The 144179-nt window shown below is 41.2% G+C and overlaps 2 protein-coding genes and 1 long non-coding RNA gene across 9 annotated transcripts; all 3 read left to right on the forward strand.

The window, feature by feature from the left end:
- The first annotated feature begins 24006 nt into the window (after positions 1-24006).
- On the forward strand, positions 24007-57521 carry cand1 (cullin-associated and neddylation-dissociated 1). Of its 2 annotated transcripts, XM_068050481.1 has the most exons (15): positions 24007-24306; positions 31417-31560; positions 36247-36401; positions 38888-39011; positions 43432-43688; positions 43801-43906; positions 44198-44343; positions 44645-44937; positions 45641-45782; positions 46825-48318; positions 49747-49842; positions 50507-50676; positions 50774-50938; positions 51477-51584; positions 52977-57521. In XM_068050481.1, exons 1-15 carry the CDS (start codon positions 24239-24241, stop codon positions 53199-53201), a joined length of 3693 nt encoding a protein of 1230 aa, XP_067906582.1. In that variant the 5' UTR covers positions 24007-24238; the 3' UTR covers positions 53202-57521. The 2 variants fall into 2 exon arrangements, with proteins under 2 accessions (XP_067906582.1, XP_067906583.1); XM_068050482.1 differs by lacking the exons at positions 24007-24306; positions 36247-36401; positions 38888-39011; positions 43432-43688 and having other exon boundaries at positions 31447-31560.
- Positions 57522-60816: 3295 nt separating this feature from the next.
- On the forward strand, positions 60817-99049 carry LOC137379532 (uncharacterized). 5 transcript variants are annotated; one of them, XM_068050486.1, is made up of 9 exons: positions 60817-61269; positions 71819-71909; positions 72499-72559; positions 76869-77076; positions 77913-78014; positions 78539-78671; positions 85796-86013; positions 90013-90141; positions 95608-99049. In XM_068050486.1, exons 2-9 carry the CDS (start codon positions 71844-71846, stop codon positions 96845-96847), a joined length of 2157 nt encoding a protein of 718 aa, XP_067906587.1. In that variant the 5' UTR covers positions 60817-61269; positions 71819-71843; the 3' UTR covers positions 96848-99049. The 5 variants fall into 5 exon arrangements, with proteins under 5 accessions (XP_067906587.1, XP_067906588.1, XP_067906586.1 ...); XM_068050485.1 differs by having other exon boundaries at positions 60818-61269; positions 71788-71909; positions 76824-77076; XM_068050483.1 differs by having other exon boundaries at positions 60818-61269; positions 76824-77076.
- A 30307-nt stretch (positions 99050-129356) lies between these two features.
- LOC137379836 (uncharacterized) lies at positions 129357-137732 on the forward strand. Of its 2 annotated transcripts, none has more exons than XR_010976926.1 (4): positions 129357-129437; positions 131257-131316; positions 135047-135188; positions 137620-137732. It is a non-coding gene; the product is annotated as an uncharacterized lncRNA (long non-coding RNA). The 2 variants fall into 2 exon arrangements; XR_010976925.1 differs by lacking the exon at positions 129357-129437 and adding an exon at positions 130563-130647.
- Positions 137733-144179: the final 6447 nt, after the last annotated feature.

A 144179-nucleotide genomic window follows, 5' to 3' on the forward strand; every position in this document is an offset into this window, starting at 1 on the left:
TACAATTAGTTTTAAACTGTAGAAGTAAGTGGGCATAGTACAGTACACTTGGATGCACCTACAAGCAAGACAAGTTTCTGAATTTACAGCTACTAATTCTCGGACTGTAAATATTATTTCCATTTTACACAACACAGCAGGTCAAATTGAAGTCAATCCAGCATCCATCTCTCCTTTGCTTGAATCTAAAGTATTAGGCAATTGGTTTCAGTTCTAGCACCTGGTGTGAAAGTTCATATTCCAGGCCTGTCCATTATAAATACTTATATTTTGCATACATTGAACAGTCATGGAATACACGCTCAGTCACAGATTTGGACTTGGCAAATATATTTCGGTCACCGGGTACTGAAACCTTTAAGTATGCAGTCCATTGTTTTCTGTGTATCGAGTGATGTTCTGTGTGACTTCTACTTTAAGGCAATTTGTGTTTGTTCATTCCATTGCTATACATTCAAAAATATGGACATTAGGTAAAGACAGAACTGTGCCAATTATGATGTTTATGACTGTTCAGCTAGAAATAAATGTACTGCTATTGATTCAGTAATTAATTCAAAAGTGTACACCCATACCAACTCCCTAGTTAACTAGATAAAAGAAAGAAGGTGCAACAAAGATCATAAAAACACGAGCGTTCAAGCAATTGCTTCATACTTTATGCTTGTTCGCTTGCAGTGTTGAAACATGCCGCTTAATTTGTCATATAGCGAAAATTAAGTGAAGCTTCATTAAATTGGCATTTGATATTCATTGTGAAGATCATTAAAAGTAACTGTTTAATCATTGTTAACACCAATTCACCAGAAAATGAACCCATGAAATAGACCAAATAGGCAGCATGTCTTAGTTTTTGAATGCAAACCACCTGAACTATTGACATTAAAATGATAATGATAATTACACATAATATAGTTTTTGATTATGTAGCAATGGTTATTAAACACTAACATCACTAGAATTTTTTCTGGCTATTAACAAGGATGTGGAGCCACCATTAAGAATATGGACAATTTTCTTGAAATCATAACATACCATAATCTTACCTTTCATATCCACAGTTTGTGGTAATATCAAAGGAAAATTAGATCTCTTTGAACCTTGTAGGTAGTATGTAATTGTTCAGAGTAGTCATAATGAGCTCATTTGAAAAAACATAACTTCACACTAAGACAGCCATCTTATTAGCAAAATATATAAGTCCTTATTTCAAAAATTAACATAAAACACACTGAAGTGTGTCAGTATTGTTAAAAAGTGACTCATTTAAATGGACCTCAGTACCAAAGCTGTGTCGGTAAAAAATCCAATGTTGCATGGAATATTATCCGAATGCCTTTTCAAATGTGTGCATTGGTGTGTACTATGTTTGGCTTAATTTTATTATATATTAAATACAAGAAGCTTTGAACCTAATCATGCAAATCAGTTTACAACAAAAGTTGTCCCTGATACAATATGCTCTTTTACAGCAATGCTTTGAATACAATGCCACTCAGTTTTACAGTACATTTTGCACTGCTTTTCAAGTTTAAAATGGTCACCAACAACTTTTTTTTTATAGTTGTGCAGTTAAAGCGATTAAGAGCATTTCATATTTTTGAATCTGATTTCAATGCAGGTTTTATTATTGATCAATTTCAATCAATCAAAAAGATCTACAAATGATAATGATTGAGTAACATCACATGAAACAAAACACTTTATTCACTGGGGTAGTTGTTGCGACACTACAATTAACTTCAAAGCTACTGGGTTACAGAAGAGAAGATTGGTCAGGTTCCTATGCTTAACTTATCCAGAAATCAATGCTGCAACTCCCTGCACGGATGGAATATCAGATGCGAACAGTATGGGCTGGGCTGTGATGCGGACTGTGGTGCTGATGAGTAGCTTTTATTCGATGGTAACGGTCAAGCCTCACAGAATGATGGCCACGTGAGCGAGTTACTGAAATTTGACCATGATGCCTTATCCCAGGCTGAAGAGAAAAGCAACTTTTACAGCTTAAGCATTTTATTCTTTTTTTATCTTCAACCTGTCGATCAATAGCAATACAGTTAAACTTGAGAATTTGAAGATACAGTTTAACCACCTGATAAACAGAGCATTTCACACCTAATTAAATTTGTTATCCTGTGGAGGCTCTTATTAACATTGCTGATGTATACTTGTAGCACTGGGATAAGCATTGTTACTGCTAGTGTCACTTTGGCCCAGTGGTATTATTCTACCAATAGTAGTCTATAGTGAGTTAGAAGGCTATGGATACAAGCCCACCTTCCCCAAGGACTAATCTCGGCTGAAACCTCGTTACAGTACTGAGAAAGTGTGCATTTCAGAGGTACTGTCTTTTGGATGAGAAATGGAACCAAGTTTCCTTGTTCAGGTTAATGTAAAAGACGCCATGCCACAATTCAAAAAGCATGGGAAGTTTTCCTGATGTCCTGACCAAAAAAGCAGATTAACTGGTCACTCGTTGCATTTGCTGTGCATAAGTTAACACACCCACATCTTACAGCTTGCACAGTCAGCTATTCAACAATGGGAGCCACAACACCCAAACACATTGTACCACATTCACTGACACACTTCCCTCTCTCTTGCAGGAGAAGGTGGCGCACAACCAGAGGTAGAAGGAGCTAACCAGCGGGGAACGACCACAGCTGCAAGCCTTTGCCCCCATGGAGGAAAAGGTGCCAGTCGTCACTGGAGCAGCCATGACTGAGGCCATGGCCAGCGGCAGGGCCGAGGCCATAGCAGTTGATGGTATGTTCCTAACTAATCCATTTTCTCACATCCCACTTTCCCCTCATCCCACAATCTCTTCTGATAGCTATAGATAGTGTAAGCATTCACCTCTTATGTCCTGCAAACCAACCCTGACCTCACTACAATCATACCCTTGCGCCTTTTTCATTTCAGATACCCATGTGCAGCCACCTAGCCAGGCAGTGGCATGGGAGTGTGAAGGCCAAGAGGAGCAGGACATTGATGATGAAGAAACACTGTCACTTAAACTTATGATCACTGCGGAGACCACCAACAAACCAAAAGAATCAAATTCACTGACTAACTCCAGTTTAAGAAACAAAATAAACAAACTGACAAGATTTCACTTTTATACTCAAACCAAAACCAACACAAATTAAACATGAACTCACAGTTAAATCGCCGTCGACATGTATATTTTAAAGGTTACGTTAATTATCAGATGCAACAAAGATAGGACTGCTCAGAGGATTTGTAAGGACTATCAGCAAGAGGGTGCCAAACAGTCCCAAAGTACATCAAAATCAGAAACTTCCTCAGGTAGTTTTCCAAGTCCTGTCCTCCAAGATACAAATACAGAAGAAATGATGACCCATTGATAGCGAGCGATGCAATCTTCCCTTTAACAGTTCTGTCTTGTTGCTTCTCTGCCAACCTCTGCCTTGCCCACAACTGTCCTGATGGCGTGGCTCCACTGATAACTCTTTAAGTCACCGAGGACAGCTCCCATAAGTCATATTCGCCAATGGTCAGCTCTGAGTTCAACTTCCACAGTCTGCAGCCTGTCTTTTTAAAACAACTGCCAACAGCTCCCAGCTTGTCTCTTTAAAACAACAGCTGGCTGTTTTTGCTTCCACTCACTGCAGAGTATTCTTCTAAACTGAAACCTGAGCTCCAATCACATGTCTCTGGTCACACCTCTGATTATAAGACTGTGTTTCAAACTGGTTAGGACCAGTTTTGTCTTTCCAAAATCCTCTGGAGTTTTCAGTTTCATTTCCAGTAAATGACTGCCTCAGGAAAAAACACAAGTTTTGATTCAGAAGTCATAGCACTTAACAGTCCATTTAATAGGTCAGCTATATAGAACACGGTCTGCACATGGGAACTCCATCACAATCTCAACTCACAGCCATCAGGTCTGATACTGGCACTGCATGCACTTTAGGGGGTAGCATAGAGGTGGGATCTGCACATGGTGAGTCACCAGGCACAAGTGGCCTGCAGCCTGGGAAGGGGAAAAGGATAGCTTGGGTGTCAGCTCCCCACAGGGCATGGGTTCTGCAGCAGAGGGCTTCGATGGGTGGCATACAGAAAAAAAAGAATGGGTAAGTTCACAGAAATGCTTGGTGTAAAGGCTGGCTCGGGTCTCCAAAAGAAACCCGACCTGAGCCCGACAGAACCACATCTGACCCTGAGCCTGACCTGGCCCGAGTCCTTCCATTTTTTCCCGCGCACGACCCATCCTGACCATCAGTTAACCTACCTTCCATTTTTCACTTTGTTGCTGATCTGCACAAGCTTAAAATAACTGTAACTAAACCACGTTTCTAGTCCAAAAATTACATTAACATTGGAACCACTTACCTGAGGTTGTGATAGAGCGTGTATGACCTGGCCTAACCCGAACCGAGCCCAAATACCGGACCCGGAGTTGAACCGGATAGCCTGGCTGGATCATGGATGTGCTTGCTGTTTGTTCCCTTCCTCCACCTCCTTCTCCCGAGGTGCTTACCATATCCCTGGTGGTAATGGTTGGGTCTTCACAATGGCCAGGTTGTAGAGGATACAGCAGACCACCACGAATCAAGACACCTTCTTTGGCGAGTACTGGAAGGCTCATCCAGAGAAATTGAGGCAGTGAAGCCAATCCTTCAGCACTCCAATGGTCTGCTCGATGATGTTTCACGTGGCAGCATGGTGTTCACTCTGTGCATGCTGGCTACATATGGGGTTGGATTGCGGAGGGCAGTCATGAGCCAGGTGTAGAGTGGATAGCCCTGGTCACCCAGCAGCAATTCTGTGGTTTGACGTGATGGCAGAAAGATTGATGGAACAGCGGATTGGTACAAAGCATCCTGACTGCTGCCAGGATAATGGGCATTCATCTGCATGATGCGCTGAGTATGGACGCATACCAACTGCACATTCAGCGAGTGGTAGCCTTTGTGGTTGCAGTACATCTCAGCATTGAAATGTGGTGCCTGCAAAGCCACATGTGTGCAGTCAATGATTCCCTGCACCATGGTGAAGCCCACTATCCTGGCAAAGCCATGTGCATGCACTGCCTGTTTCTCTCTCTGTTCAGAGGGAACATAATGAAGTCCCCTTTCCTGGCATAAAGAGCCTCTGTCACCTCTCTGCTGCAGCAGTGAACAGTGAACTGAGAGATGTTAGATATGTCACCTGCTCCAGCCTGGTAGCATCCTGACGCAAAGAAATTCATGGCCATTGTCACTTTCTCAGTCACTGGCTGCAGGTCTGACTGCAAGAGGTGGCAGAGTTCTGTGAGTATCTCCTTCGTAAAGTGCAGATGACATATATACTGTTCCTGGCTTAGATGGAGGTAAGAGAAGTGCTCCCAAAAGACCCTAGGTGGTTATGGGCTCCTGCTGAGAGCCCTTTTAGAACTATAGAACCATAAACAAAATTACAGCACAGAAGGAGGCCATACAGTCCATCGTGTCAGTGCTGGCCAAAAAATCTAGCCGCCCAATCTAGTCCCACCTTCCAGCACCTCGTCTGTAGCCTTGCAGATTACAGCACTTTAGGTGCAGGTCCAGGTACCTTTTAAAAGAATTGAGGGCTTCTGCCTCCACCACCATTCCGGGCAGTGAATTCCAGACACCCACCACCCTCTGGGTGAAAAAGCTTTTCCTCATGTCCCCTCTAATCCTTCTACCAATCACCTTAAATCTGTGCCCCCTGGTAATTGACTTCTCAGCTAGGGGCAACAGGTCCTTCCTGTCTACTCTACCTAGGCCCCTCATAATTTTGTACACCTCAATTAAGTCACCCCTCAGCCTCCTCTGTCCGAAGGAAAACAACCCTACCCAATCCAATCTTTCCTCATAGCTGCAACTTTCAAGCCCTGGGAACATTCTTGTAAATCTCCTCCATATTCTCTCCAGAGCAATTATGTCCTGTAGTGTGGTGACTAGAACTGTACGCAATACTCCAGCGTTTTATACAGTTTCAGCATTACATCCCTGCTTTTGTATTCTATACTTCAGCCAATAAATGAAAGCATTCCATATGCCTTCTTCACCATTCTATCTACCTGTCCTGCCACCTTCAGGGACCGATGGACATGCTTTCCAAGGTCATTCACTTCTTCTACCCCTCTCAATATCCTCCCGTTTATTGTGTAATCTCTCACTTTATTTGCCCTTCCCAAATGCATTACCTCACACTTCTCTGCGATTGAATTCCATTTGACACTTTTCTGCCCACTCGACCAAACCATTGATATTAGAACATGAGAACATTACAGCGCAGTACAGGCCCTTCGGCCCTCGATGTTGCGCCGACCTGTGAAACCATCTGACCTACACTATTCCATTTTCATCCATATATCTATCCAATGACCACTTAAATGCCCTTAAAGTTGGCGAGTCTACTACTGTTGCAGGCAGGGCGTTCCACGCTCCTACTACTCTCCGAGTAAAGAAACTACCTCTAACATCTGTCCTATATCTATCACCCCTCAACTTAAAGCTATGTCCCCTCGTGTTTGCCATCACCATCCGAGGAAAAAGACTCTCACTATCCACCCTATCTAACCCTCTGATTATCTTATACGTCTCTATTAAGTCACCTCTCCTCCTCCTCCTCTCCAACGAAAACAACCTCAAGTCCCTCATATCATTCTGGAGTCTACAGCTGTCCTCTTCACTATCAACTACACGACCAATTTTGGTGTCATCAGCAAATTTCCCAATCATGCCTCCCACATTTAAGTCCAAATCATTAATATATACCACAAACAGCAAGGGTCCCAACACTGAGCTCTTTGGAACTCCACTGGAAACCGCTTTCCATTTGCAAAAACATCTTTCGATTACTACCCTTTGTTTCCTGTCACTGAGCCAATTTTGGATCCAAGCTGCCACATTCCCCTGCATTCAATGGGCTTTCACTTTTCTGACAAGTCTACTATGCGGGACCTTGTCAAATGCCTTACTAAAATCAATTTAGACCACATCCACTGCACGACCCTCATCAATACTTCTTGTTACTTACTCAAAAACTCAACCAAATTAGTAAGACATGACCTTCCCTTAACAAATCCATGCTGACTATCCCTGATTAATCCATGCCTTTCTAAGTGGCAGTTTATCCCGCCCCTCAGAATTGATTCTAATAATTTACCCACCACCAAGGTCAGCCTGACCAGCCTATACTTATTTGGCCTATCCCTCGCACCCTTTTTAAACAATGGTATAATGTTAGCAGACCTCCAATCCTCTGGCACCTCACCTGTATTCAGTGAGGATTTGAAGATGATCCTCAGCGCATCCACTATTTCCTTCCTGGCTTCCTTTAACAACCTCAGATGCAATCCATCCGGTCATTCACTTCTTCTACCCCTCTCAATATCCTCCCGTTTATTGTGTAATCTCTCACTTTATTTGCCCTTCCCAAATGCATTACCTCACACTTCTCTGCGATTGAATTCCATTTGACACTTTTCTGCCCACTCGACCAAACCATTGATATTAGAACATAAGAACATTACAGCGCAGTACAGGCCCTTCGGCCCTCGATGTTGCGCCGACCTGTGAAACCATCTGACCTACACTATTCCATTTTCATCCATATATCTATCCAATGACCCTGGCAATTTATCCACTTTCAAGGATGTCAGACCCTCTAGTACTTCCTATCTGATTATCCTTATTGTATCTAATATTTCACACTCCTCCTCTTTTACTACAATGTCTGCATCATCCCTCTCCTTTGTGAAGACAGAGACAAAAAACTCATTAAGAACCCTGCCCATGTCTTCTGCATCCACGTGTATTTCCCTTGTACATCTCTGATAGGCCGTATCCTTTCCTTTGCATAGATTTAAGGTGAGAGGGAGAAGGTTTAAAGGGGATCAAAGGGGTAAATTTTTCACACAAAGAATAGTGGGTATCTTGAATGAACTGCCTGAGGAGGTGGTGGAGGCAGGAACAGTAGCGACCTTTAAGAGGCATCTGGACAGGTACTTGAATGAGCAAGGCATAGAGGGATATGGAATTAATGCAGGCAGATGGGATTAGTACAGATAGGCATTATGGTCGGCATGGACGCGGTGGGCCGAAGAGCCTGTTTCTATGCTGTACGACTCTATGACTCTTGCTCTTAATGTACTGATAAAATATCTTTGGTTTTCCTTGATTTTACCTGCCAGTAATTTCTCATGCCCTCTCTTTGCTTTTCTAATTTCCCTTTTTACTTCACCCCTGCACTTTCTATATTTCTCTAAGCTTCCTAAAGTATTACGTTTTTTGTGATTGTCATAAGCTTTCTTTTTCTGCTTTAACACCCTGTAAGCTTCCAGATAACCAGGGGGCTCTAGATTTGGCCGTACAACCTTTTATCTTTAAGGGGACGTGCCTACACTGTGCCTGTAGAATCTCACTTTTGAATGCCTCCCACTGGTTTGCCACTGATCTTCCTTCAAATAGCTGTATCCAGTCTACTTTTGCCAGATCACCTCTCAGTTTCGTAAAATTTGCCTTCCCCAAATTTAGAACTTTTACTCCTGTTTTATCTTTGTCCTTTTCCATGATTATGCTAAAAGTAACTATTATGCTATCTCCAAATGATCACCTAATGCTACATCATCCACTTGCCCAGTTTCATTACTGAAGACTAAATCTAGAATTGCACCTCCTCTTGTTGGGCTTGCTACGTGCTGGCTAAAAAAGTTCTCTTGAAAGCAGTTCAAGAATTTTGTGCCCTCTATGCCCTTCACACTGAATTGTCTCCCTCCTCCTCCCTCTATGAGCAGCTTGTCTGCTTCTTTACTGCCCCTGCTCCAATTCCCTCCTGCAGCCCAAGGTGAACTGCAACTCTAGCTCCCGCGACTGGGAGAAAGTGATGTGCCAGAACCCTCGCCGTCACAGTCAACACCTTTTCCATATGCAGCACCACTCCTTGCTAGGGTGGCCATTGGTGGAGGCCAAGAATACCGGAAACAGACCCTGTCCCCCGGGCTGCCAACCCCCATGCACGCACATACACAAAAATGGCTACGAGCTTAAGCCCTGCTGATATAATTAATTAAAATAAGCACAGAGCCAGATGTGCAAAAATCCACACTGTCCATTACAAAACCAGATGAATGGCCACCTTACTCCTTGCAGAGTTCATCAACTCCTCATCCACCCAGCACTTCCACAGACTCAAAAAGAGCCAGCAGAAGTTAATCAGAAACTAACTGCAAGTTGTTGATGATCCCTTTAAATAGTGCTGGCAGGGAAGGGGTTGGGTGTGGGCGGCTCCTTCGTGCTGCTGTCAGCTACAGCAGCGAGGTTGAAAATGGTAGCAGTGGCTTCAAATCAGTATTACATGTTGACTGACGTCACGATCTGCCTAGTCTGCATACTTCTGCCACATGCTCCTAGTGCCCATGCTAACACCCTCACCAAGATGGCATTTGGTGCAGGCCACACTGGAAGTGTGCACATGTGGTGCAGGCATCATTTTGTGACAAAAGTGGCACCCGAAGTGCCAAAACTACAGACACTATGGAGCCCGATTTTGTGGCCGTTAGGTTTAAATAGAAGGTTCCATTAACTTCCATTCATTTGTGGCTTTAAGTTTTTGTTGGGCACCTAGCCATCAAATAGTAAGACATGAATTTGTGGCCTTGATTCTAAAACATTCTGAGTTCTGAATCTTATCTTGCTGTCTCTGAGAAATGCTAATCAGAGACCAGGCACTTCACTGCAGGTGGGGGAAAAGAATCAGTTAGTGAGTCATCTGTGACCACTTTAATTCACTCCCAAGCAGCCTGCTCAAGAACAGTGAGACAGATTCTTGGAAGCAGATCAACCTTTTGCCCATTGAAAGTGTATCATAAATTAGTGTAATGAATGGAATCACGAGACTTAATAGGGGATCTGGGAATAACTGTTGGCTGATCACCATTAAGATCTGGACAATGTGAAAAAGCAATTAAACATGATGAAATATGTATCCTTAACACAGATCTCTGGAGGTTATGCATTGATCAGATCACATTTGGCGTATTGATTGCAGTTCTGATTACCCCGCCACAGAAACATAGGTAAAGATTGGAGAAGTAGAAAGAAGATCATGAAGAGTTACCCCCAAATATAAAGACGATGAGTTGTGAGGAAAGATTATAGAACCTGGTAAGTACTAAAGCCTAAAATATGGCAGTTACGAGGGACATCATTGAGCTATATCTAATATGACATGGGAAACCCAGAGGACTACTTCAAAGTAGGCCAGGTAATTAGGACCAAAGGAAGTTCATTTAAATTATGAGTAATAGCTTTTTAGAAGATGTTCTTTACTCGACATGGTAAAATGTTTGGAACATTCTCCCAGGAGAGTGGTACAGAAAGAAACATTAGGGACATTCAGACTGAGACAAGATGCTAGAATAGGTGAGTTTAGACTTCTCTTGTTCTTGACTTTTCTTCTATTCTTAGGATACAACAGGTAGAGATGTGAAAAAACAACTAGACAATAGGATTAGGGAGAACTGGAGACATGATTATGTTATATACTAGTTAAAGCAACAATATTTTTACAGTTTGTGAATAGCCATATGATTGACTTCAAAGAACAAAGAATAGTACAGCACAGAACAGGCCATTCGGCCCTCCAAGCCTGCGCCGATCTTGATGCCTGCCTAAACTAAAACCTTCTGCACTTCCGGGGTCTGTATCCCTCTATTTCCATCCTTTTCGTGTATTTGTCAAGATGCCTCTTAAACGTCTCTATGGTACCTGCTTCCACCACCTCCCCCGGCAACAAGTTCCAGGCACTCACCAGCCTCTGTGTAAAGAACTTGCCTCGCACATCCCCTCTAAACTTTGCCCCTCTCACCTTAAACCTATGTCCCCTAGTAACTGACTCTTCCACCCTGGGAAAAAGCTTCTGACTATCCACTCTGTCCATGCCGGTTATAACTTTGTAAACCTCCATCATGTCGCCCCTCCACCTCCGTCGTTCCAGTGAAAACAATCCGAGTCGATCCAACCTCTCCTCATAGCTAATGCCCTCCAGACCAGGCAACATCCTGGTACACCTCTTCTGTACCCTCTCCAAAGTTTCCACGTCCTTCTGGTAGTGTGGCGACCAGAATTGCACACAATATTCTAAGTGTGGCCTAACTAAAGTTCTGTACAGCTGCAGCATGACTTGCCAATTTTTATACTCTATGCCCCGACCGATGAAGGCAAGCATGCCGTATGCCTTCTTGACTACCTTATCCACCTGCGTTGCCACTTTCAGTGACCTGTGGACCTGTACGCCCAGATCTCTCTGCCTGTCAATACTCCGAAGGGTTCTGCCATTTACTGTATACTTCCCACCTGCATTAGAACTTCCAAAATGCATTACCTCACATTTTTCCAGATTAAACTCCATCTGCCATTTCTCCGCCCAAGTCTCCAACCGATCTATATCCTGCTGTATCCTCTGACAATCCTCATCACTGTCCGCAACTCCACCAACCTTTGTGTCGTCCGCAAACTTGCTAATCAGACCAGCTACATTTTCCTCCAAATCATTTCTATATACTACAAACAGCAAAGGTCCCAACACTGATCCCTGCGGAACGCCACTAGTCACATCCCTCCATTCAGAAAAACACCCTTCCACTGCTACCCTCTGTCTTCTATGACCGAGCCAGTTCTGTATCCATCTTGCCAGCTCCCCTCTGATCCCGTGTGACTTCACCTTTTGTACCAGTCTGCGATGAGGGACCTTGTCAAAAGCTTTACTGAAGTCCATATAGATAACATCCACTGCCCTTCCCTCATCAATCATCTTCGTCACTTCCTCAAAAAACTCAATCAAATTAGTGAGACACGACCTCCCCTTCACAAAACCATGCTGCTTCTTGCTAATAAGTCCATTTGTTTCCAAATGGGAGTAAATCCTGTCCCGAAGAATCCTCTCTAATAATTTCCCTACCACTGACGTAAGGCTTACCGGCCTATAATTTCCTGGATTATCCTTGCTACCCTTCTTAAACAAAGGAACAACATTGGCTATTCTCCAGTCCTCTGGGACCTCACCTGTAGCCAATGAGGATGCAAAGATTTCTGTCAAGGCCCCAGCAATTTCTTCCCTTGCCTCCTTCAGTATTCTGGGGTAGATCCCATCAGGCCCTGGGGACTTATCTACCTTAATGCTTTGTAAGACACCCAACACCACATCCTTTTTGATAATGAGATGACTGAGACTATCTACACTTCCTTCCCTCGGCTCATCATCCACCAAGTCCTTCTCCTTGGTGAATACTGATGCAAAGTACTCATTTAGTACCTCGCCCATTTCCTCTGGCTCCACACATAGATTCCCTTCTCTGTCCTCGAGTGGGCCAACCCTTTCCCTGGTTACCCTCTTGCTCTTTTTATACGTATAAAAAGCCTTGGGATGTTCCTTAATCCTGTTTGGCAATGACTTTTCATGACCCCTTTTAGCCCTCCTGACTCCTTGCTTAAGTTCCTTCCTACTGTCTTTATATTCCTCAAGGGATTTGTCTGTTCCTAGCCTTCCAGCCCTTACAAATGCTTCCTTTTTCTTTTTGACGAGGCTCACAATATCCCGCGTTATCCAAGGTTCCCGAAACTTGCCAAACTTATCCTTCTTCCTCACAGGAACATGCTGGTCCTGGATTCTAATCAACTGACATTTGAAAGATTCCCACATGTCAGATGTTGATTTACCCTCAAATAGCTGCCCCCCATCTAAATTCCTCAGTTCCTGCCTAATATTGTTATAATTAGCCTTCCCCCAATTTAGCACCTTCACCCGAGGACTACTCTTATCCTTATCCACAAGTACCTTAAAACTTATGGAATTATGGTCACTGTTCCCGAAATGCTCCCCTACTGAAACTTCGACCACCTGGCCAGACATATTCCCCAATACCAGGTCCAGTACGGCCCCATCCCTAGTTGGACTATCTACGTATTGTTTCAAGAAGCCCTCCTGGATGCTCCTAACAAATTCTGCCCCATCCAAGCCCCTAGCACTAAGTGAGTCCCAGTCAATATAGGGGAAGTTAAAATCACCCACCACTACAACCCTGCTACCTTTACATCTTTTCAAAATCTGTCTACATATCTGCTCCTCTACCTCCCGCTGGCTGTTGGGAGGCCTGTCGTAAACCCCCAACATCGTGACTGCACCTTTCCTATTCCTGAGCTCCACCCATATTGCCTCGCTGCATCACCCCTCCGACGTGTCCTCCCGCAGTACAGCTGTGATATTCTCCTTAATCAGTAATGCAACTCCCCCACCCTTTTTACATCCCCCTCTATCCCGCCTGAAGCTTCTAAATCCTGGAACATTTAGCTGCCAATCCTGTCCTTCCCTCAACCAAGTCTCTGTAATAGCAACAACATCATAGTTCCAACATCATACTTCATTTCATTATAAAAGGATATGACAAAATGTTTCCAGTGTCAGCTGAAAACCCATCCTTATGTTTTTTACAATATTACTATAATTTTACTTAAAATGTTTTCAACTTCCTGTTTCAATTATTTGTATGTTAAAATAGCACCTGAACTGAAAAACCTTAAGTCTTAAAATAATTGCCAATAGATATCGAAGTAGACAATAACAAACAACAGACTACGAAAACATAAAGTTCTGGATTTTGTGTTGATAATGATGGCAAAACTGTCAGCGTTTACTGCCATTACTTCACTGATCCCAAGAGCAACCTTGGGAGTTTGCACATGCACTGTTGACAGCGGAAATCCAGAAGTTGTTGTCAGTTATGCTACGCTTCTCCAGAGGTATGCTGTTGAGGTCCTCCCAGACCGCAAACAATAACAACAATCATTGGGAAATCTATGAACTGATGACGTTTACGCTTTTAGTCTTGCTGTGAAAACCCTTGAAAAAGTTACAGCCTGTTGAATGAGGTGCAACTGGGTTTTTAACAGTGTACTAGCTTCATTATTACTGCTAAACCCCCTCACTGGCTCTGAAAAACTAATTTCATATTTTAGGAATGTCAAATTTCTCCATTGTGATAAATTCCACACATTTGTAATTTTTAAAGTTGTTTTTTTTTTCTTTATTTTAGCTTCTATCTTAATCCAATCAAATCATGTATTCTGCCATCTGAAATTTTAAAATAAAGGGATTCAGTACTTTTAAGTTCCTGGTTTGCTGTGTGTGAGAATATTTCAATGTGTTTGTCTGCTTACCCTGCGTGCAGTCATCACTGCTGCTGCACATAATAGGTCATCCCCTTGACTTGGTACCAGAGTTAAACTTCCATTAGGAAAGGGGAAGCCCGTACCACAGAGATCACAAAATCTTTGTGGGCAGTTCCTGTGAGGTCAACTGCGAGCATCATTGCTTCACTGACCACAAAATCCGGAAGGAAATATCCACTGTAGTTCAAATAAATGCATGTAATTAACATTGTGACAATTTAAAACATGATTACTTTGAATTAATTGTGCAAAATATTATAGACTCTGTCAAATGTTACTTTGTGCTATAAACTCAAATGTCAGATGATATAATTGTTGTTTTTTTGATTAGGTTTCAGCTGCTTTATTAATTTATTATTTACTAAAGTTTTCAAAAAATTCAGTAATGTAATTTCTTATTCATAACACTGAAGAGGTCAAACATTTGATGAGCTGAAGTTCCCTTTAATTGGCAATATTAGTCTGGTTCTGAAGGGTTGGCATCCAAACACCCCCAACTCTAAAATGTTAACAACTCACACAAATAACTTTTGACAATTGATATGTACCCAAAGTCAGTATTTTCCAACAGTTTGTGATTTGGCCCTTCAGAGCATCTTTGCAATATCAACACAAGTGTTATGATCTATCAGATAAACTGCAATAGAACTGGCAAAAATTCAAACCAATATTCTATAGTCCCATTAGTTTAAAATAAACTAGGTCACTGAAAAGAATATTGAGAAGCTTTAAGAATAAAATGGCATTATGCAAATTGTATTATTACCTGTTAAAATGATGTTATGCTTTTCATCATTACCATGAACAGTGGTTTCCAACTTTATTACACCTCTTGTGTCTAATTTATTATTCCTTCCCCAGAAAGATTGTTGCCACCTTGAGACTATAAATTAGAATTACAACAAAAGCATCTCAGGAACTAATTATAAATACATTGGGGTCAATTTCTGTTTTGCTACTATCCCATTTGCATTTAAAAATGGGATAGTAGCAGGGTTCAAAACCTAAATTTTGGGAAGGCCACCATTCTAGCAGACAGAGCTCCCATCAGAAACAGGCAGGAAGCAAATATAAAAACAAGGGACACAGTTAAGACCCCTGATGCCATTAGCAGTACAAGTTTGGAGGTGGCTATTTCCAGCGTGAATTGCAGAATTCCTTATGAACAATCAGGGAAAGCTAGATGGAGCTTTGAGAGATATTTTTATGCCAGTCATTTGTGGGTTTTGCTTCTTGAAGGCTTTCAAATTTAATGTATATGGTGTATAATTTAATGGTATCGGCTCAGCACGCATGTTGCTGCTGTACTGAAGTTTTGCTTTTTATTTCCAAAGCTAAGAAGCCTCCCCTTTAAGCTACTCCTGGGGCTCTTCACTTTCAGCCACCTGCCCGATTTCCTGCCTCCAGATCAGTGAGTTGCATATTGTGAAACATGTTTTGCCAACGTAGCTTGTTGGCTGCATTAGAAAGAAACAGAAACAGTACTTGCATTTCTATAGCACCTTTCACAACCTCAGGACATCTCAAAGAGCTGTTCAACCAATGAAGTACTTTTGAAGTGTACTCATTGCAATGTAGAAAATACAGCCAATTTGTGTACAGCAAGGTCCCACTAACAGCAATGTGATAATGACCATTTAATCTGTCTTTTTCATGATGTTAGTTAACGGATAAACATCAGCTAGGACACTGTGGAGAACTCCCCTGCTGTTTTTCAAAATATTGCCATGGGATCTTTTACATCCAGAAAGGGCAGACAAAGCCTCGATTTAACGTCCCATCGGAAAGATGGATAAGTAAGAGTCATTATAATTAGGACATATAGATAAGGGCCTTTAAAGTCAGTTTTTATCACCAATTTAGAACCCAGGTTTCTCAGATTTTTCAGTTTTTAGTTTTAGCTTTAACAGACATGAGAAAATCATTTTAAACTAAAATCCCCAAAATAACAGGGTATATTTGGAGAAAATCTGTAAAAATTAGTTTTTTATTTTGAAAATTACTGACCCACAAGAAAACAAACAAGAATACAAATACATGAATTGTAATATGTAGCAATACGAGTTAATAAGGCTGTAAAGATTGCAAACAAAGTACTGGAGTTCATTACTGGAAAAACAATGGGGAGGGAATGTTAAGTATATATATTTCTTTTTTATTCTTTCGTGGGATGTGGGTGTCGCTGGCTAGGCCAACATTTATTGCCCATCCCTAATTGCCCTTGAGACAGTGGTTGTGAGCTGCCTTCTTGAACCGCTGCAGTCCTTGGGATGTAGGTTCACTGACAGTGCTGTTAGATGAGTTGAGCTAAATGGCCTGTTTCTGTGCTGTAAATTCGATGTAATTTGATGAAATAAATTATCAGACTGCTTATCCGACATCCAGTACTGAATGAGCAGAAATTTCCTCCAATTAAACACTGAGAAGACTGAAGTAATTGTTTTTGGTCTCCACTCCAAACTCCATTCCCTGGCTACAAACTCCATCCCTCTCCCTGTCAACAGTCTGAGATTAAAACCGTCTGTTCGCAACCTTGGTGTCACGTTTGACCCTGAAATGAGCTTCCAATCACATAATGATGAAGGGTCACTGACCTGAAACGTTAACTCTGCTTCTCTCTCCACAGATGCTGCCAGACCTGCTGAGTATTTCCAGCATTTCTTGTTTGTGTTTCAGATTTCCAGCAACTGCAGTATTTTGCTTTTATTCCAATCACATAGTCATGTCATCACTAAGACAGTCTATTTCCACCTCCATAACATCGCCAACTTCGCCCTGTCTCAGCTCATCTGTTGCTGAAACCCTCATTCATGCCTTTGTTACCTCTAGACTTGATTATTCCAATGCACTCGTGGCTGGTCTCCCACATTCTACCCTCCTGTAAGCTTGAGGTCATCCAAAACTCTGCTGCCCATGTCTTAACTCGCACCAAGTCCCGTTCACCTATCACCCCTGTGCTCGCTGATCTTTATTGGCTCCCGGTCAAGCAATGTCTTGATTTTAAAATTCTCATCCTTGCTTTTAAGTCCCTCCATGACCTCACTCCTCTCTACCTCTGTAATCTCCTCCAGCTCCACAACCCTCCAAGATATCTGCGTTCCTCTAACTCTGGCCTCCTGAGCATCCCAGATTTTAATCGCTCCAACATTGGTGAATGCACCTTCCGTTGCCTAGGCCCCAGGCTCTGGAATTCCCTCCTTACACCTCTTCATTTCTCTACCCCATTTTCCTCCTTTAAGACACTCCTTAAAACTTATCTCTTTGACCAAGGTTTTGGTCATTTGATCTAATATCTCCTTATGTGGCTCAGTGTCACATTTTGTTTTATAAAGCTCCTGTGAAGCGCCTTGGGATATTTAATATGTTAAAAATGCTATATAAATATAAGTTGTTGTTGGAAAGAAACTAACAAGACACAGTCAAGTAATATGACAACTGACAATCACACAGTTCACATACACCACTTTATGGGTCTCAATGTCAATTCCAATAACGCAATGTAAGTTTCCATGATCACAAAATACTGTCAAGCTATCTTAGCAGTAAAAAAACATTTATTGCATTTGTGAATGGACTGTGCACTTCAAAATGTTGGTTTAAAGTAGCATAGCACCACCATAGTAAAGTATAATTATTTGAAAGTCTGCCAAGAATAAAAAAATAGTGATGCTAAACTTTAATTTTATAGTATAGGCTATGAATAGTATATTGTGATTATTGTATGCAGTGTTTCTATCTTGTTAACAACATTGCTGTAGCTATCAAGGCTCTTTAACATGCGTCTACTACAGATGCAACGTGTGTTAAAGGCCGGCTCGGGTCTGCAAATGAAACCCGACCTGAGCCTGACAGAACCACATCCGAACCTGAGCCCGACCCGGCCCGAGTCCTTTCATTTTTTCCCGTGCTTGACCCGACCTGACCATCAGTTAACCTACCTTCCGTTTTTCACTTTGTTGCTTATCTGCACAAGCTTAAAATAACTGTAACAAAACCACCTTTCAAGTCCAAAAAGTACATTAACTTTGGAGCCACTTATAGAGTGTGTCCGACCTGGCCCGACCCTACCCAAACGCCGGACATGGAAGTGCGACCTGACCCTGACACATGTTGTCGGGTCCCGTTGGGTTCGGGTCGGGGAGCCGGCCTTTAATGTGTGTGCAAATTCAGACCTGATCTTTGGTCAGAAAATAAATGGGAAATGTTATGTTTTGCCCTCAAATGCAGGAGGAAATTTATTTTTTTTACCAATTCACCACCAAAAACAAAAATCAAGGAATTCTATCAATGGAAATTGGCAAAAACATTCATTCATGCAAATTGTAATTGTCATTCTGCTCTGAGGAGAATGTAAACACCAGACGAAGCAACAATATTTTCCCTTGTGGCTTGCTGTGCCATGATGTGGTTGGGGTCGACTTAGGCTCAATTCTTTCTGAATTATACTTGCCGAAATAGTCAAGCATTTCGATACTTAATAATGTTTGCATCCCTCTAGTACTTTGAATAAACTTAGAAACTTAACGGGCTCATTATGAATTCGGGTCTACCATAGATATCTCCTCAGGTTCAGTCAGTTACACCGTTTAGCCGTTTGACAGCCTATTTTTATTATAAATGTTGAGTCCCACTGCCCTATATCTACCTGTGCGGGAGAAAGATTTTGGAGGTAACAATAAAGCTCCCTTGTGATCTGGACTGGAACTTTGTATACTCCTTCCATTTCTAGAAGTTAACACAGGATGAGGCAAGGTTTGATTTAAAATGAGAGCTGTTTTATTCAACAGCGTATTGGTTATGTCAGTGGACTAGAGGTCTGGACCAATAATCCAGAGAACATGAGTTCAAATCTCACCATGGTAGTTAGAGGATATAAAGTCAGTTGGAATAAAAAGGTAAAAAGCTGTTGTAAAAACCCAGCTGATTCACGATTGTCCTTTAGGGAAAGAAACCTTACCCATTCTGGCCCATATGTAACTGCAGTCCTGTACCAACGTAGTTGGTTCCTAACTGCCCTCTGAGGTAGCATGGGTTGTTTTTCAGCGAAGCCCACATCCCGAGAATAAAAGAAAATAGATTAAGCATACAAGACAACGTGTATAATGATTGCTTGGTAGTACTTCTGTTCACGTACTATTACAAGAACAATTTGCACCCTGTCCTACTATTCAGGCCACAGAGGTGCCTGCTGTTGTTTGACAGTGTCTGTGTTCTGATTTAATAGCCCCCACAGATTTCAAAAAGGATTTCCCATCCAACGGTAGGTAGGATTGAAAGCACCCAGTTTGAAATAACAAACATTTCAAAACCCTTAAATCTCAAAAGCAACACTTAGTTTAAACTAAGCATCCACAATACAAAGTCTATCTATGAAATTAGTTATTCATGGACTGATCCACTACCTGCAGCCCACTTTCTGCCTTGTGAAACAGAGATTCACGACAGCAACCCTGATACAGGACAACACATACATTCTCTCTTTCATTTGTAGTCTGAACTAGGACAAAGGTAGATAACTTCTCAGTTTCACAACTCTGTCAATTTAAGGTTTGAGAGGCACAGAAACTGCCTGACTGGCTTTCCTGATGTTATGGTTACATCTATAGAAAAGGACCTCTGGTACAATGCACAGTATTCTTCCCCCTTGGTGGTTTGGCCAGCACTGATAATGGTGGTCATTGTGATAATTTAATCAATCCACCTAGTTAAAGTCAGATAACCCCTCCAACCTTTGAAGCAACATTAAGTTTAATCAAAATATAAATATTTCCCCATATAAAAAGCAGACAACTTTTACAACACAAAGGAGATATTTTAAACTGGTCATTATGCTAATCAATCTTACAAAGAAACACTAAAAATATTGTCCTGGTTTTTAAAATCATAATGCTGATGGTAGCTCATTCATTTGTGAGTAATATTTTTATCTGTTTGTCATTCTTGCTGGTGTGGGATTAAATTTTGATGCTAGTTTTGAGGTGGACACTTTACATGGCATGGTTGAGCTTTCTTTAGCCTTGACCGATCCAGTTTGAAATCTGTCACAACTCTTCAATCAAACTCTTCCACTTGGAGCAATGTTAATTAATAATATCAGTGATAATTCGATCATAATGATGTAAATGCACAACATAATTGGCCACCAAAAACAGGAAAGAGAAATCCATTTTTGTCTTAGTTCTATCAGTTGCATATTTGTTAATTCAGTTTATGGCACCTAAACCAACTGAAAATGCAACCATATAATTTGAGTGCTTCCTACTGCACTGGGATGGGAAACAGAGTGGAGGTAAGGGGAGATGCACAGTCAAATATAGAAGAGAAACTAAGGCAGTCTGGAATGCAGAACAAATATAGACCTGTTAAGGCACAAGCGAATAATGCAAGGCTGGATTGCTTCTATTTTAACGCAAGGAGTCTTACTAGTAAGGCAGATGAATTGTGGGCATTGATTAACACATGGGAATTTGATATTATTGCTATTACATGGTTGAAGGAAGGGCAGGACTGGCAGCTCAATATTCCAGGGTATAGAATCTACAGGCATGGCAGGGGAGGGTGTAAAAGAGGAGGTGGCATTGCATTGTTGATCAAGGAGTCAATTACTGCAGTAAGGAAGGATGATATCTTAGAAGGTTCCTCAAAAGAGGCCATATGGGTAGAACTTAAAAACAAAAAGGGGGCAGTCATTTGGCTGGGAGTGTACTACAGGTCTCCAAACAGTCAGGGAGAGATAGAGGAACAGATATGTAGGCAAATCTCAGAGAGGTGTAAACATAATAAGGTAATAATAGTAGGGGATTTCAATTTCCCCAATATCAACTGGGATGGTCTTGTGCAAAAGGCTTTAAGGGGGTGGAATTCTTAAAGTGCATACAGGAGAGCTTTATGAGCCAGCCCGTAGGAAGTCCTACAAGAGAAGGGGCGGTACTGAACCTAATCCCAGGGAATCAAGCTGGACAAGTGGTAGAAGTGTCAGTGGCAGAGCATTTCAGGGATAGTGACCATAACTCTGTAAGATTTAAGATAGTTATGGAAAAGGACAAAGAAGGACTGGAAATAAAAGTATTGAATTGGGGGAAGGCCGATTTCAATATGATAAAACAGGATCTGGCCAAAGTGGACTGGGAGCAGCTACTTGTAGGAAAGTCTACATCAGACCAGTGGGAGTCATTCAAAAAGGAAATAGAGAGAGTTCATGGCCAACATGTTCCCGTAAAAGTGAAGGGTAAGTCCAACAAGTCCAGGGAACCCTGGATGTCAAGGGATATAAAGGATTGGATAAGGAAAAAAGGAGAATTACAGCAGATTCAGTGTGCTGAAAACAGCAGAGGCCCTAGAGGAGTATATAAAGTGTAGGGGGTACTTCAAAAGGTAAGGCTGCGTTTGCTGACAACGCAACCACTAGGCGGCGTTGCAGTGGCACAAGCGCAAATGCGACGACTTCGACTTCAGGTAGCTGCCAGGACTAAAGATGGCGCTGCTAAAATAATCACACGAAGGCAACCTGACCTAAACACTTGGCAGCACACAATGGCGGGAGGGAGAAATCGAGCGGGCCGGGGGGGCAGGGGGAGCGCAGCAGAGCGGGGGGGGGGGGGGCGCGTGGCTGGGCGGGGAGGGGGGGGGTGAGCAGACCGGGCCGGGGATGGGGGGGAGCGGAGCAGCCGAAAGAGCGGAGCGGCCGGAGAGAGCAGCAGAGGGGTGGGGTGGGGGTGGGGGAGTGGAGCTTGACGCATGGGTGAATACGTTAGCGTTGCATTGCTGTACACGTAAAGCGCATGCCCAAAGGCTGACCAGGCGCATTGCCCGAAGATGCACACGTCACGCAATGATGTCATTGGCGCATACACTAACCAGTCCTGGCAAGTCGGAACGCAGTGCACGCGCAGAAAGCAGAAAGCGGGAGCCCGTCTGCGCAAGGGCACACTTTGGCGCAGCCTGATGTCGTCAGTGGCCGGCTGCGTTGTCAGGAATCATTTTGAAAAAGTAATTAGGAAAGCGAAGAGGGGACATGAAAAAACACTGGCGGGCAAGACAAAGGAAAATCCCACGGCGTTTTATAAGTATATTAAGGACAAGAGGATAACCAGGGAAAGAGTAGGGCCCATTAGGGACCAAAGTGGCAATGTTTGTGTGGAGCCGGAAGACATAGGTGAGGTTTTAAATGATTACTTTTCATCTGTGTTCACCATGGAGAAGGACGATGTAGGTGTAGAGATCAGGGATGGGGATTGTGATATACTCGAACAAATTAGCATTGAAAGGGGGGAAGTGTTCGCTGTTTTAGCAGGCTTAAAAGTGGATAAATCCCCAGGCCCACATGAGATGTATCCCAGGCTGTTATGTGAGGCAAGGGAGGAGATTGCAGGGGCTCTGACACAAATTTTCAAATCCTCTCTGGCCACAGGAGAGGTACCAGAGACTGGAGGCCAGCGAATGTCGTACCATTATTCAACAAGGGTAGCAGGGATAAACCAGGTAATTACAGGCCAGTGTGTCTAACATCAATGGTAGGGAAACTATTGGAAAAAATTCTGAGGGCCAGGATTAATCTCCACTTGGAGAGGCAAGGATTAATCAGGGATAGTCAATTTCTTTTCTTATTTGAGAACAATGACAGATTTTCCAAACATTAGTATTTCAAACTGACAGTCAACGTTTTAATGGCCTAGTTAGTGTCAGCATTTGCAGGGAAAAATCAGCATGAACTGGGCAGACTTCATTGTAGTATTGCAATTTCTCTCTTTTATGCTTCCCACCCCTACCTGAGGTTGGCTGCACTGACCCTCTCTTCAACTCCACTAATGGCAGTGATCTCAACCTCTTTATACTATAGGCAGAATCTCTTGTGAGAACAAGAGTTCTTAGCTACTGTACACTCACAGCAACAGAATAATTGGATTCATGGCATGAGCTACACTGAGGAGTCCCAGTCTGATTCATTCGAAGCATGAATCATCTAGGAATGGGCATGTACAGTGATATGGGGGGGGGGGGGGGAGGAAGGAAGGATTGTGGCAATGCGTGGTACTAAAGGGGAAATGGGAGCAATGGATGATATTGAAGGGGAAAGGGTGGCAATCTTGGGATGAGAGAGCGAGAAGAGAAACAATTGCTTGATTGACCTGAGTTTGTTCAAGTGGGGAAGAGAATGGCAGCTGGAACAGGGGTGGGCAGAAGAGTTCCAGGTCAAATTGAGGGAGAGGCATTCCACAATGAGTTGAGGGGTAGAGGGAAAAGAATGTCAGTATGAATGGAGAAGGTTGGCAGAGGAGGATAAGATATCTTTGTGCAGGGGGGTTACCATGCATTGGGACAGTGGGGTAGATCTTACTTTGTGCAATTGTGTGAAACAAGTGATAGCGAGTCGGAAGCCTGTTATACATTCTTCTCTCCCATTTTTATTTCCATTGGCTTCAAACTGCCATTCATTTACATCACAAAATACCACCAACAAAGTACAACAAAGGAAATTATAAAAGACACAGTTAACCATATTGTCTTTCTTCTTAAAAAATATATATTTCAAGTTAAATTATTAATAGTGACTTTTATTACTGAGTTAGAAAAATATAAATAGGCTAGGGATGGGCAAAAGAACAAAAGATACAGAATTAGTATAAAAAAACTAAAAATGTTGGAAATAAAAAATAAAAACAAACAATGCAGGGAAATACAACGCCGACAATTGGGATACGACCATTCCTTCTACATGCTCCTTATTTTTTTGTCTTCAGGAGCCTGGGAGAGGGGTCAATGTGCTTGCCTGGAGTAGACTGCCCATGTGTGGTGAACTCTGACCCGCGGTGGGCCTGGCCGCAGCTCCTGGGAGACGCAAGGCGGCGGCCTCACTTCACACGGAGCCCGAGCCAGCACTCCCAGGCGGCCCAGTGCAGCGGGGGTTCACGGCATTGCGCTGCACCCCGCCTCTCCTCCCGGTTACACAGGGCGCGGAGAGTGAGGCGGAGTTAGGTCCAGAGCCGAGGCACAACAACAGCTAACAGCGGCGGCGCGGGAGGGAAGGCCGCAAGATGGCGAGCGCCTCCTACCATATCTCCAACCTGCTGGAGAAGATGACGTCCAGCGACAAGGATTTCAGGTAACGGCCGCACCCCCTTTGACTTGGGTTGTAGCCGGGCCCCTCCAAGGTTTTTCTCGCACCCGGTGAAATTTTGTGTGGGCCCCCGCCGGCCGGACCTGGGAGCTCCTGTTACAGTGCCGCCACCTCCCTCCCTCCCCCTCCATGTGCCGTCTCCTCCCTCCCCCTCCATGAATGGAGCTGCAGTGTGAAGGGAAGGCTCCATCCCGTGTGTTGTTGTGGCATCTGGTCGCACACACTCGGCCTCTGCCTGAGCAATTCCCACCCACCTCGGGCGGTGCACAGGTTCCCAGTTTGGAGTTTTGAATTACAAAATGCTGTGAGCTGTTCAGACCTTATAAGCGGGATGTACTGGGCTGATCACTTCGGCAGTCATCAACCTGAGCTCTTAAAATGGTCTTCCAGCTGCAGAAAGTTAAGCTTTAAATCCGCATTGTGCGTCTGAAGTTTTCAATGTTAAGTGTTTTGTCACTGAAACTCTAAAGTTTAATTACACAATTGCAGCAAACCTTTTGGCAAGGTAGCCATGACTGGTTCACTTGTAAAAGCAATGTGTTTCGTATTTCCAACCAGGTTTGCCCCTCACCCTTCTTGTAGTGTATGGTTGCACAGATATCGATTATATTGCAGTATCTTAGCTAAAAACCTATTCTTCATGTGTAAGCTTAGCACTAAGTGTTACCAAGTTATTTGACTGTGGAGGACTTTAACATCTTGTCCTGCACTGATACACACACAATCTTTTCAGACAGGATTACTGGATATTGTTCAGAAGTTGGAGCTGTGGGTTGGATTCCCTAACTCGAGGGTGCTCAGGTCAATTTTAGCACCCTGACTGCTGTGCTGACTGAAGCATAAGAGCAGGAGTATTATTCACCTTAAAAAAAAATATATATCCTTGGGATTATGGGTGTCCCTGGCAGGCCCAGATAGTGGGCTGCCTTGAATCGCTGTGGTCCACATGGTGAAGGTTCTCCCACAATACTGTTAGATAGGGAAAGCCATGTTTTTGATCCAGCAATGATGAAGGAGTGGCAATATATGTCTAAGTGGTGCATTTTGGTAGGATAAATGAGGCAAGGCAAACTAAGTGGTACAATTTTAAAGGGAGCAAGATCAGGGAGACCTGGAGCTTCAGGTACACAACTTTGGTGCCAAAACAAGTTGATAAGACTGTTAAAGCGTTCAGGATCCATGGCTTTATAAACAATACAAAGGCAAATAAGTTATCCTGAACTTTTATAAGTAACTGGGCCTCAGCAAGAGTTTTTTGCCCAATTCTGGGCACTGCATCTTCGGAAGGATGTCAAGCAGATGATGAGAACTAACATGAGGGGAAAAATCTACTTGACCACGTCCTCACCAATTTACCTGTCGCAGATGCATCTGGCCATGACAATTTTGGTAGGGATGACGGTTGCATAGTCCTTGTGGAAACACAGTTCTGTCTACATGTTGAGGACACCCTCCATCGTGTTGTGTGGCATTACCAGTGTGCTAAATGGGAAAGATTCAGAACAGACCTAACAAATCAATACTAGGCATCCATGAGGTGCTGTTGGCCATCTGTAGCAGCAGACCTGTGTTCCACCACAATCTGTAACGTCATGGCCTGACATACCTCTCACTCTAACATTGCAGGCAAGCCAGGGGACCAACCTTGGTTCAATTAGGAGTGTATAAGGGCATTCCAGGAGCAGCATCAGGTGCATCCCAAAAATGAGGTGCCAACCTAGTTAAGCTACAATACAAGTCTTATGTGCATGCTAAACAGTGGGAACAACATGCTATATACAGAGCTAAGTAATCCCCTAACAAACATATCAGATCCAAGCTTTGCAGTCCTGCTACGTTCAGTCTTGAATGGTAGGTGGAGGAGGAGGCTCCATGAACATTCCCTGCCTCAATGAGAGAAGACCCCAGCACATCAGTGCAAAAGACAAGGAGTTTGCAGCCGTCTTCAGCCAGACGTAAGGGTTCGATGATCCATCCTTCCTTATGTCCCCACTATTACAGGTGCCAGTCTTCAGTCAATTCAGTTCACTCAACGTGATAGCAAAGAAGGGCTGAGCACATTGGATACAGCAAAGGCTATGGGTCCTGACAACATTCCAGCTGTAGTGTTGAATACTTGCGCTCCAGAACTAGTCGCACCTGTAGCAAAGCTCATCCAGTACAACTGCAACACTGGCATTTATCCGACAATGCAGAAAATTGCCTAGATATGTCCTGTCCGCAAAAAGCAGGACAAATCCAAACCGGGCAATTACCGCTCCATCAGTCTGTTCTCAGCCCTTTCCTATCCTGAGTGGTGTGAAACAGGGCTGTGTTCTCGCACCCACACTTTTTGGGATTTTCTTCTCCCTGCTGCTTTCACATGCGTTCAAATCCTCTGAAGAAGGAATTTTCCTCCACACAAGATCAGGGGGCAGGTTGTTCAACCTTGCCCGTCTAAGAGCGAAGTCCAAAGTACGGAAAGTCCTCATCAGAGAACTCCTCTTTGCTGACGATGCTGCTTTAACATCTCACACTGAAGAATGCCTGCAGAGTCTCATCGACAGGTTTGCGTCTGCCTGCAATGAATTTGGCCTAACCATCAGCCTCAAGAAAACGAACATCATGGGGCAGGATGTCAGAAATGCTCCATCCATCAATATTGGCGACCACGCTCTGGAAGTGGTTCAAGAGTTCACCTACCTAGGCTCAACTATCACCAGTAACCTGTCTCTAGATGCAGAAATCAACAAGCGCATGGGTAAGGCTTCCACTGCTATGTTCAGACTGGCCAAGAGAGTGTGGGAAAATGGCGCACTGACACGGAACACAAAAGTCCGAGTGTATCAGGCCTGTGTCCTCAGTACCTTGCTCTACGGCAGCGAGGCCTGGACAACGTATGCCAGCCAAGAGCGACGTCTCAATTCATTCCATCTTCGCTGCCTTCGGAGAATACTTGGCATCAGGTGGCAGGACTATATCTCCAACACAGAAGTCCTTGAAGCGGCCAACATCCCCAGCTTATACACACTACTGAGTCAGCGGCGCTTGAGATGGCTTGGCCATGTGAGCCGCATGGAAGATGGCAGGATCCCCAAAGACACATTGTACAGCGAGCTCGCCACTGGTATCAGACCCACTGGCCGTCCATGTCTCCGTTATAAAGACGTCTGCAAACGCGACATGAAATCGTGTGACATTGATCACAAGTCGTGGGAGTCAGTTGCCAGCATTCGCCAGAGCTGGCGGGCAGCCATAAAGACAGGGCTAAATTGTGGCGAGTCGAAGAGACTTAGTAGTTGGCAGGAAAAAAGACAGAGGCGCAAGGGGAGAGCCAACTGTGCAACAGCCCCAACAAACAAATTTCTCTGCAGCACCTGTGGAAGAGCCTGTCACTCCAGAATTGGCCTTTATAGCCACTCCAGGCGCTGCTTCACAAACCACTGACCACCTCCAGGCGCGTATCCATTGTCTCTCGAGATAAGGAGGCCCAAAAGAAGTCTGTTCTCAATCAGCAAAGTGATGGAAGGTGTTGGTGACAGTGCTATCAAGTGGCACTTACTCAGCAATGACCTGCTCAGCCCCATTTGGGTTCCACCAGGACCACTTGACTCCAGACCTCATAATCGCCTTTGTCCAAACATGGAGGAAAGAGCTGAATGCCAGAGGTGAGGTGAGACATCTGCCCTTGACATTAAGGGCACAGTCTCAGGATAAGGTGTCTGCCATTTGGGACTGAGATGAGAAATTTCTTCACACAGGGTTGCGAATCTTTGGAACTGTGTACCCTAGAGGGTTGTGGGTGCTCCATCATAGAGTAGAGATAGACAACCAATAAATGTGGGGAGCAGGTGGGAAAGTGAGGTTGAGCAGAAGATCAGCCCTGATCATATTAAGTGGCGGATAGGTCCGAGGGGCCGTATGGCCTAATCTTGCTGCTCTTTCTTATGTTGTTTCCACCATCTACAAAGCACGTCAGGAGTGTGTTGGAATGCTCTCCACTTGCCTGGATGAGTGCAGCTCCAGCAAACACAAGAAGCTGGACACCATCCACGACATAGGACGCCACTTGATTGGCACCCCATGTACTACCTTAAACATTCACTCCCTCCATCACTGGCATACCATGGCTACAGTGTGTACCATCTACAAGATGCACTGCAGTAACTGATCAAGGCTTCTTTGACAACACCTTCCATGCCTGTGGTCCCTACTGTCTAGATAAATAAGGGCTGCAGGCACATGGAAACACCACCACCTGTAAGTTCCCTCCAAGTCAGACATCAGCCCGACTTGGAAATATGTCGCTGGGCTAAAATGTTGGAACTCCCTAGCTAACAGCACTGTGGGTATATGTACACCACATGGACTGCAGTAGTTCAAGAGCGCAGCTCACCACCACATTCTCAAAGGCAGTTAGGGATGGGTGATGAATGTTGGCCTTGCCAGCGACGCCTGCATCCCATGAACAAATAATAAATAAAAAGGACTTTGAGAGGCTGTATAGAGGAGATTCACTAGAATGGTTGATGTCTGGGATGAGGGACTTTAGTTATGTGGTGGGACTAGAGAGGCTGGGATTGTTTTCTTTGGAGCAGAGACGATTGAGGTGAAATTTAAATGAGGTGTGCAAAATTATGTGGTTTTGGTAGAGTAGAGTTATACAGCACAGAAACCGGCTATCAAGCCTATCTATTCTAATCCCATTTTCCAGCACTTGGCCTGTAGCCTTGTCTGCTATGGTGTTTCAAGTGCTCATCTAAATAATTCTTAAATGTTGTGAGGATTCCTGCCTGTGTCAACCCTTCAGGCAGTGTGTTCCAGATTCCAACCACCCTCTGGGTGAAAAGTATTTTCCTCAAATCCCCTCTAAACCTCCTGCCCCTCACCTTAAATCTATGCCCCCTCGTTATTGACCCCTCTGCTAAGGGAAAAAGTTTCTTCCTATCTACCCTATCTATGTTCCTCATAATTTTGTACACCTCAATCAGGTTCCCCCCTCAGCCTTCTCTGCTCTAAGGAAAACAACCATAGCCTATCCAGTCTCTCTTCATAGCTGAAATGCTCCAGCCCAGGCAACATCCTGGTGAATCTCTTCTGCACCCTCTCCAGTGCAGTCACATTCTTCTTATAGTGTGGCGATCAGAACTGTATACAGTACACCAGCTGTGGCCTAACTAGCGTTTTGTACAGCTGCACAGTAACCTCCCTTCTCTTATATTCTATGTCTCAGCTAATAAAGGCAAGTTTACCATATGCCTTCCTAACCATTTAATCTACCTGTGCTGCTGCCTTCAGTGATCTATGGACAAGTACACCAAGGTCCCTCTGTACTTCTTAGGGTCCTACCATCTATTGTATATTCCCTTGCCTTGTTAGTCCTCTCAAAATGCATCACCTCACACTTCCCAGGATTAAATTCCATTTGCCGCTGCTCTGCCCCATCTTACCAGCCCATCTATATCGTCCTGTAATCTAAGGCTTTCCTTCTCATTATTTACGACACCACCAATTTTCGTGTCATCTGTGAACTTACTGATCATACCTCCTATATTCATGTCTAAATCATTAATGTACACTACAAACAGCAAGGGTCCCATCACTGATCCCTGCGGTACACCACTGGTCACAGGTTTCCAATTGCAAAAACAACCCCCGACCATCACCTTCTGCCTCCTGCCACTAAGCCAATTTTGGATCCAATTTGCCAAATTGTTTTGGATCCCATGGGCTCTTCTTGATCAATCTCCCACCTTATCAAAAGCCTTACTGAAGTCCATGTAGACTACATCAACTACTTTACCCTCATCTACACCTAGTCACCTCCTCGAAAAATTCAATCAGATTTTTTAGACATGATCTCCCCCTGACAAAGCCATGCTGACTAACCTTGAATAATCCCTGTCTCTCCAAGTGGAGATTAATCCTGTCCCTCAGAAATTTTTCCGATAGTTTCCTTACCACTGATGTTCGCGCCACTGGCCTGGTTTATCCCTATTACTCTTGAATAATGGTACCACATTCGCTGTCCTCCAGTCCTCTGGTACTTCTCCTGTGACTGGAGAGGATTTGGAAATTTGGAAATCCCTTGCCTCACATAGCAGGAGAAACAGTTTTTGTTGGGAGGAGGATTGCTACCAGAGGAGACAGATTTAAGATAATTGCAAATGAAGAAGCGGAGGGAGGAAGGTATGCTTTTTACGCAACAAGCTATGAGCTGAAATGCACTGCCTGAAAGATTGGTGGAAGCAGATTCAAGAGTAACTTTCAAAAGGGAATTGGAAAATTGAAAAGGAAAAGTTTGGAAGGCTATGGGAAAAGTGCAGTGAAATGGGACTAATTTGATAGCTTAAAAGTGTCGTGCAGGCATGATGGGCCAAATGGCTTCCTTCTGTGCTCTGTGATTCTACAATTGTGGTCCGGGTCGTGTGTGATTTGGAGGGGAACTTGGATGTGATAGTGGTCCCTTGGCCTTCCATGTGGTGCAGGTTGCAGGTTTAGATGGCGCTCCCAACAAATTATTGTTAACTTGCTGTACACGTTGCATCCTGGTACATCATTGATTGATGGGCTGGCGATAAAGTGGACTACTTTAATAAAAGCAAAATACTGCGGATGCTGGAAATCTGAAATAAAAACTGAAAATGTGGAAAAACCCAGCCGGTCTAGCAGCATCTATGGGAAAAAGAAGCGCAGTTAACGTTTCAGGTGGGTAACCTTTCGTTAGAACTGGACAGCTTTGTTTTGGATGGTGTTGAGTTTCTTGTATGTTGCAGCTATATAAATGCAAGTTCATTCTTCTTTTCAGCACTAATGTAGCAGAATTATTATTTTTTTGTGAGCTTCACTGGAAAGTCAGCATTAGTTGCCCATCCCTAATTGCCCTTGAGAAGGTAGTGGTGAGCGGTATTCAGGACTTTGAATAGATTTTTGTTGTTATGTAAAATTATGCTGTTGCTGCAAAGCAGAAAACATACCACAGAAAATGGTAGAACATTGTATCTGTTATCTGTCACTGTCATTGCAAAAATAAGCATGTACTGTTGAGTAATAGCACTGGATTAATAGGAAATGCCTTTTTGTAACAAAATTGCATTTTATTTGTATCATTTGCAGATTCATGGCTACCAATGACTTGATGACAGAATTGCAGAAAGACTCTATAAAGTTGGATGATGACAGTGAACGAAAAGTGGTTAAGATGATCTTGAAGTTACTGGAAGACAAGAATGGTGAAGTGCAGAACCTTGCTGTTAAATGGTAAAAGTATATTTTCAATTTACAGAATAAATTTGTACAGATGACAGATTTATTATAATTACTGTTTCATCTGCCATTGCTGATGGGAGTATGGAAGTACTGTCCAGAATTACTGGAACCTTTATTTTGCTTTCAACCACATTTGGGTGCTTAAATTAAGCTACAGTATTTCATTATTTTTCTTTTTTCTCTCTCTCTGCTGTTTTTGTCTCCCTCTCTTGAAGACATTGGCTCTTTGCTGGGCTATGATTCTGGCAGTCAATATCCTTCAGTACTTTGTTTGCATTCACTGGTCATATTTTGTGTGTGAGACTGCAAAGAAGAGGGCTTAGCGTTCTGATTGAGTGGTATCAAAAGCTGGATGGGATTATGGTCTGCACCAGATGTACTAAATCGTATTTCTGGCCCTGACATTATATGAGGGAGAGAAAGAGACAGGCTCCTTGGCCTTTGCTGGATCAGTCCGAGCCTCAGGAGTGGGTGCTGCCAAATCCCTGAAGAAGATAAATGAGTGTTGAAAATGGCTAATTCTGGTCTTGGAAACCTGTGCATGACTGTGCCCTAAGAGTGCTTGTACAGCACCTTCATTTGGTTGCTTAACATTCCTTCCACTGATCTTTGAAAGCTGGATGTTGGGGCCTAGGAAGTGGCCCAACTTCCAATGTTCTAAGTGGCACATGCACAATATGGTTCCAGCACCATTATTTCTATATGCTTGCCCACATGTAGTTGGAAGTATTTTTCCCTCGTAGGACAGGCCCTGGGAAATGTTAGGGGCGCAGCAGAGTAATCTCTAAATAGTTTTCTAAGTTATAAAATAAAACTCAATCACTTTATGGAAAACATCAATAGTTGAATAGCTCACCATATGATTTAGCTTAGCTGTAGAATTCATTTTGTATCTAAAATATCCACTTTTAATTGTATTACATCGCTCTGTTAGAAGACTGATGTTTCATTATTTTCTCCCCTATATTTTCCATTGTTTTCTGGGTATTTATAGACTGTTTGTTTTCTTTCCTTTATATCAAAATTGGCCTTTATGTGCACTTGACAACCGATCTATGTGGGGAGGGGGTCTCGGGCTCCCCTTTTACCCTTCCTCTTCTTTGACCACAACAGGGTTTATTCCTTTTCTAAAACAGTCGTTGTGCTTACCAACTCCGTGATTGTTTGACTTTGTTCCTCTAACATAATTGCAAAAGAACCAATCAGACAGGTTTTCTTGAGTTTAAACAAGAAAGAGGTAAGTTTATTACACTTAACACTCTAACCTGATTTAAAATGCTAAAAATACGCTACACATTCACGCACACATTCGCACAAGAGTGTATATACACACTCACAAATAGAGGGAAACAGATGTGGTGGGTGGATTAAAGTCCAGAATAAATGGAATTTAAATACAGTATGTAACTCCAGTAATTCTCAGCTGAAGTTGTAGGCTTGAAGTCCTCACTGGACCATGTGCATGGTGGTTGGCTTGCTTTGTTCAGGGCTCCTGAACGCTGAATAGGTTGTTGATTCTCTTCCCCTGGTTGCTGGCTGTAGCGGTCTGTGGGCTTGGTGGGGGGGAGGGGTGGTCCCGAGTCGCAGCTGGGTCTTCCCTTGATATTTTCTGGGGAGAGAGAGAGTGAGCTGCCTGCTTCGTTGCTGTCTTTTCAGTTACTACCTGTCTGCTGTCTATGTGACAAAACTTGCAGTTTCTCCATAGTTGCACAAGCAGTCACATGGTTCTATCACACCCCTTTGTTTTTAATGAAGTTTTTTTCTGGAATCTTCTAATGAAATTCAAGGTGCTACATGCCCCATGGTGTTGATCCACACTTGGAGGGGGTTACCTCTTTCAAAGTCAATGGGTGGGAATGGCCTTGATGACCATGCTGATAAAGCCTTTCTTGGTCATTCAATCACTTAGATCAAGCCGTTGTTCTGGCTGGGCTTTGTTAGACATCTCTTCTCCAGTTCGGTATCCCGGTGTTTCAAATGTAAATTGCAGTGGCCATCTTGGCTGCTAGTTTTTAAAAAGTTAACTTGTAGGATTTTTCCATTAAAACTCTAATGTAAGTTTCCATCCAATGAAATTAATATTTTCCTTTTGGCATATAGGGTATTCCTGACACCAACCAGTACCATACCTGAAATACATAGTCCACTGCTGTTTAAGCTCTGGATTCCTTCCCTAAACCTCTGCCTGTCTGCCTCTTTCCTCCTTTAAGATGCTCCTTAAATCTACCTCTTTGACCAAATTTTGGGTCACCTGCGCTAATATCTCCTAGTGTGGCTCGGTGTTAAATTTTGACTGTGAATGTTTTATTATGTTAAAGATGCTATATAAATACAAGTTGTTGTAATTATCTATAAATATCCCACTTAACCAAGGTCAGTAATTAGAGGACAAAAATTTAAGGTGATTGCCTCTGATTCTTTTGCCAATGTAAGGACACTTTTTCTTTTACACAGCAGGTTATTATGACCTGGAATGCACTGCCTGAAAGGGTGGTGGAAGCAGGTTCAATAGTAACATTCAAAAGCGAAATAGATAAATACTTGAAGGGAAAAAATTACAGGGCTATGGGGAAAGAGCAGATGAGTGGGATTAATTAGCTCTACTGAAGCAGGATGGGCCAAATGGCCACCTTCTGTGCTGTATCATTCAATGATTCTTAGCATTGAGAGGAGTGGCATCGTAACCACATGGAGCTCCTTTCAGGTAGATGATGGAACTACATTTGCAGAACTACTGCCTTGTCTACAAGAGTGTCCAGAGGACAATGCAAGTGTGGACTTACAACCACGGTCAAAATAAGGAGCTAGCAGCCAGTACAGACCACACACCGGCACTAAGTAATGGAACCCACCACCTTCAGAGCAAAGTTTCGATGGCCTGGATTTTGCAGTCAGCGGCCTAGTGACAACATTTGCCGCCGACCTTGAAGAAAGCTGCCCACAAAGCTCTAGTGATATTTGTGATGTGGATTCCACTTTTCTTCATAATTTGAATCTGGCGCCAAGTCAAAGGGCTTTCCAGGCATCCAGCAAAGTAATGCCATCAAGCTTGGTAAGCAGCTAATCACATTGAAGAATTCTCACAGACAGCAACGCAGGAAGTAAAATGCAATGATTATCTTACATGTTTTATAAATTTTAGAGAGTTAAATAAATGATTGGGACAAACACATTAGAAGCTGAAACATCATAAACTTTAAAAACAAATTGAATTATGGAATTTTTATCATAATGGGAAAAAATTGATATTGCACAAAAATATAATTAGCTTTTCAGGATCCGAGATTGTTCAGTTGTTACGACTTTAGTATGCCATTTAAAAACCCAGTTGCACCTCATTAACTAGGCCTAACTTTTTTGTGGGTTTTTCACAATGATACTGCAGCGTAAAAGGGGAAATTCTAAAGATTGCCGTCTGCAGGAACTTTAGCAGCACGTCCTGTGGAGGAGCAGGGAATCAGAGAACAGCTTCTGGATTTTCGTGTTTAACTGCGCATGTGTTGATGCCAGAAGTTGCAGTCAGTTTCCCAGGGTGATGACGGCTAACACTGGCAGCATCGTCGTCATCACAACTGCAAAATCTAGGCACTTTTTGACACAGGCCCACCTACTTTTCACTTTGTTCTTGTATTTTATCACAAATATGTTGATATGCACAAAAATAAATAATACCTATGTCAATGCATAGTGAGTGACTGAGTGGAAGTCTTGATATAGATGTACAAATATTGTGCCAAACCTGTGCCATTAATGCTACTAATATGTCAGTCTGTCCTGAGTAAGGATGCACCATATTTTAATGTAAACATATGAGCTTAATCTAACGCATCCTTATGTATATCAGTGTGCTCTGACTCAGCATGATACAACATTAATCTATAATCGCGTAAGTATAATGCTTCATGTTTGTAAGCAAGCATGAAAAGGTCATTAATTTACTAATGTATGTTTAATATATATCACTAAAATAAACATCATTGTAATCTATGTTGATCTGTTTGGCCTGAGCAGAGCATGAGCATTATGTTTACTTTTTAATAATTGCACTGTGTGGTCTCAAAGGCACACTATAGCACTTGAATAGTACATCCTGCATTGCATGTTATAATGTTCCTAACCTCTTAAAACAATTTGAGCCAACTTACCATCAGCACTTTACTGTGCATGTGCACTTGTAATTTTTTTTTACAATCTATCATTTTTAATCATAGTCTTTTACAGCACAGAACAAGGCTGTACTACTACCCTCAAGCCTGTGTTGCAAGCCACACAACTTGTGTTAAAGTGACAGTTTCTTCTGTGTGCTGAGCAATTGACCTTGTATGGAGGAATTTCTGGCAGGAGGGGGACTTGATTGATTTACTGTTTTCTGACTTAGTGCCACCCATGTGTTTTGAGAAACCTTGATGGTCATTTCCATAAACATTTTATTTTTCTCCTACAAAACAAGTATCAGTATCATTAAAGTTCAGTGATAGCAGCAGTAATCACAGGCATCCTCGCAAGGAAATGTGAGTAGTAGACCAGGTTGTGGAAAATGCAGTCTCTGTATCTAATAGATATGCCATTAAAATGTGTGCACTCCAGATTTGAATATGCATGTATTAGGAACTTGGTTTTGAATGTGTGCCAGTTTGTGCTCTGTTTTAAGCATGTAATTAAATATTTATCCTTTAGTCTTGGTCCATTGGTCAGTAAAGTGAAGGAATATCAGGTGGAGACAATTGTGGATACCTTGTGTACCAATATGCTGTCAGACAAGGAACAACTACGAGACATTTCCAGTATTGGACTGAAAACAGTAATTGGCGAGCTACCTCCTGCTTCTAGTGGTAAGTTTATACTTCAAAAAATTGTCACTGCATTGTAAGTGCACTGGAAAATACACCCTGCCAAGATTATTTATCAAGTGCATGAAACAAATCCAAATCCTTCACCTTAATTCTTCGTCAAGGAACCTTTTGGGTTTACTATCCTGCCAAGGAGTGAACGATGCAGTCGTTTGGCTTTCTGAATTCATCAACCACTTCGGATTATATTAGTATTTACATCACCAATCTCCCATCAGAATCTGTGTAAGATGCGGAGTGAATAAATTAACACTTTTTATTTCAATTATCGAAGCGGTCCAACAGCAAGTAATTAGCTAACAATTGTTTATTAACCTTAGAATCATGGATGGCAGCTCTTAAGCATTGAGTATGGAAATAATGAGTAAATAGGATTAACTGACAATATAAATATGTTAGGCAGTTTAGTTATGTCAGGATAATTTAGTATTAATTGCTTGCTGATTATAAATTCACAGTTGAGATCAGTGTCTGAGATTGATGTAAATTGCAATGTTTAATTTAGGATTAGACTCCTCAGATTGCTGACTAGTTAAGCAGATTGGCTTGTCTTCCTCTGGGGAATTGGTATTAGCCTTTTGAGACCTCAGTGATGAACCTCCATTTATGGAGGTACTTCTGGTTAAATTCTCCCTCTGCATCTGAACAAAGTGGTTTAATCACAGCTCCTTTGATCTCAGGAAAATTTGTACATCTAAATGATACACTTGTATCTGCCTGTATGCGGTTGTTGCTGTCAGAAGAACTTTTTGATATTATAGACTCACCTTCATAGGAACTGGAGTTGGATATTCAGTCCCTTGAGCCTGTTCTGCCATTAAATTAGATCAAGGCTGTTCTGTAACTCAACTCCGCAGCCATTGATACGCTTACCTAACAAAAATCTATCAATCTCAATTCACAGCTTTTTGCGAAGGGATTTCCACAAGAACAAAAGAAATAGGAGCAGAAGCTGACCATGGCCTGCTCCACCATTCAGTATGATCATGGCTGATCTTGAGCTTCAATTCCACTTTCCTGTCCGCTCCCCATATCCCTTGGTTCCCTGTGAGACCAAAAATATCTCTATCCCAGCCTTAAATGTATTCAATGATGGAGCATCCACAACCCTCTGGGGTAGAGAATTCCAAAGATTCACAACCTTTGAGTGAAGTACTTTCTTCTCATCTCAGTCCTGAATGATTGGCCTCTTATCCTGAGACTGTGCCCCCGCGTTCTAGATTCCCCAACCAGTGGAAACAATCTCTCAGCACTACCCTATCAAGCCCTTTCAGAATCTTGTTCGTCTCAATTAGATCACCTTTCATTCTTCTAAACTAAAAGAGAATATACGCCCAATTTACTCAGCCTTTCATAATAGGACAAGCCTTTCATCATAGGACAAACCCCTCATCCCAGGAACCAATTTCATTGATATAAAGTGTAAGTAGCTGAGGCCCCAGCACTGATCCTTGCGACACCCCACTATTCACTATCTGCCAACTTCAAAATGTCCCATTTATGCCCACTCTCTGCTTCCTGTCTGTTAGTCAATCCTCTAACCACGGTAATATATTGCCCCCAACACCATGTGCCCTTATCTTGCCTATTAATCTTTTGTATGGTGCCTTATCCAGTGCGTTTTGGAAATCCAGGTATACTATGTCTATTGGTTCCCATTTATCTACCCTACTAGTTATATTCTCAAACATCTCTAATAAATTTGTCAAACAGGATCTCCCTTTAGTAAAACAATGCTAACTTGTTTTAATCATACTATGCTTTTCTGAGAGCAATGTTAAGACTTCTTTAATAGTTTCCAGCATCTTCCCAATGACTGATGTTAGGCCAACTGGCCTTTAGTTCCTTGTTTTCTCTCTCCCTCCTTTCTTGAAGAGCGGTATAACATTTGCCAACTTCCAATCTGACAGGACCAATAGTTTTTCTTGGCTGATATCAATATCCTTAATTTCCTCATTCTTTTTAGTCCCTAGGTTACTGCCTATTTCTGGTATGAAACTATTGTCTTCCACTGTGAAGACAGACACAATGATACTCAGCATTATCATTGTGAGTTATTTTGCAAAAAAAAAACTTGGAACGTTTCAACTATGTCTTCTACTTATTTCATTTTCCCACTAATCTTCCTTATTCTGTTTTACTTTTTTTAACATTTAATCATACTATATTATTTCTTTTGTATCTTTTTTTAAAGAAATACATGTTTGACCCACGAACCTGCCCGATTTCCCATGCCTCTGCGAGTTTCATGTCATCTGAAATTGTCCTCTGGCTGAAAACCAGTTTTAAAGCTATTTAAAGCCATTTATTTTGGAATGGTGGTATCATAATGTGACAGGGACAAATTATTTTTATATAAGACATGGTATCTTTTAAACAAAAAAAAATGTTGGCAGTGAACAAATGTACTTTAAACCCCATCCTTCTTGTTTATCTGAGATCTATTTGGGAATGTATTTATTTTCTAGGATCTGCTTTGGCAGCTAATGTTTGTAAAAAGATCACAGGACGTCTCACTAGTGCCATTGCCAAACAGGAAGATGTCTCCGTTCAGTTGGAAGCACTGGACATCATGGCGGATATGCTAAGCAGGTAATCAGGCTTTTGATTAGGTCAAGAGTCCATATTTAATCCAGCTCATACTCCAAAGTAACAAGCAGGAAAAATAAACTATAAGCAGAACCTCCAGATGTCAATGAGTTTAAGGCAGTAACATAATTTTAGAGTTTTGCTTGTGTTCATGAACTGCACTTGAGAGGGTCTTGTCTGAATTGCAGATTTCATTTACTGCCGTGTACTTCTGTGCTACACTTCAGTTCTAGTTATAGTAGTACATTATGATTTGTGAAATTACCAGCATGGTAGGATGATGTGGAGCGAAGAAAGTAGATTTTGATGCAGAAAGCTATTGTAAGCATCCACAGTAAGAGAGCCTGGCATAAACTGCAAAGTTTAATAAGTGCTGCAGAAAAGTAACCATTTTGAAGTGTACATCATTGAACTTAAATGACTATTATATACAAGGTTGATAAATAGTTCTAAGAAAATAGTGAAGTGGAGCGTGGAGGCTTTATTTGATGACAGGGAGTGAGAGTAAAGGGAAACCATGTGGAAAGAAAAATTAAAATAAAAGTTAGAGCGACAAGGCAATAATTTAGCTGAGAGAAACTGGTAATTTTTTTTGCTATTTCCTCTCTGGATTTCTCCCAAAACTTCTAGCTTGTACTCACAATAGAAAGGCAGTTTCTGTAAGGAATCCTGTGTGGCTTAATAATTGTGGCTTTATGTTTGGGGAGGATTCTGACTTGGAGGCTTTTCAGTCATACTTATAATCCAACAGTTGGTAGCTTTGCACTGTTGGCTCCTCAGCCAAGCGCATAAATCAAATGTCTGAATCTGAGGATTTCGTACTGAGCAGGCTTACTATTGTAATAACACGTCATCATTATGATAAAGCTAACTTGTTTCACGATGGTCCGTGCATGTTGAGTGCTGTAGGACCAATAATTACTCCTTAGCCATGATATATAATACCAAACCTCATGTAATATTCTGTCTTTCCAAAAGGAGGTAATTACCATACAAACAGACCGTTATTTTACTTTGATAATCTTCAAGACTTTAAAATGAAACACTCTTTCGTAGACTACTTGATGTGATACAGTACTGGGAGATATTTCTGTCGACTTCACAAGTATACCAAACTGAAAATATTGAGAAGTCTTCTCTATACGTTCCAAACCAAAGGCCTCTCTAATTAAAGAGCTGTTGATTTTTTTTTATTCATTCATGGGATGTGGGCGTCACTGGCTAGGCCAGCATTTATTGCCCATCCCTAATTGCCCTTGGACTGAGTGGCTTGCTAGGTCAATTTAGAGGGCATTTAAGAGTCAACCACATTGCTGTGGGTCTGGAGTCACATATAGGCCAGATCAGGTAAGGATGGAAAACTTCCTTCCCTAAAGGACATTAGTGAACCAGATAGGTTTTTACAATAATCAACAGTGGTTTCATGGTCACTATTAGACTAGCATTTTAATTCTAGATTTATTAATTGAATTCAGATGTCATCTGCTGTGGTGTGATTCAAAGCCATGTCCCCAAATCACTAGCCTGGGCCTCTGCATTATTTGTCCAGTGACAGTACCACAACTCCACCACCTCCCACAAGATGCACTGCAGCAACTCACCAACACTGCTTCAACAGTACCTTTCAAACCTGTGACCTCTACCACCTAGAAGGATAAGGGCTGCAGATGCATGGGAATACGGCCACCTGCAGGTCCCCTTTCAAGTCGCACACAATTCTGTTATGGAACTACATTGCTGTTCCTTCACTGTCCCTGGGTCAAAATCCTGGAATTCCCTTCCCAACACCACATAGACTCACCAGCACCTTCTCAAGGGCAATTAGGGTTGGGCAATAAATGCTGGCCTAGCCAGCGACGTCCACATCCTATGAAAGAATTTTTAAAAAAGTGATTAACTATGTTTATAAAAGAATATGCATAGAATGACTAGTACACGTGTATAACTTGTCCTACATATCTGCTAATGCTTTGGCCTTGTATAATTTGATTAGTCTCATGTTGACTAATTGATTTAATTTACAGATAAAAGTATTGAATTGGGCGAAGGCTGATTTCAATATGATAAACAGGATCTGGCCAAAGTGCACTGGGAGCAGCTACTTGTAGGAAAGTCTACATCAGACCAGTGGGAGTCATTCAAAAAGGAAATAGTGAGAGTTCAGGGTCAACATGTTCCCGTAAAGGTGAAGGGTAGGACCAACAAGTTCAGGGAGCCCTGGATGTCAAGGGATATAGAGGATTGGATAAGGAAAAAAAAGGAGGCATATGGCAGATTCAGAGCGCTGAAAACAGCGGAGGCCCTAGAGGAAGTGTAGGGGGTACTTAAAAAAGTAATTAGGAGAGCGAAGAGGGGACATGAGAAAATGCTGGCAGGCAAGATAGGAAAATCCCACGGGCAAGAGGATAACCAGGGAAAGAGTAGGGCCCATTAGGGACCAAAGTGGCAATGTGTGTGTGGAGCCGGAGGACATGGGTGAGGTTTTAGATGAATACTTTTCATCTGCTTTCACCATGGAGAAGGACGATGTAGGTATAGAGATCAGGGAGGGGTATTGTGATATACTTGAACAAATTAGCATTGAAAGGGAGGAGGTATTAGTTGTTTTAACTGACTTAAAAGTGGATAAATCCTCAGGCCCAGATGAGATGTATCCTAGACTGTTATGTGAGGCAAAGGAGGAGATAGCAGGGGCTCTGACATGAATTTTCAAATCTTCTCTGGCCACAGGAGATGTACCAGAGGACTGGAGGGCAGTGAATGTGGTACCATTATTCAAGAAGGGTAGCAGGGATAAACCAGGTAATTACAGGCCAGTGAGTCTAACATCAGTAGTAGGGAAACTATTGGAAAAAATTCTGAGGGACAGGATTAATCTCCACTTGGCGAGATGGGAATTAATCAGGGATAGTCAGCATGGCTTCGTCAGCAGGAGATCATGTCTAACAAATTTGATTGAATTTTTCAAGGAGATGACTGTGTAGATGAGGGTAAAGCAGTTGACATAGTCTACATGGACTTCAGTAAGGCTTTTGATAAGGTCCCACATGGGAGATTGGTTAAGAACGTAAGAGCCCATGGAATCCAGGGTAATTTGGCAAATTGGATCTAAAATTGGCCTGGTGGCAGGAGGCAGAGGGTGATGGTCGAGGGTTGTTTTTGCGAGTGGACGCCTGTGACCAGTGGCGTACCTCAGGGATCAGTGATGGGACTGTTGCTTTTTGTAGTGTACATTAATGATTTAGGCGTGAATATAGGAGGTATGATCAGTAAGTTCACAGATGACAGGAAAATTGGTGGTGTTGTAAATAGTGTGGAGGAAAGCCTTAGACTATAGGACGATATAGATAGGTTGGTAAGATGGGCGGAGCAGTGGCAAATGGAATTTAATCCTGAGAAGTGTGAGGTGATGCATTTTGGGAGGACTAACAAGGCAAGGAAATATACAATGGATGGTAGGACCCTAGGAAGTACAGAGGGACCTTGGTGTACATGTCCATAGATCACTGAAGGCAGCAGCACAGGTAGATAAGATGGTTAAGAAGGCATATGGGGTACTTGCCTTCATTAGCCAAGGCATAGGCTATAAGAGCAGGGAGGTTATGATGGAGCTGTTAGGCCACAGCTGGAGTACTGTGCACAGTTCTGGTCGTCACAGTATAGGAAGGATGTGATTGCACTGGAGAGGATGCAGAGGAGATTCACCAGGATGTTGCCTGGGCTGGAGCATTTCAGCTATGAAGAGAAACTGGATAGGATATGGTTGTTTTCCTTAGAGCAAAAAAGGGCTGAGGTGTATAAAATTATGAGGGGCATTGATAGGATAGATAGGAAGAAACTTTTTCCCTTGGCAGAGGGGTCAGTAACCAGGGGACATAGATTTAAGGTAAGGGGCAGGAGGTTTAGAGGCGATTTGAGGAAACATTTGTTCACCCAGAGGGTGGTTGGAATCTGGAACACACTGCCTGAAGGGGTGGTAGAGGCAGGAACCCTCACAACATTTAAGAAGTATTTAGATGGGCACTTGAAACGCCATAGCATACAAGGCTACGGGCCAAGTGCTGGAAGATGGGATTGGAACAGATAGGTGCTTGATGTTCGGCACAGACACGATGGGTCGAAGGGCTGTTTCTGTGCTGTATAACTCTGACTCTATAAACAGGGAAGTTTGTCTCCCGGCTTCCATTTCGAAACTTTCATTTTAACTTCTTATTTCAAAACTTACATTTTTTTTCTCCCTTCGTGATGCAGGACAAAAGAAACTGCCTTTGTTACTATTGCACTATATTGAGCACTGTTTAAAAAAGACGCTTTCTGACAGACCCTGCTGGGTCCTGGAATTAAAAAGTAACTTTAGTTGTTTTTAACCAAAATGGCCATTTTGAGTTGGAACTATAATTGGAATCTTTTTATTTTTTTCTAGGCAAGGAGGCCTGCTGGTTAATTTCCATCCATCAATTTTGAACTGCCTTCTTCCTCAGCTTACCAGTCCCCGGCTTGCTGTTCGGAAGAGAACTATTATTGCTCTTGGTCACCTTGTTATGAGCTGTGGAAACCTGGTCTTTGTTGACCTGATTGAGCATTTGTTGACAGAGCTTGCCAAAAATGAATCTATGTCTACAACTAGGACCTATATTCAGTGTATTGCTGCTATTAGCAGACAGGCAGGGCACCGAATAGGTAACAGGAATCTGCATTTAGTGTCCTTTTTGAAATGTTTTTGCCAGTTTATAAAGTCTCTTTAAGCCATTATTTCTGAGGATTTGTGAATCTTTGATTATTTTCTCTTTAGGGGAATATCTGGAGAAAATCATTCCATTAGTTGTTAAGTTCTGCAGCATTGAGGATGATGAACTGAGAGAATACTGCATTCAAGCCTTTGAGTCATTTGTGAGAAGGTATGGTGTAATGTTGGTTTTTAATTGTAAATTGAAAATAAATTGCAGGCAAAGGTCGGTGGTGCAGTAAAATTTGTCAAAAGGTGAAGTGTTTCTTTATAACTTGGTCCATTTCTGTAATTAAAGATTGAGTTTGATCTGTCTTACATAGTTTTGGGTAGGAGATACATGACACAATTCGTACCCATTGCTGGCTGAGCTGGTAATTTGAGTGATTCGGTGGTGATGCAAATATTTATAGTTTACCAACTTTAATTTATGGAAGATATGTTCAATGGTCTTGTTTCCTAGATGCCCTAAAGAAGTTTTTCTTCATGTCACTACTATTATTAACCTGTGCCTGAGGTACTTAACCTATGACCCCAATTACAATTATGATGATGAAGATGATGATGATGCTGCAATGGAATCCGAAGGTGGAGATGATGATGATCAAGGTACAATACTTGTCACTAATGCTGTATCTTTTTGTACTAAGTAGCTTGTGAAATAAGCTTGTCGGTAAATAAGTGTGTGAGTCAACCTAGACTGTTCATGGAATGTACCTTCGTAGTTAAGGAAGAGTTTCCATCCAAGTTAATAGAGCAGCTGTACTGTTTTTTGTGTATTATATAATTTTAGAAAAATTACTTCCTGCTTGATTGTGTTGACCTTTACTCAGTCCTTTAATAGCTTTCATCGAGTTGTTTGAAAGGCATTCATAGTTTTTAATGTTTTACATCCCCTTACCGTTAATAGGGAGTGATGATGAGTACAGTGATGATGATGATATGAGCTGGAAGGTACGACGAGCTGCTGCCAAGTGTTTAGATGGTGTCGTCAGCACTCGCCATGAAATGCTACCAGAATTTTATAAAACAGTATCTCCTGCACTGATTGCCAGATTCAAGGAACGTGAAGAAAATGTTAAAGCAGATGTTTTCCATGCATATCTCTCGCTGCTCAAACAGACCAGGCCTGCTCAGAGCTGGCATCTTGACCCAGATGCAATGGAACAAGAGGAGACCCCTTTAGTAATGCTTCAGAATCAAGTAAGTTTGAAGGTGGCTTTTACCGTTATAGTTGCCTCTTTTTCATGGCTTTATTTCAAATACTGTTAATCTATATTCATGCAGTGTTTCTGTCATTCTTTTTGAAGTAGTGTGCTGCGCAACCTTTTTAAAAAAAAATGTCTTCAAATAGAAACTTGTTGCTATTATCAAAATGCCATCTTAATTTTAACTTTATGCACTTTTCTATGTAGCCATCACTTTGTTCACTCTGTGTCCTCCATTAATGCCACCTCTGCCTTTTCTTTTAGTTTGGTTTTATGTCAAACTAGATTGAAGAAGTCTTGATTTGTTGGCAAGTTGTATACGTCATGTGGTCAGTATGTGTTATATGCAAAAGTGCATTCTCATTTGGATGAAATATATGCTCTTTTTAAAAAAAATCTTTAGTTTGTATTCCATCCTTGAAAAGCATCAAATAATGTCTGAACTGGTTGTGACTGGAAAAGATGAGTATTCCTGGTTCTTAAATAATTTTCTTTTCTCTGAATTTGGCTAATTTTGAAAGACTTGGATTCTTTTCCCCCAAAAGATTATTGTTTACTGAAGTTGCACACTTCATTGAGCATTTGATCTTTCAAATATTCTTTCCCACTCCGTTATATAGTATTCAAATCTTTAAAGAGTGCGAGATGGAAACAATGAACACATAATTCTGATCCTGCTTAAATCCCTTTCTTTAAAGGTTCCCAACATTGTTAAAGCTTTACACAAGCAAATGAAAGAGAAAAGTGTGAAGACCCGACAATGTTGCTTTCACATGTTGACCGAGCTGGTGAATGTGTTGCCTGGTGCTTTGACTCAACATGTACCAGTTCTTGTTCCAGGTAAAGTATTGATGTTTTTTCTTTAGTTGTGCTGCTTTCTAAAATTTCTGTAAATTGTTGCACTAAGCATTGTTGTCTGTAGCAATAGAATAAAATTTTGAAGCTTTTTAGATCTGGCATTTTCGATCAGAAAGTGAGACTTCTAATCTCAAATTGTTGTCGTAACCAATCGTTCCTATCACCAGTGAATGAATCTGGAAAGTTGTCATTCTCTCACTCTCTTTCTCCTTAAACCTGCCTTTTTGACCAGGCTTTTGGTCACCTGTGCCAATATCCCCTTATGTGGCTCAGTGTCAGATTTTGTCTGATAACGCTCCTCTGCAGTGTTTTGGAGCATTTTACTGTGTTAAAGATGCGATATAAAATCAGGTTATTGTTGTATTATGTGGTAATTCAGCAGTAGCATTTGTCCGTACTCATAGTTTTAACTCATTCTTTCATATTCATTTCTCACTAACCAGCTCTTTTTAATATTGCTTTTCCTAAAGCTCCATATTTAAGCCAGGGTTTGTACTGTCAGAATGGGGCAGGCAGGAAAGTTAGCATGGAAAGGCAGATTAGCAAACAGCAGAATTAGGACAGAGTCAGCAAAGGAAGGAAACAGAATTTTTACATCTGATGGAATCAGTCAATGACAAAGTGGAATAGAGGTGAGGAAAGGAGTTAATGTTAGATCCAGTAGAGTATAATGGATTTACAAAATTATTCTAAACAAAACATTAGTGTGCTTTAAGCATACAGTATTCATATTTGCATACGTGACATTTGGATTTAAGTATTGTCAACAGCAGATAGTTGAAGCAGAATTATCTGCAAAAGAAAATCTTTTAGGCCAGTAAATCTACCAACTCCAAAAATAGCAAATACCCATTTTTTAAAATTGAGATTTACCTGTTTGTTTCCTCGCACAACGATTTCTGACTTTTGTGGAATTGTATTAGGATGGTTGGTTGAGATACTACTAGTAGAAAATGTAATTTAGGTTTTTTAAAAATTAATTTTATTCCATGCCGTTGTGACTACTTTTTGTTTTTTTTTGCAGGAATAATCTTTTCCTTGAATGATAAATCCAGCTCGTCCAATCTGAAGATTGATGCTTTGTCATGTTTGTATGTTATCCTTTGTAACCACTCACCTCAGGTTTTCCATCCTCATGTAGAAGCTTTAGTTCCAGCAGTGGTGGCTTGTGTGGGTGATCCTTTCTACAAGATCACTTCAGAAGCCCTTCTTGTAACTCAGCAGCTTGTAAAAGTAATAAGGCCTGTAGATCATTTATATTTGTTTGATGCTGCTCCATATATTAATGACTTATTCACTTGTACTGTCAAGCGTTTGAAAGCTGCTGACATTGATCAAGAGGTGAAGGAGAGAGCTATCTCCTGTATGGGACAGATCATCTGTAATCTTGGGGATCATTTAGGCAGTGATCTACCCAGCACACTGCAGATTTTCTTGGAGAGGTTGAAGAATGAAATTACTAGACTGACAACAGTGAAAGCCTTGACGTTAATTGCTGGATCTTCTCTCAAGATTGACCTACGACCAGTGCTGGGTGAGGGAGTACCAATTTTAGCCTCGTTCTTGAGGAAGAACCAGCGAGCACTGAAGCTGAGTACCCTTTCTGCTTTGGACATCTTGATCAAGAACTATAGTGACAGCTTGACACCTGCCATGATTGAAGCAGTCCTAGTGGAGCTTCCACCTCTTATTAGTGAAAGTGACATGCACGTGTCACAGATGGCCATAAGCTTTCTTACAACCTTGGCCAAGGTGCACCCATCTTCTCTCTCGAAAGTCAGTGGTTCAATTCTTACTGAGCTCATTGGACTGGTACGATCGCCACTACTTCAAGGAGGAGCTCTCAGTGCAATGTTGTATTTCTTCCAAGCTCTTGTTGGGACTGGAACTGCAAACCTAGGTTATATGGAGTTGTTACGAATGCTGACTGGTCCTGTTTATTCTCAAAGCAGTGCATTAACCCACAAGCAGTCCTATTACTCAATCGCCAAGTGTGTAGCAGCACTTACCCGAGCCTGCCCTCGAGAAGGACCAGCTGTGGTTGGACAGTTTATCCAGGATGTGAAGAATTCAAGATCCACTGATTCTATCCGTCTCTTGGCTTTGCTCTCTCTTGGAGAGGTTGGTCATCATATAGACTTAAGCGGGCAAACTGAGCTTAAATCTGTAATCTTAGAAGCTTTCTCTTCTTCTAGTGAGGAGGTTAAATCTGCAGCATCCTATGCCCTTGGAAGCATTAGTGTTGGAAACCTTCCTGAGTACCTGCCTTTTGTTCTGCAAGAAATAACCAGTCAACCCAAAAGGCAATACCTCCTCTTACATTCTTTGAAAGAGATTATTAGCTCTTCTTCAGTTGGAGGTCTCAAACCATATGTGGAAAATATTTGGAATTTGCTGTTGAAACACTGTGAATGTGCAGAAGAAGGAACTCGAAATGTTGTTGCAGAATGTCTGGGCAAACTTACTCTGATAGACCCAGAAACATTACTGCCACGTCTTAAAGGATACTTAGAATCAGGTGGGTTATCTACACATAGCATATTTTAAAAATGTATTTAGAGTTAGTGTGGAACTCCAATATCAAGTACATTAAATGTTTTCATTACTTTTGCTACTTTAAGGAAAAAATAGAATTTCACAACCTGTAATTATTGTTCTAGAACATTATTGTAACCAACTGCTGCACTGAGTGGTAATGCAGAAAGCCATCAATACCACCACAGTGTAATGTACTCAATTCCGGTACTATGGGGAAAATGTGTGGCCAGTAATCGGAGAAAAAGTTGCGCTTGAAAAGAAAGTGAGGGGGGAGACAAAAAATAAGAGAAACAAATGAAATGGGAAATAATGTGAATTGGAAATTAACTATCATGAAGCTGTAGTACTTCAGTCCCTGTCAAACTCCGTTTCTTAGCCACTAACTCCATCTATCACCGTAGCAACTGTCTGAGGCTGAACCAAACCATTTGCAACCTGTTTTTTTCCGCCACTGCACCAGTGCCCGACTCCACCACTGCCTCAGCTCATCTGCTGAAACCCTCATCCATGCCTTTGCTACTTCTAGACTTGACTATTCCAATGCGTACCTGACTGCTCTTCCATCTTTCACTCTGCATAAACCCGAGGTCATCCAAAATTCTGCTGCCAGTGTTCTAACTGGCACCAAACCCAGTTCACCCATCACCCCTGTGTTCACTGACCTACATTGGCTCCTGATTAAGCAACACCCCAATTTTAAAATTCTCATCCTTGTTTTCAAATCCCTCCATTGCCTTGCCCCTCTCTCTCTGTTCAGGGCTACAACCCTCCAAGATATCTACGTTGCCCCAATTCTGACCTCTTGTGCATCCCTGGTTATAATTGCTCCACCATTGGCAGCCATGCCCTCAGTTGCCAAGGCCCTAAGCACTGGAATTCTCCCCCCAAACCCCTCTACCTCTTTACCAACCTTTCCTGCTTTAAAACATTCGTTAAAACCTACCTCTTTGACCAAGCTTTTGGTCATTTGCCCTAATATCTCCTTATGGGAGCTTGGTGTCAAATTCTGTTGGTAATGTTCCTGTGAAGTGCCTTGGGACATTTTACTATGTTAAAAGCACTATATAAATGCAAGGTATTGTCGTCGTAACTGGAAATACCTTTCTTGATACTGCACCTCAGACTTCAAAACTTGGACTAGTGTCTTTCAGTACAAGTTGGTCCTTGTTTATAAACTAAAATCCCAATTTTTGATCTTTACATGTTTAGTTGGCTTTGCGACTCAAGCAAGATTCTAGACAGGTGAAATTTGTATATAGAACCATTTTCATATACACAGTCATATTTGGGACTGAAGGAGTGGATGTTAATAAAAATCTCATATCGAATGCTGATATCTTACAGGGAATAAACTGGAATCAGTATTCTTGAGTCTATTATGTATGTTAACCTTGATATTCTTCTATAGGGTCTTCCTATGCTCGAAGCTCTGTGGTTACAGCTGTGAAGTTTACGATTTCTGATCACCCACAACCAATAGATCCCCTATTAAAGAATTGCATAGGTAAACTTGTTTCTGTTCATTCACGGTTCCTTTTGATATTAAAACCTTTTAACAGTTTTGAAATGTTTTTTGAATATTTTGACAGATATTGAAATTTTTAAATTGGGACCTTAAGGGTAAATGGGGTTAATGGCTGCAAACTGCTACTGCTCTGCTCAACCTGTACCCGTATGCCATCAATTGGTGAATGGTACTGTGGGGATTTACAAGGAAATGGAGCTCCCTTGGAGGCCTAATGGGTAAAGACGTGTCTGGTTTTGCCAGGGGGATTAAGCTGTCCAAATCAGAAGACTGCAGATTCATTGCTGAGCTTAGTTATGTTGGCTCGGTTAGGGTGAGCAGTTAGGGTGCTACAGTTGGTCTCAGTACTTTCAGGAAGGATGGGGAAAATAAAAGCTAAGCTTCTCACTGCTCGTCTCAGTGGATTAATGCCTTTTGGCAAAAGCGTGTGCATAAGTATTGAATGAGGATGGGATTAGGCTGGGCTGCAACATCTCCACTGATAGTCTACTGACGTTTGTTGTCTAGCCGTGGACATGAAGAGTGGATTTGGACACTTGTGTTACCTATCAGCAAGGATTGAGATGTATGGTGCTCTGGTGATTTTAGCGAAACAAAATAGAGATGCATAAATTATGTATTCTTATCTAAATTATTGTTTCAGGTGATTTCCTGAAAACATTGGAGGATCCAGATCTCAATGTGAGAAGAGTAGCTTTAGTTACCTTCAATTCAGCTGCACATAATAAACCATCGTTAATCAGGGACCTCTTGGATACCGTTCTTCCTCACCTTTATAATGAAACAAAAGTTAGGAAGGAATTAATAAGAGAGGTTTGTATACAAACTATCTTTTGGTTTCAAAATACTCAGTGGATTTATACATTGTGCATTTTAAACTAGGTTTCATTTTTTCCCTCCTTTTTGTCAGGTTGAAATGGGACCATTTAAGCATACTGTAGATGATGGTCTAGATATTAGGAAAGCAGCTTTTGAATGCATGTACACACTTCTGGATAGCTGTCTTGACAGATTAGACATTTTTGAATTCCTGAACCATGTTGAAGATGGACTGAAGGACCATTATGACATCAAGGTAAATAACATAAACGTGGCTTATGTTGTTAAGTAACTATTTGCCGAATTTTTAAAAAATACCTCACTGGAGTGTCAGTTCTTCATGGGTGAAGCGAGACAGTTTGTATTGGCTATTTTACTTTGGAGACATCACCATTATTACATACTTAATCCTACCTTTTCAAAATGTTTACGAATGTACAATTTCCAGCAGGGGTCAGGGAACCACCCATTTCCCCACACTTCCTCAACCACCCATCCTTAGCGGAGGGACACTTGAGGCCAATTAAACTCAGTCGAGGTTGAGGTCACCTAACTTAGTACATTATCATGGACCAAATGTAGATCCTTCAGACATGATTTAGGACCATATCATGCAGTGGATTTATCTGCTATCTAGACTTTATTTTTGTGTACTCGTTTATAGGTATTTTTAACCAAAAAGTATGTTGAAGGCTGGTTTTATTGTGTTTTGAAAAAATTAAAGTTTGCATTTAGTATAACATTGTTTAACATTATAACTAGTTTATTGTCCAAACTTTTTTTTAACCTAACAGATGCTGACCTTCTTGATGTTAGTACGATTATCGACTCTTTGTCCAAGTGCAGTTCTACAGAGATTGGACAGGCTGGTGGAACCTTTACGTGCTACCTGTACAACTAAGGTATATATTTTAAAATCTATGTGTAATTTAGGTATCTGTACAAAACTTATACTTGTTGCCAGGCTACTTTTAGAGCATTGAATTATCCACTGTTGTACTTGAATGTAAGCTGATTCTCACTTGGTTTCTGGATATGATCTGCAACAAGGAGACAATGATTTGCACTGTACTGAAGGTGCTTAGACAATGCTCAAATATTGGTGTTTGGTGCTAATGACTTAATTTCTTCTGTGTTGACACAAGGAAAATCCTTCAATAACTTAAGCAATTGTTCTTCTGAAGAATTATTTAATAGGTTTACTTAGAATAAAACCATTTTTCTGGCTTCTAGCACAAGGCCACCTTGGCGTACACACTTTTTAAAAAAAACTCCGTTCAATCTGAAGCCAGTTATTGTATATTGTATTCAAAAATTTATATCCAGCAAATGCTAGAATTAAAAAATTTAGATACATTTAATAATTTGGAAGTTTTACTTCCTGTCATCATGTACTCTGGCAGTATAACTTTGCATTATACTGACATCTTGTACACAGATGTTTTGTAGGTTAAATTACTGGATTAGATATTGGTGCAAAATGTTGATACTTTTAATGTTCGGTAATGCTGGCTGAATTTTCTTTAAACTTTAAAATGTAAATCAATGCAATAGACTACTTAGGAATATTCTAAACTGTATAAAGTTTCAAAAGGATTGGCTTCATATTGACTGCAGGCAATAAGAATCCAAGCTCCGATCCAAGACAGAAACCTGAACAAGTACCAATTTGACTTGAATTGCACTGTCCACTTTATTTCAATGCAAAATGCGCACTGTTACTGACTTACAAATTATCCCCATGATTGCAATAGCAACATGCCATATTATGGGATCTTTATTTGCAGCTCAAGCTGTATACTTTGGTAAGAAAGGTTTGGACACTTGATGCAAGTATAGATCTGATTATTTTTAATCCTTAAATAAAAATCTATATTAAACAGTGACAGCAGAATAGAACTTTAACAAATCTTTAACGGGATATTTAAACATTGGCTAATACTACAGATGTTTAGTCTTTGCAAATGCTAGGGTAGTTACACTAATAGTTTTCTGGGTTGGATTCAGATATTCGCTGTTAGTGGATTAATTCATCTGTTTGTCTGACAGATTTTCGTTACAGTTTACGATATCCAGAGTTGCATAATCAATCAAGCAGGCATGATCTAAAACATGAAAAACAAAGGAATGTTGAAGCTTTATTACCTGTTCTTTTTCATCTTGCCCCCCCAAACTACACAAAATTGTGACATTCTTTCAGTTTGTCAGCCTTCACAATTGTTTTTAGAAAAGCTTAAAAAAAATTGATTTACTTAAAGTTGCAGAAGATTTACTGTAACGGTTTTCTTTGTTAGGTAAAAGCTAACTCTGTTAAACAAGAATTTGAGAAGCAAGATGAACTGAAACGCTCAGCCATGAGGGCAGTTGCAGCACTACTAACCATTCCAGAAGCAGAGAAAAGTCCACTTATGAGTGAGTTTCAATCTCAAATAAGCTCCAACCCTGAGTTGGCAGCCATCTTTGAGAGCATCCAAAAGGACTCATCTTCTACCAGCTTGGAGTCAATGGACACTACCTAAATCTTTTCTTCCAAAGAAGGAATCTTTAATTCTTGTATTGATGTAATGCACTGAAATTTCAGTGAGTACACAAGCAAAAAGAAAATCTGTACTTTGAGCTTTAAGCTTATGAATTCATTTTTACTTTTGTGGAAATTCTACTTTTTGTTTATTGTTGCTTTTTTAGTAGTTAACCCAGGAAGTCCTTGTAGTTAAAGTGGAAAAAATAGTGTAAATTACACAGAACATTTCGTTGTTATACCACATCCAATTCAGCAGTATTTAAAAAGGCAATGCAATTGTAGAAGTAGATTGTGTATAGGTATGCAATAAGGGTTTTGGTGTGCTGAATGAACTTGAAACATAAATGTTAAACTTTGCTCCCAAGATTTTTTTCTTTCAGGAAACTTCATGCCATTCACCTTTATTATGTGATTTTTGTAAGAAAAAAAGGAGAAAAAAATGTATGTTCATCTGTCTGCTGTTTTTGTTTCAGCTTGCTAAACAATAGTTAAAGAACTCTGCTTTGTGAGATTTATTATATTAAAATGGTTGGCATAGTTCTTAAATCATAGGTTGGTACTTCCAATTTCTTGGAATGACAAATTATTTCCATGACTGCATTGATATTGCATGGGACATTCCAATATATATGTTCTGTAAAATGTGTATTTTGTTCGGAATACAAAGCTTGAATTCACAATATGATTTTATCCTGTGCACCACTAATGCAATGCTAGTTTTGTTTTATTGATCTTAATATAATTTACATTCAACTAACTTTTTCAAGTAAATGTGGAATAAACCTGCATTGAAAACTATACTAAATTGGGTCCAACTCAAATTAATAGGAATGTACTGAATCGGACAGGCTCAATTTAGGCTGTCTGGCTGATCCCAAAGTTGGGAAAAAAATCCCACTTCTATGCAAATTTATATGTCCCTCAAAAACCTATGATATAAAAAAGTCCTCTTGAATTTTGGAACAGTGGAACCACTATCTGCCATCACTGTTTGCTTTGGAAAGAAATGAGTTCCTTTAGTTGAAGCCTCGTGTTCAGGGCACACAGGGAACACACTCAGTTTTGTTTTGGTGAAGCTGGAGCCATAAAATAGTCAGTGTTACTTGAGGCTCTGCTTCAAAATGGATACAGATAACAGCTTGCACTTGCATGGTACTTTTCATGTAAAATAACACCCAACAAGGCTTTCCAGGGGATTGAAACACTTTGAGCAGGAAATGGGGGGTATAATTAAGGAAGGTGACAAGAGGTGGCGCAGTGGTTAGCACCGCAGCCTCACCGCTCCAGCGACCCGGGTTCAATTCTGGGTACTGCCTGTGTGGAGTTTGCAAGTTCTCCCTGTGTCTGCGTGGGTTTCCTCCGGGTGCTCCGGTTTCCTCCCACATGCCAAAGACTTGCAGGTTGATAGGTTAATTGGCCATTATAAATTGCCCCCAGTATAGGTAGGTGGTAGGGAAATATAGGGACAGGTGGGGATGTGGTAGGAATATGGGATTAGTGTAGGATTAGTATAAATGGGTGGTTGATGGTCGGCACAGACTCGGTGGGCCAAAGGGCCTGTTTCAGTGCTGTATCTCTAAACGACAGCGAAGGAACTGATGCTGTTTTTGGATGGTGCTGGTTAGATAGCTGGGAGAAAGTACACATGCTACATAAATGTTGTTTGTCGGTGGGGGGGTGGTGGAGAGCCATGGTATGTGAAGGAAGATCACATTGCAGCAATTCAAGAAGGCAGCTCACCACCACCTTCTCGAGGGCAATTAGGGATAGGCAACAAATGCTGGCCTTGCCAGTGATGCCCACATGCCATGCAACACAACAAGTAAAAAAAAATTGCTCTTAATTCTGCCCATAGTATTCAAAATCTATGTATGCTGGGTTTCCCTGTGAAATTTTGGAAGTTATTTGATACGAATTTCATATATAGTTTATCTACAATTTAGAAAACATGTGATTGCAATACAGGCATAATTTGAAAATTTGCATTTCAAATTTCCCCCTTTGGGCACTGTTTCCATTTCAGTACTAATGTTTTAACAGCAGTGCTCATTGTATTATATGCTTGATTAAGAAATCTAATTTAAGCAGCAAATATTCTGTAAGATAATGGCCAACTTGAATTATTGCTGTTTTGCCATGAAACAAACTCTTCTCTGCATGCTTCAAATGGTCACAATGCCTTTATGGATTCTTCAGTCATGCCTGAATTTTCCTTTTTTTGAAATGGCATCATTTTATCAACAGAGAAAAGTTGATCAGTTATTGGATTATTTCCCCCCTCTGAATGAAAGTTATGTGAAATCTGATTTGAGATAGATAACTATTCTCTAAAAGTTACAATTTTTGAAAGCTGCATTGAAAGTAAACTTACACAACAGCTGGATCCTGATGCATAATTAGATTTAGTTACAATTTCTGGACTGAGATTGATGATTTTTCTACTTCCTGACAATTCAACAGCTTAATTTAGTAGGGAGCATAGTGTATTTTACAAAAATGTAAAGAGATTTAAAGGTCCTGAAATTTGACTATGTATTGGTTTGTAGAATATTTTTAACATCTTTGTTTTCTTGGTAAGATTGGAATTTTATGTTTGTGATTTGCTTAAATATGTACCAAGACTGGTATATTTTGCTCATTTGAGTATGTATATCACAGACTGATACTTTAGGCTCATTTGTTATATCTGTACTACAGATTGGTACTTGATGTATGCTTACGTGTACACATACAGGTACTTTATATGTGCATCCCAGACTGCTGCCTTATGTTTCCTGCAAGCAGCCAGTTGAAATATTTTTGGTGTATTCGTGCTGCACATTAATGCTTGAAGTGGCCAGAGACACTAAAAGCTTTGCTGTAAATGGCTGTTGTATACATCAGCGATCAATAGTCTGTGAATATCAATTTTGTTTTGGCCAGTGAAGTTCATTGATGCCTATAGTGCTAATGAATTATGCATTAGTGCCTTGGTTTATTTTTTGTCATTGTATGTCCTAGGATTAGCAATTCTGTGTAATGGGAACTGGTTTAGTGGATTGGAATTCTCAGTACATTTATTAGGTGCTTATTGAATGGTTATTTTCTACATTTTTAAAACTGATCTATTTAAATGATTAATTTTGATTCAAGTCATTGTTCCATTATTATATAAGGTAAGACCAACACCGCTTTATAAAAAAAAAAAGTTGTGGAAACCTTGATCTGCGTGCAACTGTAGCGTATTTCAAAAATATGAATAGAATCAACATGGACTTTTTTTTTTGATTTGGGTTGTGGTTGTTGCTCAGTGCAGGTTTTGTTCGTTCCAAAATGTTTGCTCTAAAAAGCAATCTGCATAACAATATTGCTTTATAATGTATATATACCCAGTTGCAACAAAAAAATCTTTTAATACAATAGTGCACATTTGTTTGAAAAATACCGCGTACAGTATGTTCAAGGAAAAGGAAAGAGCTTCCATTTCAAAATCACTGTCACATGTGAGTGTTTCAAAATGCTGTCCAACCAACGACGTAAAGTTGAAATCTAGTCACTGAAAATTAGATAATTAACTCATTGATTTGTTTGTGGTGATGTTGCTCATAGTATAATGAATCTTTTGCACTTGGTCAAGCCGACATGAAGTCAGTTTATTGTCGCATCTGAAAGCTGGCACTTCAGGCGTTGCACCACTCGGCTATTGTCACCTCATCCGCTAGCTTAAACATCTATCTCCTCTACCACTGTGTGCACTGTCTATATCTGACACTGCAGCAATTTGTCACTACCTCTTTGGTAGCACCTCTCAAACCTATGACCTCCACCAGTTAGGACAAACCCAATAGGTTCTTTAGAATGCAATCACCTCCAAGTGACACAGCATCCTGTCCTGGAAATATAGTGTTGCTCCATCGTGGCTGAGTAAAAGCTGCCTATCCAATCACATTATAGAAGCACCATCACTATATAAACCACAACAGTTCAAGAAGAATCTTGAACTCTAATCCGGTAATGCCTATGAACATGTGATGCGACCACGCTAGCATACATACCCCATAAACACACATGCAGCTAGAGACAGAAAAAATAGAATAAAGGGGGGAAAGTTTGAGGCAATTTCTGGTAGTTGCAGTCCTTTAAGTGCAATGTGGAGTCTTTGGTTGACGGTAAGTCTTGCAATTTGTTGGGGCCCAGTTCATGCTTCAACTTGTTCCGATGTAGGAGTCTTTTCTCTCTCTCTCTCTCTCTCTCTCTCTCTCTCTCTCTCTCTCTCTCTCTCTCTCTCTCTCTCTCTCTCTGTCTCTCTCTGTCTCTCTCTGTCTCTCTCTGTCTCTCTCTGTCTCTCTCTGTCTCTCTCTGTCTCTCTCTCTGTCTCTCGATTTACATGTCTTCCGTCAGTCTGGTGGCCTGGGAGAAAGCGAGAGAGAGGCTTCCTTGTTCCAGCTTCGGTTTCAAACTGCCTTCTGAATTCAAACTGACCTGTGGCTAGTTCAAAAAACCTGGAGCAGCCAGTTAGTCATGTGACCAGCTTGTTTTACCAGTCCTGGCTCTGTGGATTGTATCATCTTAGCAGGATCTGGAATGCACTTCCTTACACCTTCAATATCTGGTGATCAAAATCCATTTGGGTTAATTGGAGCAGGGAATAGACCTTTGTCTCCACAAGCAGTGTCTCTTAGTATGCAAATGCACTTCCAGCCCAGTGTCTGGTGAGGTTCAAACAAGTCATTTCTTCACTCCAGCAACAGATTAAAATCAATGCTTATGTGGCAAAATTATTATGCCTCATTCTTGGCCGGTGGGGGATCTGCATGATAATATCATTTGATTATCCACTCAACTGATGAAGTTAGCATCGAACGCAGTCTTCTGACCAAGAGACAAGCTAATCTGCTAAGCAAAGCTGACACTAGGTAAATTAACTAGCAGTTGTTACGATCAGGTGAGGAAGGGTTGGAGAGCTCCCCTCTTTTTCTTCTCCTTGTTTGACCACAACAAGGTTGAACAAGGGGACCCTGATGGAGAGACAAGAAGTCCTAGACATGAACTAATTAAGTTGCAAGAGGAAATATATATTGAGCCAACATGTGACAGGTACACCCTCTGTTTTATGCTGGCTTTTCTCTCTGCAGCAGACAAGCAACTGGACACTGATCAGAAGAGATCCAAGTAGGAACCCTCTCTCTCCCCAATCCACCTGGCAAGTTTTAAACCCTGCCTGCTGGCTGTGACCACCTAAGTCTATCGTTGCTGCAGACGGAGACAGCGTAAAGGAAACCATTTCTATTGCTGTTCTCCAGGAAAACCCCGAATCTGTTGGCCACCTCTTCAAGCCAGAAGCCTCAGGACAACCAAGTTCAGCTGGAAGACAACAGAGTCACCAAACGCCACAGACTATATACCTCTATTTATCTGACCAATCCATCCTTCCCCACTCTGTAATCTATTTATTTGTGTGGGTGAATCTCGCGCGTGTGTGTGTATGTGAAAGTTGAAGCATAGTTTATTATTTTACCTAGATCGGTTTAGGTACAATAAAGCTAACTTTGTTAAACTCAGGAAAACCCATCCAATTGGTTCTTTTAAGATCATAGCATGTAAATAGTGAAACACTCACCGAATTGGCAAGTACATTCACTTTAAAAATGAAATAAACCCTGTTGCGGGTTAGCTTGTGTCTTTTTATTTTTTATTTATTTACAGATACAGCACTGAAACAGTAACCTTCAGCCCACCGAGTCTGTGCTGACCAACAACCACCCATTTATACTAACTCTACAGTAATCCCATATTCCCTACAACCTACCTACACTAGGGGAAATTTACAATGGCCAATTTACTTATCACCTGCAAGTCTTTGGCTGTGGGAGGAAACCGGAGCACCCGGCGAAAACCCACGCGGTCACAGGGAGAACTTGCAAACTCCACACAGGCAGTACCCAGAATCAAACCTGGGTCCCTGGAGCTGTGAGGCTGCGGTGCTAACCACTGTGCCACTGTTTTGCTCCAGATCTACATCCCTGGGGCCTACCTATTTTGTTACACCACATTAGTGTGCCACTAATGCCTTCTCTCTTCCAGATTTTCCATACTTCCCTTCTTCTCTGCAATCATCACTTACATCGCCCCTGGATCTAACTTTTGCTTCTGTACATGTTCCAATATCATCCCTTTTGCTCTGCCCCATCACTTTTGTCATTTAATCCCTGCTGTCCCAAACACAGACATTCACTATTGTTCTTTCCCATCTCCCCAGCTTTGCATTTGCTTAAAAGCTGTTCGCATCTTCCCTTTGTGATAAAAGCTCATCGACCTTAAATGTTAATTCATGTTTTGCTTATGCTACATGACCTGCCAAGTGTTTCCAGCATTTTCTGTTTCAGCTCTCCAGCAACTGCAGTGTTTTGCTTTATATTTACTCTTGCTGTGTTCTCATAAATGTCACATCACTACCATCCGTACAAGCCACTAGGTTAAAAACAGACAACAAAAGACTGCAATGTAGGAACATACTAACAGGAGTAGGCCATTCAGCACCAGAAACCCATTCCACCAGTAAATCAGAAAATAGTTTATTTGTATCTTAGATTATTGTTAGGCAAGGGTATTGAGGGTTACCAAACCAAGGCAGGTAGCTGGAGTTAAGATACAAATAAACCAGCTACCTGCCTTGGTTTGGTAACCCTCAATACCCTTGCCTAACAATAATCTATCAATCTGAGTTTTGAAACTTTCAGTCAGAAGGCTTTCTTTCAATGCTAACTTGTCAGTTGAGTAGATAATCAAAGGATATTGTCATGCAGACCTCTGCCCCCCTCTCCCAAACCTGCCAAGAGTGAGGCATATTAATTTTGTCATATGAGCATTTATTTTAAACTTGCTGGAGTGAAGAAATGACTTGTTTGACTATCACCAGACACTGGGCTGGAAGGACATTTGCATACTAAGCGATACTTGTGGAGGTAAAGTTGAGTGGCCTGTCTCCATCAGTTCAATGTCCCAAGAATCCCTTTAACATCTTACTAATGGCGACCGGCCAGGTGAACACTCCAAACTGCTGAAGTCATTGTTCTGGAGGGGATTGGCCAGACATTCTGACTCCATCGCAATGCTGTGGAATGTAAGGGATTTTAATGCAAATTTCAGTAGCTATTTTAGATGTGAGCAGTCACCTTTTTTCTGTTTTCTTTTTCCTTTTTAAAATTTAATTCAGGTTTCCAGCCGATGGATTTAAAATCATTATTCGGCATAGCACGTGTTCATGATACAGTAATTATTAGTGCAATATCTAAATCTTATCCATTTTCACCCTGTCCCAATGTACCATAATGGCAATATCTGCTGCTATATTCCGTCTGCCAGTGTTCCATAGGAAGAAGAGTCGGCATTCAGCTCGTCTTTAATCTTAGTAACAAACAATCTCCTCATGTTTTAACCAAACTTCAGAAGTGACTCTCATTCAAGACTGCTTGTGTAAATGTGCATTGAGGTTAGTCATTATACAGTGTATAATGCATGACTTCAGCAGTCATGCCGAAAGATAAATGATGCAAAAGGGGCTGGGGTGCCAGTGGAAGTCAATTAAATATGAAGACAGTTAACACGGTGGTCAGTATAAGACACGGAATGATTCTCAGATGGGGCATAATGAGTAATCGTACAGTGCTTTTGGGAAGCTATCAGTGTAGCCTAGTTGAGTGTGTGAATGGACTTCAATCAGTGATTGTGATTACTGCATGTTTCTCAGTGGGAGGTGCATTGTGCCCGCGGCCCCCCGTCCAAGATCTCAGTGGGGGGTGGCTGCGGTTTTCTTCACCTCCCGGGGTCAAGCGACACAATTTCCAAACTCATTCCCAAGGGACTCTCGCGATACTCCGGACTGAGAATCATTTTGGGGGAGAAAAAAAACTAATAGCCGCAAGAGTTTTTCTTTTGCCGACTTGTATACATTTAAGTTGAGGATCCTTTTCCAATTATTTTCTTGTATGAAACTGTGCAAGTGTTGCAGAGGATCATTGCATGAGCTGGCTTGCGGCCAGACTCGGGAGAAAAGTTCCTTAAACAGGCTGCAGATCTGGAATCGGGTAAGTGGTGGCGATGTAAGTCGAGGTTTGTGTGAAATAGAATGGAAGGATGGTTACTGTGTAATGCTGGTGTTAAATCATGCCCATAATTATATTGTCCAGAAATTACACTTTTATTCAGACAAAACGGTCAATGACAGTATTGTTCATATAAAGGTACTGACATAAAATTTCGAACAGATGCTTTGTGTACTGTGCTCTTTGAGCAGCAAGGAAAACCAGCTTGGTTGTACCAACCACTGCCGAGATTCCATGGGAACTAGAAGGTTTGGAGTTATTGGAGATCGTTTACAGACAAAAGTGTCATTTCATTTACCACATCAAAGGCATCAATCTCTCCCTGCTTTTAAGTGTCTTTCTCACCGCCCAGTGATTAACCCTACATTCTTCTTTGGCCTCCTTATCTCGAGAGACAATGGATAAGCGCCTGGAGGGTGGCCAGTTTTTTTTATAAACGGGCTATCGGGGATGGTGTTTTTGGTTTTAAAATTAACAATCGTATTCGATTATCATTTTAACATCTATCATAATTGTGAAAATTATATATTTTCCCGCCGCTGCAATGAGTGTTACAGATTTTCATTTGCAGAATAGATTGAACTTTTTCAGGTCCGCTGAGTTGAATGCTTTCTTAAATAACATTTTTAAAATAATACCTTCATTTTGAAAATCTCTGTTGGAGGTAACACTGCTGAGTAATTGCCACCCTAAAATCTATTTTCTTGAAAACATGCCTTTATAAAACTTGACATCCTTGTCCGAAGAGAGTTTCCACGTGTATACAAAATATTTCGCTAATGACAGTTTTAATATCCACCATGAGCAGAACTTTCCCCCTTTGTATCTGCACCATTAGAGTTAGATACACATTATAGATTGGTATGTACATCATTAATTGTGGCATGGTGTTGGAAGTTTTATATTCACAAAGGATGCAAAATATAACAGAGTACCAGTGTTATTAGCTTAAATATCATAAATATCCATATACATTTATCCTAAATGTATATTTTTAGTTCTTTGTATATATTTTACCTAAATAGGATAACTGTTTTACTTTTATATTTGTCCATAGCTTGTGATTGATGTTTCTCTGGTATTTTTGTGCAAAGTGCAAACAATGATATATATCTTCTTTCTTCTTCTTTGGCCTCCTTGTCTCGGGAGACAATGGGTAGGCACCTGGAGGTGGTCAGTGGTTTGTGGAGCAGTGCCTGGAGTGGCTATAAAGGCCAATACTAGAGTGACAGACTCTTCCACAGGTGCTGCAGAAAAAAATTGGTTGTCGGGGCTGTTACACAGTTGGCTCTCCCCTTGCGCTTCTATCTTTTTTCCTGCCAACTGCAAAGTCTCTTCGACTCGCCACACTATGCGAACATCGCAGTTCATCCAGATCCTGTCAGTATCAATGAAAAGTGCATTTTAACATAGAAAGAAACAGAAAATGTACGGCACAAAAGGAGACCATGGCCGTGCTGGCTGAAAAAGAGTTATCCAGCCTATTCCCACTTTCCAGCTCTTTGTCTGCAGCCTTGTAGGTTATCGCTTCAAGTGCATAGCCAAGTATTTTTAAAGGCAATGAGGATTTCTGCCTCAACCACCCTCTCAGGCAGAGTTGCAGATCCCGACCACCCTCTGGGTGAAAAAAATTCTCCTCAACTCCTCTTTAATCCTTCTAGCAATTACATTAAATCTATGCCCCCTGTTGATTGACCTCTCTGCTAAGGGGGATAGGTCCCTCCTACCCACTCTATCTAGGCTCCTCATAATTTTATCCACCTCAATTAAATCTCCCCTCAGCCTCCTCTGTTGCAAAGAAAACAACACCAGCCAATCCCATTTTTCCTCAAAGTTAAATTTCTCCATTCCTGGCAGCATCCTTGGAAATCTCCTCTGTACCCTCTCTTGTGCGATCCCATCCTTCCTGTAATGCAATGACCAGAACTGTATACATTACTCTAGCCTAACTAGTGCTTTATACAGTTCTAGCATACCCTCTTTACTCTTGTATTCTACGCCCCGGCTAAAAAAGCAAAGTATCCCATATGCCTTCTCAACCACCTTATCTACCTGTCCTGCTATCTTCTGGGATTTGTGGACATGCACTTCAAGGTTCCTTTGTTCTTCTACACTTCTCAGAATCCTACCATTTATTTATTGTGTTTTCACTTGCCTTTGTTTGTCCTCCAAAATGCATCACCTTGCACTTCTCTAGATTGAATTCCATTTGCCACTTTTCTGCCCAATTGACCAGTCCATTGATATCTTCCTGCAGCCTACAGCTTTCTTCTTCACTATCAACCACTTGGCCAATTTTTGTGTCATCAGCAGATTTCTTAAGCGTTCCCCAATATTTAAGTATAAATTGTTTATTTTATACAACGAACAACAAGGGACTCAGTACTGAGCCCTGTGCAACCCCATTGGAAACAGCCTTTTGCAGCATGAATCATTGGAAAGCAAAAAGAGGCAGAAGATCTGGCTCATTTTCTGCCCTCGTTAGCTTGGAGGCACTGAGGTCAATTTTAGACCATGGACACTGAGGCCAATCATAGAGCTCGAATCTGAGAGGGCTTGACAGGATAGATGATGAGATGCTGTTTTCCCTGGCTGGAGAGTGTAGAACTAGGGAGCATAGTTTCAGGATAAGGGGTTGGCCATTTAAGACTGAGATGAGGAGAAATTTTTTCACTCAGAGGGTTGTGAATCTTTGGTATTCTTATCCCAAAGTATACCCAAGACTGAGATTAATAGATTTTTGGACTTTAAAGGAGATCAGCTAACTTAGCATAGACCAGCAATCAAATGTGGTTTCTCTGCACTGAGTGCTGCTGGAGTGCACAAAGTGTGAAGAAGGGAGTTTGGTGAGTGATGGGATTTTAAGGGTTAATCTCTCTCTAAAGTCTAGTTTTTGTTTACATTTAGCAATTACCAAAATTATTGTTTTAGTTAAGAGGCAAGGTAAGTTTCTTCCAGTTTTAATAGACAAGGATAGACAAGCTCTCTGAGAGTAGCTGTAACTAGTTAATTAGGTAGCCAGATTAAACTGGTTTCTGAGCTCAAGCAGAGCTCTAGCAAAGCTGACTCATCATTGTTTTCCAGAGAGTATAAATTCAGGGGTCTCTGAGTGCTGCTTGAGTGCACAGAATGTGAAGAAGAGACTTTGGTGAGTGAGTGGGTTTGGTGAAGAGGGGAACTATAAATTAATTAAGAAAAATAAATGTGATTTATTTAACACAATAAAGATGGCAGGATAAGTGATGTGTCGTGGCTGCACTATGTGGGAGCTCCTGGATGCCATGTCAATCCATGGCAATCACGTCTGTAGTAAGTGTCTGCGGCTTGAGGAGCTTCGGTTCAGAGTAGGTGAGGTGGAGGCCGAGCTGCAGACATTGCGATGCATCATGGAGGGGGAAAGTTACCTGGACACTTTGTTCCAGAGGGCAGTCACACCCCTTCGGAAAGGGTCATCTGATTTGGTCAGTGGTCAGGGACAGAAAAGTGTGACTGTGAGTCAGGCAGGTAAAGGGATTGCGAAGGTGGATGTGGAGCAGCCTCAGTCCTTGCAATTGAGCAACAGTTTCGAGATTCTTGCAGCTTGTATGGACAAGAGCGAGGGCTATAGTGTGGACGAGCAGACTGACAATGGCATCATGGTACAGGAAGTCATTCAAGTGGGGGGAGTTAAAAGGAATGTAGTTGTGGTAGGAGACAACATAGTCAGAAGGATAGACACTGTTCTCTGCAGCTGAGAGCAAGAGTCCAGAAGGCTGTGTTGCTTGCCTGCTGCCAGGGTTCGGGATATCTGCCCAGGGCTGGATAGGAACTTGCAGTGGAAGAGGGGAGGATCCAGTGGTCATGGTCCAAGTAGGTGCCAATGACCTAGATAGGACTAGGAAAGAGGTTCTGCATAGGGAGTATGAGGAGCTTGGCACTAAACTATAAAGCAGAACCTCAAAGGTAATATTCTCTGGATTATTATCTGAGCCACATGCATATTGGCATTAGGTAACTAAGATTAGAGAGATGAATGCGTTGCTCAAAACCGTTGGGACAGAATTCACCTGAGCCATGCTGGGACCAGTGTTCTAGGGAAGTATATACCTAGGGAAGTATATAGGGCATTAAAGAGGGGGGAAGGGATCATGCAGGGGAAGATTGAGTAAATTAAAAGGAAATGACAAGGCAATAGACCAAGGCAGCAATAAAGGTAATGATGATCAGAGTATGGCAGGGATGGACAGTGATTGCAAACTTAAGAGTGTGCCCGTGGATAGGGCCAGAGTTTCCAAAAACAGTAAAAAAAAAGCTGAATTAAGGGCTCTGTATCTGAATGCCCACAGCATTCGCAATAAAACAGATGAATTGACAGTTTAAATAAAAAATTTGTAAGTATGACCTGATAGTAATTACAGAGATGTGGCTGCAAGGAAACCAAAGCTGGGACTTGAATATTCAAGAGTATGTGATATTCAGGAAGGACAGGAAGCTGGGGAAAGGTGGTGGGGTAGCTCTGTTAATTAAAGAGGGTATTAGTACTGTCATGAGAGATGACCTTAGTTCTAAAGATTAAGACGTAGTATCAGTTTGGGTAGAACTAAGAAACAGCAAGGGGCAGAAAAATTGGTGGGAGTTCTTTATAGGCCACCAAACAGCGGGGGTAATGTAAATAACAGTATAAATCGGGAAATTAGAGGTGCATGTAACAAGGGTAATACAGTAATCATGGGGGATTTCAATCTACATAAAAACTTTATTAGTATTAATGTTGTGGAGGACGAATTCTTGGAATGTATGCAAGATGGTTTTCGAGAGCAGTACATTGAGGAACTAAATAGGGAACAGCTATTTTAGATCTAGCATTGTGCAATGAAAAAGGGCTAATTAAAATCTTGTTGTCAAGGAGCCTTTAGGAAAGAGGACCATAATATGATAGAATTTTACATTAAGTTTGAAAGTAATGTAGTTCAATCAGAAACCAGGGTCTTAAATCTAAGCAAAGGATACTATGAAGGTATGAGGGGCAAATTGGCTATGGTGGATTGGGAAACCACGTTAAAAGGTACGATGGTAGACAGGCAATAACTAACATTTAAAGAACTAATACATAATTTACAACAAAAATACATTCCTTTAATGCACAAAAACCCAGCAAGGAGAGTGTTCCATCTGTGGCTAACGAAAGCAATCAAGGATTGTATTAGAGCAAAGGAAAAGGCGTATAAAGTTGCCAAAAAAAATGGTAAGCCTAAGGATTGCGAGCATTTCAGAATTCTGCAAAGGAGGACCAAGAAGATGATTAGGAAGGGGAAAATAGAATATAAGAGTGAATTAGTGAGAAACATAAAAACAGACTGCAAAAGCTTCTATGGGTATGTAAAAAGGAAAAGATTAGCAAAGACAAATGTGGGTCCATTACAAGCGTAGTCAGGAGAATTTATATTGGGGAGTAAGGAAATGGCAGAGATGCTAAACAAATACTTTGTGATTGTCTTCACAGAGGAAAATACTAAAAACCTCCCAGAAATAATAGAGAATCAAGGAACTAGTGTAAATGAGGAACTGCAAGATATTAATATTAGTAAAAAAAACTAGTACTAGAGAAATTACTGGGACTTAAAATAGATAGATCCCCTGGACCTGATGATCTACATCCCAGAGTGTTGAAAGAGGTGACTGTAGAGACAGTAGATACATTGGTGGTCATCTTTCAAAATTGTATAGACTCTGGAATGGTTCCTGCAGATTGGAAGGTAGCAAATGTAACCCCACTATTTAAGAAAGGAGGGAGAGAGAAAACAGGGAACTACAAACCTGTTAGCCTAACATCAGTCATTGGGAAAGTGCTAGAATCTATAATAAAGGATGTGATAACAGGACTCATAGAAAATTATGGTAGGATTGGGCAGAGTCAACATCGATTTATGAAAGGGAAATCATGTCTAACAAACATGTTGGAGTTTTTTGAGGATGTAACTTGCAGAATACATAAGGGGGAACCGGTGGATGTGATATATTTAAATTTTCAGAAAGCTTTTGAGAAGGTCCTACACAAGTGGTTAGAGCACATGGGATTGGGGGAAATATACTGGCATGGATTGAGAACTGGTTAACAGACAGAAAAGAGAGTGTAGAAATAAATGGGTCATGTTTGGATTGGCAGGCTGTGACTAGTAGGGTACTGCAAGGATCAGTGCTTGGGCTCCAGCTATTCACAATCTATATCAATGATTTGGATGTGCGGATTAAACGTAATATTTCCAAGTTTGCAGATGACTCAAAACTAGGTCGACGTTGTGAGGAGAATGCAAAGACGCTTCAAGAGGATTTGGAGAGGCTATGCGAGTGGCAAAAATTTGGCAGATGGAATACAATGTGGAGAAATGTGAGGTTATCCACTTTGGTAGGAAAAACAGAAATACAGAGTATTTCTTAAATGGTGAGAGGCTGGGAAGTGTTGAATTTCAAAGGGACTTGGGTGTCCTTGTTCACGAGTCACTGAAAGCTAACATGTAGATACAGCAAGCAATTAAGAAGGCAAATGGTATGTTGGCCTTCATTGCAAGAAGATTTGTGTATAGCAGTAAAGATGTCTTCCTGCAATTATATAGAGCCTTGGCAAGACCACACCTTGGAGTATTGTGTGCAGTTTTAGTCTACTTACCTAAGGAAAGATATATTTGCCATAGAGGGAGTGCAATAAAGGTTCACCAAACTAATTCCTGGGATGGAGGGATTGTCCTATGAGGAAAGATTAAATAGACTGGGCCTTTATTCTCTGGAGTTTAGAAGAATGAGAGGTGATCTCATTCAAACATACAACATTCTTACAGGGCTCGACAAGATGCAGGAAGGATGTTTCCCCTGGCTGGGTGGTCCAGAACCAGGGGACACCCTCTCAGAATAAGGGACAGGCCATTTAGGACCAAGATGAGGAGGAATTTCTTCACTCAGAGGGTGTTGAATCTTTGGAATTCTCTGCCCCAGAGGGCTGTGGAGGCTCAGTCATTGAAAATGTTCAAGACTGAGATGGATAGATTTCTACATATTAAAAACATCAAGGGTTACGGGCATAGTGCAGGAAAATGGTGTTGAAGTAAAAGATCAGCCATGATCTCATTGAATGGCAGAGTGGGCTCGAAGGACTGAATGGCCTACTCCTACTCCTGTTTCTTATGTTATTATTGTTACAAAAGTGCCTTTGTGTTTTGTTAAATATATTTTTTGAGGATTCATTTTTGAAAGATTGAAGAAATGATAAACTTTGCGGTTTTTAAAGGGGGTTATGTAAAGGCCACTTGACTTTGAAAAAACAGTCCCTCGAAATGTTTATTAAAAGGGGCACTGAGAGGTCTTGTGAGGAAAAACAGCCTTTCTGCGAAACCACATGACTTCCAGCAACAACAATAAGCCTTTCTGGGATACCACCTAACTTACAGCTCAATAAACAACAGAGAACTTTGGACAACTGGAGAAGTTGTTTACAAAGAAGTGACAGGTCAAGATTGATGGAAGCCAAAAGATTGATCTCCTGTTGTTGGTTTTGCTTTGAATTGTTTTGAGTTAGGGTTGAACTGTATAAAAAGGGAGAGAACTTCCAAGGCGAGAAGAGAACTTCCAAGGTTAGAAGAGAATTCCCAAGGAAGGAGAGAAGACCACAACCCAGTTCAGCTTTCCAGCACCTCTCTAAAAGACCCTAAGAAGTCCACTATGCCAACTCATCTCGTCTCCTGTCTTTGAAGTAAAGCCTGCTAAATTATTTCTCTTGCCGCCTGAAAAGAACTGTTCTAAAAGATCGCAGTGACCTGACTACATGTACTCAGAGGCCAGATTGTGTGCCAGTTTTGGAACACAACATATCTCATCTGCCGTTTCTTTAAGAATGAGCAAGTATTCAGCCCAAGTTTTTTTTGTCTGTAATAGAGCTCTAAAATCAGAAATCCTTTTATTTTTCTGGTTAACCGGTGTATGTGTGTGTGTGTGAGGGGCCAAGGTAAAAAGGGAACTTTAATATTTCAATCTGTGTGTTTATGCTTTGTTTCATTACTAGTTAAGACTTGTTTTATAATAAGTGGATAATTTTGTTGTTTATTAAAGAAATCTGGTTGGTGTGTTTTATTCTGGGATAAAATAGAGTCTATGATTAACCGTATCAGTAAGTGGGAAAAAATTTAAATATATGTTGTGACCCATACAAAAGTGGAACTAGAATGAACAGTTCGCTCCTCCCACCTCAGTAATAACATTATGTTTTTATGTTCAGTGGTCCAAGTGTTACAAACTAGGCTGTGAACTTAGCAAATGAGCTCACAACACCAACCATTCATCTTTTCCTTTTGTTTTCTAATATTTCATACAATGTAGCTCACCACTGCTTTAGGTCTTCCAAATGTTTCCAGATCCTACGTTTCTGCCAGTGGTACTCTGCAGTTGAGGGCTAGGAGGTCCCTCCTGTCTTCCCTTTCTCCCCGTAAGAAATCCTTTGGTATTCAATGAGTATACCCTATTATTGGTTTAGCTGAGATAGGGAGCTCATCAGACGGAACTGTAGGTGCAAACTTACATTGTACCACTCCACAGCAGAGCAAATTGTGGACCATCAAGTTTGTATTTAACTTACCAAAGATGTTACAGATGTACAGCCCAACTGTACAGTGTATTCTTGAGAAGCAGTACCAGTAGAAAAGCTAAACACTGATACCACACTTCAAAATGATTTACATAAATATTGGTAATTAATTTGTAATAATTGTAGATAGCTACATTTCTGAGATCAGGGCGGGAATGCAATATTTTCCTAGCAGTCTGTAACAAATCAAGCTCACAAACTGGATATGAGAAGGGTTAATTCTTAGTTTTTATGTTTCCTTTAAATGAGCTCAAATGTAGATTAGTCTCCTATAATAAAAACAAAAAGTGCTGGAAAAATTTAGCAAGTCAGGCAGCATCTGTGATGAAAGGTCACAGACCTGAAATGTTAGCTCTGCTTCTCTCCCCACAGATGCTGAGTATTTCCAGCACTTTCTGTTTTTATTTCAGATTTCCAGCATCTGCAGTATTTTGCTTTTATTTTAGATTAATCTTCTGTTTTATTTGGTGGTGTAAATTGAGCCACAAAATGGTCTTGTGCAAATGATTAATTTATTATTATGTAATATTCTAAAGAGCTGTTTCCCAGGGTTTAGTGTTGATATACCTACCGTTTCTAATTACATTAGTGATTTCGATTTGCTATTTGTGTGGCGGGTTGGAGATCAATAGCATTGAAAAAATGTTAAACTTTCAAAGGATCAATTGCATTTATCCTAACACTAAGAAAGCCAATGGGTGAATTTTGAGAGACTCTTATCTGTGACCATTCTGCTAGATTTAAAACAAACTAACATGGTACACATTTTATAAAACGTTGACGAAACAGATTCTGACAAATATACCTTCATCTGCTTTGCACCAGTGCTATAGCAAGTAAAATATTGGAATTGATGATCTGGAATAAATTTGAGAATAACCTATTCGATCGTTTAGTAATAGCAGCCAGCTATGGATTCAAGGAACCTCTGACCAAGCACCATAACATTTTTGAGGAAGTGACATCTCAAGTGGACTCCAAAGCCATATGAAGTGACGCATTTCAATTTCTGGAAACCTATGGATAAAGTTTTGCATGAATGGGTGCTACTTAAAATGGATTATTTTTTTTTTTGATTTAAGATTAAATGGATAAGTAATTGTCTGAAAGGTAAGATGCAGTAGCTGCTAGGGTTGCAACTCTGGTCATATTCTGGGAGCTTTTACCACACAATCTCTCACCTCAAACCATGCCTTCCTCCATGGTCCTGTCATTGGTTGCCTGACTCATCCATCCTTGCAGTGTATTGGCTTTCCATGCCCATTGGAAAATGAACAGACTCTTTGTTACCTGATTTTATGATTCTTGTTTGTCAGTCAAATTGGCTTTTCCCATCCCTAATTTTTTTATGTCCCCACAATCTTTCTCCCAGGTTGCCTGCAGCAGTGTACAGGAAGTTAATCTTTGATTTCTAGAGACTCTAGGACAATCTGGGAGGCCTGAGAACCTCAGTAGCTGCTTGTTAGAGAATTGATGTTAATATAGGTAGAAATACTGAATGAAGCTCTCCAATGTTCAATGTTGGGACTGCTACTGTTGCTAATTTACATTACTGATTGGATTGATCATTTCCCTCTTAATGGTTACATACATCTAAATAACTGCAGCAGAACAAGTAATCCTGCTGTGCTGTGTGCAAACAACCAGGTGCAATTCATTACCTGGGCAGGGCTGAATACAAATATATAATCAGGGCTAATCCTGGAATTTCTGGCAGGAAAGATGTGAAATTTGTTGGGTAGATATCCTACTGCACATTTTTCTCACTCAGTTGCACAACATTGTGGAACTTATAACCTTGCATCTCTGAATTTTGCTGATATTCATCAGAACTCATTGAATATTTTGTTACTCATTTCTCACATTTTTCCTATATGTTTGTTAATCAGTTGGGTTTTCAATATCTTTGATTATTTCAAGAAAAGGTGAAAAGAGAATTGACACCATGGGGACACTGTACAAGACCAAATTAATAACTAGCAGTGAACGAAGACTTCAAGGGGAGATGTCGGTAAGTGATTCTGTACTAATGTTAGAAGTGAAATAATAAAAACATAATTTTGACATTTGTAGAAATTGAATGGATAGGTTTAGAGGATAGAAATGATCTCAGAATTAATCCATTATTTTTGTTAATTTAGGTAGAATAATTATTTCCTATTGTAACAATCTAAATATACTTCTCCCACTAAAAATGTAAAAGAATTTTAATGAGAAATATTGTGAGGAAAGGTTTCATTTACCATCAACAACTTCTTGAGCTTTTGCGCTGTCTGTCATAATAAAATAATGGATCCATGAAAAGTGGGATATGTCAGATCACCCAGATGGGGAGCTTTTTATACTGCAGCAGATCTAAAGTGAGAAAATATGTTTATTGCCTCCAGTGCATTTTCGAGCAATTTTTACATTAAGTTAATCAAAAGTATACAGAATGTCAGAGTGGGATAATATTGAAGTGTCACTATATTTGGTAGTATAAATATATGTACCTGACTTACTGAGCTTGTTGGTTGTATGTGCCAAAATCTTTAAAGCTTGTCATTTTATATGTTGAATGGAATGAACAGCTTCAAATTTTAACATATATCTATCCACAGAATCATGTCACATTGCATAAAAGACCATCAATAAAATCAGAGGAAATATCGAGAATAACAGGTAAGGTGAAAAGTTTATGAAAATACAGAATAATAGATGGATGAACTTGGCTTTATTTTGGTTTAGAATCAGTATACACACAAATGCTGAAGCTACTGTTGCGTGGAGAAAAGAGTTCAGCACTATCTTCAATCAACTACTTAAAATTTTTTACATTTTCGTGAAAAATATGTGAGGGATTGTCAGAGTCAGGAGACTCTCAATAGTAATGAACAATTGATGGGAGAAGATTTGCACTGTGCAACAAGATAGTGAAGAAGATAGCTGTAGACTCCAGAATGATATCAAAGGTTTGGTTGAGTGGGCAGTAAAGTGGCAAATGGAATTCAATCCAGAGAAGTGTGAGGTACTGCATTTGGGAAGGGCAAACAAAGCAAGGGAATACACAATAAATGGGAGGATATTGAGAGGGGTAGAAGAAGTGAGAGACCTCGGAGTGCATGTCCACAGATCCCTGAAGGTGGCAGAACAGGTAGATAGAGTGGTGAAGAAGGCATATTGAATGCTTTCCTTTATTGGTCAAGGTATAGAATACAAAAGCAGGGGTGTAATGCTGGAACTGTATAAAATGCTGGTTAGGCCACAGCTGGAGTATTGCATACAGTTCTGGTCACCACATTACAGGAAGGACATAATTGCTCTAGAGAAAGTACAGAGGAGATTTACTAGAATGTTGCCAGGGCTTGAAAGTTGCAGCTATGACGAAAGATTGGATCAGCTAGGGTTGTTTTCCTTAGAACAGAGGAGGCTGCAGGGTAACTTAACTGAGGTGTACAAAATTATGAGGGGCCTAGATAGAGTAGACAGGAAGGACCTGTTTTCCCGAGCAGAGAGGTCAATTACCAAGGGACACAGATTTAAGGTAATGGGTAGAAGGATTAGAGGGGACATGAGGAAAAACTTTTTCACCCAGAGAGTGGTGGGTGTCTGGAATTCACTGCCTGGATCGGTGGTGGAGGCAACTCATTTAAAAGGTACCTGGACATGCACCTGAAGTGCTGTAACCTGCAAGGCTACAGACCAGGTGCTGGAAGGTGGGATTAAATTGGACAGCTTTTTTGTTCAGCTGGCGCAGACATGATGGGCTGAATGGCCTCCTTCTGTGCCGTGACTTTTCTATGGTTCTTAGAATAGGTTTATGACTTCATTACACATTCCACACAGAAGAAATCTTCATCTGATATGAATTGTCGCAAATGCACAACAGCCACCTGATGTCTGGTACAAATAAGTGCAGGTGGAGTAACTTGCATAAACTCTGTAAAAACACATCAATTAGAGATGCCTTTTTCAGAAAAATATGGAGCTAAATAGAGACAATTTTCAAATATTTTGTGATGGATTTAATTATTATTTGAATGTTTCATGCTTGGCAGAAATTTGATGAGATGGATTTTGACTGCAGTTTTCATTCTGTGACAATTTCCAAGCTTTCTATCAAAATGACAATCTTATATTTCCCTCACTTATCCTGAGGGAATCCCTCCAGTACTCTGATGCTATTTTCAGAATTTCTTTTGTTATTAAATAAGTACTCAAGATATAATTTTTGACTGATCTAATCTGAAATAATCACAATAGAAGAAGTTGGAAATTTTTTTTATTCTTTCATTTATTTTTATTCGAAATTTCACATCTTGCAGGAATGACACTGCTGTCCCTTCTTCTGCAGATATTTTTAGGTTTAGTTAGCTTATTCTACTTTACTTGTGTAGAATATCAGCTAATACACTTAACACCTACTTTGCCCCTGCATCTAATTCCAATTCTCACTAAATTCCTGTTTTTAAAGACCGTGCTCTCATTCTTTTCCCACTTCACTCCATTACAAGCTCACTCTGTGAAGGGCTTGCTGTTCAACTTAGTCTTTGACAAGCCTCAATTTCCTTCAGTTAAACATTGGGAAGACCAAAGCCATTGTCTTTGGCCCCAACACACCCTCGGTGTCAATTCCATCCCCCTCCGTAGCCATTATGTCAGGCTGGACAAGACTTTGCATCCTTGATATCCTATCTGACCTTTAGCTGAGCTCCAATCCCATATCCTCTTGACTATGAAGATGGCCTACTTCCACCTCTGTAACATTGCCCATATCCATGACTACCTCAGTCCATTTGCTATTGAAACTCTCATTTATGGATTTCTCCAGATTTGACTATCTGAATACTCTTCTAGTCAGTCTCCAATTCTCCACCTTCCCTAAGCTCACCCAAATGCACTGCTGCCTGAACACCAAACTCTGCTTACCCATCACCTCTGTCCTCACTAACCTGTATTGACTCCTGGTTCTCCAACAATTTCAATATAAAATTTTCACCTTGCCCCAACCTATATCTGTGGCGTCCTTAAACCCAACTTGAGATTGGATCAAGGTAACTGATAGAAAGGGCTGATAGTACTGAGAAAGTGATCAAGCAATGGAAAGATCTCAGAATTGCAAAAGTGAGTAACTGCTGAATGTAATTTTTCATTTTGATGAAGTTCATCATGCCAAAATCTCCTGAAATTATTTACCTTGCTCCAATGCTTTCTATTACTGACACTGGTTTGTGTACCCTACCAAGAAACTAAATGTATATACATTTCACTGGCAGCATTGACAATCAGCCACTTCCCTGAAAGTGGTCTTAGACTGTATTTAAACCACTGATCAGGGGCACACAGACAGTATCATAGGAAGTTCTAGATTATATACATTGCCAACTGATTATTAAATATAAAGTAAAACTTTTTAAAAAAGTAAAATATTTAACTGAGAAGTAATGGAATTCACAAAGGAAACAATTTACCAATATTTTAAAGTCTTTTCAGTATAGTCCTTTACTGAGAACACTGACGCTCAGTTTGGGTTCCGCTAGGGCCACTGCTCCAGACCTCATTAAAGCCTTGGTCCAAAAATGGACCAAAGAGCTGAACTCCAGAGGTGAGGTGAGAGTGACTGCACTTGACATCAAGGCAGCATTTGACTGAGTATAGCATCAAGGAGCCCTAGCAAAACTGGAGTCAATGGGAATCGGGGAAAACTCTTTGCTGGTTAGGGTCATACCTAGCGCAAAGGAAAATGGTTGTGGTTGTTGGAGGGCAATCACCTCAGACTCAGGACATCACTGCGGGAGTTCCTCAAGGTAGTGTCCTAGGGCCAACCATCTTCAGCTGCTTCATCAATGGCCTTCCTCCATCATAAGGTCAGAAGTGGGGATGTTCACTGATGGTTGCACAATATTCAGCACCATTTGTGACTCCTCAGATACTGAAGCAGCTGTGCCCAGATGAAGCAAGACCTGGACAACATCCAGGCTTGAGATGATAAGTGGCAAGTAACATTCGGGCCACACAAGTGCCAGGCAATGACCATCTCAAACAAGAGAGAATCCAACCATCCCCCCTTAATGTTCCGTGGTATTACTATCACTGGATCTCCCGCTATCAACATGCTGGGGGTTACCGTTGACCAGAAACTGAACTGGAGTAGCCACATAAATACTGTGGCTACGAGAACAGGTCAGAGGATGGGAGTTCTGCCATGAGTAACTCACCTGCTGTCTCCCCAGTGCCTGTCCACCATCTACAAGGCACAAGTCAGGACTGCGATGGACTCCACTTGCCTGGATGGGTGCAGCACCAACAACACTCAAGAAGCTCGACACCATCCAGGACAAAGTAACCTGCTTAATTGGCACCCCATCCACAACCCTCAACATTCACTCCCTTCACCACAGACGAACAGTAGCAACAGTGTGTACCATCTACAAGATGCACTGCAGCAACTCACCAAGGCTCCTTCGACAGCATCTTCCAAACCTGCGACCTCTACCACCTAGAAGGAATAGGGCAGCAGATGCATGGGAACAACACCACCTGCAAGTTCCCCTCCAAGTCACACACCATCCTGCCGTTGGAACTATATCGCCGTTCCTTCACTGTTGTCGGGTCAGAATCCTGGAACTCCCTTCCTAATAGCACTGTCGGTGTACCTACACCCCAGTGACTGCAACAATTCCAGAAGGCAGTTCAAAACCACGTTCTCAAGGGCTAGTAGGGATGGGCAATAAATGTTGGCCTAGCCAGCACCGCCCACATCCCATGAACAATTGAAAAAGATGGCCTAAAAATACTTTGGACTGAATTTGCAATTCATTGGTAAGGTAATGGGCAAAATTCGACCAGTTTTGAATTCCTTTGGAAGTTTAGGAAAAGATATGCTTTCAAGCAGCAGTCATAAGCTCAGAACTGCCATTTCACTTCTTAAAAAATATATTTTTAGATGATTTATTGGCCACATCAAAGCAACATCTCAATGGTGTTACAGAAACAAGGACATGCCTGCAAACATCAGTTCCACATCTTCCAAAAGTCAGCTGTGCAGTCGTTCAAGAGAATGGTGTAAAAGGAAGTGAGGTGCCATTTTCTAGTATTGTTGACTTCTTTATGGAAAGGAAAAAAACTCTTAAATGGAATGGATTTCAGTTGCAGAGGAACAATATCTCTGTGCCCAGCAATCTTCCTTTGGTAATAAGGTAGGAGAATTCCATTGCTACATTTATTAATCTGAAATGATATCAGAGTGTTCAATGTTTTATTTTCCTATTTGGAGAGTATAAATACACTCCAAAGGGTGATTACCGTTTACCCTGTAAGCAGGAAACTTCAAAATTATATCTCATGCTGGAGTATTCCTTTAATATTAAACCTCATTATTTTCTCAATGATTAAACTGGAATCACTTAGTCATCACAATAATAATAATGCACATTGCCCTTAACTCAGTGCTTAAACTACACACAATCATAAGGTAAAATTCAGCCACTGTTTAACATCATTCCCATTAGTACAGACTTTTCAACATCAGGTAGATTAACAGATGAATAAAAGTTGTTCTCTGGACTTTTTATGAAAAGTGCTTTAATTAATAACTGGAAAAAGTTCCATTATTAAGATGAAGGTTTCGTTGAATCAACTTTGCTTGTAGCAAGCAACAGTATAATAGCTGAAGTCCTGGTAACAATCGAGCATATAAAAACTGCAAATGTTTTGGTGAAATAATGAGAGATGCACATAGCTTGACAATGAACTGCTTTAATCTTTTTTTAAAACATTCATTTGCATGAAGTATATTTTTAAATTAAAATTAAATGTTTTGTTTTTGAATTTACTGCAGGGTTCATAAAATCTAAATATCTTGAGGTACTCTACAAATAAATGTGTTAAATGGAGTGCATTAAGTGATACATTTTTCACAACATGAAAAAAGAAAATTATTGCACATGATTGATTTTTGTTTTAGCAGGAATTGTCAAAAGTGAAGTGTATAGTAAGTAGTTATTAATTTTTTGTTACACTGTATTCATTTCAGGGGCTACAGGAGTAGGAACAGTGGCATTATGGAAGATAACGAAAAATACATAGGAAATAGAAAAGGAAGAAGATGTTGTGGATTGGAATCCAGCACAATCAGGTTTGTACTTTTCAGCTTTGGTCATTTCATGACATGACCTTGTATGTTTAGTTTAGTTTAGTTTAGAGATACAGCACTGAAACAGGCCCTTCGGCCCACCGAGTCTGTGCCGACCATCAACCACCCATTTATACCAATCCTACACTAATCCCACATTCCTACCACATCCCCACCTGTCCCTATATTTCCCTACCACCTACCTATACTAGGGGCAATTTATAATGGCCAATTAACCTATCAACCTGCAAGTCTTTGGCATGTGGGAGGAAACCGGAGCACCCGGAGGAAACCCACGCAGACACAGGGAGAACTTGCAAACTCCACACAGGCAGTACCCAGAATTGAACCCGGGTCGCTGGAGCTGTGAGGCTGCGGTGCTAGCCACTGTGCCGCATTGCAGTACAACTTACTAAGGACTCAATTCATATGTAAATGAAAGCAAATATTAATAGTCTCACTTTTAAAATATTGGAAACAAAACAACTGAGTGGAAAACTACAAAAAGTCTTTCTGTTGTTTCGCAGGAAAATTCTGAAAAATTCGGCAGAAGAGTCAACATATACAAGTCCAAATTGTGCTGACTTAGGAGATAATGATGAAGGGGATGGTTCATTTTTGCAACAATACCATGGACCATTATCAACCAAATGCCAGAAGGTAATTTCATTTTAATGGAAAATTATACTTGTTTTGTTTTATAATTCATCAAATGAGTGTTATATTTTCAGCTACTATTGCTGTTTATCCCAATCGCATGCTTTTACTCATTATGAGAAACATTACAATTAAAGCTTTTTTTCACTCCCTTTACCTCAGGTCAGTGGGCTGACATTACCAGACTGCGAATGAATTGAAACCTGTGTCTATTGCTTGCTGTTGTATTGGGCTAACACAGCCTGAGACCATCAATTAATCCTAGTAATTTGATTAGTAGAGAACAAGTTGGATGTCAGTACATTTTCTGACAATTTGGATGGTGGGAAATTTTCCCAGTGCGCAACCATTTGGCACAGATTAACAATTAAAGTAAACTTATTGAGTTAATACATAATTTATAATATTATTTATTGCAACCTACAGTACAATTGGTAATTTGCAATACAAGCGACTGAGGTTATGGTTTGAAACAGGTTGTTATTTGTCCTAGCTTTTCTTGGCAAACTTTTAAAAAGATAAGGTCTGATTTTAACCTGGTATGCCAGTGGGAATGGAGTGGTACCAACCCTAAAATTGGAGTGCAGCACTTACTGCCTCATTCCTGCTCCAATTCTATCCACTATCATTTTGATCATGGACTAGGGTGGCCTGAGTGCCTGCCTGAATCAGGTAGGAGCCTCATTAAATTATGCAAATCTGGGTCTTATAATGTAAGTAGCACGCACTCTGATTTCTCCACGGGTTCTGGGTGCAGGTTTCTGATGACCAGTGATCAGTGAGAGAACAAACCACATGAAATGTAACAGTGAACCAAATATCCTTGAGTGTCTCCGAGATGATGGCTGGGATTTTGTTGAGCTCCCGACGTTGGGCTCCATGGCGGGGTGGTGGTGGGTGGTGGTTGGATGATCGCAGCAGCAGTGGCAGTGGCCAGCCATGGAGCCCAACGCCAGGATTGTCGGGCCTGATCTTCCCGGTGGCGGTGAGTCTTTTGGCACTCACCCCCGCTGCTCGGCAACGGGACCCAATTAAAATATTTAAATAAAGGAAATGAATAAATTTAGATACCATTCACCATGATCTTACTGGCTGTCTGGGATCTTCTGTGCGACAGGTGGCACTCACGCACCTTCACTTACCTGTCCACAGAAAGCTCGCCCACCGAGGTAGGGAAGGGGATTTTTAGTGAAGTGAGGCGGTGGGGCGGGGGGGGTGGTTGGCGGGGCGGTGTGGCATGGGTCAACTCTGTGTGTGGTGGGGGGGGGGAAGGGGTGATCTCTGCACTTTGTGCAGTTGGCGGGGGAGAGTTCAAATCTTCAATGTAAGTGTTTTGGGTGGGGAGGGGGGGAACAGGGCGGCCATTTATTTTCACTGTATTGGGGGGGATGGGTCAGAAATTTATTTACAGTGTAGTGGGGCTGGGGGTACAGGGATGGGGCTCAAGTTTGTAGCTTTTGTGCAGGTATGGCAGCCCTTTAAAAATGGTGCCAGTGCCTGCATAGAGACAGCTGATGCTGTTCACGGTGTCACTGAGGCCACCCCCACCACGTGATTGGGGGGAGGGTGGGGGAGTGGCCTACCATGCATAATTAAGTGAGCCACCGCGCACTAGATCGCGGTGGCATGGCAGCGCGTGGCCTGTGCGTGTGGGCCGCCATTTTTTTCACTTGCCGCCGCTCCTAGCGGCAGGAAACTAAAATTCAGCCTCATGTCCTGTATGCTTAACAATCCAATTGACATTGTTCGCTCCAGACAGCCTTCCAACACTTGCAGTCCTTCATTCACAGGGAAGTGGTGCCATAGTGGTAATGTCACTAGACTAGTAACCCAGAGCCCCAGGCTAATCCTCTGAGGACATGGGTTCAAATCTCACCACAGCAAATGGTGGAATTTGAATTCAATTAATAAAAAATCTGGAATTTAAAGACTTGTCTACTGGTGACCATGAAACCATTGTCGATTGGTGCACCAATGTCCTTTAGGGAAGGAAATCTGCTGTCCTTACCTAGTCTGGCCTACCTGTGAATCCAGACACATAGCAATGTGGTTGACTCTTAAAGGCCTAGCAAGCCACCCAGTTGCATCAAACCGCTACAAAGTCTAAGAGAAACCGGACACCACCCAGCATCGACCTCGGCACGGGAACGACAATGGCAATCCCAAGCCCTGTCGACCCTGCAAAGTCCTCCTTACTCACACCTGGGGGCTTGTGCGAAAATTGGGAGAGCTGTCCCACAGACCTGTCAAGCTACAGCCTGACATAATTATACTCACGGAATCGTACCTTACAGACAATGTCCCTGACACCACCATCACCAGCTCTGGGTCTGTCCTGCTAGTGGGTGGCAGCATAGTGGTATTCATTGGGGAGGGTTTTGCCCTGGGAGTCCTCAACATTGACTCCAGACCCATGAAGTCTCATGGCATCTGGTCAAACATGGGCAAGGAAACCTACTGCTGATTACCACCTACCGCTCTCCCAGCCTCGGCTGATGAATCAGTATGCCTCCATGTTGAACACCACTTGAAGGAAGCACTGAGGGTAGCAAGGACACGGAATGTACTCTGGGTGGTAAACTTCAATGTCCATCACCAAGAGTGGCTCGGTAGAACCACTACTGATCGAGCTGGCCAAGCCCTAAAGGACATAGCTGCTAGACTAGATCGGCAGCAGGTGGTGAGGGAACCAACAAGAGGGAAAAATCTACTTGACCTTGTCCTCACCAATCTATCTGTCGCAGATGCAACTGTCCATGACAGTATTGGTAGGAGTGACCCCTGCACAGTTCTTGTGGAGATGAAGTCGCGTCTTCACATTGAAGATACCCTCCATCATGTTGTGTGGCACTACCATGTGCTAAATGTGATAGATTTCAAACAGATCTAGCAACTCAAAACTGGGCACCCATGAAGCCCTGTGGACCATCAGCAGCAGCAGAATTGTATTCAACCACAATCTGTAACCTCATGGCCTGGCATATCCCCCAGTCAACCATTACCATCAAGCTGGGGGACCAACCCTGGTTCAATGAAGAATGCATGAGGGCATGCCAGGAGCAGCACCAGGCATTCCTAAAAATGAACTGGAATTAACTGGAAAACTTCATCAAGTTGCTTCCATCATCCATTCGCACTTCTGGCTGAAGATGGATGCAAATGCTTCAGCCTTGTCTTTTGCACTGATGTGCTGGGCTCCCCTATCTTTGAGGATGGGGAATTTGTGGAGCCTCCTCCTCCTCCTGTCAGTTGTTAATTGTCCACCACCATTCATGACTGGATGTGGCAGAGCTGCAGAGCTTAGATCTGATCTGTTGGTTGTGGAATCACTTAGCCCTTTCAATTGCATGTTGCTTCCGCTGTTTGATATGCAAGTAGTCCTGTGTTGTAGCTTCACCAGGCTGACACCTTATTTTTCGGAATAAAAGCAAAATAACCCCTGCAGATGCTGGAAATCAGAAGTAAAAACAGAAAGTGCTGGAAATAGACAGCAGGTCTGGCAGCATCTGTGGAGAGAGAAGCAAAGTTAACATTTCAGGTCTGTGACCTTTCGTCAGAACCAGCAAAGGTTAGAAATATAATAGGTTTTAAGCAAGTGAAGCAGGGGTGAGGGGAAAGAGAACAAAAGGGAAGGTGTGTGATAGGGCAGGATCGACTAACTGACAAGGAGGTCATGGGGCAAAGTACCGAGTGGATAATGCATCTCGGCTTCCTCCTGAGGTCCTCAGCATCTCAGATGCCAGTCTTCAGCCAATTCGATTCACTCCACGTGATATCAAAAAATGGCTGAAGACAATGGATCCTGCAAAGGCTATGGGTCCTGACAACATTCCGGCAACAGTACTGAAGACTTGTGCTCCAGAACATGCCGTGCCGCAAGCCAAGCTGTTCCAGTATAGTTACAACACTGGCATCTGCCCAGCAAGTTGGAAAATTGCGCAAGGCAAGCAGGACAAATCCAACCTGGCCAATTACTGCCCTATCAGTCTACTGTTGATCATCAACAAAGTGATGGAAGGGGTCGTTAGCAGTGCTATCAAGTGGCACTTGCTCAGCAATAACCTGCTGACTGGTGCTGAGTTTGGTTTCTGCCAGGGCCACTCAGCACCTGACCTCATCATAGCCTTGGTCCAAACATGGACAAAAGAGCTGAACTCCAGAGGTGAGGTGAGAGTGACTGCTCTTGACATCAAGGCAACATTTGACCGAGTATGGCATCAAGGAGCTCTAGAGAAACCGGAGTCAATGGGAATCGGGGAAAACTCTCCGCTGGTTGGAGTCATACCTAGCACAAAGGAAGATGGTTGTGGTCCTTGGAGGTCAATCATCTCAGTCTCAGGACATCACTGCAGGAGTTCCTCAAGGTAGTGTCCTAGGCCCAACCATCCTCAGCTGCTTCATCAATGACCTTCCTCCATCATAAGGTCAGAAGTGGGGATGTTCGCTGATGATTGCTCAACGTTCAGCACCATTCGCGACTCCTCAAATACTGAAGCAGCCCATGTCCATATGCAGCAAATCCGGGACAACATCCAGGCTTGGTCTGATAAGTGGCAAGTAATATTTGCACCACACATGTGGCAGGCAATGACCATTTCAAACAAGAGAGAATCTAACCATTTCCCCTTGACATTCAATGGCGTTACCTTCGAGGAATCCCCCACTGTCAACATCCTGGGGGTTACCATTGATCAGAAACTGAACTGGAGCAGCGACATAAATGCTGTGGCTACAAGAGCAGGTCAGAGGCTAGGAATTCTGCAGTGACTAACTCACCTCATGACTCCCCTAAGCCTGTCCACCATCTACAAGGCACAAGTCAGGAGTGTGATGGAATACTGTCCACTTGTGCTGGATGGGTGCAGCTCCAACAACACTCAAGAACCTTGACACCATCCAGGACAAAGCATCCCACGTGATTGGCACCCCATCCACCACCCTCAATGTTCAATCCCTCTACCACCGACGCACAGTGGCAGCAGTGTGTACCATCTACACGATGCACTAGAGCAACTCACCAAGGCTCCCTCAACAGCACCTTCCAAACGCACAACCTCTACCACCTAGAAGGACAAGGGCAGCAGATGCATGGGAATGCCACCACCTGCATGTTCCCCTCCAAGTCACACACCATCCTGACTTGGAACTATATCGCCGTTCCTTCACTGTCGCTGGGTCAAAATCCTGGAACTCCCTTCCTAACAGCACTCTGGGTATGCCTACCTCACATGGACTGCAGCGGTTCAAGAAGGTAGCTCACCACAACCTTCTCAAGGGCAATTAGGGATGGGCAATAAATGCTGGCCTAGCCCACATCCCGTGAAAGAATTAAAAAAATTTAGTGCCCTCCACGTTGAGTTGGCTGACTTGCTTGGATATCTCAAGAAGTAGGCGAAGGTTTGTAGATGATCCAGCAGCTGCTACTTTCTCTAGGAGAAATTCATGGTAGATTGAACAGAGAAAAGACAAGAAACCTGCATTAACTAGAAATTACGGTTGCCCATATTAACAGAGCAAAGGTCAATATGTTCACATGTTCACCTCCATTAATACAGAAGAATATCATATGAATGCATGAAGTGTTCATTCATTATTATCATCAACAGCCTTATATTCCCATATATTCTACAGGTTATTTCCATACATTCTGTTGTGAATGGAGGGTTGTGATAATGTCGAGACATGTTCTAACATGGTTTAAGAATAGGGCAAGTGATTTGTTGCAGCTTTTGAGGAATGACAAATCCTATGATTTTTCTGGCCTTTACCTGTGATGTGGTGACTTTCTTTCCATCAACTGTAATTTTACACCAAGATACAAGAATGAATACGAATCCTAATTTCTGTGTTGTGTTGCCACTTGGGCTATTCTCACTCTGCACATGGCCTTGCAAGCGAAACAGCTAGCTGCTGCTTTAATGCTCAGTTTTTCAAAAAGTCAATTATACATGCAGTGGCTAACCATTTTCACTTCACATGAACCACTGGAGTTTCTGGCCCCTTCTTACACTTGCTCATATTGTAACCCAAATGTCTGCTTACTCTGGAATAGTGTAAATGACCAGACGAAGCATCAGGCCAGTGAAATTCAACTTTGGCTTTTATGCCAAACAGATTGGCTGATAGCTATGCAGTGAAAGATAGTTTGAGGGGCAGTGAATGAAAAGCAACATTTCACAGAAAAATCAGCTGAATTACGGAGTATGATTGCCAAAACACTAATAAATTTGCAAAGCTTTTGGGACAGAGCAGAGGAGTGGGATTAATTATATAGCTCTTTCAAAGAAGCCAGCACAGGTACAATTGGCCTAAAGGCCTCCTTTTGTACTATATGGTTCTATAAATACAAAAGAATTTAACTCAATCACCTTGAAGCAGTAGCCTCAGTCATAGGCCTTTATTCCAAGCTGCTTTTCAGTTGTATCTTGTTTGTAAGTTGTCAACTTTCTTGGGGCTGTGCCAACCTTACCAAGTTTTGTAGATTGTCATGTACATGTGCAAATATATGTGCGGGAATTTTTTCGGGATTCTCATACTCTCCTGCTGTATCTTTGAAGTATAGCAGACAACCCCATTTGTGTGTCAAGCCCCCAAGGAAATTCCAGGTAATGGACTTCACTTCGGAAGAACATAGAAACAGGAATAGGCCATCAGACCCTTGAGCCTGTTTGCCATTCAGTTAGATCATAGCTGATCTGCATCTTAACTCCATTTGCCCACTTTGGATCGATATTGCTTAATACCCTTATCTAACAAATATATCATCCATAACACTCTGGGGTAGGAGATTCACACCCCTCTGAGTGAAGAAATTTCTCCTCATCTCTGCCCTAAACGGTCGACCTCTTATACTGAGACTGTTTTCCTGTGTTCTAGATTCCCCAGCCAGAGGAAACAACCTTTCAGTGTCTACCCTGCCAAGCCCCTTCAGAATCTTGCATGTTTCAATTAGATCACCTCTCATTCTTCTAAACTCCAGATGCAACTGTCCTGGAAATATTGCCACATTTTGCTGTCCCAAATTGCTTGTATTCTTTATGATTTTATCTTGATCTCTTCTATTACAAAATTGTAACGTGCTATAGGCTCTGAATGTCTTATCCTTGTTTTTTCTTCTTGTAAACCAGGTAGGAACAAAGGTGGCAGGCAAGTTCCAGGTGGAACATGGGTATACTGTGGATGATGATGACGTCAAAAGTGTGAAGAGTGTAAAAAGTGTGAAGAGTATAAATAGTTCATCAGACTCTATTGCAAATATGAAATGGTCAAAGGGCTTTTTGAGGAAATCTGTTAGTAATCAGCACCGACCTTCAGCAACTTATTTTTCAGAAACAGGAAATACCAGGTGAATTGAAGCTCCTATTGGAATGTATTTCCATTTAATTGAATCACAGAGGACTCTGCTGTAGCATTTAGGCAGGCCTCTAATGCTGTTCCACTCAATAACTTATTAATACTATGTCACATTGCCATGTCTTAATGGCAGTACTTTTTCATTGTTAATTTTCTAGATGAAAGATAAAAGCACTTGGAGATGTAGAGCTACCTTTTTCTGTTCTACTCTGTGTGATGTTAGCAATTTGTTTTGTGGCCAAGAGAAAATAATACAAAATTGGAAATATATCTTCTCAGTACAGAGGAGTAACTGGCCATGGAGGTCTTTAGAAAATTATCTGTACAGTTTTACACAAATGTACAATTATAAAACTTAACTGTTTGGCTTTGCACATGGCTTCTCAGGACACGGTGTGGGGTATATGTGAAATCTGGTATTGTAATAATACTGCAGGTACATACAGTAAGACTCACATATGGTTACACTTCTGTCCAGATGCATCACTGTTAATATCAGCTACCGACTCAACCAAAGGTAACACTACACCCCCTTTCCCCACAAGTCCCTAGCTGCTTACTAGGAACAATGCCAGCCCTGTCACTGAGCATCCCTCAACTCATGTATGGAACTGTATGTCTTTTTCTACTCAAGATATTGCTAGAGAATGGAACTCTTGCCATGTCAGGCATTCAGTATCAGTATCAAACAGTCTCGCGTCAGGTATAGCATAGTTAGACACAGATTAAAGCTCCTGTTCTCCCCCAACAATGTCTCAGCTCCAACCTCATAACTGTACCCCTGCTATACCAGTGTGACACTTTCTCCATTTCCCATACCGCCATCCTGTGGCTTTGTTGAGTGAGATTAACAATTAGTGCCAAATTAGGGATATTTTGTGCTGTAGGCCCATGCCTACTACAATTGTAGTCGTCTAAGCTTCTTTCATAGAGGACCCATATAGCCAAACGGCAGAGGAGACTTTCTCCCCATCAGTTAGGTCCCAGAGGTGAAAGGCCAGTATCCAGCCCACAATACTGTCTGTTGTCCAATAAACCATATTTACTTACATTTTTTTAAACTGCTTTGAGTAAGAAAATCAGACTCGATCCACAGCTCAATCCTTGAACGTGGAAGGAGGATTTCTGTGCGAACAAGAGTAATATTTTAAAAAGTTCTGAGAATAATTTTAAGTGACAATTTCCGATGTACATGTTTGAAATTTATAACAAAATATTTGGGTACCGAACCAAAGTGTGATTTGGTTGATATAAATTTTATTACAGCAATATTATACTGCTTTATATCACAGAACTGCTTTTAAATTGTAGATGCAGCATGAGAGCACAGTAGTTTCCAGGCATCATACTGCTCCACAGCCTAGAACAGAACAAACCAAGTACTGTAAATATTAACTACAAAGTAAACACTTCAAAAATCCATTGGGAAATGAAGTAAAAACCTATAAAATGTTGGTTTATTTTAGATTTCTTTCTGTTTCTTCTCCTTTGCTAGTTTACATTTTCTGTCTTGGAGACTACTTATCTATAGTACCATAGAACCATAGAAAAGTTATGGCACAGAAGGAGGCCATTTAGCCCATCATGTCTGCACTGGCTCCCTCATTGAATCATTCCTTTCTGTCTCTGATGTTATTTCTTGTGCTTCCTACTGGTTCTCCTCTCTACAGCACACTTCTCTCAAACCAAGATGAAAGGCCGAGATCTACCATACACGAGATTTTGCCTTATTATCAGAACTTAGGAAAGGCAATTTAGCCTGTTAAGCCGTCTTGTTCAGCTTATTTTTCTTGGTTCAAACATCAGTGGTGCCCAGCAACAGCCCAGACTCCACAATGACCGTGCCTATGACTTTACGAGTTCCAGGATCTATTTATCTACCCTGGCAGATCAAGTTAGTGTCCCTAAGAACTTGTAAAAATAAAAGCAACAAAAACTTTTCATAGTTTAACAAAACACAAAAGTAAGTCATTGTTTCAGTAAAGCAAACTGCTGTATCCACTGATTAGATGAACATGTCCATTTATAAATATCATATAACACATTAGAATTGTCTTTCAACTGTTCAATGTTTTGACTTGGTTACAGATAAGCAGGTATATTGAATCTCTGATAAACTGACTAATCTTAAAATCATTATCAAATATCATTTGTTACTAGTTTTACACTTACTCTTGAATTCAAGTTCTAAGTACTGTGGCATTTCCTTTCATCTAATTGGAAAGTAATGGTGTAGATATAAATATGAGCGATTGTTCGGGAAGTATTATGTTAGCTTTGCATCAGCAAAAGAGTTTCATTATTATACATGGGATTGACTATAAAGGATAAAACAAACTTAAATTGAAAAATAAGGCTTACATTTACACAGCGCCTTTCGCGACCACAGGCCATCTCAAAGCTCATTACCAACCGATGAAGTAATCTTTGCAGGAGCCAATTTGCACATTGCAAACTCCCACAAACAGCAATGTGATAATGACCAGATAATCTATTTTTGTGATGTTGATTGAGGGATAACTATTGGCCAGGATACTGGGGATAACTCCCCTGCTCTTCTTAAAAATAGTGCCAGGGGATCTTTTACAGCCACCTGAGGCCTCAGTTTAACATCTTATCTGAAAGACAGCACCTCCAACAGTGCAGCACTCGCTCAGTGCTGTACTGGAGTGTTAGCCTTCATTTTTGTGCTCAAGTCCTGAAGTGGGATTTGAACCCACAACCTCTGAGTCAGAGGCAAGAGTGCTACCAACTGAGTCATAGCTGATGGACATGTCAGGGCAGATAAATAGATTTTGGAGCGCCATCAGATTATGCCCACAAAATCCCCTGATTAGAACTGGCCCTTCCATAGATGACTTTATTGAGATCAAGAACTCAATATGTCCGGAATCCAAGAGGAGCTCAGTCTTCTCACCACCCTGTGTGGAGTTTGCAAGTTCTCCCTGTGTTTGCGTGGGTTTCCTCCGGGTGCTCCGGTTTCCTCCCACATGTCAAAGACTTGCAGGTTGATAGGTAAATTGGCCATTAGCAATTGCCCCTAGTGTAGGTAGGTGGTAGGGAAATATAGGGACAGGTGGGGATGTGGTAGGAATATGGGATTAGTGTAGCATTAGTATAAATGGGTGGTTGATGGTCGGCACAGACTCGGTGGGCCGAAGGGCCTGTTTCAGTGCTGTATCTCTAAACTAAACAAAACACCCGGCTCATATCACTCCAGGATGTAGAGTAACTATATACCAACATGTTTTACTATAAAACTAAAAAGACTGCTGCATTATCTTTGGGGACATAATTGGCCATTTATGTTAGCAATCACGCAACTACAAGGGGCCAAAAGATTTTAAGGGACAGGGATATGGTAATGCAGTGGTTATATTACTGGATTAGTCAATCAGAGGCTGGACTAATAATGCAGAGACTGTGAGTTCATAATTCCAATTCCCATAATCACTTGACAGTTTGAGAATTTGAATTCAGTTTTAAAAAAAGATCAGTAAAAGTGACTGTAAAGCTGTTGGATTGTCAGAAAAACCCAGCTGGTTCACTTATGTCACTTATGGTAGGAAATTACCATTCGTACCTGGCCTAAATATGATTCCAGTCTCACACCAATGTGGTTAAAGTATAACTAGCAAGTCACTCAGTTGCAGCAAACTGCTGGCATTGAACCACCATCATCTTCTCAAAGCAACTAGGGATACCAATAAATGCCAGCTTTGTCAGCATTGCTCTCATTCCAAGGATAAAAAAAAGTTCCTTGGTTGCTTTTCTCTCATACAGACGACATAATATTTTGCAGGTCAGTGAAGAATAAGGATGACACCTAAAAGTGATCATGTTGGTCATCAGTGGCTAGTATGAAAAATAGCTTTCTATGCTATGCTTCCAAGTGCCTAGTGCCAGCACCGATTGGAAGCCTACTACAAAATGAGATAGTTCATGCAAAAACGTGGAAAAGTTCCTAAACTGTTGTAGTGTTTTGGCCTAGGTTGTGCAGATCAGATCTAAATGTAAATGGTGCTAGCTGTCCCAAGTACTCCATTTCTCCTTCGGTACGAAAATTGAAATTTATCTCAAGTAAAAGACGTGATGAGCCAGTTACAGACAGCAGCTGCAGGTACCTACTCTCTTGTTAATATTTAGATGTTATGAAAATTTATAAGGCTGTGGTAATTTAATTGTTGTTCAAACCGTTAGTTGTTTGTTCTTAGAAAGGTAATTTAGTTTTACCTATTTTGTCAGACTGATCTGAAAATTCACCCTTAAAAACTGATATTCCAGTGACTGTTTGTATGTGTTACAGGTAAAATAGTGTTTGCACAAACTTCATCTGATCATGCTGCCTTTTGATTTAGATATATTTTAACAGTACCATATAAGTCCTGTCTTTAAATACTCTCTTTTTCAATTAACCCTCCCTTGCTCCGTTCCCCAATTTATACAGTCCTCATTCTGAAGGGTAGAGAGTAAGCAAGCATTGCCGTGGATACTGTGAACACTAGGTGTGCCAGGAGATAATTGAGTAGTGTTGGGAAGGGACCATCCCTCCCTGCTGATTGTCCTTGTTTCCAAACATGATCCATTTTCTGAGGGAATCTAGGATTTCAATGCTGTATCCTTAGCATGGAATCATAGTTCAGGCATTGTAACAGCTGGTTTGTTTGGACATTCTCTATTTATAAGTATTCTATTAAGGCAAAATATGGTGTGTAAGCTGTGGTTAAAATCTCTCACAGTCCTGTTACATAGTTCCTTATGATGCACAGAACAGGCAAGTGGTATAGGGAAATATTAATCCTGTGAAGAGCCAGTTGAGGGAAATGGAAAGATAGAGGTACAGAGAAGGGTCAAAAATACAGAGAAAAGCAGAAAAAGGAAAGTCTGACGTTGTTTTCAATTCCAATTTTTTTTTTCTTCAAAATGATAGAGTACAGAACCAGCACTAGATCAGATACATCCAAGAATACTGAGGGAAGTAAGGGTGGAAATTGCAGAGGAACTGTCAAAGCTTCCAATCTTCAAGAAATGCTGGAACCACTCAGCAGGTCTGGCAGCATCTGTGGAAAGAGAAGCAGAGTTAACGTTTCGGGTCAGTGACCCTTCTTCGGAACCCGAATTTACAGTAACTTGGGCAAATGTGGATTCATTAATGAAAGCCAGCACAATTTGTTAAAGGCATATAATGTTCAATGAACTCGATTTCATGAGGTGACAGGGAGGTTGATGAGGGTAATGCAGTTGATGTGGTATACATGGACTTCCAAAAGGTGTTTGATAAAATGTCACGTAACAAGCTTGTCAGAAAAGTTAGAGCCCCTGGACTAAAAGGACAATGGCTGCATGAGTACTAAGTTGGCTGAGTGAGAGGGGACAGAGAGTAGTAGTGAACGGTTGTTTTTCAGACTGTAGCAAGATATATAATGGGGTTCCCCAGGGGTCGGTGTGAGGGCCACTGCTTTTCTTGATCTATATAAATGATCTAGACTTGGGTGTGCAGGGCACAATTTCAAAATTTGCAGCTGACTCAAAACTTGGCAATATTGTGAACTGTGAGAAGGCTAGTGATAGACTTCAATAGGACATAGGTGGTGGAATGGGCAGACAAGTGTCAGATGCAATTTAATGCGGAGAAGTGTGAAGTGATATGTTTTGGTAAGAAGAACGAGGAGAGGCAATATAAAATAAGAGACAACTCTAAAAGGGGTGCAGGAGCAGCGGACCTGGGGGTAGATGTACGCAAATCGTTGAAGCTGGCAGGGCAGGGTGAGAAAGTGGTTAATAAGGCATTCCAGATCCTGGGCTTTATAATTAGGGACATAGAGTACAAAAGCAAGGCAGTTATGGTGAACCTTTATTGAACACTGGTTTGGCCTCAACTGGAGTATCGTGTCCAACTTGGGCACCACACTTCAGGAAGAATGTGAATGCATTAGAGAGGTTGCAGAAAAGATTTATGAGAATGGTTCCAGGGATGAGGAGCTTCAGTTACATGGATAGATTGGAGAAGCCAGGGTTGTTCTCCTTAGTGAAGAGAAGGTTGAGAGGAGAATTGACAGAGGTGCTCAAAATTATGAGGGGTCTGTACAGAGTAGATAGAGAGAAACTGTTCCCTTGGCAGAAGGGTCGAGAACTAGTGAACACCGATGCAAGGTGAATGGCAAAAGAACCAAAAGCGACATGAGGAGAAACTTTTTTATGCAGCAAATGTTTAGGACTTTGAATGCACTGCCTGAGAGTGTGATGGAGGCAGATTCAATAATGGCTTTCAAAAGGGAATTGGATAATTATCTGAAGAGAAAAAAATTGCAGGGCTATGGGGAAAGGGCAGGGGAGTGGGACTAGGTGAGTTGCTCTTGCAGAGAACTGGCATGAACATGACGGGCTGAATGAACATAAGAACTAGGAGCAGGAGTAGGCAATTCAGCCCCTCGAGCCTGCTCCGCCATTCAATACGATCATGGCTGATCTCATCTCGGCCTCAACTCCACTTTCCTGCCCGTTCTCCATACCCTGCAAATCATTTCTAATTAAAAATCTGTCCATCTCCTCCTTAAATTTGCCCAATGTCCTGGCATCCACCGCACTCTGGGATAGTGAATTCCACAGATCCACAGACCCTTTGAGAGAAGTAATTTCTCCTCATCTCTGTTTTAAATCTGCCACCCCTTATCCTAAAACTGTGACCTCTCGTTCTAGATTGCCCCACAAGAGGAAACGTCCTCTCTCTCTACTTTGTCAATCCCCTTAATCATCTTATATACCTCAATTAGATCTCCTCTCATTCTTCTAAACTCCAGAGAGTAAAGGCTTAAACTGCTCAATCTCTCTTCATAAGACAAGCCCCTCATCTCTGGAATCAATCTAGTGAACCTTCTCTGAATTGCCTCCAATGCAACTACAACCTTTCTCAAGTAAGGGGACCAAACCTTTACACAATACTCCAGGTACGGTCTCACTAATGCCTTTTCCAGTTGCAGCAACATTTCCCTGCTTTTATACTCTATTCCTTTAGCAATAAATGCCAAAATTCCATTTGCCTTCCTTATCACCTGCTATACCTGCAAACTCATCTTCTGCGGTTCATGCACGAGGACACGAGATCCCTCTGCACCGAAGCACTCTGAAGTTTCTCTCCATTTAGATAATAATTTGCTTTTCTATTCTTCCAACCAAAATGGATAACCTCACACTTATCCACGTTAAAATCCATCTGCCAAATTTTGGCCCATTCACCAAACCAATCCATATACATTCGTAGATTTCTTATTTCTTTATTGCAACTTACTGTCCCACCTATTTTAGTGTCATCTGCAAATTTGGCTATAGTATCTTCTATCCCTGCATCCAAGTCATTTATATAGGTTGTAAATAGTTGGGGCCCGAGGACTGAACTCTGTGGCGCCCCACTAGTTACATCTTGCCAACTAGAAAAGGACCCATTTATCCCGACTCTCTGTTTTCTGTTGGTTAGCCAATCCTCTATCCAAGCTAATAAATTGCCCCTAACTCCATGTGATCTTACCTTATGTATTAACCTTTTGTGCGGCACCTTATCAAATGCCTTCTGGAAGTCCAGTTAAACTACATCTACAGGATCCCCATTATCCACTTTGCTTGTTACAGCTTCGAAGAGCTGTAGCAAATTAGTCAAACACGATTTACCCTTCATAAAACCATGCTGACTCTGATGGATTGCGTTTTGACTTTCTAAATGTCCTGTTATTACTTCCTTAATAATGGATTCTAACAATTTTCCAATGACAGATGTTAAACTAACTGGTCTATAGTTTCCTACTTTCTGCCTCCCTCCCTTTCTGAATAAGGGCGTTACATTAGCTTTTTTCCAATCCACTGGAACCTTTCCCGTATCCAGAGAATTTTAGAATATTATAACCAATGGATCCACTATCTCCACTGCCACTTCCTTTAAGACCCTAGAATGTAGGCCATCACACCCTGGGGACTTGTCTGCCTTCAATCCCAATAGTTTGCTCAGTACTTTTTCCCTTGTGATTATGATTTTTCTAAGTTCCTCCCTTTCTATAACCTCTGCATTACCTGGTACTGTTGGGGTGGTACTAGTGTTCTCCACCGTGAAAACTGAAGCAAAATACTGATTTAGTGTCTCTGCCATTTCTCTGTTCCCTTCTATTAACTCCCCAATCTCATCCTCCAAAGGACCAACATTCACTTTATCTACTCTCCTCTTTTATATGCTTATAGAAGCTTTTGCTGTCTGTTTTTATATTTTGCGCTAGTTTTCTTTCATAAGTTACCTTTGCTCTTTTTGTTACTTATGAAGTAACATTTTGTTGATCTTTAAAAGTTTCCCAATCTTCCAGCCTGCCACTAGCCTTTGCAATGGCCTCAAGCTGTGCTGTAACCATATCAGGCCCAGGAGATTGGTTGGAGACTTGGGTGGAGAAATGGCAGATGGAGTTTAATCCAGACAAATGTGAGGTAATGCATTTTGGAAGGTCTAATGCAGGTGGGAAGTATACAGTAAATGGCAGAACCCTTATGAGTATTGACAGGCAGAGAGATCTGGGCGTACAGGTCCACAGGTCACTGAAAGTGGCAACGCAGGTTGATAAGGTAGTCAAGAAGGCATACAGCATGCTTGCCTTCATTGGTCGGGGCATAGAGTATAAAAATTGGCAAGTCATGCTGCAGCTGTACAGAACCTTAGTTAGGCCACACTTAGAATATTGAGTGCAATTCTGGTCGCCACACTACCAGAAGGACGTGGAGGCTTTGGAGAGGGTACAGAAGAGGTTTACCAGGATGTTGCCTGGTCTGGAGGGCATTAGCTATGAGGAGAGGTTGGATAAACTCAGATTGTTTTCACTGGAACGACGGAGGTGGAGGGGCGACATGATAGAGGTTTACAAAGTTATGAGTGGCATGGACAGAGTGGATAGTCAGAAGCTTTTTCCCAGGGTGGAAGAGTCAGTTACTAGGGGGCATAGGTTTATGGTGAGAGGGGCAAAGTTTAGAGGGGATGTGAGAGGCAAGTTCTTTACACAGAGGGTGGTGAGTGCCTGGAACTTGCTGCCGGGGGAGGTGGTGGAAGCAGGTACGATAGCAACGTTTAAGAGGCATCTTGACAAATACATGAATAGGATGGGAATAGAGGGATACGGTCCCCGGAAGAGCAGAAGGTTTTAGTTTAGGCAGGCATCAAGATCGGCGCAGGCTTGGAGGGCCGAATGGCCTGTTCCTGCGCTGTACTGTTCTTTGTTCTTTGAGATCTGGGCCTCACACTACTGAAGTTGAGATCATTTGCTGTCTGCCTCGATCTCCATCTGCCCAACTCCTACCTCAAGTTAAAATCATGGCTCAAATGTTTTAATTTCACTTAAAAGAAAAAAAATCATGGTATCTAAAATAGCTACTAGGTCACAAATCATTAAAGTCAGATGGGAAAGGAAGAGATGGCGAGGAAGAGAAAAATAATGCATTGTTTTTCACAGGGAAAGAAGACTCTAAAATCATCTCCAGTATAATTAGTATTTCACAATAGTGATTTAAAATGCTAATTTTTTGTTTCTTAAAAAAAACTAATTATTTTAACATTTTGAAGGACTGAACTGGAACAAATCTGTAGCCTGCCCTATCTGAATGGAATTAGCCTGGATATGGAGATTGAACACAAATCTATAAGTCAGGCTGCAGACTGTGGAGAAGGTATTGACTCTGATAAGTTGTGCTTTGATGATAACTGTGCTCGAAATGTGGAAAATGCCAGTGGTGAGAAAGGAGCTGATCCAGACCATATCCCACAAGTAGTAACTAAAATTACTTTCCAAAGTCCAGTTGTACAAGATATTTTTCCTGTAACTCCAAACCGTGAGAAGCCTGTAGGAAAGGCAAACAAAATAACAAAGCAACCTGGCAGAAAACTTCAATGGACTAAATCTAACTCCTCTATAGCAACCAGTTTAAGCAGAACATCTGTGAAGTCTTACACTAGCAAGATCTCTGAAAGAGCAGTTTGTTGCAGCACAATCAGCAAATGCTCCGATAAAGAATCCAAAGTTAGTTCGACTGTGCGTGAAGATGATGAAGAAGAGTTTATTTTTGACTTTAATCAGACTTTGTGCGAGAAGGGACAGAGCTTAATTGTGGACACTGGAATTGCACTTCCCATGGTGAAGTGTGGGGTCAGATGCCACTATCAAAAGCAACCTATGAAGTCCTCCTTAAAGAAGTCATTTGACTGGCGTGGTCATTCGCAAATGGTGATTGTAGAAGTTCCTAAGACAAGAGAGGAATGGAAGGATGACTGTGTAAAGGAGACTTTGGACAGAAATATAAAAGGCTGCTTACATAAGAAACATCTTGTACCCCTCTGTCAATCATTAAACCAAAATGTGCAGGATTATATATGCTCAATTCCTGAGGAATCTGCAGAGTTTTGTACTAATTGCTATTATGGCCAGAAGCAAGGCCAGAAGTTCAGACAACCTTCTCACCAACCTCCCCATCATCATCAAAACATGTGCAATCTAGGATTGTTGAATGCAATGCAGCAGAGATTGAAGCAACTATATTACTATGATACAACAGAACAAAAATCCACCATGAATTTTGAAATGGCTGTGAATACAAATGCATCTTCTAATCATTTTTACTGTAGAGAGAACTTTCAATGTGAGGATGAGCAGAACTGTTTACAGCTCCCACAGTCAGTGGACTTAATACTGTGTAGAACTCTCTCACCAGAACGTACTGTTGAATTGTCCAGTTCTCATGGAGGTAAAGTGCCCAAAATAACAATGACTTGTCCTACCCCAGTTCCTCATAAGACATCTTTATGCTGAGATGCATTCCAGAAGGTTGTTGTCAATTTGCTTTACCCTTGTGGGAAGAAATCTGACAGGTAACCAACCATATGGCTATGGTTTAAAATTGGGGTGGGTTGGTGTGTCTGGGCTGGGGTGGATGGGAAAGGAATGGGGGTGTGGCCTGGGTGAGTGACAAACTTACATGTTGCGGCTGGAGAGATTTTAACTTGGGGGCCTCATTTCCATATTCAGGGTCTGACCCCCACCCAAATCCTTCAGGAATCACTGTCTGGCCATTGGGCAGGAATCTGCATGAATGCTGCTTTGTTGTGTAGGACTGTGCTTGTATATGCAGGCATAATTTATGGAATGAGACTTTGAAATATAGTCATCATTAAATTTTCTGCATTGGTATAGTAGCTTATCATATCTTTTCCGATTCCTTCACAGCCTATAAATTATTTTTGAAGCGTAGTCTCTGTCATTATATAGGCAAATAGAACCAATGTATACAGCAAGATCCCACATGGAGCAAACAGCCAGGAATAACCAGTAATATCTCCTTTTGATGGTGTTAGTTAACGTGAGCTGCTTGCCTACAAGAAGAAGGCAAGGAGTCTTTAACATTCACCTGAACAGGCAGACTGGGCATCAGTTTAAGACAACATTTACAACAATGCAGACTCCTTCAGTACTAGTGCTAATCATAAAATTTTGACAAAATATATCTACATATATAGCTTAGAAATGTACACTCCTATTAATTATGTTTCTGTTGGTCAATGATATGGAAAACTAACAGGTCAGTACTTGTATTGTACTGCTTTAGCATTGAAAACAGCAGCCCTAAAATTCCTGGGGCCCAAAAATGCTACAATCTGCATGGTGAGGGGCGGAATTGGGGGCAGGACCCACCTAAGCCATGACCTCACCCCTTTTAACACCAATGAAAATTCTATCGGATGTAGGAGTGAACACATAACTTGCCCACCCACGTGAAGTCAGATGTATTATGATGTGCAGGTCTGGGAATTAGGTTATACAACCTTTACACTCCTGAAATGCTGGATACAAGATAAGCGTGTGCATCCTTGGTATCCAGCATTGCTGCAGTTCTTGGTCATTGGCATTTAAAATGTAAAAGGCTAGATTCAGCAAGTGATCAATTGCATTGTAGAAACTGGCTGAATGGGAAACTAGCCAATTTTAAAACTTCATCCTACTGCTCCAAGAGAATAGTAGGCCCACTTTTGTAAGAAGGCACCACAACAAATTCTCTCCAACCATCCTGTTGAGCATCGGAAGTGGGCATCACATCAGTCCCATAAATGGTGTGGGCACCTGCATGTAATTTATAAGTACCATTGACCCCAGGATATTCGTTGGGATTGGGGCAAAACCTTGGGACAATGGGATCTTCTGCCTGCCCGAGATGCATCTCCAAAATGCCTCCCTGGGAACTTCTGGGCTTCCCTGTTTTTGACTGACTAAATGATATAAAAATAATTAACACTGGTTCCTTTAACTAAAGCCATTGTAATTCATGAATTAAAATTTCATGGAGTGATTAGGGATGTGTGAAAGATGCAAGATTTCATTAAAAATTTCGAAGTCACAATTGAACTTAAATTAGGTGCAATAAATGCTTCTGGTTTCAAGCGTGACAGATTTGTTCTTTAAGTGTAAATTATGTAACAATGGACATTGCCACAATATTCTATATAATGGGAACACTGGCATGCAGGATTGTTTTTAACTGGCACCTACTCTGGAATGAAAATCACAATGATTCAATATTTTATACTGCAATGTAACATATTTTGAATGAATAACATATATTCAACCTGTATACTGCAGGTTGTATACAGACAATTAGTTCTTTACTGATCTAAGCATAAAACTTACTTAAATGTGAGAATACTTTTTCTGTAATAAAGCCATCATGTAAATATTTCTGTGACATATTTTGGATGCTAACATTTTAACCCCTATATGGTTAACATTTATTATAAACATGTCAAACAAATTTACGAGTAAAAATACTTTAGCAAGTTAAAAACCATGAAGTATTACGTTTACATTTTGACATATGCTGACTGAGCAAACAACCAACGGTTTATATTTCACGTGTTGGGATCAACCTGAAGTTTTAAGTCATATCTCTATGTTTAAAGTTTCTGTGCCAGTTTCCAGGCTTTTTAACAGACCTGTAAAAAAAGAAAATTAAAAAGTACAATCTTTGGCCATTTCAGCTTGACTGTATATCATTTTAAAACTATTTGTGATTTTATTGAAGTATTTTGCTTGATCAGCAGAAATGCAAAATAATCTTTGAATTTGCAACACAGATGGAGGCCATTTGGTCCATCATATTTGTGCAGATGCTGGATCTTCAACTGAAGCTGTCTATATTAACCCTATTTTCCTGCCTTTTTGCTGTATCCTGTTATATTCTCCCTTTTTAAATAATTATCTAGCATGTGTAGGTTCATTCTGAATTTGTAAAGCTGACCTGAAATGAATCATTAAGTCATTACAAGTAGATACTAGAGTGGGATTGGATAGTTTACAGCTGAATGCATTTTCTGAACTTTTCTTGTGAACTCTGTCCTGAGTATCATTTTGCTGGTGGCTGCATTCACCTTTGACGAAGTGTTTTGAGTTTTTACAATCATTCATAAGAAATAGGAGAGAAGTAGGCCTCGAGCCTGCTCCGCCATTCAATAAGATCGTGGCTGATTTGATTGTGGCTTTAACTCCACTTTCCTGTTGGCCCCCCACTTGTAGATCAAAAATCTGTTTAACTCAGCCTTGAATATATTCAATGACCCAGTCTCCACTGCTCTCTAGGGAAGATAATTCCAATGATTTAACAACCCTCTGAGAAAAGAAACTCTTCCTCATCTCTGTCTTAAATGGGAGACCCCTTATTTTGAAACTGTGCACCCTAGTTCTAGATTCCCCCATGAGGGGAAACATCCTCTCAGCAAGTACCCTATCAAGCCCCCTCAGAATCTTCTATGTTTCAATAAGATCACCTCTTATTCCTCTAAACGCCAATGAGTATGGGCCCAACCTGCTCAACCATTCCTCATAAGACAACCTCTTCATTCCAGGAAACAGCCTAGTGAACCTTCTCTGAACTGCATCCAATGCAAGTATATCCCTCTTTAAATAAGGAGACCAAAACTGTACACAGTACTCTAGGTGCAGTCTCACCAAATGTCAACTTTCCATTTGCCTTCCTAGTTACCTGCTGTACCTGCATGCTAACCTTTTGTGATTCATGTACAAGGATACGCAGATCCCTCCGTACTGCAGCATTCTGCAGTCTCTCTCCATTTAAACAATATACTGCTTTTCTATTCTTCCTGCCAAAGTGGACAACCTCACATTTTCCCACATCATACTCCATCTGCCAAATTTTTCAGATTGGAATTTTCCTGCAAATTTTTCCTTTTCAAGTATATATCGAACTTCCTTTTGAAAGTTACTATTGAATCTGCTTCCACCACCCTTTCAGGAAGTTCATTCTAATGCATGAGAACTATTGGCTCGTGTGGTGGATGAACACCCACACCCACTACTTGGGCTGAATGGCCTGTTTCAATGTTGTAACACTTGTGGATTTCTATGCAAGATCTAGGTCCAGATTTTAATTGGGGGGCCAGTTTTTGGCAGGTGAGTTTTGATGTCTGTTCAGAAAGGGGCCTGGGACATTTTAATTCATTTTATTGTCGCCAGCTGACGTCCCCTCCAATCCAGACAAGAAGCGCCGCAAATTCACACTGCCTGGAGGCCACACACTGTGCAGGTAAGTCACCAGGATTGGTTTTTGGGCCATCCCATGGGAGTCCCTGTGACTGGGATGGCGGGAGGGCAAGATCACAGCAGGGAAGGCCTCAGATTTTCTCCTGGCCTCACAAGGAAATAATTATTTTCAAACTTGCCTTTATGAGCCTCTTCTGGCCCTGATCCACTCCCTTGTTGGACTACCATAGTGGAAATGGACTGCCGTTTTCTGCTCAGGGCTCCCAGTGAATATGGCAGTTGAGTCCTGATTAAATAATTGGAACTTAACAAGCATATGTGAAAATGCCGGCTTTGTGTGGCCACCCTTGCCTCTTGGTCAGTGGAGCCGGTGAAAAGCCCAATAGGTAAGCTTCCAGGAGCTCCAAATTGGGTAAGTGAGTTGGGTGATTTTAACTGCCCACCAGTTTCCGAAGGGCAGGTTGGGTTAAAATCACTCCTGTAGGGTTTGTCATATTGATATAAGTCATCTCAATTTTGGGTGTGATTTTTACTGAGTTGGTCTGACATGTATTTCTCTTCAGATGCTGACTTGCTGTGCATGTGCAGCATTTTTTCTTAGTATGTCCAATTTCTAGCATTCATTTTTTTTTTCTATCTGTTTGAGTATGCTCAATATTGATTCAATTAAATGCCAGAAGTAAACCGGGCTGTTGTGACACTGTGATATAACATGGTAACTTTTGGCAAATTGTAAATCAATTTGACGCACATTAACACAATCGCTCTGGTTGCAGTGAAATCCCAGGGAAGAATTTAGCAGAAAGACCAAAGCCATAATAAAACCTTCACAGTCAAGAAAAAGTTTAAGGAAAGTAACTACTTTTGTACAATAACTTGTACAAGATATGCAGGTTGCTTTTCTGAAGGTTTTCAGTTTTGGCAGAATTACACACTGGTAAATATTTAATCAGTTCACTATTTAAGATTTCTGTCAGCAAAACTACTAGTGGAATATTGTGTTGTGAAGTCTCTGTGAGAAGGTTAATGAGTGTTTGATGAATGGAACATTTGTTATTTTATTAACCCTGGGGGAGGGGGAAAAGTATTTGCTCCCTGGGATGGAACACTCATGGTGCATAATGCATCCTAATTAACAGCATTTTGATGATATTTCTTTTTATCATACTTTTCACGCAATTGCTTTCTTCATCAAAATCTAGATGTTTGTATTGAAAACAAATTATTTAATTACTTTATTTCTTCTCTGAAGAATCCTACTGCTTATATAGGCCAGAGTTTCTTTGAAGTTTTTTTTACTACAGTAATGTTTCATATTAATTTACAGTCACATAACACTACAGTGTTTTCTATGGAAGAATATATGGCAAATATTTATTTTCCTTTAATTGACTGACTGTATCGCAGCTGGGTCTAGAGTTTTTCTATTATTTCCTCAAAAAACTTGTCTCTTCTTCCCCACACCCAAAGGTGTGGACTCCTTGCTAGGGTGTGGTTCTTCCAACTCTGGTGCTCTCCAATCCCGTGCTTACATGACCATTAATCATTTGAGCTTTTCTAGTGAATGTTGGCATACTCTTCAATTGCAGAGGTCATCATAGATAAAGCCTGCTTTTATCCTCACACACATGCTTGCTTTTAGTGAGGAGCGATTTTCCCCTTAATTCAGGGTGCTAAGGCCAATTGTAGCATCCAACCATCTCCACAGCTTAGATCAGCTAACTGAGCAGCCTGGGACCTTGTGGATTGTATAGCTCACATGTTGATTGGATAAACTTGTTGAGCAATCAGGAAAGTCAGATTGTTGCTATTTTATTTACTCACTGATATTTTACACACATACATACAAATTAGGAGCAGAGGTAGGCCATTCGGTCCCCCTAGCCTGCTCTGCCATTCCATAAGATTATGGCTAATCTGTTTGTGTTTCGAATTCCACACTCCCATCTATCCCTGATAACAGTGATTCCCTTGCCTAACAAGAATCTATCTACCCCCGGCTTAAAATTAGTCAATGACTCCGCCTCCAGCACCTTCTGAGGCAGAGTTCCAAAGTCTCACAACCCTCAGAGAAAATATTTCTCCTCATCTCTGGCCTGTTAGAGGCAACCTCTAATTTTAAAACAGTGCCCCCTAGCTCTGGACTCCCCCACAAGAAGTAACATCCTTTCCACATCCACCTTGTCAAGACTGTTCAGGATCTTATATACTTCAGTCAAGTCTCCCCTCACTCTTCTAAGCTCCAGTGAAAACAAGCCCAGTCTCTCCAACCTTTCCTCATAAAACAGCCCACTCATTCCAGGTATCAATCTAGTAAACTTCCCTTGAAATGCCTCCAACACATTCACATCCTTTCTTAAATAAGGAGACCAAAACTGCACACAGTATTCGAGATGTGGTCTCACCAATGCCCTGTATAACTGAAGCATAACATCCTTACTTTTATTTTCAATTCCTCTCATAATAAAGGATAGCATTCCATTCGCCTTCTTTATTACTTGTTGAAACTGTATACTAACTTTTTGTGACTCATGCGCTAGAACACCTAGATCCCTCTGCACCTCGGAGTTTAAGGTAAGGATTTCAAGGTTAGAACCAGTTTCTAAAAATAGGGCTATAAATTTTTTAAAAGCTTTAAAAGTCAACTCCCTTGTATGTTATACAGGCTCGGGTTGGTGTGGAGTGACACCCACAATAAATCTGGCAAATTTCTCCATTCACTGCATGCAGCATGATTTGTTATTCAAGGACCACAATTTCCATTCTAAATCTCAGAGGCAGTGAAAATGATGGTTTCTGAGCAATATTAAATCATGATGTAATCAATCATTTGCTCAAATAATATGTTCATAAAAAAACAGACATCTCAAATGTAGCATGCCCATGAATAATATTTTACTAACTTCAAAAGGTATTGTCAATCAGACAATAGGCAATTCTATGGAATTTCAATCTTTGAATGTTGCAACTTAAAAAATAAATTGTCTAAAGGCGAATTGGAATACATGGAAATGGCAAATTGGACTTACATGATTCAGAATTATAGGTGGACATTCTTTTAGAGTTTACTATTATTGTTCCCTATTCTATTAATATGTATCTTTGTGATCCTCCCAGAACTATCAGAACAATATGAAAAATGAGTAGCCTGATTAACAACAAACAGAACTTTGAAAAAGCCTGGCATAATTAAATCATTCTCTGGAATAAATACCTGGTTATTTATTCTAGTTGCAATCTGTAATGCCATATGTTTTTGTTGCTTTGCAAGAATGTGCAGTGCCGACGGTGCCAGTGGCTGCCAGAAAACTAGATGCTGAATCAATTTGATGTGTGCATTCAGTACTAAAAAGCACAATTGAACAAAAAGTGCATTTTGTACTGCCCAGTCAATTCAATTCAATCGTGGAGCTGAAATTTGCTGTGTTCCATTTGACCTAATTACTTTGAAGTCTAGATGGACTTGTACTTTACTCCTGTGGAATCCTAGTCTGTATGTATTATTGCACGCCATTATTCAACAATAATGATAAACTTTAACTTGAAAGGAAAAATGTACATGAGAGTTTGCTAGACACAGAAATCTACCTGGAAGGCTGTACATTTTCTATATTTTCATGTTTCCTCTGTCATGTATTGTAGGCAAAGTGCAATGCATCTTCAAAAAACTCAGCTTTTAAAGCAGATTCTGCAGTACAGCACTGCATCTAATTTTTCCATTGGCAGTTTAGTATGAATTCAACAGTTATATTGACTTTTTTCTTAATGTTTTTTTGAAACATTTACTTAGACTTATGTTTGGCAGTGATGCAGAAATTTAAGATCCTGTGTCACAGTCTTTGCATTTGCAAGCATCAGTAACATTGGCCTCCTGCAGTCTGACTTGGACCCCCACCTGAGGCGGCACATTCCTTAAATGCTTTTAAAACATCGGGGCCAGATCCAAAAGGACTGTGGACCAGAACATACTTTATGTAAGCAATTAAAAGTGACAAATGAAATTGAGGTTTAAAGAACATTAATTAAATTAATTCTGAACAAATTAACTATTATAAGCATAAAGAGAGAGAAGTGCATCTCACGACCGAGAATCTTTCTGCATAGAGTTGGTATTAGACCTCTAGTTTTGTGATCTGATCTGCTGTCTGAATTGCTCTGGATGCCATTTGGCTTCGGTGACTTTTGCTCATTGCTGAAGTAGGAGTTGAGCTCCTTAAATATGTAAACTGGGGTTATACACTGGTTGTAGGATCCTGAATGTGAAATTCAGGGACAAATGTGCAGAGGTTGTGCTATCCATTCTCTGCCAAATTGTACCAGCTGTCTAACCACGCTCCTTAAAGGGACTGCTGAAGGCTGTTCAAAGAAGGAAGGCTCAGGAAAATTTCTGATTTTATTTCTGCATGCGCAGGAGAAGCTGACATGCTCTACCTGGTCCCACAAAAATAAGTCTAGCTAACTGCTGGTGGGTTTTAAACACCCCCATCTTCCCTCCTCCAAACTCAACCTGCCTATGCTGAACTAGCCATTGAGGTCAATAGAAAAGAAAATCAGGCAGGAGCCGATCGATCTGCAATTGCTCGTTTTGGACCCTCACCAAAGTTGAATTTCACCCATTCCCTTTTTTTTAATTGCAGCAAATTGTGATGGGAGAAAATGGTAATGTTAATGAAACACATGCAAACCTGAACAAAACCATCTATTCATTAATAATAATGTTCCCACAGTGGTGGTTCAAGGAATGGTATATGGCCAGACTTGAAGGGGTCTCAGTCATTTGCTGTTAGACAACATTTTGGAGCAACATATACGATAAAAAAAATAACTCAGCTTGTGATCATGCATTTACAAACAAGTTCCACTATTCTGTGTTATCTGACCTAGTCATGCACACAACTCAAATGTTCCACTGTTATGAAACACACAGCCTTCTGATCCATCCACACATATAACAAGTTTTTGTGAGGCACTCCATCTCTTGATACATGTGAATATAGACACAAGTACTATAATATACTCACTTTAGGATGTGTTTTCTCATTGGGCTGCCAAGTTGGCAGGGCAGGAGACTGAGCAATGAAATCTGCATTCTACCACAATGCTGCTCTGCTTTGATGATTACACTGCACCATCCAAGGGGAGAAAACCCTTTTTTATTATTTATTTTCAAGATATGGGTTCACTGGCAAGGCCAGCATTTATTGCCCATCCCTATTTGAGTATCTAGTCAATGGTGACCCTCCCAGGATGTCAATGATGGAGAACTCGGTGATGGTAATGCCACTGAATGTCAAGGGGAGGTAATTAAACTCTCTCTTGTTGGAGATGGTTATTGCTTGGCATTTTTGTGGCACAATTGTTACTTCGCACTTATCAACCCCAGCCAGGATCTTGTTCAGGTCTTGCTGCTTGTGAGCATGGAAGCTTCATTCACAATTTATTAGATAATGAAGCAGAACACAGTGCAATCAGCAGCAAACAGCTCCACTTCTGACCTTATGATGGTGGAAAGGTCATTGATGAAGCAGCTGAAGGTGGTTGGGCCAAGGATGCTACCCTGAGGAGCTCATGCAGTGATGTCCTGAGGTTGAGGTGATTAGTCTCCAACAACAACAGCAATTATCCTTTGTGCTAGTTATGGCTCCAACCAGTGGAGAGTTTTCCCCCTGATTCCCATTGACTTCAATTCTACCACAGCTCCAAGCCACCACACTCAGTCGAATGCTGCCTTGACATCAAGGGCAGCCACTCTTACCTCACCTCTGAATTCAGCTCTTCAGTCCAGTAATGAGGCCTGGAGCTGAGTGAGCTGAGAACACAAACTGAGCATTGGTGAGAGGTTAGTGTTGAGTAAGTGCCACTTGATAGCAATGTTAACGATTCTTTCCATCACTTTGCTGATAATTCTGATAATTGAGAGTAGGCTGATAAGGCTATAATTGGCCAGGTTGGATTTCCCCTGCTTTTTGTGAACTGTACTCTTTATCATTCTGTGACGGCTATAGTTTAATATAACTCTTGGGTATGCATACACTTCCTGTCTACAAACCTTACTCACTGTTGTCAACAATTTTGTTGTCAATAATTAATTTTCACACAGTCTTTGTAAACATTTCTAATGCCTTTACTCTTTGCTGATAAAACAATTGACTTATGCTTTTTCAAAATAAAATTCATTGACTTTTTTTCAGTAACTGAAATTGATGATATGAACATACGAATTAGGAGTAGGCCACTCGGCCCCTTGAGCCTGCTCCGCCATTCAATAAGATCATGGCTGATCTGATTGTAACCTCAACTCCACATTCCACCTACCCCCAATAACCTTTCACCCCCTTGCTTATCAACAATCTATCTATTTCTGCCTTAAAAATACTTAAAGACTCTGTTTCGACTGCCTTTTGAGGAAGAGTGTTCCAAAGACTCACGACCCTCTGAGAGAAAAAATTTCTCCTCATCTCTGTCTTCAATGGGTGACTCCTTATTTTTAAACAGTGACATTTAACATTTAAAAAGTTTGGAAGCTCATTTATCCTGAATTGTCTTTAGTGTCTTTTAAATGCCTTCTTTCTAATTTTTGCTTCAAGAACTCCATCTGTCTCACAAGTCTGGGCTTCAACTAGAAAGTTTAGCAAAATTGCACAAAGATTCTGTGTATTCTAAACATGCACAGTTTGCAGAATTTCCCAACATGCAGACAGTGCCTCAAGAGAGTTTTGAAGGATATGTCTCCACATTCTGTGAGAATTTAAAAGTTTCTGTGCTTATTTTTCCAAAAATCTCTGAAGGACACTGGAGATGGATTTATCAGAGCTTTACTTCAGTCAGATCTGATGATTATTTAAATTAATTAACAACCAAAATGTAAGCAGCAGCACTTGTGAACTGCAGGACCTGTATAGAACAGCGTATGTTATTGTGCTTTCTTTGTTGATGATTGTTGATAGGTAAATTGGCTATTGTAAATTGCCCCTAGTGAAGGCAGGTGGTAAGAGAATGGTGGGTAATATGGGGTTAATGTAGGAGGAGTATAAATGGGTGGTTGTTGGTCGGCACAGACTCGGTGGGCCGAAGGGCCTGTTTCAGTGCTGTATCTCTAAAATAAAAAAAAATTAGAAAAGAAAGTTGGGGACTTTTTTTTATACAGAATGTGCTGCTGTTTGTTACTGTTGAAAACTCAGTTGAAAGAGAACATTTGTTTTGAGTATTTTTGTGGGTTAAAGATTTTCTTTAAATTTGGAAACTGCATAAATAGTGGAACTTTTGAACTAATTTTTGTTTGTGGAAATTTATGTTTATTGAGAACTGTATAAGTTGGCAGACCCAGTAATAGTGCACTATAATCTTTGCTTCCACCCTCCTGGTAGGGCAATCAGAAAGTTTCACAACCCTAGCCAATGAATTTCCATCTATTCATTTTAGGAAGCAGGACATAGCTCAAATGCTTTATAATATGAAACTAAAAGCAAGAACTGGTTGAATGTGGAGAAACTCATATGGCCTATCTGAGGGTGGAAAAGGCTGGAGGTTGATGGGTGAGAGAGCAGTGAGGACTGGGGAGAAATGATTTGAAGAAAGTCAATGGCAGTTTGGGTGCAATTCTCCTGTGGACACTTCTTCCCAACCCGTTAGATATTACTCTTCCGATTACCTCCAAACTCTGCTCATTCCTGCTTCAAACGTTCCTCTTCATTATTGCTGAGCTCCCGCTCTCGGACTTTAGCCCCAATGCTTCCATATTCCGGGACCCATTTTCAATGCTTACAAACCTTTAGACTCTGTTCCTAAAGCTCCAAGAATCTTGGACTTCTCACTGACACTCCAGAGCCCTTGGATTCCTCTCTAATTGGTCCCAGATCCTATGATCTGCCCCAGTGTTCCGAGAATCTCCATTTTCAATGTTCTGGAACCTTTGAACTTCCTCATAATAATGCTGGCCTATAAGGTCCTGTTCCCAATACTGCCAAACACCAACCTCCTTTCCCAGTGCTGTCATATCTCAAGGTTCCCCCAATGCTGATTAAAGAAAGGATGACTTGCATTTAGAAACATGCACATGTCCCAAAGCACTTTACAGCCAATGAAGTACTTTTGAAGTGTAGTCAATCATGTAATGTAGGAAACACACAGCTAATTTGCACATAGCAAGCTCCCAAAAACAGCAATGGAATTATGACCAGATAATCTGTTTCAATGATGTTGGTTGAGGGTAAGTATTGGTCAGGATAGTGAAGAGTACGCCTTTGCTCTTCTTCTTGGTGTCATGGGAACTTTTACATTCACCTGAGAGGGCATGGTTGTGGTTAAACACCTCATCTGAAAGATGACACATCTGACAGTGTAGCACTCCCTCAGTTTCTCTAGGAATATTATTTGGCATAACACCCCTGTTCTTATAGAACCTCGAGCAACACCACAGACCACAGGATATTTGCTAGTTGTTATGACCGAGGTGGGAGGAGTGCATGTCTTTTCTAGTTCCACTTCTCCATAGGTCACAACATATATTTAAATGTTTACCCAGTTACCGATACGGTCAATCAGGGACTCTACTCTTTACCCCAGAATAACATACACCAACCAGGTTTCTTTAATAAACAACAAAATTATGAGTTTATTATAAAACGAGACATAAACAGTAATGAAGCAAAGCATTAACACACAGAGTGAAATATTCCCTTTTACCTTAGCCCCTCATGCACATGCGCACATACACACACTCGTATGTATACACACACACACACACACACACACACCGGTTAACTGAAAAAAATAGAGATTTTCTCCTTAGAGTTCTGTTATAAAAAAAAAGACAAAAAAGATACTTTGGCCAAATACTTGTTAGTTCTTGAAGAAAAAAGAGAACTTATGGAAAGATGTCAGTTGTCCCTTTTTTGGTTTGGCATCCCAAATATGCGCAGATGACTGTCACTGGTATCTTTCTAGAACAGTTCTTTTCAGGTGATCTTGAAGATCAATTTGGCAAGCTTTCCAGGAGAAATGTGGCATCAGGGGTTTCTGGCAGGCCTTTCAGGAGGAATGCAGCATAAATTTCTCGATTTCTTACATTCGCTTCTAAGAGTTTCTCAAAGAGATGAAAAAGTTGGCAGGCTTTTCAAAGAGATAGAAAAGGTTGAGCAAAGGCTTTGTCCTTGGCAGGTTGATTTAAAAGCTCATTTAAAAACACTCCACACCCCAACTGACTGTCCAAAGCGAAACCAAAACAATATTTGGGCAGTGGTCCTCGAGGGTCATAATCTCTGGATTACTGCCCGAGCCACGTGCAAATTGACTTAGGGATAAGAATATTAGGGAAGTAAACACGTGGCTAAGGGAGTGGTGTGGGAAAGAGGGGTTCCATTTCATGGGGCATTGGCATCAGTTTTGGAACCGGGGGATCTGTACCGATGGGACGATGAGAAGGGGAATTTAGTTATGGGATATGATGAAATGGCCGAGGCATTGAACAGGTATTTTGTATCGGTCTTCACAGTGGAGGACATTAATAACATGCCAGTAATTGACAAAGAGACGAACGTAGGTGAGGACCTGGAAACAATCATTATTACGGAAGAGGTAGTGTTGGGCAAGCTAATGGAGCTAAGGATTGATAAGTCTCCTGGCCCTGATGGAATGCATCCTAGGGTACTAAAAGAGATGGCGGGAGAAATAGCAGGTGCACTGCGGTAATTTTCCAAAATTCGCTGGACTCTGGGGTAGTCCCAGCAGATTGGAAAACAGCAGATGTGACGCCACTGTTTAAAAAGGGAGGTAGACAAAAGATGGGGAATTATAGACCGGTTAGCTTAACCTCTGTAGTGGGGAAGATGCTTGAGTCTATTATCAAGGAAGAAATAGCAGGGCATCTCGATAGAAATTGTCCCGTTGGGCAGACGCAGCATGGGTTCATGAAGGGCAGGTCATGCTTGACAAATCTTTTGGAATTCTATGATGACATTACAAGCAAGGTGGACAATGGGGACCCAGTGGATGTGGTGTAGCTAGATTTCCAAAAGGCCTTCAACAAGGTGCCGCACAAGAGGCTGCTGCATAAGATAAGGATGCATGGCGTTAGGGGTAAAGTATTAGCATGGATAGAGGATTGGTTGACTAACAGGAAGCAGAGAGTGGGGATAAATGAGTGCTATTCTGGTTGGCAATCAGTCACTAGTGATGTGCCTCAGGGATCGGTGTTGGGACCGCAATTATTTACAATTTATATAGATGATTTGGAGTTGGGGACCACGTGTAGGGTGTCAAAGTTTGCAGATGACACTAAGATGAGTGGCAGAGCAAAGTGTGCAGATGACTGTGAAACTTTGCAGAGGAACATAGATACATTGAGTGAGTGGGCAAAGGTCTGGCAGATGGAATACAATGTTAATAAATGTGAAGTCATTCATTTCGGTAGGAGTAACAGTAAAGAGGATTATTACTTGAATGGTAAAAAGTTGCAGCATGCTGCTATGCAGAGGGACCTGGGTGTCCTTGTGCATGAATCGCAGAAGGTTGGTCTGCAGGTACAGCAAGTAATTAGGAAGGCAAATGGAATTTTGTCCTTCATTGCGAAAGTTTAAAAGCAGAGAGGTTATGTTGCAGCTGTATAAGGTACTGGTGAGGCCGCACCTGGAGTACTGTGTGCAGTTTTGGTTTCCTTACTTGAGAAAGGATGTACTGGCACTGGAGAGGGTGCAGAGGAGGTTCACTAGGTTGATTCCGGAGTTGAGGGGGTTGGCTTATGAGGAGAGACTGAGTAGATTGGGATTATATTCATTGGAATTCAGAAGAATGAGGGGGGATCTTATAGAAACATATAAAATCATGAAGGGAATAGATAAGATACAAGTAGAGAGGATGTTTCCACTGGCAGGTGAAGCTAGGACAAGAGGGCATAGCCTCAAGATTAGAGGGAGCAGATTTAGGACTGAATTGAGAAGGAACTTCTTCACCCAGAGGGTTGTTAATCTATGGAATTCCTTGCCCAGTGAAGTAGTTGGCGCTTCTTCAGTAAACGTTTTTAAAGCTAAGGTAGATATCTTTTTGAACAATAAAGGAATTAAGGGATACGGTGAGAGCGCGGGTAAGTGGATCTGAGTCTACGAAAAGATCAGCCATATCTTATTGAATGGCGGAGCAGGCTCGAGGGGCCAGACGGCCTACTCCTGCTCCTAGTTCTTATGATGAATATCTCAAGAGTCAAGCCTCCTGACCCCTATAAATCTTGACCTGTCACTTCTCTGTAAACATCTCCCCCAAGTCAAAAAGCCCCGACTGGGTATTTATCTGAAGAAGGGTGACTTCCAGTAAGGGTTATTTACAAACCAACTCCAAAAGACCTTCTGATGACCTCTTTTCAATGACCCCAGTGGAAGAAAAATCCATGGAATCCTTTTCAGTTTTCCCAAATAGAACAATGTCCATAATTCTAAAAAACATGAGTCCTTAAACAAACCTAACAAATATTGTAGAAGCACCGTCATAGGGATATTTGCTAGTTCATATTAATTATACATATTAATAGCATAGAAATAGTGTTTTAAATTATAGAATGTGTTATGTACAAAGAAATGAAGGATTATGACTACATTTGCAATAGCTGTTAAATTCTAAGGGAACCTCATCCATCACCTGCTTCCCGACAAAGTTATGACATTCTGGCACCATCCAAGTTGTCATATTGGATTTATCATTCATCGTTCGGATGATCAACCTGAAACGTTGGGCTGGATTTTACGTTGGGCGAACGGGAGCTGGCCACCGACGTAAAAGTTGGTGGCGAACCCGCTTCCACCTAGCCCGGGGATCCGTCCAGCATTTTACGGGTCCCTGGGCTTCAATTGTTCCGAGGCGGGACATCCACCTGCTTGAGAGAAGTCCCGCCTCACTGAGCTTCCTGCCAATCTTTGGGCCGGCAGCTCCCGGTCCCATCGGGAGCGGTGGCCACTGCTGGGACTACAGCCCAGCCGAGGACATGGAGCCAGGACTGCAGGTAAGTTTGGATTGCCTCGCCGGGGTAATCGGTTGGGCCCCAGCAAGGCAAGGGTGGTTGTTTTGGGGGAAAGGGAGCCATCTTGGGTCCTGGGGGTGGTTGGGGAAGTGGGGGCGGCCTTCCCCGACGCCCCCCCCCGGGGTGCGGAGAGGCCAACAACTCTCACCGGGCGGCCTTTCCCAACTCCAGGATGCCCACTTACCACAGGTAAAATCCCCGTGGAGGCGGACAGCCCATTTTTCGCTCCCCCCCTCACCTAAGTAAAGTGGAGCGGAAGTGGGAGCAGGTCGGGAAGGCCTCCCAGAGCCTCCCGCCCAATTTTACACCCACCTCCCCACCCCCACCCCACCATCATCCAGCTCAATGGGGTGGCATAAAATTCCGGCCGTTAACCCTGTTTTTGTCTCTCCAAAGATGCTGCCAGACCTGCTGAGTATTTCCAGCATTTTCTCTTTTTACATTCAATGACATCCTGCTGTATAATGAAAACCTGCTCACTCTGCCTTCTCAAGCCTACTCTAGTACATCACTGCTCACATCAACTTACCTTCCAGGTGAATCCATCCCTCTTTCTCTATGCACTTCCTCACATCCCCATCTGTACATCCATGACTGACACCCACCCTCATCTTAATGCAATGTCACACCTTGTCCTCACAGTCACCCTCAACAAATGTTCATCCATCTGTTCCACACATTCCATAACTCTCACTTATAGGTGTCTGCTTTCCCTTCTTACAGGTGTTACGACCCAGTGAGAAAGGTGTCGAGGGGTCCCTCTCAGCCTTCACCTGGTCTTACCGTAACAGGATTTAATTTTAAACACACCTTGTTTTTAGCTCCCCCTTGGTGAATCCTTGTTCACTGCTTTCCAATTATAAGGCAAAGAAACCAGTACAAACAGGTTTTCTTAGGTTTAAAAAAGAAAGGTTGAAATTTATTAAATTTAAACTTAAACTGTATTTCGGTTAATGTCTATGGATACACGACGCGCCCACACTAGCATGCATAGGCGATACACACATGCAGATAGAGACAGAACAGAGCAGAAGAAATAAAGTGGAAAGGTTTGAGGAAATATCTGAAGAGGATTTTTTGTTACGGATCTTTGCGCTCGCTGCAGATTGTAGGTTGATCTTGCTTTTTGTTGGGGCCCAGTATTCTTCTTAAATCTTGTTCGCTGTAGGTGACTTTTCTCTCTTGGGGTTCATGTGTCTTCAGCGGATTTGGAGTTCTGTGAGAAAGAGATGGGAGCAGACAGGAGAGGCTGTGGTGAACCAGCCAGCAGAGGCCTTTACAGTCCAGGAGAAAAACCGACACTCTGAGTTCAAACTCACTGTGGCAAGTTCAAAAAACCCTCTGGAACAGCCAGTTACTCATGTGTCCAGGTGGTCCAACCAGTCCTGGATTGTATCACCTTAGCAGTCTCTGGAATGCTCCTCTTACATACAATATCTGGTGATCAAGGTCCATCGTGGGTTGAATGTGTCAGGGTATGGTCCTTTGTCCTTCCAAGCACTGTCTGTTAATATGCAAATGTATTTTCCAGCCATGGCTGATCTGTTTATCAAATCCTTTCCGTGCTCCAGCAACAGTTTAAAATCAACGTTCATGACAAAATTAATGCGCCTCATTCTTGGCAGGTGGGGACCTGGCATGACACAGGAAAACAGATCACAGAACACCAGGGCGAGGCAGATAACTGGAGGTGGTCCTTCATCAATCTTGGTACTTACATCTGCAGAAGAGGAGGTGTTGGAGATTGGCAAGGTCGTGATGTTCCTGCCCATCAGAGATGGGGACCTCTCACCGATCTGGTGATAGAATTAAATATCAGAAAGGCACTTGGCATACAAACTCACTTATGTTAATTTGTGTCAGCAACAAGTGAAATATGATTGTGTGCATAATGCTCACTTAAAACATTCTTACCTTGACAATCCTAATTCATGTCTTTCATCTCCCACAGGGCCATCAAGAGTCCAGGAGAACAATGTAACACTTCAAAGGAGGGTGTACACTCTGAAGATGCACCATCACAGGACTCATGCAGACTATGCACCAGCTCAAATAAAAACAAGAAATGCTGGAAATACTCAGCAGGTCTGGCAGCATCTGTGCAGAGAGAAGCAGAGTTAACGTTTCAGGTCAGAGACCCTTCTTCAGAATGTTTCAGTTCAGAGACCCTTCAGTTTTGAAGAAGAGTCTCTGACCTGAAACATTAACTTTGCTTCTCTCTGCACAGATGCTGCCAGACCTGCTGAGTATTTCCAGCATTTCTTGTTTTTATTTCAGATTTCCAGCATCTGCAGTATTTTGCTTTTATGAACCAGCTCAGATGCTCACACTTTGCTGGGACAAGTAAGAAAGATAGTTATCTTTCACCAGCTCAGATACTTACAATTTGACTTTAAGGCAGATAGTTGGGTTTTCATCAGGTGTCTCACGCATTACAAGTGAGCAACAGCAGGTACTGGAGACAGGGAAGCAGTGGAAAGTTCAAACTGGAGGCTTCAAGCTCTGCTCAGCTGGATGTAGATGCTGAACCTTGGGAGCCTTCGATGAAGAGGATACTTCTGGAGCAGCGGCAAAGAATGTGCGAGGTAATGGCAGGCTTTCCAGCCTCGCTGTGGTTGTGTTCAGAGAGATTGGAGGAATCCATCTCAAGAATGAGAGTCATGATGTTGCAGGCCTTTGAAATGAAATTTTCACCCATAGAAAGCATGACCATTACAATCAAGTGAATGCATGCAGCCCCTCACCAATGGCTTGCACATTCTGAATAACATCTTAAATAGGCTGGATGAAACCCTAACCTTGGTCCTTCAATGGCCCACTGATGTGCAGAAAAGTGTTCTCCAGCTCTTTGCTAACAGAGATGTGTGGGTAGGCCGTGAGAGGGAAGATGATGAAAGGAGACATGACAATGGGGACTCTGCTCAGAGTGCTTCCACATATCACCCTTTGTCATCTGTCACTCCAACCCAGTCAGTATTCTACATGGTGCCTTGTGTCCTGATGGCTGAGTCTGTCAAGTGCACAGGTGCAGGTGGCACAGCATTTGGCAGGGCCCTCATGGGCCCCAAAACCCAGAAGATGCCATCCAAGAACATCTCAGTAGTCAGAGCAGGATCTGAACAGCCTGCCTCTGCTGGAGCTGAAGCTACAGGGGTTGCCACCAACATAGAAGTGCTAGGAAGTGGAAGAGTAAAGGTTTGTAGTTGCACAAGGGTATACACATGGGTGTGTTATACAATGTTAGATTGTTAAGTTTCTGTTTAATTTATGAGCCACATAAATATTATTTGTTAACACCATTTTCCTGTTTTGCCCATTTTGCCTGCTGCCTGGCAAGAGGTCTTCTCATTTGTGATAAATGGTAAAACAAGACTTAAAGCTAAGTAATGGGTGGCTGTGAAAGAGATGCTTGGTTAATTGTAGGACTGCTTTGTGTCAGGGGAAGAGGTGGGGGGGGGGGGGGGCAACAAGTAAAACATGTGACTGCCAGATGGGTGCACTGGTGGAAGCTAACTGAGCCGCATCATTATGAGGGCATCCAGGCAGCAATGTGGACTGAAGATGGTGCATTGGCTTCATTATCTGCTTCTTCGTCCTCTGAAGAGTATCTATTCTCGACACATTGCTTCTCCTGAAAGCCCAAGCCTTTGCTATTTTGCAATGTTGTGTAGAGCGCAACACACCACAGTCATTCTGGAGATTCTACTTGGTGCGTACACCTCCAGATCTGTTGAGGCACCTGAAGCAGGCTGATGACTTGCTCAATGACACATTTCGTTGTCATATGGCTTTGATTGTAGCACTCCTGGGTCTCATTGCTTGGACCCCTCATGGGTGTCATCAGCCACATTTCAAATTGGTACCCCTTATCTACAAGCAGTCAACCAGAAGTCTGTTCCAAGGTCAAAAGAGATTAGGGAGGCTGGACTGGTGCAGGATGAAAGCACCATGGCAGCTCCCTGGGATTCTTGTGCACGTGTGCATAATCTCTTTTTGTGGTTGCACACCATTGATGGAAGTCCTTAAGGTTGCCAAATACTTCTGGGTGATCTGGGGGTGCCTTGGTTGCCATATGTGTACTGTCGATGATGGCCTATATCTGTGGGAAACCCAGCAGAGACACAAACACAAGTGCCCGCTTACTCTGACTGGCATCATTGGTGGCAAAGCATACTGATCCTTTATTTAGCATGATAAGCAGATTATGGAACTGTGTGTTTCAAGTCTTTTTGCTGATTACATGGAAGTGGATTTCCCACTTTGATATTTGGGATGATGATGTAAAGTCGATTACAGTTTTACAGGGCAAAATTGATATCTTGCAAACCAATTTCATGGTGGGATGGCGGGATGTCCTGAGCTGGAAATGCTGCCACTGCTATATTAGTTAAGGTTCTCCTTAAGCAGCCCCAACAGCCATCTGAAATGAACGCTGGGCCCATTAAAGTCTTTAAATAGGCATCCTGAATTTTGCTGCATGAAGCTGATTGCTTCAGCAAACAGGCAGGCAGTGACCTAGGAACTGGAACCAAACACCAGGTCACACACAGCTGGGGGCTATCAATATTATACTGACCCTTAATTGCTATTCCACAAACTCATTCCAGATTGGAATGGGTGACATAAGCAACATCAAACAGTTTGCTTTATATATTGGCATCAAGAAGATGACAGATGCCCTCTTCACAAGGAGACATCAATGCACCTTCCCAATGTACGATGTTGATCAGCAAGACAGAGCAATTGGATCTGTTCACGTTGCTGGCTGCAACTACGAATATCCAAACAATGATGGACAGATAAAGACACTATGGTTCATCTAGCCAATCCCACACTACTGGGATATTTTGTGTATCACAACATATACATTCCCCAGCTCATCAAAAACCACGTTATCTCCTGGGAGAGGTGAGAAACTGAATTAAAACCAGGTCCAATGGAACTTCAGTTCCATTGCAGCCAATGGAATTAAATATCAGTCTGTGTGTATAACTGATACGATAACTAGCCGTTTTGCGCTACCACCTGAGATGAATTTCTACCTCTAGATTCTAAGCTAACCCCATTTGCCTGAACATCAATGTGGACTCTAGCAGTCACTGAGAGTAGGTCTTGCATTGAAAAATTTATTAATAGTATTAAATAGAAGTAAATTCTCTTCTGCCTTGTGTATTGTATATGGACATCCAATGCATTCCCATATTTGTGCTCACATTAGGAAAACACTAAACAGAAATTTTGAACATGGTTTGGAACCACAAGCCATATGGTGCCCTGGATTCTCCTTTGGCTATAGCTGAGCCAGCTAACAGATGAAACATTAATGCAGCATCTGGGTTATAAGCTTTTTTATTTAAATTAATGTTTCGTCCCTGTGTGTTTTCGACTTTGAGAGGTGGATGGGAGGCCAGAAAGGACATTGAAATAATTGTGTCGAGTTGATAAAAGCATGCATGAAGACTTTAGCATTGGAAAGGCTGAAGTTGGGGCAGAAATGAGCATCGCTGTTTGGAGTAAGAGACGGATTTTGGGATGGATAAGATGCAGCATTTAAAGCTCAGGTCAGGGCCAAACAGGACACCAAAATTCTGGACAGTTTGAATGAGTACTAGCAGCAGTAATTAACAGCAAGGAAGTTGAGTTTATGGTGGGGCCCAAAATGATGGCTTCAGTCTTCATGTTAAGTTGGAGGGAGTTATGGATCATCCATTATGTTGGACAAGCAGTTTAGCAATGGCAGCGGGGGTGGGGGGGATCAGGGCTGTCAAGGGGGTCGAGAGAAGTAGTAGAGAGGTAGTTTAGTTTAGTTTAGAGATACAGCACTGAAACAGGCCCTTCGGCCCACCGAGTCTGTGCCGACCATCAACCACCCATTTATACTAATCCTACACTAATCCCATATTCCTACCACATCCCCACCTGTCCCTATATATTTCCCTACCACCTACCTATACTAGGGGCAATTTGTAATGGCCAATTAACCTATCAACCTGCAAGTCTTTGGCGTGTGGGAGGAAACCGGAGCACCCGGAGGAAACCCACGCAGACACAGGGAGAACTTGCAAACTCCGCACAGGCAGTACCCAGAATCGAACCCGGGTCCCTGGAGCTGTGAGGCTGCGGTGCTAACCACTGCGCCACTGTGCCGCCCCATTGGGTGGAAGCAGGCCCCATGAATGCAGATGATGTTGAGAGAGGCAACATGTGTGTAAGGAAGAGGAGACGCACAGGCTGCTATCAGAGAACAGCAGTTTTAAAATGGAAAAGAAAACAAAAACATTTACAATGCTCGCGGTTTGGGAATGAGGAAGGGAAGTTGACTGATCAGAGGTTGCGTCTGGGGATAAGTGAGTCTCATGAAGGAAATGAGTGAGGAGCGTGTTTGAGGGAAATGAGCGATAAATTAAAAAATGAGGTTGTTAGGGCGAGAATGGGTGGGGTTTGAGGGAGGTTGGGAATGGGCAGAGAGGAAGAGAAGGTTGCACCAGAGGCATTTGCATAGATAGCCTCCATCATAGTGGAAAACAAATCTAAGAGCTCTTTCTACTTATGTTGGAGGTGAAAGTTGTTGCAAGTTATAAGGAGAAAAAAGTTGAAGAGGTAATTAGTTGTTGAAAAAAAAATGAACCTTGATCCCTAGGATGATTCTGGAGTAGTTGATGGTTTTGAATGAAGAGAACAAGATGTAGTGATATTTAACCTTATAGTCTCCTGTTCTTAACCACATTGTTGTTATTGTTGAAAAAATATCTACAGAATCCCAAATTGACTGTGCAGTTTTTTGAATTTGGTATTGGAGAGAAAATTTGCACATGGCTGAATCCAAAGGTTCTATTATTATCTCAATTGCCAATATGGAAGATCGTAAGACTGCCAGAGATCATTTAGATTTTTGTCTTCAACAGCTGGGAAATAATCTGGTGGGGTAGATCGTCCGTCTTTTAGAGAACCCTCCTGCTATCAATGGAATGAAACTCAGTCCAGTTTTTAAATGACATTGGACCCAACTTGCCATATGACCACCCAGGTGATGAAGATGAAAATATGCCCCATTTTTAGAAAAGAAAAAGTCAATGCAAATTTGAAACAAACCGAGTTGGACAATATTCGGGTAGAGACTTATTAACCTGTATTGTCCCAATGGGATACTGAAGCTCAGAAAACTCTCACACTGCGTACATTGCATCTAAATGACATCTGAGAATCTGGATGCTAATAATGTATTCCATTTAAATGGTCGATGATGTTCAAACTCACCAATACTGGTTTATGGTGGAGGAAGTAGATTATATTACTTCAGCTTGTGGAATAGCTTCAATTAAAAGACAAATTTATAACCATTTGATCAGCTGTAATTCTTTTTTACAGGCAACCTCAATAACTGAAATATTTTAAGTCCCTCATAAATGTCGTCAGAAAGTAGAACAGTGATAGCAATAAAGGAACTGACTGCTTACTGTGCAAAAAAAAATCTAAATGTAGAAAGGAGGTTAAGTTCTTAATTCACTTTAATGGTTACTAAGTGGGGTCTTATTACCCATTAGGAATCTCTCAAATGAAAAAGCTTGCAACCATCTAAACTGATCAGACTGTTACGACCGACCGCTCCAGTCAAAGACCCCAATCAAAATATACGATTCTGATTGTGGTGGGTGAAATGCACTGTTAATTCAATCCTGTCCCTCCACAGATTGCCTAACATATCATTTTTAACTTTTCAAATTAAAGAAAGACCCAGCCAAATTGTACCATCTATTAACCCTGGATGAAGCTAACCAAACCAGGTGTCTTTAGATCAACAAATTAACTGTTCAATTAGAAAAACTAAATTCTTAAACACTATGAAGATATAAACAACATTCAAAATAGAAAACATTAGAGTCCTTGCAAATTTACAGTCCTCACAGCCGTCTGATGGGGAACATAGGAAGATAGGAACAGGAGTAGGCCATTCAGCCCCTCGAACCTGTCCCGCCATTAAATGAGATCATGGCTGATCCACGGCCTAACTCCATATACCTGCCTTTGGCCCATATCCCTTAATATCTTTGCTTAACAAAAATCTATCTATCTCAGATTTAAAATGAACAACTGCTCTAGCTTCAACTGCTGTTTGTGGGAGAGAGTTCCAAACCTCTACCACCCTTTGCGTGAAGAAGTGCTTCCTAACATCTCTCCTGAATGGTCTGGCCCTAATTTTTAGACTATGCCCCCTAGTTTTAGAATCTCCAAATAGTTTATCTTTATCTAGCCTGTCTTTTCCTGTTAATATCTTGAAGACTGATCAGATCACCCCTTAACCTTCTAAATTCTAGCAAAAACAGGCCTAATTTGTGTAATCTCTCCTCGTAACTTAACCCCTGTATTCCATGTATCATTCTTGTAAATCTACATTGCACTCCCTCCAAGGCCAATATATCCTTCCCAAGGTGTGGTGCCCAGAACTGCTCACAGTACTCTAAGTGGGGTCTAATCAGGGTTTTCTACAGCTGCAGCATAACCTCTGTGTCTTTTTATACTCCAATCCTCTAGATATAAAGGCTAGCATTCCATTAACCTTTTTGATTATTTTCTGCACTTGCTAGTGGCATTTTAAAGATCTATGCACCTGAACCCCCAAGTCTCTTTGGACATCCACTGTACTTAACCTGTTCCCATTTAGAAAGTACCCTGCTCTCTCCATTTTTGGTCCAAAATGGATAACCGCACATTGGCCCACATTGAAATCCATCTGCCATAGTTTTGCCCATTCACCTAGTCTGTCAATATCTCCTAGCAATTTTATTTAGTTTAGAGATACAGCACTGAAACAGGCCCTTCGGCCCACCGAGTCTGTGCCGACCATCAACCACGCATTTTATACTAATCCTACACTAATCCCATATTCCTACCACATCCCCACCTGTCCCTATATTTCCCTACCACCTACCTATACTAGGGGCAATTTATAATGGCCAATTAACCTATCAACCTGCAAGTCTTTGGCATGTGGGAGGAAACCGGAGCACCCGGAGGAAACCCACGCAGACACAGGGAGAACTTGCAAACTCCACACAGGCAGCACCCAGAATTGAACCCGGGTTGCTGGAGCTGTGAGGCTGCGGTGCTAACCACTGCGCCACTATGCTATCATCTAGACTGTCTACAATGCCGCCTAACTTTGTATCATCAGCAAATTTGGATATATGACTTACTATGCCATCATCCAAGTCATTAATGAATAACATGAATAATTGAGGCCCCAACACAGATCCCTGTGGGACACTACTGGTCACATCCTGCCAATTGGAGTACTTACCCTTTATCCCCACTCCCTGTCGCCTACCATTCAACCAACTTCCTAACCATGTCAATAATTTGCCCTCAACTCTATGCGCTTCTACCTTAGTTAATAGTCCCTTATGTGGGACTTTATCAAATGCCTTCTGAAAGTCCATATAAATAACATCCATAGACATTCCCCTGTCAACTACCTTAGTCACCTCTTCAAAAAATTCAATGAGATTTGTCAGGTGTGACCTTCCCATCATGAATCCATGCTGGTTATCCCTGATTAACTGAAATTTTTCTCGGTGTTCAGTCACCCTATCCTTGATTATAGACTCCAGCAGCATCCTCACCACAGATGTCAGGCTAACTGGTCTGTAATTTCCTTGGTTCCCCCTTTCACCCTTCTTAAAAAGTGGAGTGACATGTGCAACTTTCCAATCCAGAGGGACCACTCCTGAATCTAGGGAACTTTGAAAGACTATAGTTAGGGGATCTACAATGTGCTCCCCTACTTCCTTTAACATCCTTGGATTGAAACCGTCAGGTCCTGGGGATTTCTCACACTTTAGTTCCATTAATTTCCTTGTTACTGATGTTTTACTTACATTAATTGTATTAAGTCCCTGTCCCCTATCGGCTATTAATTTTTTCGGCACTTCTGGCAAGTTATCCTTCTTTTCAACTGTAAATACTGAGGCAAAGTAATTGTTCAACATGTCTGCCATTTCCCCATTATCAATGACAATATCTCCAGTTTCAGCTTTTAGTAGGCCTACATTGCTCTTGACCTAAAGGTTTCCCTTTATGTAACTATAAAATTTCTTCTTATTGATTTTGAAGTCCCTTGCAAGTTTCCTTTCATAATCCCTTTTAGTAGCTCTTATAAGCTGCTTTGTGACCCTTTGCTGGTCTTTGTATCAATCCCATTCGGCCGGATCTGTGCTGCGTTTTGCATTTTTGTAAGCCCTTTCTTTTAGTTTTATGCTATCCCTAATCTCTTTAGTTGTCAATGGCTATTATTTCTGTGAAGTGGAGCTTTTTCCTGTCAGGGGTATATACGCGCTCTGTATTTCGTTAAATGTTTCTTTATATATTCTCCACTGTTCTTCAGTCGTTTGACCCATTAACAGATCTACCCAGTTTACCGTGAACAGTCTCTGTCTCATCCCGGTAAAGTCAGCCTTACCCAAGTCTAAAATTCTAGTAGCTGATTCGTGCTTTTCACTTTCAAACGCCACCTTGAATTCGATCATGTTGTGATCACTATTTGATAAATGTTCACGCACAGTGAGGCTACTAATTAAATTTGGCTCATTACACATAACTAAATCTAATATTGCCTATCCCCTTGTTACATCTAGGACATATCGCTGTAGGAAACTATCCCGGACACATTCTAGAAATTCACTACCTTTCTGACAGGTGCTAGTCTGCCTCTCCCAATCTATGTGTAAGCTAAAATCCCCCATTAATACTACACTGCCTTTGTTACACACTTGCCTAATTTGTGCATTTATACAATCTAACATCTCAGAACTGCTACCAGGGGGTCTATACACAACACCTATTACAGTTTTAGATCCTTTTCTGTTCCTCAATTCCACCCATAAGGTCTCCACTGGATGCTTTCCCCTCATTATATCCTCCCTCACCAATGAGGTGATATTATTTCTAATCAGTAAGGCTACTCCATCCCCTCTGACATTTTCCCTGTCCCTCTTGTAAACTTTATAAGCAGGTATATTTAGTTCCCAGTCCTGATCATCCTGCAGTCACGTCTCCGCAATGGCCAACGACATCATAATCTTCCATTTGAATTTGCGCCTGATTGTATAAATGCGCAAGAAAGGTTCTTCCACAGTAGAACAGTCCGTTGTCTACTTCCAGCAGTAAGTGATGCTTTCCTTCCTTCAGCGGTGGATTTCAACAATTAACAACTTGCAAACACTTTCAATAGAATCAAGCTGACTTTAGAATTTTTGAGGGCTAAAGAATTGTCACAGCCTAACTTCCCTTCCTTCACTTTAAATTACCAGAGATCTCTGTTTTGGCTTGACTTTTTTTTTGAATTTTGAGAGATAATAATAATTAAACAGACAAAATTCTGTTCCCTCAGTTTAAATGGCAGAGAGCTCTTCTTTCAGGTGCTAACACCAGCGGTCTGTCTGTGTTTTCTGTTAAAACAGACTGTCTTCAACTAAAAAGCCAGTTCAAAATTGAATTGTAACATTGTATATCCAGTCCTGGGTCCCTGAATGGCTGTTGCCGGGTAACCAGGCTGCATTTTCTGAAGCTGGTTGGTTCCCTCTCCATATGGTTGTATCCAACGGCAACCAAAATGCATTTTCTCTAACTCCTGAGGCTTGCTGGTTCTGAAAGCAGTACAGCTCCTTTTCCAGCCTTAAAGACACACCACATATTCCCGGGAGAAAAAAAAAACTACAGGACCATGACAATACGAACATATGAATTAGGAGCAGAAGTAGGCCAGTCAGCCCCTCGAGCCTGCTCTGCCATTCAATGATCTGATTGTAACCTTGACTCCATATTCCCACCTACCCCCAATAACCTTACATCCCCTTTCTTATCAAGAATCCATCTACCTCTGCCTTAAAAATACTTAAAGACACTGCTTCCACTGCCTTTTGAGGAAGAGAGTTCCAAAGACTCAAGACCCTCTGAGAGAAAAACATTCTCCTCATCTCTGTCTTAAATGGGCAACCCCTTATTTTTAAATAGTGACCCTAGTTCTAGATTCTCCCACAAGGGGAAACATCCTTTCCACATCCACCCTGTCAAGATCCCTCAGGATCTTATATGTTTCAATAAATCTCCTCTTACTCTTCTAAATTCCAGCGGATACAAGCCTAGCCTGTCCAACCTTTCCTCATAAGACAACCCACCCATTCTAGGTATTAGTCTAGTAAATTCCCTGAACTGCTTCCAATGCATTTATATCCTTCCTTAAATAAGGAGACCAATACTGTACACAGTACTCCAGATGTGGTCTCACCAGTGCCCTGTATAGCTGAAGCATAACCTCCCTACTTTTGTATTCAATTGCCCTTGCAATAGACGATAACATTCTATTAGCTTTCCTAATTACTTGCTGTACCTGCATACTAACCTTTTGCGATTCTTGCACTAGGACACCCAGATCCCTCTGCTTCTCAGAGCTCTGCAATCTCTCACCATTTAGATACTATGCTTCTTTTTTATTCTTCCTGCCAAAATAGACAATTTCACATTTTCCCACATTATACTCCATTTGCCAGATCTTTGCCCCCTCACTTAACCTATCTATATCCCTTTGTAGCCTCCTTATGTCCTCTTCACGACTTACTTTCCTACCTATCTTTGTGTCATCAGCAAATTTAGCAACCATACCTTCGGTCCCTTCATCCAAGTCATTTATATAAATTGTAAAAAGTTGAAGCCCCAGCACTGATCCCTGTGGCACACCACTTGTTACATCTTGACAACCAGAAAATGACGCATTTATGCCTACTCTTTTTCCTGTTAGCTAGCCAATCTTCTATCCATGCTAATATGTTGCCCCCAAACCATGAGCTTTTATTTTCTGCAATAACCTTTGATGTGGTACCTTATCAAATGCCTCTGGAAATCTAAGTACAGTATATGCACCGATTCCCCTTCGTCCACAGCACATGTTACTTCTTCAAAGAACTCCAATAAATTGGTTATGGTAGATGCTACTTGAAAACAGGTTTGAAATAGGTATAATTTTGTTCTGTACTATGAGCATAACAATTTTGCACAAAAGTCAATCCACATAGAGAATTACAATACCTAAATCCAAAGTGACAAATCCAGTAGCATGTTCAGAACTAAAAATGGAAAATGCTGGAAAACACTCAGCAGGCCAGGCAGCAACTGTGGAGAGAGAAACAGATAATGTTTCAAATGTTAACTTTGTTTCTCTTTTCACAAATGCTGCTCAGATTACTAGTATCCACAGTACAATGCTTTTGTTTTCGTATGTTCAGAATGTTAGGTGTTTGGTCCCCTGGGCTTTCATTACCTTTTTTGATTAACAATTTGTGGAGAAACTCTGAAAAGAAGCAAATGTAGTGAAATGCCATGATAAGATAAGTTATTCTGAATTATCTCCAGGTCCTGGCTGAAACTCCATTAAAGTTAGCAGAGGAGTACGTAAAACCCTTAAAATGAAACCTTGATAACAACTGTTCTGTTTTTTCTCAAAAGGTTGTGAAGATGATATTGTGCTGTGGTTTATCAATTATATGTATAAAATGTAAACCCCAGTTATAATTGAAAGATATACTGGCAGCAATGAAATTTAAGGATAATTTAACAAATATGAATGGTAATATAAGACAGCAACAAACTTGGATGAGTTATTGTATAAAGCTTTCTCATACTTAAATAAACTTTAGAATCTTCCAGCAGTAATACCGTTTTTATTAATTAGATAACTGCAGTGTTATTACCTCATTTGTGCAGTATGTTCAGATAATACACTGTTCCTATGACTCATATGAAAAAGCTTGCATTTATATAGCACTTTTCACAACCACCAGACATTTGCAACCAATGAAGTGTCACTGTTGTAATGTAGGAAATGTTGCAGCCAATTTCTACACAGCAAGCTTGCACAAACAGCAATATGGCAATGACCAGATAAACTGTTTTTATGATGTTGATTGTGGGATAAATATTGGCCAGGACACCAGAGATAACTGCCCTGCTGTTCTTTGATCTATGGGATCTTTTACATCCACTTGAGAGGGCAGACTGTGCCTCAGTTTAACAACACATCTGAAAGACAGCACCTCCAACTGTGCAACATTCCCTCAGTACTGCACTGGAGCATCAGCCTTGATTTTTGTGCTTAAGTGTGGGATTGGGCCGTGAACCCACAGCCTTTTACTCAAAGGCAAGAGTGCTTGGAAATTCCTCCCTGACCTCAAGCAAGTTCCAGGAGGAGTGAGATGGAAACAGATTAAATCAGGACTTTGAAAAGGGAACTGGATAAGCATCGGAAGAGAAAACAAATTGCAGGGCTAGGGGGATAGGGGAGTGGGACTAGCTGAGTTGCTCTTGCAGATAGCCGGCATGGACACGACAGGCCAAATGGCCTCCTTTTTGCTGTAACTGTTCTATGATTCTGTATGTCTATGGTGATTGGTATCACGAATACCCATTAAGCCACCTAACTTGTATACATCAAGATGTCTTCCACTTACAGGAACTTTTCCGGTTATATTTTGAAAGCTTGCACCCAATCCACACTCATAAAATGCTAAAGTACTGCCCTAATACATGTTTTAGATACTTGACATTATCAATTACTTTTTGTTGCAACTCACAAGACAAACACCAGGTGGTGCTACACCACCTTTGAATGCACAATAGTTTTTGTATCTTTTACAAGTGTTTTAAAGCACTATGGTTAGAAATGTTTTAATGAGTGATTCAAACAGTAGAATTTGACTAATTAATTACCTAAAAGTAGTGTTTCCGGGGCAAAGTAGTTAGGCAGCATCTATGATTTCCTACAAATATTTTCTTTCTTTTACAAATTAAACTCCCAGTGTTGGCATGACAATCAGGCATAGTAGAAGAGATATAGGATCTAGGAGTTTTGAGCAGGAAGATCTATGGGCCTTTGTGTGTCGAGATGTCTCCTGGACTTAGATGACTATTATAATAGTTGGCTGAAGGAAGCAGAATACTATCATTGAAAAAAGTTGAGAAAGGCATATTCTAAAATAAGAAAGTAAATATTTGAAGGTCAACTGGAGAATCCTTTAAGTTAAAGCAAAATTATACCTGGATTCTGCAGTAATAATGATGGTGATACTGTCAGCGATCGCCATTATTATGCCTTTGAAACTGCCAGCAACCTCTGGAGTCCACACACAAGCAGTCAATCCCAGAAATCCAGAAATTGCTATCAGTAATTCTACAGAGAGTGCAACTGTTGAGATCCTCTCAGAATGCAATCAATTAGAAATCTATGAACTGATGAAAACTTCCACTGTTTGGCTCTTAGTCTCACATAAAAACCATTAAAAAAGTTACAACTTGTTGAATGAAATGTAACTTTTTTAATGGTGTATGAAGTTCACAATTACTGCTAAGCAGCCTCTCTGGCCCTGAAAGAGTAAATTTCTATTTGTTGAATGTCAAATTTTCCCATTATGATAAGAAATTCCATATATTTCTTAATTATATATTTTTAAAGTTTATGATATTTCAGTTTCTTCCTTAAATGTATGTATATGTCTCAATCATTTTATTTCGCTCTCTGTAAAAATTTAAAATTAAAAGTGAAGGGATTCACTGGTTTTTACTTCCTAGTTTGCTGTGTGTGAGAATACTTCAATGTGATTGGTTGCTTACCCTGCTTGATCGCATCACTGGTGCTGGATGCCTGGAGATCCCCTTGACTTGGCTCCAGAAACAAAATGTTGTCGGGAAAAGAGAAATCTGTGCCACAGAGATCGCTAGAGCTTTGTGGACAGTTTCCTTCAAGGTCAGTGGTGAGTGTCGTTGCTTCATTGCTGACTTCAAAATCCAGCCCACTGTGTTAAATTGAGGAAGCAGTGAAGAAAATAATAGATAAGGAGGAACTATAATGATTATCAAGCATCTGTGTGTTAATTGGCTGTCTCATTTCCATACATAAACTTGAATTTTGCAAATCTCTTGCCTGTTGACTTAAAATGTTGACTTAATGCATTACATTTGTCCTGCATTATAAATTGAGACATGGGAGTTTTGCATGTTTAAAACTAACTTCTGAAAACTTTCCCAGTGGAATTGGTTGTTCCATCTGTTTTGGTAGCAGTCATTGCCAGAACTAACTATAAGTGCTAGCTTCAGAAAAGTCCAAATAGCCTATTTATTTTTAGATGATTTGCAAAGAAAATGTTGTACTTTTAGAACTCTGTTCTTAAACCATTACCAAAGAAAGAATTATCCAGTTAGCAAAAGGGAATCTGTCCATCTGATAGGTCACCAATTATAATTTTCTTCTTCCTGTCTGTTAATGGAACTGCTAAGTGTGACTTTCTGGGAATTAGTCCTTAGCTACTGGTAGGCTGACAGACATAGTCACTGATATTGCTGATTCAGTACAGTATGGCACAATTAACCTTGTTGCTATGAAAGAAGTCAGCATAACATGGAGAGTAGCATAACACTGGCTGTGGAAACCTAACCCTCAGTGTTAAAATTAGTTTAGCCAAGGCAACAGAACATAATAAACTTTTTGAAGTGACCATATATTCCTGGCAATTGCAGAAAATTAGTTTATTTAACAAGTTTTTTTTGTAAATAATTCCAAGTAGGGATGTTTACAAACTAATCCATAAAAGTTATTTATTTTAAAGAAAAATGTCTTGCTTTTACTTTACATTGCTTTAAAAAATCTATTTTTCATCATCTTTCTTGCATTGTCTTAAAGGTTCTGCCATCCATACTGGAGTGCATCAAGTGGTCATTCATCATTTGTAACTTTATCAATTAATTTTGGCAGGATATTTATTCATCCATCGCAGAACTTTTTATGTATGCCTCCATTCCACACAGGTAATGCATTTACTCACTGACCAATGAAAAGATAAAATAACATGTCAGGAATTGTTACAATATAATAAAGAAGAAATGTCCACTGTTGTATAAGGAAAGTTGCAAAATCTTCCAATAGAGAAAGGATTGTTTTGTATAGTCTTGTATGAAAGAAGGTGCGACACAATGCTCAATAGTTAACATAGCCTCATTGGCTCCCATGTGCCATGATACTACGAGACCTATCTACAGACATTGTTGCACTGAGCTGGGTAACTGCCTTCACATAGAGTAACAGAAAGGGTCATCCTCCTCATGCAGCACTTCAACAATAATATAGAGCCTTTAATGTAGTGAAACATCTGAAGTGCTTCAGAGGCATGTGAGCAAACAATATTTGACACTGAGCCATGTAAAGAGTTATTTGGACAGGTGGTCACAGAGGTAGGCTTTAAGGAGTGTCTTAAAGGTGGAGCATGGGGTAGAGAACAGGCATCAAACATGGGGTCAGGTGCTGGACTGCACTGCCACTTGCCTGCAATCTCATTTTTGCACGTTGTGTCTCCTTTCACTTTATGGATGCCTGTCAGTACTTATCCATCTCCTCCTTCAGCCTTGGCAAAGGTCACTTTGCCTATTGACCCTTTCCAAACACTACCATAATTTTTGCCACACATTTTGATCCTTTGCTTTAATGTCCTGTTCCCTTTAAATTCACTTACACACAGTTTTCCACACTTGCCACTAGTCACGTCAAAATTCTCACCTGGAGCAATGTGAATGAGTCAACCTCTTAAAATTTGCATGTAAACATCACACTTCAATTTAAGTCTGTCTGATCATTTGGGTCTGAACTGCACCCAGGTTCAAAAGTCTAGGCTGCCAAATAAAATTTTTCTAAGTTAGCTATTCAACACAGGGACTGAACGGATGGACTGCAATGGCCTTTGCTGTTCCTGTACATTCCTCTGTTCCCCGTTTAGAAATAGCTGTGTTAAACTGCATGTGTCACTTCTACTGAGTAATACCCGCCACTTTTAGCTGCTGTCACGTAGCCAGTCACTGGGCACAGATTTGAGATGTAACAGCTGATCTGTGAATGACAGTGCCACTGAATCTAAAACTATTCATGAATCAATTCGCAGAAGCTGAAAGTGCAGAACAGACTGGAATGATTTCATTCTTCAGAAACAGCTGCCAACTACAAACCATAGAAAGAGGGAGGAATCGGGTAAAGCATGATCGCAAAAGCAATTAAAAAAAATCTTTGTCTTCAAACTTAGATGTGTTGGATCTGGTTAATGTCACATATGTAAAGTGCCTTCAGAAATATGCTGAACCAAACTTTGTTAAGTCATCAGTTTATTTTAAGCCTAAAATTAGTGTATTCTTTATTTTAAACTAATTCCAACAGTCCATTTTATTCCTAATTTCCATTAAATAATATAGATAGTGTAGCATATATTGCAGTGGATAATGTCTTTATTCAATTATCATTGTATAAAAACTTGCACTATCTGGTGTATTTAATGACTTTTGTCATTATTTACTAATAAGGAAAGAAATTAATATTAACTGCCTTAACATATATCACTATAGTGATGAAGGGATGTAATGTAGGGGAAATATCTGAAGTGTAGAACGGGTCTTTTCCCTGCTTAAGTGTTTATATAGCTCCAATAATCCTGATTTGACAGCAACTAGGAGAGCAGGAGTTAGTTAAGTATTGCCTTAAACAGATATTATAAAATAATTAGACATCACAGTTCTGTTTAAATTTTAATATATATTTTATTCAACTAAAACATCTCCACTGTTTGATGTATTTCTAAAAATCTAGGGCAAATTTTCCTGTTCCTGCACATGGAATGATTGGCCACATTGAACTCAGGAAAATCAGGTCAGCACCTTTACAGTTTCGCACTTCTCCACTCCTATTTTTTCAGTGTTCTCTGTGCCCAAGTGACCGAATAGCCCTAGGTGTAGGAAAAGTTCTCCAGTTCTGTAACCATTAAGACACATGGCAACCCAGCCCTTTGCCAGTCTGAAGTATAACCTTCCACTGTGATTTGAACGTGCTTGGCCATTATCAGGGAAATCCTGCCAGGTCTCAAATCACATACATTGAGTTGTGAATGACAGCAGAACGTTCAACTGCATGTCTTGGTGAAGGGCGCGCAAGGAAAAACTGGCAGGCATTCTCTTGTTTTGTACAAGCACCATCTCTGTCAGCTGATCACAGAGCAGCACTGCCAAATGCAATGGCCCAGAATATCCTGCGCTTTTGACTGGAGGAGAAAAATATAACACCTAGGGTCGTAATGGCAACCTAAAGGGGAATTATTCATTCACTTATATTTAGAGGGCATCAAAATACGCATAAAGGTGCCGCTTGTATACCCGGGATTTTACAGAATGACTGACACATTTGACACACGGAAACAACAATTTTAATCATTATTACACTGCTGGTCTAGGACTTTAGCAGTCCAAGAGTTAACAACATTTGATTCTAGACCATACTCCCCTTCTTGGGGGAGACGTCAAGCGTAGTGCCAGCAGAGGAACCTGTTTCTGTCCAGTTACTACCTCAGAAGTAACCATGGCAGGTTTTGTCCTGACTTCAGGGTGGGGCATATCTGGAGGAATTCCTGAGCTCCCCCAGAAATCCAGCTGATATATGTTGTTCAGCCTAGCGCTACCTACGAGAATGGGCACCTGCCTTCAAATATATTAATGACCCCAGGATATATTCATCAGAATTTTTACCCTTAGTGATTGCATTTATATGTTCTTTACCAATTAATTCAGAATTGTATTTTCACTTGGATAAGCTATAAAATCTGGCAGCATCTATATAGGACTTCATATATATCCACAGCTGCAGTTATAGTGCACTGCTGGTCTGAGATTAGTAGATGCAGAGTGCCAAGACCCAAGTTATACTGCTGGCTTACATGCATGTGCAGAGTTCCACTCCCCATCAGCAGATTTTTAATAGTTTGACAATGTGGGTGAGAGCATCTGCTTTCTGAAAACTTTAAAATAGAATCTTCTGTAAGTCTATTAAATACCCAGAAGGTCCAACAGACCATTTGAACACTTTTCAAATCTAGCTTTACACCTCACAGGAGTTATATAGCACATGGTGCCACGCCCAAGTAGTGTGAAACAGCCTCTGAGGGTCCACTTCTCTTTAGCCTGTTCTGGAGTCAGATTGAGAACAAACTTCACAGCAATGCTGTACTTTAGCATCGATTAACTGCTGAAACCACTTTACAATAGCACTAAAGTAGCAATAAAAGTGTACTCTTAGAAGTCCATTTTTGTAAAAAAAAAAGGGGTTGGGGGAAAAAAGGGGAACTGCAAAGTTATAGTCATTTTTTGAAAAATGGTGAATTGGAATCTGTTACCTTTAGTGGCCTATGGTCACCGCACTGTCTGATTACTTTGAGTGGAAAATACACTTTAGTTATTTGCCGATAAATATAACAGTCTGGGGTATCAAGAATGACACCACTGTATTATCTGATACTTACCACTTCACACAAATGTATGACCCTGAGTGGCGCAATATACATTAACCCTTTGATGCTGAAGCATGTTTCCAAGAACTTACTAACATTACAATATTTTAATTCGATTAAAAAAAATACAAATTCAAAATGTCCTGTGGTTTTCTGTATGCTTTCCCTATTCCTTATAAAATCTTTCTGTTGCAAAACAATCGTCTGAATTTTTAGGCTTCAATGGGGGCAGGCATGGCGGCGGGTGTGTGCATATATTTGCACCACTGACCAGTGTGCCAGTTCACCGGCACCATCCTGGCCCCAGGCTATTTTCTCAGAGGCGCGATGCAGGGCATGGCAGGGCTACCAACCCACAAGCAGCAGGTAGCCGAGTAACATTGTTTAAGGCCTATTTCTAGCTGGCCTCCAGGTCAGTGAACAGTGTAGCTGCCTGGAAGTCGCCTCCCAGCAGCAGCCTGTGGGGTGGGTGGGTGGTGGGGCAGCACTCCTGGTAGGCTTTGAGGCCCTTCCTGCTTGCCTGGCTTCAGCTGCAGCCACAGGCCGCTCTGTGGAGGGGATTCCCAATACAATGGTGGCCAGGCTGCTGAGGCCATTTTATAAATTAAAGTTAAAATGGTTGGCGAGCGGGTACCTCCATCTTGGGGCACCCTCACTCTTACTTAACAGAAAGAGCAGCCTGCTGCTACTTCAGGGCCTCCTATTGGCCCTCCAACTTTGAGAGCCCACCCTCTGGCCATTAATTGGCCAATTTGGGGAAAATCACAGCTAGCTGACTGTGGATTTTGTGAGGCTCCCTGAGATGGGGTCAGACACGGGAGGGATACAGGGTATTGCGATGGATGTCTGGGGAGGGGCGGGGGGGAGGGCAGGGCGGAGTGCCCGTAACCTCCCTGTTGTGCAATCTTCCTGGGGGCTGGATAGGCCGACAATAGCCTTCCAACCCAGAGGCCAATTGAGGCCCTTAAGTGGCTTATTAATGCCTTCTCGGCCAAGCGCCGGGTGCCCCACTGCCAGCACAAAATCCCACCCAGTGTGGGCTTCTGACCCCCATTTGACCATGACAGCAGGGTTCTGAAGTCCTTGGGGAAAATCGTGCCCAATGTTTTTAAGCTTTGAAAGCTCTTCTGTACTGAAACGGTTAATCTCACAGTAGATTTTTCAAGCCACTTCAACTAGCTTTGTTCGATTTCTCTTACTATTCAGGATCACTTTCACCGACACTGCATTACTATAGAGAGATCAGGTTTACCAAACACAGGTTGCCATCTGTACCTCATTATTAAGATAGTCTTCAAAGCTGGGGTGCAATCCAGATTCTGTTTTATTTAGTAACATCATCAGGCATAATATCCCTCGACAACACATGGTGCCAGCTGGCATACAACTGATTCGAATTGCAGCCTATTTTCTCAATGTCCTTTGCTACATGCAAATATTGGGTGCTAATACCACAGAGAATTCTTTGCAATTATGTAGTTCATTTTAATGAAAATATTGAAAATTTTATCTACTGTTTATTATTCCTAAAATAATGTCTCTGTGCCTACATCTTTTCCCATTTTTACAGATGATACTGTGCTGCATGGTATAAGAAGTACTTTAGCTTTACAACTAGTCACATAATCTTGTTTTTATTTTGTGCTAAGTATGCCAACTGACTTACCCAATCCTGTAATTAAAGTTTGGGTGTCACTGGAAATGTAATAATAAAGCTGTTAAAGATGCTTAATTTGTTCACTAGAATGATCTAGTCAGCAAAATCAGACTTTTTGTTTATCTGCCCATTTACATGTGTTAAAAAAGCCATGATAAATGTTGACTAATTTGATTTACCACATAATTTGTCATTTTCAGACATCATAGATGAAGATTTTTGCTATTCACAGTGAAATCGTAAACACATTTTTCTAAACATTCTTTCCCTGTCCAAACGTATACATGAAGCATGAGATTAGCAATGACATAATTGAAGAATCAATTGCAGCTTTTTATTGAGTCACTGATTCCCCATACTTTGTAATGTTTGTCATGCTAGGCCCCCACCTGCCAAGGATGAGGCACATTAATTTTGTCATGAACATTGATTTTAAACTGTTACAGGAGTGAAGAAAGCACTTGTTAAACAGATCAGCCGTGGCTGGAAAATAAATTTACATATTAACAGACAGTGTTTGGAAGGACAAAGCAGCCATTCCCTGACACATCCAACCCACAATGGACTTTTGATCACCAGATGTTGAAGGTGGGGGAGCTCGCATTCCAGGTTGACTGCTAAGATGGCTAAAAACACAGTGTGTTTAAAATTAAACTTTAAAATTTAAAAATTAAAATTAAAAATTAAAAATTAAAATTGGGCGGCACAGTGGCGCAGTGGTTAGTGGCGCAGTGGTTAGCACCGCAGCCTCATAGCTCCAGGGACCCGGGTTCGATTCTGGGTACTGCCTGTGCGGAGTTTGCAAGTTCTCCCTGTGACCGCGTGGGATTTCGCCGGGTGCTCCGGTTTCCTCCCACAGCCAAAGACTTGCAGGTTGATAGGTAAATTGGCCATTATAAATTGCCCCTAGTGTAGGTAAGTGGTAGGGAATATGGGATTACTGTAGGGTTAGTATAAAAAGGGTGGTTGTTGGTCGGCACAAACTCTGTGGGCCGAAGGGTCTGTTTCAGTGCTGTATCTCTAAATAAAATAAATAAACCCAGTTACGGTAAGACCAGGTGAAGGCTGAGAGGGAATCCTAGACCTCTTTCTCACTGGGTCGTAACATGTTGAATAATGTTTTTTGTAATGTTAGGTTAATGGAATTGAATTTAAACTCAAATAACTTTGGGGTACTTGGGGTATCTTCTTGCGAAGTTGCTTATTCACCTCTCGAGAATTTAGTTAGGGACAGTGAAAATATGAACGTTGTGCACAATCTGTCAGGAGGAATGGACAGTGGTTTGCATGAAGCTTCTTGTTACATACCTCCTTATGTTTATGTATACAAAAGCATAAAATGGAGTGAATTTCCTCAGAGTTTCTCCCACTCTACCACTGTAGCTTTGCTGGAAGTCGGGTGGAATCTCTGTTTTTTCCAGTATTTTGTTCATACGAACATACAAACATACGAATTAGGAGTAGGAGTAGGCCATTCAGCCCCTCCAGCCTTCTCCGCCATTCCATAAGATCATGACTGATCTGTTTGTGGACTCAACTCCACTTTCCTGCCTACCACCGATATGCTTTGACTCCCTTCTTTGTCAAGAATCTGTCTACCTATGCCTTAAAAACATTCAATGACCCTGCCTCCACCACTCTCTGGGGAAGAGAGTTCCACAGACACACAACCCTCTGATAGAAAAAATTTCTCCTCATCTCTGTCCTAAATGGGAGACCCCTTATTTTTAAACTGTGCCCCCTAGTTTTAGTCTTTCCCACAAGGGGAAGCATCCTTTCCACATCCACCTCGCCAATTCCCCTCAGGATCTTATGTTTCAATTAGATCACCTCTCATCCTTCTAAACTCCAATGAAGACAGACCCAACCTGTCCAACCTTTCCTCACAAGATAACCCTCTCATCCCAGGAATCAGTCGAGTGAACCTTCTCTGAACAGCTTCCAATGCAATTATATCCTTTCTTAAGTAAGGAGACCAAAACTGTACACAATACTCTAGATGTGGTCTCACCAATGTCCTGTATAACTGTAGCAAAACATCTTTACTTTCATATTCCACCCCCCTTGCAATAAACAACAACATTGCATTTGCCTTCTTAATCACTTGCTGTACTTGCATACTAACTTTTTGCGTTTTGTGTACTAGGACATCCAGATCCCTCTGCATCTCAGAGTTCTGCAATCTCGCTCCATGTAAATAATATATTGCTTTTCTATTCTTCTGGCCAAAGTGGACAAGTTCACATTTTCCCACATTTACTCCATCTGCCAAATTTTTCCCACTCACTTAACCTGTCTATATCCCTTTGCAGACTTCTTAAGTCCTCTTCACAACTTACTCTCCTACCTATCTTTGTGTCATCAGCAAATTTAGCAACATGCATTCTGTCCCTTCATCCAAGTCATTGATATAAATTGTAAATAGTCGAGGCTCCAGCACTGATCCCTGTGGCACTCCACCAGTTAAAGCTTGCCAACCCGAAAAGGACCCATTTATGTCTACTCTCTGTTTCCTGTTAGCTAACCAATCCTCTATCCATGCTATGTTACCTCCTATACCATGGGCTCTTATTTTGTTTAGTTACCTTTGATGTGGCACCTGGTCAAATGCCTTCTGGAAATCCAAGTACACCACATTCACAGGTTCCTCTTTATCCATGTTGCTTGTTACTTCCTCAAAGAACTCTAATAAATTAGTCAAACACGATTTCCCTTTCACAAAACCATGTTGACTTTGCCTGATTGCATTGAGATTTTCTAAATGACCTGTTATAACCTCCTTAATAATAGATTCCATCATTTTCCCTATCACAGCTGACTGGCCTGTAGTTTCCTGCTTTCTGTCTTCCTCCTCATTAATCCTTTGATTAAATTTATAATGTTTGTGATTTATTATTAAATAAACCTAGAGGCTGTGTCACATCATAAAATGTGGCCATTTTGATATTAACCAAATAGCTAACAGCAGTTCTAACAAAGGGTCATCGACATGAAATGTTAACTGTTTCTCTCTCCACAGATGCTGCCAGACGTATGGAGTATTTCCAGTATTTTCTGTTTTTATTTGTACCAACAGCTGGTTAACTGCAAGAGGACACTTTCATGTAAAGAGAAATTCATCCACAATGAAAGAGCACTGACTACCTGTGGCATTCAACAGCAAAATAAATCATACAAATCAAAATTCTATTTTGTGTTTTGTTTAGTTAAACGATACAGAAAATCAAAAAATGAAGTTTGGCTCACTGTCTATCATGAATTGTGTATTATAATATTTTATAATTTTCAGTGTGATATTGGAACTTAACAAATAAAAGTGATAGAACTTAAATGATAGAAAACAAGCAATTTGGAAGTTTCAAAGGACTCTTGGCTGTTCAGTTCTCAAATGATGAAAATATATAACCTTGCATTGTATGTGTGGAGTCACAAGGTGATGTTGCCATCTGAATTGTGACTAGACCCATAGGCTATAATCTCATGTGCAGTCTCCTCAGTGGAGCATCAGAATGAAAAAAATTATTGCCTTTCCAAATGTCTGACTATTTCTCCTTAGGTTATAAAAATACTTAGCTCATATTTAACACACCTGACCTCAGAGCTTGTCTTAGAATATTGATGCTGATTGAAATCGTTTTCACATTTATATGGTGATTTTCCTCTCTCTCTCTCACTTGTAGTTAATGGGGGCAAATTTCTGCACAGGTTTTCCTGCTCGTCTGTCACAACTTCAGTGGAAGAATCATGGAAACCCCATAAAAGCAGTGTGAACATTTCATTATGTTGTTACAATGGACAGTAGGAGAACTCCTGTGGAAATTCAACCTCTACAATTTTTCTAATTAACCTTTCCTTTTCATACCCCAACCTGAATTATTTTTATTAAGTTTTAATTTTTTAAAAAACATCTTAAATTTTTCCTAATTTAATGTGTATCTCTTTCATTTTTATATATTTTTCAGAGTGGATGTGTGGGGGGCCACAATAAATGATATTCTGTCTGGATTTCCACCTGTTTTTCCTGTTTTCCCACTGTGTAGTCCATGTTTTGGCATGCTAACATACTTGCTGATCCAGACAGAAGCAGCCTTTTAAAAAGGGCACTGCATATTTCTTTTCTAATTTAATCACCACAGATGGCAGTAGAAAGGTGCGTGATATGTATAATCATGAATCCAGCAACAGAGAATCTAGTTAATAATAATAAAAGCAAAATACTGTGGATGCTGGAAATCTGAAATAAAAACAAGAAATGCTGGTAATACTCAGCAGGTCTGGCAGCACCTGTGGAGAGAGAAGCAGAGTTAATGTTTCAGGTCAGTGACCCTTCTTCAGAACCCAGTTAACTCTGCTTCTCTCTCCACAGGTGCTGCCAGACCTGAGAGAATCTAGTTAGATGCTTGGAAAATCTGGTCACAATAATAATGCAATAATATTCTTTTCCTTTGACATCTTGCATCTTAATTTTGTGGCAAAACTTCCCTGAGCTCCAACCAATATTTTGTATCTTCAGGTATTTAACTGTGCTTATTACTGATGTTCGCTGTTCAGCAATAACTGAGTGTGATTAACCAAAATAGTCTTCTCACTGCACTGAAATAGAAGATTCTTGCTACTTGTCATCAGCTGCCAGCCCCCCACTGCTCATCAGGTTCAATAAAGAGATGTTGGAAGCCAACATTTAGCCACAAAATATTTCTGCAAGTAGCTTTGGAAACATTTTAACCGTGGGAATTCTTTTGTTGGCTGTACATATGATGCATTTATGGGGAAGCTAGATAAACACAAGGGAGAAAAGAATGTTGATGGAGTAGGGAGGAAACTTGAATGGAGCATAAATACCAGCATGGAGCTGCTGGGCCGAATGGCCTGTTCTGTGCTATAAATACTATGTAATACTAAATGATGTAATTTCACAGACACAGTCACCTTAATGATGCCATCAGCACTCACACTTTAACCAAAAACATTGAAATAAAAATAAATAGAAGAGAAAAAAGCAAATTCAAGTTGAATAATTATTTGATTTTCAACGGGGATACTGACAGCTGCACTAGATGTTAGATAGTAGATAGTACATAGTTAGATAGGAGATAGTTGATTAAAAAGGACATAGAGCATATAAATAGATTTTACACCAATCAATGCCTGCCCTGACATATGAAGGTTGAAAAACACAATTCACACCAAGTTCAGCTAGCGACTGTGATATCTGGTGATTGAAGTGAGTGGAAAATGAACAAATATACGGCTGCAATTATGTGTAGCACCCGTTTCAATGAAAAATGACATGTACCAGTGTTGCTACAGCCAGACTGTTGTCCCATTTCTTTACCCACAAGGTTTTCTTGTCGTAAATATTTAATTTTGCAGAGCAGGAAATTACGTCTGGCTACTGGCAACCAATAATGACGGTCTTGCCAACATTGTGTTTTGAAGTTTCTCTTGCTTCATTACACTTAGGTATTTATGAGACAGTACATTCTTGTGCAAGTGTTCTTCCTTAGTACATTAAACAACATTTTGCTTTTACTTCCTTTGCATTAAATGTGACAAAATGCACAAATGAAGTTTAGGCTCTGATTGGTTGATCTTTTCTGTATTGAATTCAAGACAAACCACATTAGGAATCTGCTAATGGCAGAAAACCGCAGTGTGTATAGCATTGCAATTACTGGCCCTCAATGCAGTGCATTTGGCCAATTGAAATATGTAATAAAAGTTTATTTTTGAAACGTGAAGCTTTATAGTCCGGAGGAAAAGTTCTGATGACTACATGCTTCTCTACTAATTCAAAACTGTTTGCACATTTAACTTGATCTGAGGTCTACTCCAGTACCACTACCTAATCAACTGAACACAGATTTTTGGCCAAAATATGCAGGGCTGTAAAAATACTATTTATTCACCAAAAGCAAGTAAAACAAAGATATGAATTAGCAAAAATATTGCTTTACTGCAAATTAAATCAGATGGGATCATAATGAATTTTGTGCTAGTTAATGTTAGAACCATAGAAAAATTACGGCATAGAAGGAGGCCATTCAGCCCGTTGTGTCCGTGCCGGCCGGAAAAAACTAGCCGCCCAATCTAATCCCACCTTCCAGCACCTGGTCCATAGCCTTGCAGGTTACAGCACTTCAGGTGCATGTCCAGGTACCTTTTAAAAGAATTGAGGGTTTCTACCCCCACCACCATTCCTGGCAGTGAATTCCAGACACCCACCACCCTCTGGGTGATAATGTTTCCCCTCATGTCCCCTCTAATCCTTCTACCAATCACCTTAAGTCTGTGCCCCTTAGTAATTGACCTCTCCACTAGGGGAAACAGGTCCTTCATGTCTACTCTATCTAGGCCCCTCATAATTTTGTACACTTCTATTAAGTCACCCCTAAGCCTCCTCTGTTCTAAGGAAAACAACCCTTTCCGATCCAATCTTTCCTCACAGTTGCAACGTTCGAGCCCTGGCAACATTCTTTTAAATATCCTCTGTACTCTCTCCAGAACAATTACATCCTTCCTGTAATGTGGTGACCAGAACTGTACGCAATAGTCCAACTGTGGCCTAACCAGCATTTTATACAGTTCCAGTATTACATCCCGGCTTTTGAATTCTATACCTCAGCCAATAAAGGAAAGCATTCCATATGCTTTCTTCACCACTTTATCTATCTGTCCTGCCACCTTCAGGGACCTGTGGACATGCACTCCAAGGACTCTCACTTCTTCTACCCCTCTCAATATCCTCCCGTTTATTGTGTATTCCCTTGCTTTATTTGCCCTTCCCAAATGCATTACCTCACAATTATCTGGATTGAATTCCATTTGCTACTTTTTCGCCCACTCAACCAAACCATTGATATCATTCTGGAGTCTATGGCTATCCTCTTCACTATCATCTACATGGCCAATTGTTGTGTCATCAGCAAATTTCCCAATCATGCCTCCCACATTTAAGTCCAAATCATTAATATATACCACAAACAGCAAGGGACCCAACACTGGATCCTGTGGAATGCCACTGGAGACAGCTTTCCATTCACAAAAACGTCTGCCAACTACTACCCTTTGTTTCCTGGCCCTGAGCCAATTCTGGATCCAACCTGGCACATTCCCCTGTATCCCATGGGTTTTCATTTTACTGATCAGTCAGCCATGCGGGACCTTGTCAAATGCCTTACTAAAATCCATGTAGACCACATCCACTGCACTACCCTCATCAATCCTTCTTGTTACTGCCTCAAAAAACTCAATTAAGTTAGTAAGACATGACCTTCCCTTAACAAATCCATGCTGACTCTCCCTGATTAATCTGTGCCTTTCTAAGTGGCAGTTTATCCTCTCCCTCAGAATAGATTCTAACAATTTACTTACCACCAAGGTCAGACTGACCAGCCTATAATTATTTGGCCTATCCCTCGCACCCTTTTTAAACAATGGTACAACGTACCAGACCTCTCTGGTATCTAGTGAGGATTTGAAGATGATCCTCAGCGCATCCGTTATTTCCTCCCTGACTTCCTTTAACAACCTGGGATGCAATCCATCCAGCCCTGGCGATTTATCCACTTTCAAGGATGTCAGACCCTCTAGTACTTCCTCTCTCATTATGCTAATCATATCTAATATTTCACACTCCTCTTTAACTACAATGTGTGCATCAACCCTCTCCTTTGTGAAGACAGAGACCAAAAACCCATTAAGAACCCTGCCCACATCTTCTGCATCCACGCATATGTTGGCTTGTACATCTCTGATAGGCCCTTAGTCATCCTCTTGCTCTTAATGTACTGATAAAACATCTTTGGGTTTTCCTTGCTTTTACCTGCCAATAATTTTTCATGTCCTCTCTTTGCTTTTCTAATTTCCTTTTTTACTTCATTCCTGCACTTTCTATACTCCTCTAGGCATTCTAAAGTATTAAGATTTTTATGATTGTCATAAGCTTTCTTTTTCTGCTTTAACTTACCCTGTAAGCTTCTAGATAACCAGAGGGCTCTATATTTGGCAGTGTCACCCTTTAACTTTGTGGGGACATGTCTACACTGTGTCTGTAGTATCTCGCTTTTGAATGCCTCCCACTGGTTTACCACTGATTTTCCTTCAAGTAGCTGTATCCAGTCCACTTTTGCCAGGTCACCTTTCAGTTTCTTAAAATTTGCCTTCCCCCAATTTAGAACGTTTACTCTTGTTTTATCTTTGTCCTTTTCCATGATTATGCTAAAACTAACGGTACATAGGAAGATAGGAACAGGAGTAGGCCATTCAGCCCCTCGAGCCTGTCCCACCATTTAATGAGATCATGGCTGATCTGCGGCCTAACTCCATAAACCTGCCTTTGGCCCATATCCTTTAATATCTTTGCTTAACAAAAATCTATCTATCTCAGATTTAAAATGAACAACTGTTCTAGCTTCAATTACTGTTTGTGGGAGAGAGTTCCAAACCTCTACCACCCTTTGCGTGAAGAAGTGCTTCCTAACATCTCTCCTGAATGGTCTGGCCCTAATTTTTAGACTATGCCCCCTAGTTTTAGAATCTCCAACCAGTGGAAATAGTCTATCTTTATCTAGCATGTCTTTTCCTGTTAATATCTTGAAGACTGATCAGATCACCCCTTAACCTTCTAAATTCTAGCGAAAACAGGCCTAATTTGTATAATCTCTCCTCATAACTTAACCCCTGTAGTCCAGGTATCATTCTTGTAAATCTACGTTGCACTCCCTCCAAGGCCAATATATCCTTCCCAAGGTGTGGTGCCCAGAATTGCTCACAGTACTCTAAGTGGGGTCTAACCAGGGTTTTGTACAGCTGCAGCATAACCTCTGTGTCTTTATACTCCAATCCTCTAGATATAAAGGCTAGCGTTCCATTAGCCTTTCTGATTATTTTCTGCACTTGGTCGTGGCATTTTAAAGATCTATGCACCTGAACCCCCAAGTCTCCTTGGACATCTACTGTACTTAACCTCTTCCCATTTAGAAGGTACCCTGCTCTATCCTTTTTTGGTCCAAAATGGATAACCTCACACTTGCCCGCATTGAAATCCATCTGCCACAGTTTATGGTCACTACCTCCACTTGCCCAGCCTCATTACTGAAGACTAAATCTAGAATTGTGTCCCCCTCTCATTGGGCTTGTTATGTGCTGGCTAAAAATGTTCTCTTGAACACAGTTCCAGAATTTTGTCTCCTCTGTGCCCTTCACATTGTTTGTATCCCAGTTGATATTGGGGTAGTTGAAATCCCCAACTATTATTGCCCTATAGTTTTTGCACTCAGGAATTTACCTACATATTTGTTCTTCTACCTCCCTCTCACTATTTGGGGGTCTATAGTACACTCCTGGTAGTGTGGGTGCCCCTTTTTTATTTCTGAGCTCCACCCATATGGCCTCATTTGATGATTCATTAAGCGTACCTTCACTCCTCTAAGCTGTTTTTGAATACTTCACTAATAATGCTACATCCCCTCCTTTTTTTATCTCTCTCTCTATCCTGCCTGAAAACTTTATATCCAGGGATGTTGAGTTGCCGTTCTTGCCCCTCCTTAAGTCAAGTTTCCGTTATAGCAACAATAT

Source organism: Heterodontus francisci, chromosome 18, assembly GCF_036365525.1.
Source record: "Heterodontus francisci isolate sHetFra1 chromosome 18, sHetFra1.hap1, whole genome shotgun sequence".
NCBI classification, from domain to species: domain Eukaryota; kingdom Metazoa; phylum Chordata; class Chondrichthyes; order Heterodontiformes; family Heterodontidae; genus Heterodontus; species Heterodontus francisci.

Excerpts from the sequence above, each read along its gene's own strand:
- cand1 (XM_068050481.1), top strand. The coding sequence starts at position 24,239 with ATGGCGAGCGCCTCCTACCATATCTCCAACCTGCTGGAGAAGATGACG. Across the intron at positions 44,344-44,644 it reads TGGAGATGATGATGATCAAG|GGAGTGATGATGAGTACAGT; the intron begins GTACAATACTTG and ends TACCGTTAATAG. Across the intron at positions 50,677-50,773 it reads GGAAGGAATTAATAAGAGAG|GTTGAAATGGGACCATTTAA; the intron begins GTTTGTATACAA and ends CCTTTTTGTCAG.
- LOC137379532 (XM_068050485.1), top strand. The coding sequence starts at position 71,844 with ATGGGGACACTGTACAAGACCAAATTAATAACTAGCAGTGAACGAAGA. Across the intron at positions 77,077-77,912 it reads AATCTTCCTTTGGTAATAAG|GGGCTACAGGAGTAGGAACA; the intron begins GTAGGAGAATTC and ends TATTCATTTCAG. Across the intron at positions 86,014-90,012 it reads TCAGAAACAGGAAATACCAG|GTTGTGCAGATCAGATCTAA; the intron begins GTGAATTGAAGC and ends GTTTTGGCCTAG.